The sequence below is a fragment of the Bos taurus genome, chromosome 7, assembly GCF_002263795.3.
Source record: "Bos taurus isolate L1 Dominette 01449 registration number 42190680 breed Hereford chromosome 7, ARS-UCD2.0, whole genome shotgun sequence".
In the NCBI taxonomy this organism is placed as follows: Eukaryota; Metazoa; Chordata; class Mammalia; order Artiodactyla; family Bovidae; genus Bos; species Bos taurus.
The window spans coordinates 30,348,391-30,492,569 of NC_037334.1; the positions used below are offsets into that span (position 1 = coordinate 30,348,391).

General features: G+C 38.1%; 2 protein-coding genes across 7 annotated transcripts; one reads left to right on the plus strand and one right to left on the minus strand.

The window, feature by feature from the left end:
• The first annotated feature begins 9,434 nt into the window (after positions 1-9,434).
• CEP120 (centrosomal protein 120) lies at positions 9,435-93,143 on the plus strand. 6 transcript variants are annotated; one of them, XM_059888285.1, is made up of 21 exons: positions 9,435-9,453; positions 9,895-9,976; positions 17,207-17,363; positions 18,914-19,028; positions 23,939-24,080; positions 45,086-45,234; positions 51,407-51,604; positions 53,378-53,605; positions 54,588-54,804; positions 56,231-56,408; positions 59,721-59,870; positions 60,616-60,798; positions 62,534-62,630; positions 62,735-62,887; positions 63,650-63,739; positions 67,849-67,941; positions 69,064-69,225; positions 72,783-72,905; positions 79,325-79,423; positions 88,406-88,551; positions 91,387-93,141. In XM_059888285.1, exons 2-21 carry the CDS (start codon positions 9,928-9,930, stop codon positions 91,619-91,621), a joined length of 2,964 nt encoding a protein of 987 aa, XP_059744268.1. In that variant the 5' UTR covers positions 9,435-9,453; positions 9,895-9,927; the 3' UTR covers positions 91,622-93,141. The 6 variants fall into 6 exon arrangements, with proteins under 6 accessions (XP_059744268.1, XP_059744267.1, XP_005209165.1 ...); XM_059888284.1 differs by lacking the exon at positions 9,435-9,453 and adding an exon at positions 9,557-9,653; XM_005209108.5 differs by lacking the exon at positions 9,435-9,453 and adding an exon at positions 9,557-9,653 and having other exon boundaries at positions 9,898-9,976.
• On the minus strand, positions 75,472-79,096 carry LOC112447392 (ER membrane protein complex subunit 5-like). Its single transcript, XM_059888697.1, has one exon. The coding sequence runs from the start codon at positions 76,788-76,790 to the stop codon at positions 76,395-76,397; it is 396 nt and encodes a 131-aa protein (XP_059744680.1). The 5' UTR covers positions 76,791-79,096; the 3' UTR covers positions 75,472-76,394.
• Positions 93,144-144,179: the final 51,036 nt, after the last annotated feature.

The window sequence follows — 144,179 nt, forward strand, 5'->3', positions numbered from 1 at the left end:
TAAATATTCCAAGAAAATGTTTAATAGTTTGATGAATTTACTTTATAATGGAGGATATTAGTCAAATATGTCATATCATGTTAAGCTTAGAGTCCATCTGCTGGCTAAAATCCATTCTAGTTTTGTCAGTTCATTCAACAGATATTTATTAAATGCCTATTATGTGCCAAACACTATTCTAGACCCTGGAGATAGAAAGTAAAACAAATAAGATCCTGTCCCATGGAACTTAATTTATAGATTGTCTTTTATTGGCACTTGTTCAACTAATATAATGACTTGTTAACTTGAAGATTTGGAATGAACTGTACCAAAGCTGTTACCATTTCCAATAAGAAAACAGTAACAAGTTATAAAATGTCCTTTTAACTTCACTCTGCTGATGTCTATTACATCATTTTGGTGTGTTCATATTGGTTAATAGACTTGATGGAAACCAGTTTGTTAATAAATACTGCTGGATGGTGGACAAAACTATAAAGAAGAAATATGCAGAAGTCTATTAAAATATTTCTTTTTCCTTATTTTAACTGTCCTTCTAACTCCCTGATGGAGTATTCCTTTTTCCTTCTCAGACCTCTTATGGCAGTGTCAGTGAGGACACTAATGAAACACATTAGTTTAATATCTCCTTTTCCTTTTCTTCAATTTTTCTTTTTTTCTCCTTCTAACACATGTAGAATAATTATCCTTTTCAAGGGTAATTCACTCACTCTCATCTCTGACATCCTCGCAAAATCATTTCATTATTGTCATCTTAACCATTGAGACTTTCCCAAAGTACTACAGTAAATGCTTCCCAGGTGGCCCTGTGGTAAAGGATTCGCCCACCAATGCAGGAGACAGAAGAGATGTGGTTTCGATCCTTGGGTTGGGAAGATCCCCTGGAAGGAGGAAATGGCAACCCACTCCAGTGTTCTTGCCTGGAGAATCCCCACGGACAGAGGAGCCTGGTGGGCTATAGTCCATGGGGTTGAAGAGTCTGATATGACTGAGTGGGCGTGTGTGCGCGCGTGTGCGTGTGCACACACACACACACACACAGTTCAGTTCAATAAATTATTTCTTTTCATATTGTTAAAAGTTCCTGAGACCAAGTGGATTACAAAGTGTTTTTAATGTATTGGAGAATGGCTGTTGCAATCTGATCAGGAAAATTTCAAGACTACATTTCTTGAGCTGTACCAAATTATGTATTCACTTTAGTGCTCTACACTTGGATGAAGTACATCTCCATTACTCTCTATCACTGGTGTAGATATAATTCTATGATTGCTGTAAATTTGGCTTTATTTATTTAACAAGAATCTATTGTGCCTCTATTACAAATTGACTTGACACTCTTCCAAGCACTAGCAATAGGATAATGAACAAAATAGACATGCTTTCTAACCTACTGGGATTTACATTCACTGATATTTGGAAGATTATATATTTCTGGTTAATGTTAGGATAAGTCAATCAATGTTGACATTGCAGGTTTTAGCCACAAACTAAAAAAAAAAAAAAAAAAACCCACTGATTTTTACCTTGTATTCAACTTTTATCTGGAACATTAGTCATTTGTATGATAAAAAACCAATTCACAATTGTAAAAATTTGCAGAGTACACTAACATTCTGTTATTACATTCAACAGTCCTAAGAGTACCTCTCAGCTAAATGTCCAACCATTTAAATCTAGCATGACTAGAATATCAAAGTCAACCATCCTCAGAACTTATTTACTACATTGAAATAATAATGATTTCAATATATAATTAGTCTTTAATCTTCTCTAACTTCCACTGGAGAAGGGATAGGCTATCCACTCCAGTATTCTTTCCTGGAGAATTCCATGGACAGAGGAGCTGGGTGGGTTATAGTCCATGGGATCACAAAGAGTTGGACACGACTGAGTGACTATCACTTTCACTTTTCAGGGCATTTGAATATCACTGGCTTAACAGAAGCACTAAGACACCCTGACATCTGATTGTTATCAAATTGTTCAAGTAATCCAACGTCAGATTTTCTCAGCTGTTAAAAAGTAGTAAAAACCCCTGGTTTACTCTCCAACCCCTGCTTTACTCTGTTGCTGGAAAGATCAGAAGAGTCAGTAGAATATTATTATTATTAAATAACTGATTTCTTCAACAATCAGTGCTTAGGTCAGTGTAGAAATATGAAATGGTTCCATTTTTCTCCAATTATTGCTTTGAACTATGCAACATTGAGTTTCCTTCTCCCATCCCTTCAAGACAGCTTAGTCAGACCCCACAGCTTTCTGATCATTCAGCTATTAAAATATCAGTTTAGTTCAACTTATTCCAGTTTAAAATTTCACCTTACACATATGTTTGAAATCTCATTGGCTTCCAACCTCCCCATTCCAGTGAAGCTTGCATTTAAGTAATTTAGACTGGGAAAGGAATGGGATCAGCTGTCTTACACCCTCACCTCTCTTTCTTTTGGGACCCCTTCTCCTCCAAAGAATTGGGATCAAAGATGGAGAAAGACTGCAAGTGTCAGATGTCAGTTTTCCCTTGCCTGTCGTTCTTTTTCAGTTCAAGATTCATCTATCTCTGAGGCCTTCTGAGTAGCTCCCAGCTAAATGCTGAGTCTCTCCTGGGATATGTATGTGAGTTTTCCAGGGGCGATGTTGGTGGGAGTGATGTGGGGGGCTTTCCAGTGCACTATATTCTCTTCTGGGAGATCAGCCTGACTTGGTCACTTTTGACTCCTGCTCAAACGCTTCTGAGATTCTAGACCCCACAGCCTCTGGCGGTTGCAGTCTCTTCACCTTATGGCCTCTCTTCGTGGACACCAGATAGCCCCATCAAAGTGACCTACCACCATATTCAACTCAACCATGGGAATCTCCCTCTACATTGTTGCCGCAACAAAATCTGAATCTGTCTTCCCTTTTTCTCTCTCTCTCTCTCATAAACACACACAGTCTCTCTTTCTCCTTCCAACTCAAGTATCCACAATGAGCTTTGACCAGCAAGTCTGTCCAGGTCTCTGAGAAGTTCCTGTGGATTCACCACCTTTTACTTGTCTTGGGATGAGGCGGGCAGGGCTGTGTGTGTGTGTGGGTATTTCCACTGTCTACAATGGGAAGGATGTCAGGCTTATCACTCATTCCTCCTCAGCCCACCATCTTGAATATAGTGTCAGCTGGGAGCTGGACTGATGGTAGTGGGTAGCAAAGCTATTGTAGTCTTACAAAACCTGAGAGAGGGGTGTGGACCTGAGTTGTCCAAGGTGCTCTTCAGAAAGACGGACACATGACACCTCTTTGCCATCCTTTGGTTCATGGGTGTCAACTCCATGGCAACAAGTGAAATCCCCACGCGACATCCTGTTACCTTGTTATGCTCATTACTGCTTGAGAAAAATACTCATTTATGCACATACAAAGTATTACATCGGCAGCAGGAACACACGCAAAAATTCAGGAGGGACAGTACTGTGATTTATGCGGAATCACATGGGATAACAGTCTTGTTGTACCATTTGTGGTATGACAAAGTTTGCTAGGTGCTGGCTGGGGAAGCTGCTTGTGTTATGGGTTAGGGATGCATGTGAGAAGGAGGCTTCTGTTTTCTCTGAATCCAGGCCATGTGTTTAGAAACTTTCTCTTAATTCAAGGATGGGGGGCTGTAATTGGTATGTAATTTGTTGTTGGCTCACTATAATACAGTGAGGTCGAGAACAGTTTTATCCCCTTTAGGTATACTTGTAATAGCACCAAAAAATAGAACTCTTGTGCTGGGAATTTCTTGTAGCACAGAAGACTCTGTGTTACTATTTAGTGGAGTCAGACTTCTACGGGCCAATCACCCAGAAGCCTGGGGAATTTTGCCACCAGACAGCTGAGTAGGCTGGCACAAGCTCCTCCTCCAGTATTGGCTTCAGTGTTTCAAAAGGGAGCTTTTTAGAAGGAAAAAAATATCAGCACACATCAGACATTACATAATAGGTGAAGCAAAGTCCCAAAATGTCACGTACTGTTTCTCGATGTCACAGTGTTCCCGTGGCAGGTCTTTCTTCCCAGTGTCTACTATCTGTTCTGTGCTCCAGTGTTACAGGGACCCCTTAAAGTCAGCTGCCCCTAGTACGTGGGCACTCTACAGATAGCGCAGTCTTTCCAAAGCAAGACAGCAGCATTTTTGTTGGCCTGCAGCCCTTCCCCAGAGTTCCAGAAGTGTCTCCAACTCTTCTGGTCTCTCTGGAGTAGGGGGAAGGTTCCCACCCTTTACACTTTGCTCCACAGAGAGCCGCTGTGACAACATACCGTGACTCAATGGCTCAAAGCTCACCCTAGCCTAAAGTAACCCCATGAAACTTACTCCACATAGGAGGGAGTTTCAGAAATATTCCCAGCTGAGGCTAGTGGTTAAGAACCCACCTGCCAATGCAGGAGATGCTAGAGATGAGGGTTCCACCCTGGGGTTGGAAAGATCCCCTGGAGGAGGGCATGGTAACCCACTCTAGTATTCTTGCCCGGAGAATCCCCTGGACAAAGGAACCTGGCGGGCTATGGTCCATGGGGTCACAAAATTGGACATGACTGGAGCAACTTAGCAAGCACGTACACACGCCAGAAATATTGCTTTTCTTTAGACTCTTAACTTCAGTTCGAAGTTCCTTCCAACAGGCAGAAATTCAGTCTCAGTTATCATTGTAGCTCCCCTCACAGAGTGTTGTGCAGAGGTTCTAGGGTGCTAACACCGAGCAAAGACTGGCCTTGGAAGTTTTTGCCCTTGCTGGTCTCTGTTCAGCTGTCTATCAGCCCAGCCTCCATGGTTCCTTGAATTCTAGTGAGTTTGCTGATTCTGTGTCAAATTAGGGGCATGAGAACCGGTGGCAAGTGTGATAAATTGGGGACTAAGTTCTCAGTCCCCTCCTGAAGGTTCTGTCATGAAATGGAATTTGGGTTCCTACCACACTCCCCTTCATCTTCTCCTTCCCAGTTGAAGGCAATCTCTTCTCCTTCCCTTACTACCTTCTTTCCTCTGCCCTTCAGGGGCAGCTATGATAACCACTTTAATGAATTTAGAACAGGGGGAGGGAGTAAGTGTGGGAGTGGGAGGGTGGGTGTTGTGTGTGCTCAGTCGCTCAGTCGTGTCCAACTCTTTTAAGACTCCATGAACTGTATCCCACCCCAGGCTCTTCTGTCCATGGAATTTCCCAGGCAAGAATACTGGAGTAGATTGCCATTTCCTCCTCCAGTGAATCTTCCCAACCCAGGGATCGAACTTACATCTCTTGCATTGGCAGGCAGATTCTTTACCATTGTGCTTAGCATTTAAAAATGGAATGAGTTCACATAAATGTTAGCTGCTTATGGAAATTTGGAAACTCTGGCTTTTATTGCATGAAATAACCAGCAGGGGAAGAGAAGGGTTCTCTTTTCTTCTGCTCAGGCCAAGCCCAGCCCATTGCACTAGTTACCAGCACCTGCCGGACCTGAGGACTATCTGACTGTGGAAGCTTCTGCTGTGATCTTTCACAAAAGCCAAGCAGAAGGGCTAGAACATAAATATAGGCATAAGTGAGGGGGTATAGAAGATCTGGTTATCTTTAAAAAAACCAGAAGAGGAACAAACTACAAAATAATAGCAGAATAAATTATCCCTCCACATTCATAATAAAAATGGCAATCATATTCAGAGATTGCATCACATCCTAGGCCCTTAAAAGAGGCAATACCATTTAATCCTCACAAAACTCATGTGAGCTGAGGACTACTTAACCCGGGTTTACTGGTGGGAAAACCGAGTTTCAGGGCAAAGTGATTTGGCTAAGCCACAAAGCTGCTAGGTTGAGAAACTTGGAATGAAGCCACGTGTGTCTCTCTACTGTGGGGCTATATTGTCTCCCCTCCTATAGACATTAGTGGTCCTTCTTTAAGGGATTAAAGGCACGGACATTAGTTGCCAAGTTTAGTGAGGTGAGACCCTAGATTGGAAGTCATCTTGACACTGAGTACTAGTTACTAAGTCTACTCCCGTTTCCTCTTCTAGAAGGAGGCTATTTCTAAGCACCACTTGAAGATCAGAGTGCCACCAGGCTCTTACTAATAGCAGTTACCAATAGATATGTTAATTTTATTAGTCCTTGACGCTTGCTTTAAATTTTACTAAGTGGGCATGTGTATGTGGGGAGGGGATCAGAAGTGGTAAGGGGCTGATGAAGGGGAACACAGTTTATGATGCCTCCTGTGGTGGCCACAAAAGTGTTGAAAAGATAAAAAAATATATATATATAGAGATATACTACCAGGAAAGTGGTTTGCCAAAATGTTAAGTAGCTACAGAAATTGAAAGGCTTGAAATGAGTCAAAATGCATTGTTTCCGGGAAATCCCTAGAAATAGAAAGCTGCCTAACATAAACTTTTAGGTTGACAAACATGATTTTAGAATCAAGCATTTAATCACACTGGTTAGTTTGAATTTGCATGTTTAGAGTGTAATGAATCTCACAGTATGTAATGGACACAAATTTTACATTTTATTAGCATTTACTGATGTATTTTGAAACAGTAATTGATACTTTATAAACTTATAACAAGTTTTTTTCTCATGAATTTAAGTTGAAATATGATTTATGCAAGAACTGAAGTTGTTACTGCTAAATATCACATATGAGAGGAAATTAGATTGTAGAATAACAGATAAGGAGGAGGCTCTAGATGCTGATAGAATTATAATTCCATTTCTAGGTGGGATAAATGGGAAATTTTATGTCATTAGTTTTGTAGTTATAAAAAACAAACAAACAAAAACCAAATCATGCCAACTAAGTTGATGACTTTTCAGTAGCTATGATGAGGTGATTTTAGAAGTAATAGTGTCATTTGGGGTAAAAATTTAGAGAAAAAAAAATTTTTTTTTCACAAAAAACTTTGTGAAAATTTTACTTTGTGAAAAAGTTTCTTAGTTAATTTCAATGATTTGTCAGATTTTTTTTCTGACCTGAGATTATTCTTTGGCATTCAGTGATGGTTTACAGTCCAGGTTTTCGGCCCCGGTAGATATACTAAAGCAAAACAATGAGGTATATTGATGGCAGTTCCTGGTTCTTTTGCAGCTATTAGGTAAGGTCTGAGATCGTTCATATAAAAAGGTAATACCTGAATGGCATTTACTACATTTAAGTTTGAACTAAGGAACCATTTGTGCTATCCTTGTACAGCGGAAACAGAGGCTAAAAGAAGTAAAATGACTTGTTTAAGGTCACCGGCATGCAAATGGCAGAGGCAGGTACCCAAACTCTTATCTCCTGGGTATTCTTTCCATTGGAGACCCTTAGTTTCAGTGCTTTGACTTCCCTTTTCCTAGAGTTTAATGCTAAGTAGTGTTTTACACTCTGATCACCTTGTATTTTGCTTGTTGTTGATCTGTTTTGCTAATATTCTTTGAGTACTGTCAGTATGGACATATTTGTTAGACTGCTCAACAGAGGATATGTTAAATAACAACACTGGCATCATATCAAAAAATTTAGATTGTGGTAAAATCTGTAAAATTATGTGACCAGTTTCTTCAACAAAGAGTTTCAAGGGGAAAAAAAAAAAATAAGTGGACATGAGTACCTATAGATTAAAAAAGGCAAGAGACAGATGAACCAAATACATTGTGTTTTGGGTCCTAATTTGAACAGACCAGCTGAAAAAAGTTATTAGACAACCAGGGAATTTGAACAGTGTATATTTAATTGTATTAGTGAATTATTGTTAAATTTAAGGTGTAACAGTACAATTGTGGTTAAGTATCTAATATTTTGTTGTTGTTGAGCTGCTCAGTCGTGTCTGACTCTTTGCGACCCCATGGACTGCAGTATACCAGGTTTCTCTGTCTTTCACCATCTCCCAGAGCTTGCTCAAACTCATGTCCATTAAGTCATTGATAGCATCCAACCATCTTGTCATCTTTAGTCCCCTTCTCCTCCTGCTCTCAATCTTTCCCATCATCAGGGTCTTTTCCAATGAGTTTTCTCTTCGCATCAGGTGGCCAAAGTATTGGAGCTTCAGCATCAGTCCTTCGAATGAAATCTAATATTTAAGATATTTAAAAAACTTTATCTTTTAGAGGTACTTAGTGAAAGAGAGGAATGATATGACATTAGGAAAGTGAAGTGAAAGTGAAACTCCCCTCTGACTCTGTGCGACCAGGTGGACTATACAGTCCATGGAATTCTCCAGGCCAGAATACTGGAGTGGGTAGCCTTTCTCTTCTCCAGGGCATCTTCCCAACCCAGAGATCCAACCCCAGTCTCTCACATTGCAGGTAGATTCTTTACCAGCTGAGCCACAGGGTAAGCCCAAGAACACTAAAGTGGGTAGCCTATTCCTTCTCCAGGGGATCTTCCCGACCCAGGAATTGAACTGGAGTCTCCTGCATTACAGGTGGATTCTTTACCAACTGAGTTATCAGGCATTTCCTTCAAATACCTGTTCCTCTGCAACGGATGAAGATGACTGGTCTTCAGTTATCAGTCAGATATTATTAGTCAGATAATTTCTCAAGCTGTTATCAGTCAGAAATTATCAGTCAGATAATTTCCCAAGCTGCGTTCTGGGTACCTGGGGGTTCTTATATGATTCGATCCACTTTTGAGTCTGACATTTTCTGCAGAAGAATGTATTGAACCCAAAGTAGATCATTATTTTGGTTTTATTTTGCATAATGCCTTATTTCAGGGAGGCCTCTAAAGGGGCCTGAAAATGTTTTAGAAGTAGTCTAGTCCGGTCTTCACATCCTCCTTTTCTTTGGGGCACAAAGCGGAGATGGGGTGGTGGGGCGGAGTGAAGGAGTAGAAATTGTTCTCTCTTCCTCCTCCTCCCACCGATCCCGCCCAAGAACTAGGTGCTTTCCAAAAGACTTCTAATCTTTCCTAAAATAAAGCCTGAAGTGTGTGGGGGAGAAGGCATGGAAAGGGGGAAATGTCATCTAAAATGAAGCTTTTAGATGCTTTTTAATTTATGGTTTTGATTTCGCTGGGTAGAAGAACCTATACCTTTAATTTTCCTGCCCACGTGACAATGTTTTTGTTTTAGGGTAGTTTTTACTGTACAGGAAATTCTCAGCGAGCTTACGTCACTGCCAGCAGTTACAGCAGTTACCGTAATGACGCTACTTTAGTTTACAAAGCGTGAAACCTGAGCTGCCGCCAGGACAATTTTAGTTGATTTTAGAGTTCAGACTTAAATCATTATTTTTCCAGGATTTAACTTTTAAGCAGTATTGACACTGGTGGCCTGAACAGAGCTAGGTTTTTTGGTTTTCTAAATCTATATTGATGTATTTCCCAGGTTTTGTCTAGGACGAAAAGCAGAGAATACAATACATTCGCATTCCATACTGGGGAAGTTCGGGAAGGGGTTACTGCAGTAGTGCGCCTGCGCAGTTGGTCTCCACCAAGTCGCCCGCTTTCTCCGGTCCGGCTAGCAGGGGGCGCTGTGAGGTAACGGCTAGTCTTTTCTTCAGGGCTCTGGAACGTAGCGTAAAAGGGTAGGAGGTGAGGCGGGCTGAGGGGCGTTCTATCCTCGACAGCCCTGATCTCTATCACCCTTTGTCCTCCAGCCTTCCCGGGGCTCTAGGCCTGCGGGCCTGGTTGCTAGGCGGAAGCGGGGAACTGCGGCGGCCGCGGCGGCAGCAGTCCGGGTGTGTGAAAGGTTTTACCCAGGCGGCAAAAGGTCCTCTGGCGGCGGGCTCCTGTCTGCCTACAGACAGGCCGGGCCGGGTGGACTGGCGGCCCCGGGCCGGGGAGCCTGGCGCGCTGCAGGCCGACCGCCGAGCGGGATCCTGGTGTCCGGGGCTGTGGGAGGGCGGCGGGAGCTTCGCCGGGAGTTCGGGCAGGGGTCGCCGGCTGCCCACCACTCACCCGGGCCCCTCTTCCTCCCAGCAGACCCCCGCCTACCGGCCGCCGACTGCGACCATGGTGTCCAAGTCCGACCAACTGCTCATCGTCGTGTCCATCCTAGAAGGTGAGCTACCGGGGACTTGGCGTTTGCAGCTGCTGCTGGTTAAATGTTAACGGAGTAGTGTGGGACTGAGGCTTTGTTAACCTGAAGAACCCTGTCATCGTCGCTGGTGCGGTCCCCAGAGACTTGTTTGAAGTTGTATGCCGTAAGGTCTGTTGGGCAGGTGATTTAAAAGTCCCCCAAGGGAGTGGGAGTATGAGAGCTATTAAAGTGAAAGTGAGGTCGCTCAGTCGTGTCCGACTCATAGCGACCCCATGGACTACAGCCCACCAGACCCTCCGTCCATGGGATTTTCCAGGCAAGAATACTGGAGTGGGTGCCATTGCTATTAAGGGAGGTGATATTTATCGTGATTAGCCGTAGACCCAGTGAATGTTGGAGAAAGTTTCCATCAGAAGCAGCATATCGATGCTGCTTATAATAGGAACTGAAAAGCACCTGGAAAGCACGTTCTGTTCAGCGACCTCCTGGTATCAATGTTGAGAACTTTGCTTTGACTCAAATACATATTTCTTGCATTTTTCAGAAGTGTTTATGTGTTCTTGCATTTTCAGATGTCTTTGTGGGGGGCCCTTTCATATATAGCACTCTACTGGGTGCTTAGAGGACTGCAGTTGTCAAGAGGGTCTGTTGCACATGCCCAGAAGTTGGGTTTGTTTGGAGACTCGCTGAGTGTCAGGCACTGTGCTGGGAATAAAAACACAACAGACCTGGTTCCAAAAGCTACTGGTGTAGCCTGAACAATAAATACATATCAAGGTGTGGAAGAAGGAATGACCACCTCTGTCTGGGAAGCTGGGAACGTTTTTCCCAAAGGAGATGACTTTTTTTTTTTTTTTTTTTGGTCATAAAGAATGATGAAAAATTTGTCAGGGGGAGAAAAAAGAAAGGAAGGGCATTCCAGGCAAAGGGAAGAGCCAGTGGTGTTTAAGGGATAGTAAAGCTAGACATGTTCTTTGATTGCTTGGATTCAGTGTGGTTGGAGAACAGGAAAGTGGAGGATATAGAAGTTGATGGCTAAATTGAGGTTAGGTTTTGAATAATATGACAAAAAGGAGTCATCTTGAATGGTGAGAGGAATGGCTGGGGACCCCTGCCCTTCAGGGGAGATACTTCACGGAGGCCTGGCACTCTTTGGGAGGTGAGAGGAAAGAAAACATTTGAAGGAGAAGATGGGCCGGAATCCATAGTGTTGGGGAAGATTTAACTGTTAGGTTACTGACTGTTTAAAGACATAGGACTAAAATCCCCTTGTAATTTGGTGATCAAAAAGCTTTTGGACTGTGGCCCATGCTATGAGGTAATAGAAATGTAAGGCACTCTCTTTCCCTTCAAGGTTGTAGGTTCTGTCTCCTTAGGGAGGTCAAATTAATGTGCAGGACATACTATGTTGGGATGTAATGTAAATAAATTAAAAATAAATGATACAGTCTGTAAACACAGGTTTGGGAGGTGGATTAGGTTGATGGCCGAAGTGCCTTGGCTGGTAGGTAATCAAGGATAGAAGAGTCCTTCTAGGCGATTAGACAACTCAGACCACTGTGGGATTGAGTGTGGTGGTTTCCAGAGAGCCTGGAGTTGGGAAGGTCAGTTAGGTGTTGCTATAAACATATGCAGACCTCCAAGCTGTTCCTCCTTTTGTGTTTGTGTTTCTATTCATTGTAACCACACTGTTGCTTCAAGCCAACACGCTGGGAGTCAACGTCTTCCTGGGTTCCCTCTCCGTCCCCAACATCCAGATGGTCACCAAGTGTTGATTTTATTTTAAAAATAATAGTAGGTACTTTATATAACTTTTTAAAAAATGTAAACTTTTAAATGAACGAGTTTCCATTGTGGGTGCCTTGCTGTGGGGCTGTCATGATCCCCCTAATCTACTGTAGTAATCTCAGTGGTCTGTTTCATAAATGTTTTCAGAAAACACTGTCCGCCTTACTGTCAGGGGTAACTTCTGAAATGCCAATCTAATTTTCTTAAAGTCCTTTGATGTGCTGAGGGATAAGGTCCTGCTTAGAGTGGCATATATGGCCCTTTAGGGTAGACTGGTGACCTCCCTTTTCAGCCTTCTCTCTCCTGCTGTGTGTATTCATATGTTCCCGGTCCTTCAACTATTTGAACTGCTTGCAATTTCTTGGCTATGCTTCTAGAAGTGCTCTTTATTCAAAAGAACATCACTGGGCCTCTACCATGAGCAGACTTTGGGCTAAGTACTAGATTCCACGGATGAGAATGATAAGGGTTTCTGTTTTCAAGATCTTCTTTGTCTTTGGGACGAGGCAGGCACCTGTTGGTCCCATACTTATCCTCTGTTTTCAAGCTAATTGGAAGTTGTAGTTAGGATAGTCTGAAAATATAGGGGTGTTTTTGGACACATATGAAATTCATTTGTGAAGCTTAGTGATCGATTAGAGCAGCCAACAATGATGTCCTGTGAGAGGCCCCTGAGTTCTAATTGGGAGAGCCATGCCCAGTGTGGCAAGACTCTTCATAGGGAGTTTCAGATGAGAACTTTTGGTTGACACTACAGGTTTGCAATCAAGGTCTTTATGACCAGCCTAATTCCTTTTAAGCAGCTTGAACCAGGGTAAGTGGCAGGAGGGATGTACTCATTTAACTGTGGTTAAACGCCCCTCACGGAAACCCCCTCACCAGACCTGCAGACATGCTGGCTGTAAGATGCTTAGTGCTTATTTCTTTTTTAGTGTTTTTTTTTTTTTTGCACTGTGTTAAGTCTGTTTCCACTAGACCCTCAACTCTTCAAGAACACATACTCTGTTTTCTTCCTTTTGCATCCCATTTTCTGGCATAAACCTAACCCTGAATATGTCTTCAGCAAACTGAAGGAATGAAGTCAGGCAGTACAGATGAACAGTAATGCGTATATTTTAATATTTCCTGATAGTGTATAGCATTGCCATTGAAAATAACATGAATGAATGAATGTGTTTATTTTCCTTTGGCTAATTTGTAAAGTATCCTTTACTCTGTTAGTTCAGTTCAGTCGCTCAGTTGTGTCCAACTCTTTGCGACCCCATGGACTGCAGCATGCCAGCCCTCCCTGTCCATTGCCAACTCCCAGAGTTGACTCAAACTCATGTCCATTGAGTCATGGACGGATGCCATCCAACCATCTCATCCTCTCTTGTCCCTTCTCCTTCCGCCTTCAATCTTTCCTAGCATCAGGGTCTTTCAAATGAGTCAGTTCTTCGTATCACATGGACCAAGTACTGGAGTTTCAGCTTCAGCATCAGTCCTTCCAATGAACATTCAGGACTGATCTCCTTTGGGATGGACTGATGGGTCTCCTTGCAGTCCAACACCTTGTGGCTCTCCAGCACCACGGCTCAAAAGCATCAGTTCTTCGGTGCTCAGCTTTCCGTGTAGTCCCACTCACACATCCATACATGACCACTGGAAGAACCACAGCCTTGACTAGACGGACCTTTGTTGGCAAAGTAAGGTCTCTGCTTTTGAATATACTGTCTAGGTTGGTCATAACTTTTCTTCCAAGGAGTAAGCATCTTTTAATTTCATGGCTGCAGTCAGTCACCATCTGCAGTGATTTTGGAGCCCCCCAAAATAAAGTCTGACACTGTTTCCACTGTTTCCCCATCTATTTCCCATGAAGTGATGGGACCAGATGCCATGATCTTAGTTTTCTGAATGTTGAATTTTAAGCCAACTTTTTCACTTTCCTTTCACTTTCATCAAGAGGCTCTTTAGTTCTTCGCTTTCTGCCATAAGGGTGGTGTCATCTGCATATCTGAGATAATTAATATTTCTCCCAGCAATCTTGATTCCAGCTTGTGCTTCTTCCAGCCCAGTGTTTCTCATGATGTACTGTGCATAAAAGTTAAATAAGCAGGGTGACAATATGCAGCCTTGACGTACTCCCTTTCCTATTTGGAACCAGTCTGTTGTTCCATGTCCAGTTCTAACTGTTGCTTCTTGACCTGCTTACAGATTTCTCAGGAGGCAGGTCAGGTGGTCTAGTATTCCCATCTCTTTCAGAATTTTCTACTTTTTTTGTGATCCACACAATCAAAGGCTTCAGCATAGTCAATAAAGCTGAAGTAGATGTTTTTCTGGAACACTCTTGCTTTTCTGATGATCCGATGGATGTTGGCAATTTGATCTCTGGTTCTTCTGCCTTTTCTAAATCCAGCTTGAACATCTGGAAGTTCATGGCTCACGTACTGTTGAAGCCTGGCTTGGAGAATTTTCAGCATTACTTTACTAGTGTGTGAGTCGAGTGTAATTGTGCTGTAGTTTGAGCATTCATTGGCATTGCCTTTCTTTGGGATTGGAATGAAAGGTGACCTTTTCCAGTCCTGTAGCCACTGCTGAGTTTTTCAAATTTGCTGGCATATTGAGTGCAGTACTTTCCCAAATTCATCTTTTAGAATTTGAAATAGCTCAACTGGAATTCCATCATCTCCACTAGCTTTGTTCATAGTGATGCTTCCTAAGGCCCACTTGACTTCACATTCCAGGATGTCTGGCTCTAGGTGAGTGATCACACCATTGTGATTATCTGGGTCGTGAAGATCTTTTTTGTATAGTTCTGTGTATTCTTGCCACTTCTTCTTAATATCTTCTGCTTCTGTTAGGTCCTACCATCTCCAGTTTTCTTGAAGAGATCTCTAGACTTTCCCATTCTATTGTTTTCCTCTATTTCTTTGCACTGATAGCTGAGGAAGGCTTTCTTATCTGTTCTTGCTATTCTTTGGAACTCTGCATTCATATGGGTATATCTTTCCTTTTCTCCTTTGCCTTTCGCTTCTCTTCTATTCACAGCTATTTGTTAGGCCTCGTCAGACAACCATTTTGCCTTTTTGCATTTCTTTTCCTTGGGGATGGTCTTGATCCCTGCCTTCTGTATAATGTCATGAACCTCCATCCATAGTTCTTCAGGCACTCTATCAGACCTAAAACCTTGAATCTATTTGTCACTTCCACTGTATAATTGTAAGGGATTTGGTCATAATTAGGTCATACCTGAATGGTCTAGTGGTTTTCCCTACTTTCTTCAATTTAAGTCTGAATTTGGCAATAAGGAGTTCATGGTCTGTGCCACAGTCTTGTTTTTGCTGACTGTATGGAACTTCTCCATCTTTGGCTGTAGAGAATTTAATCAATCTGATTTTGGTATTGAACATCTGGTAATGTCCACGTGTAGAGCCTTCCCTTGTGTTGTTGGAAGAGGGTGTTTGCTATGACCAGTGTGTTCTCTTGGCAAAACTCTGTTAGTCTTTGCCCTGCTTCATTCTGTACTCCAAGGCCAAATTTGCCTGTTACTCCAGATATTTCTTGACTTCCTACTTTTGCATTCCAGTCCCCTATAATGAAAAAGACATCTTTTTTGGGTGTTAGTTGTAGAAGGTCTTGTAGGTCTTCATAGAACTGTTCAGCTTCTTTAGCATTACTGGTCAGGGCATAGACTTGGATTACTGTGATATTGAATGGTTTGCTTTGGAAATGAACAGAGATCATTCTGTCATTTTTGAGATTGTATCCAAGTACTGCATTTCGGACTCTTTTTGACAATGATGGTTACTCCATTTCTTCTAAGGGATTCTTGCCCACAGTAATAGATGTAATTGTCTTCTGAGTTAAATTGTCGTCTGAGTTAAATTCACCCATTCCAGTCCATTTTAATTCTCTTGATTCCTAAAATGTGGATGTTCAGTCTTGCCATCTCCTGTTTGACCACCTCCAGTTTGCCTTGATTCATGGACCTAACATTCCAGGTTCCTATGCATTGTTGCTCTTTACAGCATCGGACTTTACTTCCATCACCAATCACATCCACAACTGGGTGTTGTTTGTGCTTTGGCTCTGTCTCTTCATTCTTTCTGGAGTTATTTCTCCACTGATCTCCAGTAGCATATTGGGCACCTACTGACCTGGGTGGTTCATCTTTCGGCGTCCTATCTTTTTGCCTTTTCATACTCTTCATGGGGTTCTCAAGGCAAGAATACTGAAGTGGTTTACCATTCCGTTCTCCAGTGGACCATGCTTTGTCAGAACTCTCCACCGTGACCTGTTTGTCTTGGGTGGCCCTACACAGCATGGCGCTCATGGTTTCACTGAGTTAGACAAGGCTGTGGTCCATGTGGTCACATTGATCCTGTTACTGTGTTAACAGGAAAATTAAGATTCAGGTAAATTTGTTTTTGCTAATTTGATTATTTCTTAACTCTCCAGATAACCTGTTCTATATTAAATACTGGTATTAGTTGTTGTTCAGTTGCTCTGTCCTGTCTGACTCTTTGCGACCCCATGGAGTCAGCATGACAAGCTTCCGTGTCCTTCACTATCTCTCAGAATTTGCTCAAACTCATTACCATTGAGTCAGTGATGCCATCGAACCATCTTGTCCTCTGTTGCCCCCTATGCCTCCTGTCCTCAATCTTTGCCAGCATCAGGGAGTCACCTCTTCGTTTCAGGTGGCAAAGGTATTGGAGCTTCAGCTTCAGCATCAATCCTTCTAATGAATATTTAGGGTTGATTTCCTCTAGGATTGACTGCTTTGATCTCATTGCTATCCAAGGGACTCTCAAGAGTCTTCTCCAGCACCACAGTTTGAAAGCATCAGTTCTTCAGTGCTCAGACTTCTTTATGGTCCAGCTCTCACATCCATACTTGACTACTGGAAAAACCATAGCTTTGACTAGATGGACCTTTGTTGGCAAAGTGATGTTTCTGCTTTTTAATATGCTGTCTAGGTTGGTCATCGGTTTTCTTCCAAGGAATAAGCATCTTTTAATTTTGTGGCTGCAGTCACTGTCTGCAGTGATTTTAGTAATATCTAAAATTGGTATAATCACATTTTTAACACTTTAATTCTGAATGTTATTGAGATCATTGCTGCTCAAAGTGTGAACCAAGAACAACACCGTTGACATCTCCTGGGATCTTGTTAGAAATGCAGAATCCTGGGCCCATCCCAGACCAGTTGAACCAGAATCTACATTTTACAGGACCTTGGCTGACTCATTGCACATTAGTGTTAGAGAAGCACTAATTTATTAATTACAGCTTCCAATTTGACTAATGTTTTTATGAATCATGAATTTGAGTATATATGTGAGTATGTGCTAGTGAGTTAGTTTATGGAATACATGATAAGTTAACCACTGTTAACATGTCAGTTTTTAAAACTTACATGCCAAGGGACCGTATTTGATTTTTGTACACTTCCAGTTAACCTGTACAGTCTTTTTTTTCTAGGTCGCCATTTCCCCAAACGTCCAAAACATATGCTTATAGTAGAAGCAAAGTTTGATGGAGAGCAGTTGGCTACTGATCCTGTGGACCATACAGACCAGCCGGAATTTGCTACTGAGTTAGCCTGGGAAATTGACAGGAAAGCACTTCATCAGCACAGGTGACTGTTATTTTCAATCTGTTCAGCTGTTGTTTCAATTTGTGATGTGTGTGTGTGCACGCACATGTGTGCATGCTTGAAGGTACTGTGCTGTGCTTAGTTGCTCAGTCATGTCCAACTCTTTGTGGTCTATGGACCACCAGGCTCCTCTGCCATGGGGATTCTCCAGGCAAGAATACTGGAGTGGGTTGCCATGCCCTCTAGGGGATCTTCCCAACCCAGGGATTGAACTGGGGTTTCCTGCATTGCAGGTGGATTCTTTACCATCTGAGCCACCAGGGAAGCCCAAGAATACTGGAGTGGGTAGCCTATCCCTTCTCCAAGGGAACTTCCTGACCCAGGAATGGAACTGGGGTCTCGTGCATTGCAGGTGGGTTCTTTACCAGCGGAGCTACTGTATATGTGTGTGTGTGTGTGTGTATATATATCTAGGTAGGCTTCCCTGGTAGCTCAGGTGGTAAAGAATCCGCCTGCAGTGCAGGAAACCTGGGTTTGATTGGGAAGATCCCCTGGATTAGTCCATGAGTTTCTTTGAAATGGTATTAAATTCCTAGAGGAGACTAAAATTTTGCATTTAATCTTAGTGACTTCTGGAATATCTGCTCAGACAATGTCTTCATATTGAGATACTAGTGCCTGCATTGGTGTTTGTGTATATGATTGTGTTGTTATAAAGTGGCACCACTCTGTATTTAGTAGACTGAGAAAATAACACAGATAAATACATAAATGATGACTTTTGTGCCCAGTCATTCCATTAGATAATGGCAGTGATGGCAAAATCCAGTCAGCTTACTATGTATGTAGGGGTTCCAGACTCAAAAGAAGCCATGTTGCATAAGTCAAGCTCATGCTTACATGACCTTATCATGTATTACACTGAATTGTTTTTAACTTAATTTTAATGATCTACAATGTTATGACATTTAATTCTTAAGTTTCTTTCATTTTTTTTTTTTTAGCAACAAAGAGAGTTATAAGCATATAAATAGGGACTTCCCTTCCAGTGCAGGGGTGCAGGTTCCATCCCTAGTCTGGGAGCTAAGATCCATGCCTCAGGGCCATAAAACTAAAACGTTAAACAGAAGCAATATTGTAACAGATTCAATAAAGATTTCTTTCATCTACATAAAAAAAACCTAAAAAAAAGGCATATATATGTGTTTTTGAAGCTTTATGTGTGTAAGTCTAAGAAAAACAATTTAAAATCAGTCTTGAGGATTAATGGTAATTTTTGACTTTGAAAACATTCTGTGTGTCACAGAAGCTTGAGAAACATTGACCTAGATGTTAGCTTCTTGGATGAGAGAGACTTAAATGTTTTTTTTTTTTTTACATGTTTTGTGTATAGTTGGTATATAGATAAGTAGACATAATTAATAGTTCATGGAAGTTGAAGAGTTTTTTAGAAAGCACAGAACAGGTATAGGTTATCCAACAAAATAATAGTTGTCTTGAATAGTAGTAGTAAGTAGGTTTTTCAAAGCAAATAGAAAGTTCAGTATTAAGCAAAAGTGATTTTATTTATCACATGAATTGTTATGTTACAGGCTACAGCGTACTCCTATCAAACTGCAGTGTTTTGCCTTGGATCCTTCAACTTCAGCCAGAGAAACTATTGGTTACATTGTTCTAGACTTAAGAACTGCTCAAGAAACAAAGCAGGTACTGAGCTTTTGATGTTTTGTTATGGACTCTGCCAAACAGTTGGTTATTTTCAGTAGATAAGACATGGATGGAAAGGACATGGACTGTTAGACCTAATAGATCATGGGCTCGTACCATGGTATATGGTATGGTAGTTCTTAGTTCTTAAGCTGAATTTGGTTTAGAAAATCCTGACCTTTTGATCCTTCCTTTGACCTAGACCTATCTCTCAAAGAAACTTCTGAGTTCACATCTGTGTTCAAGTTGCTATTACCTTTACGTTTAACGTGTTCAGCTCCTGCACTTCACCTTCAAAGTGCTCCTCTTTTAGAGTTCCTTGCTTCAATGATGGTCACTGCTCTCCTTCTAGACGTCTTCCTTGACACTTCCTTTCCTGGCCTCCAGAGCCAACCCTTTCCAGTTGGTTTTCCCTCCTGATCCATCTAATATCCTGCATTTCATGCTGCCATCTCAAACTTAAGGCACTTACCGAGGCTGTCATGTTGTTCAGTCACTAAGTCATGTCCAACTCTTTGTGACCCCCATGGACTACATCACACCAGGCTTCCCTGTCCTTCATTATCTCCCAATTTTGCTCAGATTCACGTCCATTGAGTCGGTGATGCTATCTAACCATTTCGTCGGTGGTGCTATCTAACCATTTCATCCTCTGCTGCTCTCTTCTCTTTTTGCCTTCAACTGTTCCCAGCATCAGGGTCTTTTCCAGTGAGTCGTCTCTTCACATCACATGGCCACAGTATTGGAGCTTCAGTTTCAGCACAGTCCTTCTAGTGAATATTCAGGGTTGATTTCCTTTAGGATTGACTGGTTTGATCTCCTTGCAGTCCAACAACGGAATCTCAAGAGTCTTCTCCAGCACCATAATTCAAAGGCATCAATTTTTTGGCACTCAGCCTTCTTTATGGTCCAACTCCCTCTTCCATACATGACAACTGGAAAAATCATCGCTTTGGCTATATGGACCTTTATTGTCAAAGTGATGTCTCTGCTTTTTAACACACTGTCAAGGTTTGTCATTCCTTTCCTTCCAAGGAGCAAGCATCTTTTAATTTCATGGCTGCAGTCCCCTTCTTCAGTGATTTTGTAGCCCAAGAAAATAAAGTCTGGCACTGCTTCCATTTTTTCCCCCTTCTATTTGCCATGAAGTGGTGGGACCAGATACTATGATTTTTGCTTTTTGAATGTTGAGAGTTAAGCCAGCTTTTTCACTCTTCCCTTTCACCCTCATCAAGAGGCTCTTTAGTTCTTCTCTTTCTGCCATTAGAGTGGTATCGTCTGCATGTCTGAGGTTGTTGATATTTCTCATGGCAGTCTTGATTCCAGCTTGTGATCCATCCAGTCTGGCATTTCACATAATGTACTCTGCATATAAGTTAAATAAACAGGGTGACAATTTACAGCCTTATTGTACTCCTTTCCCAGTTTTGAATCAGTCAATTGTTCCCTGTAAGGTTCTGACTGTTGCGTCTGAACACGCATACAGGTTTCTCAGGAGACAGGTAAGGTAGTCTAGTATTTCCATCTCTTTAAGAATTTTCCACAGTTTGTTATGATCCATGCAGTCAAAGACTTTAGCCTGGTTAATGAAGCAGAGGTAGATTTTTTCTTGAATTCCCTTGCTTTGTCTACGTTCCAACAAATGTTGGCAATTTAATCTCTGGTTCCTTTGCCTTTTCTAAACCCAGCTTGTATGTCTGGAAGTTCTTGGTTCACATACTGCAGAAGCCTTGCTTGAAGGATTTTGAGCATAACCTTACTAGCATGCTAAATGAATGCAATTATACCCTAATTTGTACATTCTTTGGCACTGCCTTTCTTTGGGATTGTAATGAAAACTGACCTTTCCCAGTCCTGTGGCCATTGCTGAGTTTTCCAAATTTGCTGACATATTGAGTGCAGCACTTTAACAACATCATCTTTTAGGATTTGAAATACTCAGCTGGAATTCCATCACCTCCACTAGCCTTGTTTGTAGTGTTGCTTCCTAAGGCCCACTTAACTTCAGACTCCAGCATGTCAGGCTCTAGGTGAGTGACCACACCATTGTGGTTATCTGGGTCATTAAGAATTTTTTGTATTGTTCTTCTGTGTATTCTTGTCACTTCTTTTAAATCTCTTCTGCCTCTGTTAGGTCCTTACTGTTTTGTCTTTTATCGTGCCCATCCTTGCATGAAATATTCCCTTGGTATCTCTGATTTTCTTGAAGAGATCCCTAGTCTTTCCCATTCTGTTGTTTTCCTCTACTTCTTTGCATGGTTCATTTAAGAAGCCCTTCTTATCTCTCCTTGCTATTCTCTGGGAACTCTGCATTCAGTTGGGTGTATCTTTCCCATTCTTGCTTTTTGCTTCTCTTCTTTCCTCAGCTATGTGTAAAGCCTCCTCAGACAACCACTTTGCCTTCTTGCATTTCTTTTTCTTTGAGATAATTTTGGTCACTAACTCCTGTACAATGTTACGAACCTCTGTCCATAGTTCTCCAGGCACTCTGTCAGATCTAATCCCTTGAGTCTCTTCATCGCCTCCACTGAAGAATCATAAGGGATTTGAATTAGGTCATACCTGAATGGCCTAGTGGTTTTCCCTACTTCTTTCCGTTTAAACCTGAATTTTGCCGGCTTTCCTAGCATCCATCTAATTGGCGTTCCGGCTTCCTGCTGCTTGCATGCCTTTTGTATTAAGAGTAAGGGAACTTCGTGAAACACATTTGTTATGTAAATAGTATTCCCTTGGCAAGATGGTAAAACGACTCAGGGTCTTGATTATGCTTTTGTTATTGAAAGTCTTTTAAAGTATCTTACAACTTTTTTTGTATGTTATTGACTTTAGAAGTTCTTAGTTTCAGTTTTTCTTAATGACATTTTTTGGTCCTACTTTCTCCAGAAAATAAAGTAAAAAAATATTCTCTCTTATTTTAAAGTCCTTGATGGATTTGGATCTTAAAATGAGGATTCTGTGAAGAAAAATTTATCTGTTACTGACATTTCTGCTCCTGGTAGAAAAATAAAGGCATACTTCATTTTTATTGCACTTCAGTTTATTGTGCTTCACAGATATGCTTTTTTTTTTAAACCAGTTGTGACAACTGGTTGTCAAGGAGATCTGTTGGAGCCGTTTTCCAGCAGCATTTGCTCACATTTTGGTAACTGGAATATTTCAAACATTTTCATCATTAAAATGATCTGTGATCAGTGATCTCTGATGTTACTATTGTAAGAAGATTATGACTCACTGAAGGCTTAGCTGATAGTTAGCATTTTTTAGCAATAAAGTATTTTTTAAATAAGGTATGTACATTTTTTTTAGGCATAATGCTGCTGCACACTTAAACTACAATATAGTGTAAACAGAACTTCTGTATGCACTGGGAGACCCCAAAACTTCTACGACTCCCTTTATTACAATAGTCAGTTTATTGTGGTCATCTGGGACCCACCTTGCAGTATCTCCAAAAGTATGTGTGTAATTGCAAATAAGGCCGTCAGTCTGGCCCAAATTTGGAACTATTCAAAAGAAACTGAAATGCTTTATAAAAAGGACTTGTTTCTCCTCCATCCTTGGGTCACCTCTCTTCCCACCAAGTCCTAAGAACGGTTTTCCTTCTAGGCTTAGACCCAGAATACTTGTGTAGTTTCTTTGGTTAAAGAGAAGGTAACTCCTCTGAGGAGAAGGATGTCCGAGCCAAACTCTTGCCTCTAAATGCTCTTGGCGTGGCTTTTACCTGGTTAGTCCTTTAGGGCAGTTAGTCTTCATATTGGTGAACAGAGTTAAAAAGGAATGTTTCAAAGTTAGTTTTGGGAAAACTAAATATTGTCTTGCTTAATGTTTTTTGTTTGCCAGCAGAAATATTTGAAGTTGGATAGTAGAATATTTTAATTGTGAGGTAAATTGATTCTCTGTAAATAAACACAAACAGAAGAAACCAGATTTGTTTTCCTGAGTTAATACTAGAAAAATGAAATATATCATAAATTCTGTGAGCAAATAAAAGTCTTTTTTTTTAGGCTAATGCTTAAAGTTAGAAAATATCTGTTACAAATACAACAACAAACTATGAGTTTTTGCCTTAAAAAAAACTTGGTTATGGATTAAAAAAAATACGTATGGTTTATTTCATCCTATTTTACCTATAAACATAGTTTGAATATGAAGCTGCGGTTTTTGGTTTTGATCCCCAGTTCCTTTGCCTTTCTATTACAGTGTTCAGAGTAAGAATGCTGTTTATAGGCACTGGAATGGTGCCCCTGCGCTACTGGTACATGTGAGCATGGGCCATGAGATTTTGCAGGCTGATTGGGGTGTTAGGATTCTTGAGGTTACTCTTGGGTTTGAGGGGACGGGGTGGCTATTCAGGTATTTTAGGATTCCTCATTCTGTGAGAAAGCTTTTATATTTTGGTATCAGTCAAATACATGGCTCATAACCCAGAGCTCTACCACCGGACCTTACTTTAGTATTTTGTTTGTGCTTTTATTAACACTAAGCTTTTCTTTTCCTGATTTGATATAAACAGAACAAAGCAGAAATGTGGCAGGCAGAAAAGGTATAACAGAAAAAGTGAAAAACGAGCGGTTAGAAACTGGAAAACTGATAGTCTTTGTTGTTGTTATAAGGGATGAAGTAAGACCGATGATATGAGTGAGGATAGAAATACACATACCTGTTGAAGCATAGGAATAAAAACAAGCAAGGCAATCTAAACTTTAGCTTGTTTTTTTTTCCAACAGGAAACTCAGTTTCCTAAGCAAGATTCATTTCTTTTGAGGAAAATGTGGGGGAAAAATACTTTAAAAGAGGAGGAAGTTCTGAGAAGCTACAGGAAATATATTTACAACCTTATAGAACATTTCCCACTACTGTTTATTTCCTATTAACTATTAAGGAGTTTTGCTTTCTTTGTTACTCTCTAGGCACCAAAATGGTACCAGTTGCTGAGTAATAAATACACCAAGTTCAAGTCTGAGATACAGATAAGCATTGCTTTGGAAACAGACACGAAGGCACCAGTGGACAGTTTTAAAGCAAAGGGAGCCCCTCCTCGTGATGGAAAAGGTTTGTGCATCATCTCTAAGGTTATTCTCTGAGATGTACACCTGTGGACTAGAATTTCAGGAAGGGAGGGGTGGCGGTATTATAGGGAGACAAATGCGAGGGTGTGAACTGATTTTACTCCAGAGCACCAGACAAATGCTGTGACATTGTTACACATGAACACTTGTTTCTCTTTGCTGTTGTCTTCACAAATTAGCAATAAGGAAAGATTGTGTTTTCAGTGTTTGATATACAGCAGAATAAAGCAGAATTTTGTATTGTTTATAAAAATTGCTTCTTAGGAAAATTTTCTTCCTTGGATGAGTGCAGGGAAACCAAAAATGTCTTTATTGGTCTCTATTAACTCAGCTGTAGTTTAAGAAAACCTTCATTTTTTCCCTTTATTTTGTATTTAATAAACTTTTGTTGTTTTAGAGCTTTTTTAGGTTCACAGCAAAATCAAGTGGGAAGTACTGAGTGTTCCCAAATACCTCCCCCCTCCCCCCAGCCCTCCTCACCACTATCAGCATCTCCCACCAGAGTGGTACATTTATACAGTTGATGACCCACACTGACACATCATCACTCAGTGTCCGTAATTTATATTAGGGTCTGTCCTTGGTATTGGACATCCTATAGGTTTTGACAAGTGTGTAATGACACATATCGATGGTTGGAGGATCCTACAGAACCGTTTCACCGCCCTGAAGATCTGTTTTCTGTTTGTTCTTCTCTCCTTCCCCTCTCACCCTTGGCCACTACTGATCTTTTTACTGTCTCCATAGTTTTGCTTTTTCTCGAATGTTGTATTGTTGGGATCGTGTAGCATGTGGCTTTTTCAAATTGGCTTCTTTCACTTGGTAGTATGCATTTAGGCTTCTTCCGTGTCATTTTGTGGCTTGATAGGTCATTTCTTTTTAGAGCTGAATAATATGCAATTGTTTGGATGTACCAGTATTTATTTATCCACTCAAGCTATTGAAGAATATCTGAGTTGCTTCCAAGTTGGGGCTCTTAGATATAGAACTATTACAAACATCCTTGTGCAGGCTTTTGAGTGGGCCTGAGTTTTGAGTTCATTTGGGCAAATACCAGACAGCATGATTATTGGATCGTATGGTAACAGCATGCCAAGGTTTATTAACATAAGAAACTGCCATGTAAGAGTGTATGGTAAGAATGTTTAATTTTGTAAGAAACCAACAAACTTTCCTTCTAAAGTGGGTGTACATTTTCCGTTTCCACCAGCAGTGAGTGAGAGTTTCTGTTGCTTCACGTCCCTGACAGCATTTAGTGTTGTCTGTGTTTTGGATTTTGTTCATTTTAGTAGGTACGTAGTGGTGTCTCATTGTTTTATTTGCACTTCTCTAGTGATAAATGATGTTAACATCTTTTCATGTGCTTATTTGCCATCTGTATATCTTCTTAAGTGAGGTGGCTGTTTAGGTTGTTTGCCCATTTTTAATTTTTTTTTTTTTTTTGCATTTTAAGTGTTCTTTGTATATTTTGGATAATAGGCCTTTATCAAATGTCTTTTGCAAATATTTTTTCCATTCTGTGGCTTGTCTTCTTATTTGTTTGACATTGTCTTTAGCAGAGCAGAAGTTTTAAAATTTTAATGAAATCCTGCTCATCAATTCTTTCACAGATTGTACCTACAGTGTTGTATCTAAAAAATCATTCCATAACTATGGGCATCCAGGTTTTTCCTAGGATGTAATAGGGTTTGGTCTTTTAGGATTTAATAAAGGTTTGTATTTTACACTTAGATCTATGAACCATTTTGAGTTAACTTTTGTGAAGGTTTTGAGGTCATACAGACCTTAAAATAAGTTTGTGTTCATTTTTTTACACGTGGCTGTCCCGTTGTTCTAGGCACCACTTGTTGAAAGACTGTCTGCTCCATTGTGTTGTCTTTGCTACTTTGTCAAACACCTGTTGACAGTGTTTATGTCAGTCTATTTCTGGGCTCTCTGCTTCACTGATCTTTGTGTGTTTCACTAGTACCACACTGTCTTAATTACTGTAGCTTTGTAGTAAGTGTGTAGGTTGAGTGGTATCAGTCGAGTGACTTTGTTCTTCAATATTGAGGTGCCTATTCTGGGTCCTTTGCTTCTCTGTTGAAACTTTAGAATCATTTTGTCCTTATGTCCACAAAATAACTCGTTGGAATTTTGATTGGGATTGTACTGATTGTGTAGATCAAGCTGGAAGGACTGACCTCTTGACAGTATTGAATTGTTCTACTCATAAGCATAGAATTTAGCTTAATTTATTTAGTTCTTTGTTGTTATTTATCACAGCTTTATAGTTTATCTTGTATAGATCTTCTGCATGTTTTGTTAGACTTATTTCTAAGTATATAATTGTTTTGGGTGCTGATGTAAATGATATCTTATTTTGATGGTACATTGAAAAATTTTATTTGATGTTGGAGTATATAGTTGATTTAAAGTTTTGTGTAACTTTCAGGTGTTAGAGCAAAATGGTTCAGTTATATGTATGCATATATCTGTTTTGCAAATTATTTTCCCATTTAGGTTATTACAGAATATTGAGTAGAGTTCCCTGTGCTATACAGTAGTTCCTTGTTGATCATCTGTTTTAATTATAGTGTGTTTATTTAAAATTTGGGATTTTAAATAAATCCACCTTATCCCCAATTCCCAGTTTCTCTCCCTCCCACCTTTCCCCTGGTAAGCATGAGTCAATTTTTCTATGTTTGTGAGTGTTAAGTTCAATTGTATAATTTTTTTCAGTTTCTGCAATAAGGGGAATTGTATAATATTAGTCTTTGTCTGACTTCACTTAGGATGGTAATCTCTATAAATAGCATTATTTCATTCTTTTAAATGGCTGATCAATATTCCATTGCATGTACATACTCTGTCTTTATCCATTCCTCTGTCAGTGGACCTTGGGTTGCTTCCATGTCTGGGCTCTTGTAAATAGTGCTGCAGTGAACATGGGGTGCATGTATCTTCTCAAATTATGGTTTTCTCTGAATATATATATGCCCAGGAGTGGCTTCCCCCATGGTGCTAGTGGTAAAGAACCCGCCCGCCTGTTTAAGAGACGTAGAGACAGGGGTTTGATCTCGGGGTTGGAAAGGTTCCCTGGAGGAGGGCATGGCAACCCACTTCAGTATTCTTGCCTGGAGGATCTCATGGACAGCGGAGGCTGGCAGGCTGCCGTCCATGGGGTTGCAAAGAGATGGACACGACTGAGCGGCTTCACATGCACATAGGCACACACGTGCCCAGGAGTGGGACTGCTGGGTCATGTGGTAGCTCTATCTTAGTTTTTTAAGGGATCTCCATACTGTTCTCCATAGTGGCTGTATTACTTAATATTCCTAGGAAAACACTGTAGAAGGGTTCCCTTTTCTCTAAACCCTCTCCAGCATTTATTGTTTATAGACTTTTTTTAATTAATTTTTTTATTGAAGGATAATTTCTTTACAGAATTTTGTTGTTTTCTGTCAAACCTCAACATGAATCAGCAATAGGTATACATATATCGCCTCCCTTTTGAACCTCTCTCCCATCTCCCTCCCTATCCCAGCCCTCTAAGTTGATGCAGAGCCCCTGTTTGAGTTTCCATTGGCTGTCTATTTTATGTATGGTAATGTAAGTTTCCCTGTTACTCTTTCCATACATCTCACCCTCTCCTTCCCTCTCCCCATGTCCATAAATCTATTCTCTATGTCTGCTTCTCCATTGCTGCCCTGAAAATAAGTCCTTCAGTATCATTCTTCTAGATTCTGTATATGTGTTCAGTTCACTTCACTCACTCAGTCGTTTCTGACTCTTTGTGACCCCGTGGACTGCAGCACGCCAGGCTTCCCTGTCTATCACCAATTCCCAGAGCTTACTCAAACTCATGTCAGTCGAGTTGGTGATGCCATCCAACCATCTCATCCTTTGTCATCCCCTTCTCCTCCTGCCTTCAGTCTTTCCCAGCATCAAGGCCTTTTCAAATGAGTCAATTCTTCACATCAGGTGGCAAAAATATTGGAGTTTCAGCTTCAGCGTCAGTCCTTCCAATGAATATTCAGGGCTGATTTCCTTTAGGATTGACTGGTTGGATCTCCTTGCAGTCCAAGGGACTCTCAAGAGTCTTCTGCAGCACTACAGTTTAAAAGCTTCAGTTCTTCAGCACACAGCTTTGTTTATAGTCCAACTCTCACATCCATACATGACTATTGGAAAAACCATAGCTGTGACTAGATGGACCTTTGTGGCAAAGTAATGTCTCTGCTTTTTAATATGCCGTCTAGGTTGGTTATAACTTTCCTTCCAAGGAGTGTCTTTTAATTTCATGGCTGCAGTCACCATATGTGGTCATTTTAGCTCCCAAAAATAAAGTCTCTCACTGTTTCCACTGTTTCCCCATCTATTTGCCATGAAGTGATGGGATCAGATGCTGTGATCTTAGTTTTCTGAATGTTGAGTTTTAAGCCAACTTTTTAAAAGAGGCTCTTTAGTTCTTCATTTTCTGCCTTAAGGGTGGTGTCATCTGCACATCTGAGGTTATTGATATTTCTCCTGGCAATCTTGAGTCCAGCTTGTGCTTCATCCAGCCCAGCGTTTCTCTTGATGTACTCTGCATAGAAGTTAAATAAGCAGGGTGACAATATACAGCCTTGCTGCTAAGTCACTTCAGTCGTGTCCGACTCCGTGTGACCCCATAGACGGCAGCCCACTAGGCTCCCCCATTCCTGGGATTCTCCAGGCAAGAACACTGGAGTGGGTTGCCATTTCCTTCTCCAATGCATGAAAGTGAAAAGTGAAAGTGAAGTCACTCAGTCGTGTCTGACTTATATCGACCCCATGGACTACAGCCTACCAGGCTCCTCCATCCATGGGATTTTCCAGGCAAGAGTACTGGAGTGGGGTGCCATTGCCTTCTCTGTATACAGCCTTGAGGTACTCCCTTTTCCTATTTGGAACTAGTCTGTTGTTCCATGTCCAGTTCTAACTGTTATATATGCACTAGAATATGATATTTATCTTTCTGTTTTTGACTCATTTCACTCTGTATAATAGATTCTAGGATCATCCATCTCATCAGAACTGACTCAAATGCATTCCTTTTTATGGCTGCATAATATTCCATTGTGTATATGTACCACAACTTCTTTATCCATCCATCTGTTGATGGACATCTACATTGCTTCAGTGTTCTAGCTATTGTAAATAGTGCTGCAATGGAACAATGGGATACATGTGTTTTTTCAGTTTTGGTCTCCTCAGGGTATATGCCTAGGAGTGGAATTGGTAGGTCATATGGTGGTTTTATTCCTAGTGTTTTAAGGAATTGCCATACCGTCTTCCATAGTGGCTGTATCAATTTACGTACCCACCAACAGTGCAAGAGTGTTCCCTTTTCTCCACACCCTCTCCAGCATTTATTGTTTGTAGACTTGTTGATGATGGCCATTCTGACCAGTGTGAGGTGATATCTCATTGTGGTTTTGATTTGCTTTTCTCTAATAATGAGCGATGTTGAGCATCTTTTCATGTGTTTTTTAGCCATCTGTATGTCTTCTTTGGAGAAATGTCTGTTTAGGTCTTTTCCCCACTTTTTGATTGGGTGGGTTGTTTTCCTGGCTTTGAGTTGTGTGAGCTGCTTGTATATTTTGGAAATTAATTTTTTCAGTTGTTTCATTTGCTATTTTTATCTCCCATTCTGAGGGTTGTCTTTTCGTCTTGCTTATAGTTTCCTTTGCTGTGCAAAAGCTTTTAAGTTTAATCAGGTCCCACTTGTTTACTTTTGTTTTTATTTCTGTTACTCTAGGAGGTGGATCACAGAGGATCTTGCTTTATATGTCCTCGAGTGATCTGCCTATGTTTTCCTCTAAGAGTTTTATAGTTTCTGGTCTTATATTTAGGTCTTTAATACATTTTGAGTTTATCTTTGTGTGGTGTTAGGAAGTGTTCTAATTTCATTCTTTTACATGTAGCTATCCAGTTTTCCCAGCACCATTTATTGAAGAGGCTATCTTTGCCCCATTGTATATCTTGTTTGTCAAAAATAAGGTCCCCATAGGTGCATGGGTTTATTTCATGGCTTTCTATCTTGTTTCATTGGCCTATATTTCTGTTTTTGTGCCAGTACCATACAGTCTTGATGACTGTAGCTTTGAAGTGTAATACTGTAGCTTTGAAGTCAGGAAGGTTGATTCCTTCAGCTCCATTCTTCCTTCTCAAGACTGCTTTGGCCATTTGGAGTCTTTGTGTTTCCATATGAATTGTGAAATTTTTTGTTCTACTTCTGTGAAAAATGCCATTGGTAATTTGTTGGGAACGCATTGAATCTGTAGATTGCATTTGGTAGTATAGTCATTTCCACAATATTGATTCTTCCTACCCAGGAATATGGAATTTGTTTATGTTGTCTTTGATTTCTTTTATTAATGTCTTATAATTTTCTGTGTACAGTTTTTTTGTCTCCCTAGGTAAGTTTATTCCTAGATATTTAACTCTTTTTGTTGCAGTGGTGAATAGGATTGATTCCTTAATTCCTTTCTGATTTTTTATTGTTAGTATATAGAAATGCTAGTGAATTCTGTGTATTGATTTTGTATCCTGCAACTTTGGTAAATTCACTGATTAGCTCTAGTAATTTTCTGTTACTATCTTTAGGGTTTTCTATGTATAATATCATGTCATGTGCAAACAGTGAGAGCTTTACTTCTTTTCTGATCTGGATTCCTTTTATTTCTTTTTCTTCTCTGATTGCTGTAGCTAGGACATCCAGAACCATGTTGAATAATAGTGGTGAAAGTGGACACTCTTGTCTTGTTCCTGATGTTAGGGGGAATGCTTTCAGTTTTTCACCATTGAGAATAATGTTTGCTGTAGGCTTATCATATATTTTCCCTTTACTATGTTGAGGTAGGTTCCTTCTGTGCCCATTTTTTGAAAAGTTTTCATCATAAATGGGTGCTGAATTTTGTCAAAGGCTTTTTCTGCATCTATTGAGATGATCATATGGTTTTTATCTTTCAATTTGTTAATATGGTGTATCGCATGGATTGATTTGTGTATATTGAAGAATCCTTGCATGCCTGGAATAAACCCAGCTTGATCATGGTGTATGAGCATTTTGATGTGTTGCTGAATTCTGTTTGCTAAAATTTTCCTGAGGATTTTTACATCTATGTTCATCAGTGATACTGGCCTGCAGTTTTCTTTTGTTGTGTTGTCTTTGCCTGGTTTTGGTATCAGGGTGATGGTGGCCTCGTAGAATGAGTGTGGAGGTGTTCCTTCCTCTGCAATGTTTTGAAAGAGTTTTAGAAGGATAGGCATTAGCTCTTCTCTAAATGATAGAATTCTCTTGTGAAAATATCTGGTCCTGGGCTTTTGTTTTGGGGGAGTTTTTGATCACAGCTTCAGTGTCAGTGCTTGTAATTGAGTTGCTCATAATTTCTATTTCTTGTTTGTTCAGTGTTGGAAGATTGATCTTTTCTAAGAATCTGTCCATTTCTTCCAGGTTATCCATTTTATTGCCATATAGTTGTTCATAATACTCTCTTAAAGTCCTTTGTATTTCTTCATTGCTGTTGTAACCTGTCCTTTTTCATTTCTGATTTTGTTGATTTGATTCTTCTCTCTCTTGCTCTTGATGAGTCTGGTTAAAGGTATCTCAATTTTGTTTATCTTCTCAAACAACCAGCTTTTAGTTTTATTAATCTTTACTATTGTTTCTTTTATTTCTTTTTCATTTATTTCTGCTCGGATCTTTATGATTTCTTTCCTTCTACTAATTTTGGGGTTTTTTTGTTCTTCTTTTTCCAGTTGTTTTAGGTGTAAAGTTAGGTTGTCCATTTGATGTTATTCTTGTTTCTTGAGGTAGGATTGTATTGCTATAAACTTCCCTCTTAGAACTGCTTTTGCTGCACCCCATAGGTTTTGAGTTGTCATGTTTTCATTGTCATTTGTTTCTAGAAATTTTTTTATTTCCTTTTTGATTTCTTCAGTAACCTGTGGGTTATTTAGAAATGTGTTGTTTAATCGCCATGTGTTTGCATTTCTTACAGTTTTTTTTTTTCCTGTAATTGATATCCAGTCTCATAGTGTCGTGGTTGGAAAATGCTTGATACGATTTCAATTTTCTTAAATTTACTGAGGTTTGATTTGTGACCCAAGATATGGTCTTTCTTGGAGAATGTTCCATGTGCACTTGAGAAGAAGGTGTATTCTTCTGCATTTTGTTGCAGTGTCCTGAAGATACAATCTATGAGATCCATTTCATCTAATGTATCATTTAAGACTTGTGCTTCCTTATTAATTTTCTGTTTTGATGATGTGTCCATTGGTGTGAGTGGGGTGTTAAAGTCTCCTAGTATTATGGTGTTACTGTCAATTTCTCCTTTTATGTCTGTTAGTGTTTGTCTTATGTATTGAGGTGCTCCTATGCTGGGTGCATACATGTTTACAGTTGTTAAGTCTTCTTAGGTTGATCCCTCGATTATTATGTAGTGTCCTTCCTTATCTCTTGTAATATTCTTTAAGATCTATTTTGTCTGATATGAGGATTGCTATGCCAGCTTTCTTTTGCTTCCCATTTGCGTGGAATATATTTTTCCATCCTCTCACTTTCAGTCTATACGTGTCTTTAGGTCTGAAGTGGGTTTCTGGTAGACAGCATATATATGTGTCTTGTTTTTGTATCCATTCAGCCAGTCTGTGTCTTTTGGTTGGAGCATTTAATCCGTTTACATTTAAAGTAATTATTGATATATTTGTTCCTGTTGCCATTTTCTTAATGATTTGGGTTTGACTTTGTAGATCTTTTTTCTTTTCTTGTATTTCTTGACTATATAAGTCCCTTTAACGTTTGTGGTAAAGCTGATTGGTGGTACTGAATTGTCTTTAACTTTTGCTTGTCTGAAAAGCTTTTTATTTTTCCATCAATTTTGAATGAGATTCTTGATGGGTACAGTAATCTTGGTTGTACTTTTTCCCTTTCAGTACTTTAAATGTATCCTACCATTCCCTTCTGGCCTGCAGAGTTTCTGCTGAAAGATCAGCTGTTAAACGTAAGGGGTTTCCCTTGTATGTTACTTGTTGCTTCTCCCTTGCTGCTTTTAATATTCTTTCTTTGTGTTTAGTCTTTGTTAGTTTGATTAATATGTGTCTTGGTGTGTTTCTCCTTGGGTTTATCCTGTATAGGAGTCTTTGTGCCTCTTGGACTTGATTGACTATTTCTTTTTCCATGTTTGGGAAATTTTCAAGTAAAATCTCTTCAAAAATTTTCTCATACCCTTTCTTTTTCTCTTCTTCTTCTGGCACCCCTATAATTTGAATATTGGTGTGTTTGATATTGTTCCAGAGGTCTCTGAGAATATCCTCAGCTCTTTTCATTCTTTTTACTTTATCTGCTCTTCAAAAGTTATTTCCACCATTTTATCTTCCAGCTCACTGATTCGTTCTTCTGCTTCAGATATTCTGCTATTGATTCCTTCTAGAGTATTTTTAATTTCAGTAGTTGTGTTGTTTGTCTCTGTATGTTTATTCTTTAATTCTTCTAGGTCTTGGTTAATTGATTCTTACATTTTCTCCATATTATTTTCAAGGTGTTTGATCATACTTACTATCATTATTCTGAATTCTTTTTCAGGTAGTTTGCCTGTTTCCTCTTCATTTATTTGGACTTCTCTGTTTCTAGTGTGTTCCTTTATTTGTGTAGTATTTCTCTGCTTTTTCTTTTTTTTTTAACTTATAGTGTTTGAGGTCTCCTTTTCCCAGGCTTCAGGGTTGAATTCTTTCTTCCTTTTAGTTTCTACCCTCTTTAGGTTGGTCTAGTGGTTTTTGTAAGCTTTGGGTAGGGTATAATTTTTGTTTGTTTTTCCTCTGATGGGGAAGGCTGAGTGAGGTGGTAATCCTGTCTGCTGATGATTGGGTTTATATTTTTGTTTGTTGTTTAGATGAGGCATCCTGCACAGGATGCTACTGGGAGTTGGGTGATGCTGGGTTGGGTCTTGTATTCTAGTGATTTCCTTTGTGTTCTCACTGTTTGATCCTCTCTAAGGTTAGTTCTCTGGTAGTCTAGGGTCTTGGAGTCAGTGCTCCCACTTCAAAGGCTCAGGGCTTGATCTCTGGTCAGGAATGAAGATTCCACAAGTGGTTTGTTATGGCATTAAGTGAGATTAAAACAAATAATCCAAAAATGAGAAACCAAAGATAAACCCCAGACAAATGGCAGTGACAAAATCAGGCAAATAATAATTAAAATATTGGAATATACACATATACATATACACCCATGAGAAAAGTCAAAACAGTCCCACAAAAATAAAGTATAGTAGATTGACCAGATGAACAAAGGAAATCAGAAACTATATTTACCAGTTAAGAACAAAATGAACTAAAGCACAAACTGGAAAACAAAACTAAAGCTAGGTGCCAAGTGGGTAATAAAGCAATGAAAATAGAGCTAACAAATATGTTGAGAGGAAGGGAAAGAAAGGAAAGATATAGAAAGTTAAATAGAGGTCGATGAAGAAGATTTATATACATTAAAGTTTAACTGCAAGGGGAAAAGAGCAGTAGGGAAGGCAAACAAAGGAATAAATGTAGAAAAAAATATAGGTTTAAAAAAATTAAAAACTAAAATTATAAAAAAGAATAGAAGGAAAAAAAGAAATGGAAGCAGAAAGAAAAAAGGAAAAAAAAAAAAAAAGGAAACTCCATAGACCTGCAAAAGCCCAATTTAGAGGGAGAGGTTTATATCAGCAATAAAAAGTGTGACTGAATATACACATATACATATTCACCCAATAGCAAAATCAAAACAGTCCAACAAAAATAAAGTTCAATAGATTGACCCAGCAAACAAGGAAACCAAAAATTATATCTACCAGAGCAAAACTAACTAAAGCACAAACTGGAAATCAAAACTAAAGCAAGGTGCCAATTGGGGAATAAAGCAATGAAAATAAAACTAACCAATATTTTAAGATGAAAGAAAGAAAAGAAAAAATAGATACACAAAGTTAAATAGAGATAGATAAAAAGATTTATATACATTAAAGATTAACTGCAAGGGGAAAAGAACAATAGGAAAAGCAAACAAAGGAATAAATGTAGAAAAAATAACAATAGGTTTAAAAAATTAGAAATTAAAATTAAAAAAGAAAAATAAAAGGAAAACTCCACAGAATTGCACAAGCCCAGTGTAGAGGCAGAGGTTTATAACAACCATAAAAAATGTGAATGAGAGGGGGAAAAAAAAAGCTCAAAAGCTTAATTAGATTTCATAGTGTCAATAAAATCAACAACTACAACGGGGGGGGGGGGTGTAGAAAAAAATCCAAAAGTATCTACAGAACAAGTCAAAACATAAGAATAATTAATGTTTTTCTTAAGTCACTGCTGTCGGAGTCTTTTCTCTTGCTGGGAGTCACAGTCTACCTCACCTCCCTAGGATGCCCTCCAACACTGTGCTGACTGATCTCTGAACCTGCTGTGGGCACAACTCAGATTGTAATCTGGTCCTACTCCTGTGTGTTCTTGCCTCCAATGTCCCCAGCTATCAGAACTAGTGTGTTTTCTTTTGTGGGAGCTCTCAGTGACCTTTTATATATTCCATAGACACATAGTCTTCCTAGTTGATCGTGTGGATTTAATTTGCAGCTTGTATAGCTAGCTGGTGGGAAGGTTTTGGGTCTTCTTCTTTAGCCTCACTGCCCCTGGGTTTCAATTGTGATTTTATTTCCAGCTCTGCATGTGGGTTGTCCACTGGGGCTGTTGTCCACTGTTGCTCCTGAGGCTGCCCTGGAGGACTTGGGTTTGCCCCTGTGAGGGCCAGGTGTAGAGGTGGTGCAGCTGCTTGGGTCGCAGGGGTTCTGGCAGCACCAGGTACTCAGGGGAGTTGGTGGCTAGGGCAGCAGGAAATATAGTGCTCTAGAAGGGTATGGCAACCAGTATTGGCCCACATGCTCTAGTATTCTTGCCTGGAGAACCTGCCTCCCTGACAGAGAAACCTGGCAGGCCACGGTCTACAAGGTCTCAAAGAGTCAGACACTACTAAAGTGACCCTGCGCGCATAGATGCAAGATTTTTTTAGCCTGTGGCAGCTCTGCCCCAGTTAAGAGTTGAGTGTGAAGGTGGTGCAGCTGCTTGGCTTATGGGGATCCTGGTGGCACCAAGTGTGCAGGGACAGGGACTGCCTCTGCCTTAGGAGTTATGGCCCTACCAGAGTCTTTTTTCCCAGCCTCTTGTAGCTGGCGATCAGAAGGCCTCTTTGACCTGTTTTTCTCTGTAGCTCCGCCTATTCAGGCAGTTAGAGGGCTCCCTTGCCTGGGATCCTTCTCTGTTGTTCAGTGCCACAGGCACTTAGAAGGGGCCCCCCTGGCTGGGGTCATACTCTGTAGATCAGTGCATCAGGCACTTAAAGGGGCACCCTGGGTGGGGTCCTACTCTGTAGTTCAGTGCATCAGGCATTTGATGGGCCAGCCTTTCTGTTGTTCAGCTGCCAATGCTGGTGTGTGGGGAAAGAGAGGCTCTGGTGATGGTCCACCCCTTACTCTTGACTCAGCAGTATCGCCTTGCTTCTGTGGCTTTTATGCTTTTACGGCAGCTTTCCTCTACAGGCATTTCCCACCACAGTCTCCTCCCTCATATCCCCTTGATCTGTCTCTCCACAGTCAACAGCAATCCTCGCCCTGGGATTGCTCCACAATCCCTAAACTCCACCTCCCAGCTGCTACACTTTCCAGGGGACTTGTGTCCCTGTCCAGGGTATGTCTTGCTGCAGCGAGGACTGTCTGATTCTCATTCCATTTAGCCTGCCACAATCAGCTGTTTCAGTCAGCCTTAAATGTTCCTCCTCTGACTCAGACAGTTGCCCCAGTGTGGGGATTGGACTCCTGCTTCAGTTCCCCCACCTGCCGAGGGCAGGTCCAGTCCTACTGATACTCCTGTTTTCCCCCTAGCTCCTTCCTCCTCCTGAGTTTTGTATGGTTCTATATATTCTTTTCCACAGGTCAGGTACTCCTGTCCACTCTCAGCTGGTGTTCTGCGTGCACATCTGTGTCTGAAGGTGTATTCCTGATGTATCTGTGGAGAGAAATGGATTCCATGTCCACTTACTCCTTCACCATCTTGTTCTTTCCTTTATAGACTTTTTGATGATGGCCATTCTGACTGCTGTGAGGTGATACTACATTGTAGTTTTGATTTGAATTTCTTTAACAATTCATGATGCTGAGCATCTTTTCATGTGCCTCTTGGCCATCTGTATGTCTTCTTTGGAGAAATGTCTATATAGGTCCTCTATATAATGCCTATGTAGGCCCATTTTTTAAAAAAGATTCATTTATTCATTTAGTTTTGGCTACACTGGTCTTCTTTGCTGTGTGTGTGCTTTCTCTAGTTGTGGCAAGCAGGGACTACTCTTCGTTGCAGTGCATGAGCTTCTCATTGCAATTGCTTCTCTTATTAGGAGCACAGGCTCTAGACTTGTGGACTTCAGTATTTGTGGTGTGTGGACTCAGAAGTTGTGTTACATGAGTTTATTTGTTCCATGGCATGTGGGCTCTTCCTAGACGAGGGATCGAACCTGTGTCCCCTGTGTTGGCAGGTGGATTCTTAACCACTAGACCACCAGGAAAGCCCCTGCTGACCATTTTTTTATGGGGTTGTTTGTTTTCTTGATATTGAGCTGCATAAGCTGTTTGTAAATTTTTGGAGACTAATCCCTTTTTGGTCACATCGTTTGCAAATATTTTCTGTCATTTTGTGGGTTGTCTTTATGTTTTGTTCATGGTTTCTTTTGCTGTGTAAAAGCTTCTGTGTTGAATTAGGTCCCTTTTTAATTTTTTTAAGTTACTTTTTATTGGAGTATGGTAGATATAATGTGTTAATTTCTGCTGTATGGCAAAATGAATCAGTTATACACATATGTAGATCCTCTTTTTTTAAGGTGCTGTTCCCATATAGGTCATTACACAATATGGAGTAGAGTGCTCAGTGCTACGTAGTAGGACCTTATGTTATATATAGTAGTATGTATATATCAATCACAATCTCCTAATTTATCCTTCCCTGCTTCCCCCTTGGTAACTATAAATTTGTTTTCTACATCTGTGATACCATTTTTGTTCTGTGAATGGATGCGTTTGTACCATGTTTTAAAATTCCACATATAAGCAGTATCATATTTGTCTTTCTCTGACTTACTTCACTTAGTGTTACAATCTTTGGGTCCATCCATGTTGTTACAAATGGCATTATTTTGATCTTTTTATGACTGAGCAATATTCCATTGTATATATGCACCACATTTTTTTAAAACCATTCCTCTGTCAATGGACATTTAGGTTGCTTCCATGTGCTGGCTATTGTAAATAGTGCTGCAGTGAACATTGGGATGCATGTGTCTTTTCAAATTATGGTTTTTCTCTGGACATTTGACCAGGAATAGGATTGCCGGATCATATGGTAGCTCTTTTTAGTCCATTGGTTTATTTGTGTTTTTATTTCCGTTACTCTAAGAGACAGATTGAAAAAGATATTTCTGAAATTTCTGTTAAAGAGTGTTTTTCCTATGATTTCCTCTGAACGGTTTTATAGTATCTGGTCTTATATTTAGGTCCTTAACCCATTTTGAGTTTATTTTTGTGTCAATGTTAGAGAATGTTCTTATTTCATTCTCTTACAGATAGCTATCCAGTTTTCCCAACACCACTTACTGAAGGGACTTCTCTCCATTGTATATTCTTGTCTCTTTTGTTATAGATTAATCGACTTTAGGTGTGTGGGTTTATTTCTGGGTGTTCTCTCCTGTTCCATTGATCAGTATTTCTGTTTCTGTGCCAGTGCCATACTGTTTTGATTGCTATAGCTTTGTAGTATGGTCTGAAGTTGGAGCGCTTGATTCCTCCAGCTCCGTTTTTATTTCTCACAATTGTTTTGGCTCTTTGGGGTCTTTTGTGTCTCCATACAAATTAAAAAAATTTTTGTTCTACATCTGCAATAAATGCCTTTGGTAATTTGATGGGGATTGCATTGAATCTGTAGTTTGCCTTGAGTGGTATAGTCATTTTGAGAATATTGATTCTTCCAATCCAAGAATTTGATATCTGTTTTATGTTATCTTTAATTTCTTTCATAAGTATTTTATGGTTTTCTGAGTACAAGTCTTCTGCCTCCTTAGGTGGATTATTCTAGGTATTTTATTACTTTTGATATCATGGTAAGTAGAATTATTTCATTAATTTCTCTCTGATCTTTCATTGTTAATATATTGAAATGCAAGAGGTTCCTGTGCATTAATTTTGTATCTTGCAACTTTACTGAATCCATTTTTGTAGTTTTCTGGTTGCATCTTTAGGATTTTCTATATATAGTGTCATGTCATCTTCTAACAGTGATAGTTTTACTTCTTTTCCTATCTGGATTCCTTTTGTTCCTTTATCTTCTCTGACTGCCATGGCTAGGACTTCAAAAACTATGTTGAATAAAAGTGGTGATAGTGGATGTTCTTATCTTGTTCCTGATCTTGAGGGAATGCTTTCAGCTTTTCACTTTTATGAATGATGTTAGCTGTGGGTTTGTCATATATAGCCTTTATTATGTTGAGGTAAGTTCCCTCTTTGCCCACTTTCCAGAGAGTTTTTAATCATTAATGGGTGTTGAATTTTGTGAAAAGGGTTTTTTGTATCCCCTAATAGCATATGATTTTATAATAGTTATTTATTCTTATTTTGGGCTTTGCTGTGTCTTCATTGCTTCATGAGCTTTCTCTAGTGGTGAGCAGTACTGAAGAATCCTTGCATCTCTGCAATAAACTCCACTTGATCGAGCTGTGTGATCCTTTTAATATATTGTTGGATATAGTTCACTAGTATTTTGTTATTTGTATCTGTGTTCATCAGTGATATTTGCCTGTATTCCTCCTTGGGTTTATCCTGCCTGGGACTCTCTGAGCTTCCTGGTCTTGAGTGAGTGTTTTCTTTCTCATGTTAGGGAAGTTTTCAGGTATAATCTCTTCAGATATTTTCTTGGACCCTTTCTCTCTCTTCTCCTCTGAGACCCTATAATGTGAATGAAAGTCGCTCAGTCATGTTCATCTCTTTGCGACCCCATGGACTCTACAGTCTATGGGATTCTCCAGGCCAGAATACTGCTGTGGGTAGCCTTTCCGTTCTCCAGGGGATCTTCCCAACCCAGGGATCAAACCCTGGTCTTCTGCATTGCAGGCAGATTCTTTACCAGCTGAGCCAAACGGGAAGCCCAAGAATCCTGCAGCGGGTAGCCTATCCCTTCTCCACCAGATCTTCCTGACCCAGGAATTGAACCAGAGTCTCCTCCATTGCAGGTGGATTCTTTACCAACTGAGCTACCAGGGAAATAAATGTGAACATTGCTTTTAATGTACCATGAGTCTCTTTGACTGTCCTTATTTGTTTTCCTTTTTTTCCCTTTATTCTGCTCTGCAGCAGTATATCCACCATATGTCTTCCAGCTCAGTTATCTGTTCTTCTGCCTCATTTATCTTGCCATTGATTCCTGTAGTATATTTTTCTTTTCAGTTCTTGTAATGTTGATCTCTGTTTGTTCTTTAGGTCTTCTAGCTCTTTATTAAACATTTCTTGTATCTTCTCATTCTCTGCCTTCATTCTGTTTTTGAGGTCTTGGATCATCTTAACTGTCATTACTCTAAATTCTTTTTTGTGTAGATTGTGTATCTCCACTTTGTTGTTGTTCTTCTGGGGTTTTATATTTTTACTTGATCTGGGAGTTACTCTTCTGATGTCTCATTTTGTCTACTTTCTGTGATTGTGGTTTTTGTTCCACAGACTGCAGGGTTGTGAAAGTGAAGTAGTCATCATCGAATAGTCTTCTTGCTTCTGCTTTCTGACCCCTGGTGGATGAGGCCTAAGAGGCTTGTACAGGCTTCCTTGTGAGAGAGACTGGTTCCTGCTCACTTATGGGTGGGTTCCTGCTCACTTATGGGTGGACCTGGTTCTTGACCATCTGGTGGGCAGAGCCGTGTCAAGGGGTGTGTTTAGTGGGCAGCTGTGGGCTCAGAAAGACTTTAGGCAGCCTATTTGCTGATTGGTGGGGCTGTGTTCCTGCTATTGGTTTGACTTCAGGTATCCCAGCACTGGAGTCTACAGGCTATTGGTTGGGACCAGATCTTGGGGAGAAAATAGCACCTTCCAAAAGAGCTCACACCAATGAGTATTCCCCAGAATTACTGCCACCAGTGTTTTTGTCCCTGCAGTGAGCCATACCCAAGCCCTGCTTCTGCCAGAGACACTCTGATTCCAGCAGGTAGGTCTGGCCCAGGCTTTTATGAGATCACTGTTTTACCCTGGTTGTGATGTACAGGAGACTTTGTGTGCATTCTCCGAGAGTGGAGTTTTGTTCCCTTCAGTACTGTGAATTTCCTGTAATCAAACCCTGCTTGCTGAGTTCAAAGTCAGTTTGCTCTGAGGGCTCTTCCTGATACTGGACCTTCAGGCTGGGAAGCCTGACGTGGGGCTCAGAACTACCTCAGCAATATAATTATTTTCCAGTTTGTGAGTTGCCCATCTAGTGGGACTGGCATTTTGATTTTATTGCATTTGTGCCTCTCCTACCCTCTTGTGGCTTCTTTGTCTTTGGATGTAGGATATCTTTTTTGGTAGGTTCCAGTGTTGTTGTTTTTTGTTTGTTTGTTTTGCTTGTTTTTTGGTTAATGATTGTTCATCATTTAGTTGCAATTTTGATTTTTTTTGAGAAGTGAGCTTATGTACAATATTACTGTACCATCTTGTCTCCATGATGGTTAATTCTCTGTAAATGGTGTTTTAAATTTAAAATTCGACTTGTTTATTCTTGATCTGTAGGAAAGCAATTGGCTTTTGCATGTTTACCTTGTCTCCTGCACTATAGTTATTTATTATTAGTTCCAAGATTAGGGTTTTTTGGTTCAGGTTTTGGTTTTCCATAGATGGACATTCTACACTTACCTGCAAACAAAGGCAGTTTAGTGTCTTTCTTCCCAACCTGCATGACTTTGTTTCCTTTTCTTGTTTTACAGCAACAGCTAGGATTTCCAGAGTACTATTGAAAAGCAGAGTGAAAGGGGACATCCTTGCCTTCCTCTTGATTTTAGTGGGAAAGCCTCTCACCAATAAGTATGATGTTAGCTGTAGATTTTTATAGATGCTCTTTATCAAGGTAAGGAGGTTACTCCCTATTTCTAGCTTACAGATAGTGTTTTATCATGAGTAAGTGTTGGATTTTGTCAGATGGTTTTTTTGCATGTATTGATAAGATCACGTGAGTTTTCATCTTTAGTCTGTTGACATAGTGGGTTATATTCATGGCTTTTTGAATGTTGAACCAGCTTTGTTTACCTTGAATAAATCTCATTTCGTTGTGGTATGTAGTTCTTTTTATGTGTTCAGTTTGATTGTCTAATACTTGGTTGATAATTTTTACATCTTTGATCATGAAAGATGTAGGTCTGTTGTTTTCTTGTAATGTCTTTGCCTAGATTTCATATTAGGACAATGCTAGCCCCATATAATGAGTTAGAAAGTATTCTCTCTGCTTCTGACTTGTGAAAAAAAATTGTAGAGGATTGGTATAATTTCTTCCAGAAATTATGGTGAATGTTAGGTAGAATTCACTAGTGAACCCATCTGGATCTAGTACTTTCTGTTTTCTGAAGTTATTGATTCAGTTTCATTATATAGGCCTATTCAGGTTGTTTCTTCCTATGTGTGTTTTGGCAGATTGTTTTTAAAAAGAATTTTCTGTTTCATCTAGGTTATCAAATTTGTGGACATAGAGTTGTTTATAGTATTCTTTCATTAAACTGCTAATGTACATGAAATCTATAGTGATATCCCCTCTTTCATTTTTGATGATATTAAATTGGGTCCCCCACCCCCACCCCCCCACCCCCAGGCTGGCTACATTCTTACTGATCTGTTTCAAAGAGCCAGCTTGCTTTTGATTTTGTTAATTTTTTCCCCATTGATTCCTTGGTTTCAATTTCATTGATTTTGGTTCTAGTTTTTATTTCTCTTCTGCTCACTTTTAATTTTATTTGCTCCTATTTTCTTAAGATGAAAGCTTAGGTTATGGATTTTTTTTTTTTTTTTTGGTCTTTTAGTATGCCTTATAATTTTTTATTGAAAGATGGACCTGATATACTTCTAATGCAGTGAGTGGTAAGGGGGAGGAGAGCATTCTATTCAGAAGATCAGTTTCAGTCTTTTGGTGAAGATGTGTCCCCTGTACATTTTGGGCTTGTCTGACACTGGATTTTGGTTAGGCATCTTTGGCAGGAGTATCAAGATGCTCTCTTCTCATTGCATCTTATTGGTTGGTGCACTATTTGATTTAGTCTCATTACTGATGATGTTCACTTGATTATTTGATTAAGGTGGTGTGTGTCTGTGTTTTCCTTTGTAATTAATAAACATTTTGTGCGGAAGAGTTAGAAATTTAGAAAAATATTTATTCTTCCTGATACCTTCAATTTATTCACTTATTTATATTATCTAAATATGGACTTATAGTTTTCTCTTAGTTTAGTGGGTTATAATCTTTAACCATCATTATTTGTCAGAGACTTGAGCCTTAAGAACTCTTTTCATCATCTGTTTTTTAGTACATCAGTAATTCTTTGAGCTTTTTTTTTTTTTCTTTTTGCTGTAAGAAGATAGTCTAAGTTCATCCTATACTTTCCCTATCTCAGTCCTGGATTCAGCTATTTCTATAAGGAGCTCTGCTTTTTTTTAGAAAAGAATGATGTTTAGAAGTCTGGATTCGGCTGCTAGGTGTGCTAGTTGCTGTTGGGCTGTTGCCGTTCCCATGTATGTATACACGTGGATATATGTACTCAAACACATGTACATATACATATATACTTCTGTATATTTATTTGTCCATATATATATCTAACAACATATACTCACATTGACGTGTTCAGTCTTTTTACTCCTTCACAAGATTTATCCTAGTGTTTTCCATTTCTGATAATGAGACCCATCATAGTTAGTATTTTGACTTTAAGTACTTTATTAAAGTACTTGTCAGGTACTATGCTAAGTGCTGTATTTTATCTAATGTGATCTTCTCAACAGCAGTGTAAAAGATTTTCAGAAGAAAAGCTGGAGACTAAAGGACTGGTATAATTTCCCCATACAACCCACTGAATAGCAGAACTTGGGTTGGAACTTTGGTCTGTGTGACTGTGGTGGTTGTGCTCTTAACCATTCAGCTACTTTTAGCCAGTGCTGTCATAAGCATATTTCTTCAGGATTAATTCCTGAAGGTGTCAGGGTTTGCTGGTAAATAGGGTATGCATGTATAAAGTTTTGGTAAGCTCTGACTTGTTACCCTTTAAAAGGTTGAACTGGTCTGTGCCTACCAACATGGAGAGTGCTGACTTGCTGGCAGTCTCCCTAACACTGAATATTGTCTGTTACTTTAGTTTTATGTAGTTTCATTTTTCAACTTAATCAGTTGCAAAAACCCCTATCCCTCTGCCATCTCTTCATAGCGAAGCCTGTTGGCTTATATCTGTTCTTCTCAAAATTGTTTACTGTTTTCTGTTATTCTTAGAACACTGTCCAAATGTTTCAGCATGGTCTTCAAGAAGACTCTTTATGATGTGGCCTCTCTCCTCTTTCTGTACCTAAGTCCTTGTATTATGGTCCAGCATGCCACACCTGTTTCAGTTCTCTAACCACATCCTTTCTCTTGCCTCTTGAGTTTTTGTATATATTGTTCCTTCTCCCTAGAATACCTTTTCCTCTATGTAGTCACTTTGCTCTTTTCAGCCAGGTTTTGCTTATTTTTCAGTTCACAGTTTAGATTCATTTCCTTCAGGCAACCTGTGATGCCTTTCTTATGAGGTTTATTAAACTGAAGTCAAAGGAAACCTTACTGAGATATTAACTGTGTCTGTGAAAATGGCCAAGTAAATGAAAAAGTATAACCAGCTTACAAAATCTTATACTAGTTTATGGCAAACTACAATGTAGTTAATTGTGTTTTTTTCCCATAAAGTACCTGCCAGCCTGTCTGGACTTGACCCAAAGGACATCGTGGCAGTGCTGAATGAGGAGGGAGGCTACCATCAGATCGGACCAGCAGGGTACTGTACTGACTTCTTCATCATGTCAGTGACCATAGCATTCGCCACCCAGTTGGAGCAGGTGAGATTAGTGATTCACGAAGAATCTGAAAACATTTTATTTTTAAAATCTGTTTTTTAGGTATTGAAAAGACTTGTAAGTAGACTTAAAAAATAATTTAGAATAATGTTTTCTTTCACGTCAGAAAACATTTTTGTTTCAGGAAAAGAATGATGATCTTGGGATTATCAAGGGATGATCTTGGTAGTAAGAGAATAAATTAAATCTCTTAGAATTTAGAAGAAAGACCATGAGTAAACATTGTTTTACATTGTATTGTGTGACTGGTATGAAATGATTCCCCTCCCTCACCACCAAAAATTAAATTATTTACTTTTTGGAGAAATGTATAATGTTGGGAATATTGTCTCAATCATACCTTAATAGCTATCAGGTCTGGGATTAGATTTTACCCAATTTACAGACTAAGAAATTATTCCAAATGCTGCCAGAAGATAGTAGATTCTTAGATCAGAGATAAAGGAGTGTATTACTCTCAGCCCAGCAAATATGACTATCAGTGTATTTCTTTACAGTTTCTTCTACCCCAAGTGGTGGTTTCTTCACACTCATTGGGTATGTCACAGTTTAGGAACAGAGTTTAGGGAATGTACCACTTTTAGCATAAGCAGTCCTGGTCTTTGTCTGGGAAGATATGTTACAAGGTTATGAGTTGCACAGTAGTCAGGGCCTCAGAGTCTTGGTACACAGTAAGAATGTACCAACCAGGATGAATTCTGGCAGCGTTCAGGCTAATTTGTTAGTTTGTAAACAAAGTAATATCTAATCCCAGATATGTGGGGATGCTTAAGGCCCATGGCTGATTATCTCTTCCCATCAATGGCTCAGCCCAACAGTAGCTGTTATTTCCTGCCCTTTTCAGGATCAAGTGCAGTTTTTTTGACATTATGTTGATCTATAGTGTGTGAAATAAATTAATATTTAAAAAAAATAGAGACTATAACTTATGACTTTACATTTTTATCATACTATTCATTTTCTTAGAGGTATACATTTTCCAGATAATCCACATTCATAAGTGAAATATGAGTTAGTGACCACACTAAATCTTTGTAAGGTTTATCAGGTAAAGATTTTTCTTAGGAAATAATATTTAGCTTTGTCACACTGAATGCATGCCCACTGCACAAAGTACTTTTATATATGCATATTCTTTGAGCATTACTCTTTCTCTCCCAATTTGGTCCTGTCATTTTCTCATTAATACTTTGTATGTGCTTTTGTCTTTCTCCATCAATTTCCTTATTTTTTTTCTTCTCTTCATAAAACTCTGCTTGTTGATTGCCCTGTTTAATATACCTCACTGGTTGAGGAGAAAGCTAGCTACCTATTGTCTGTTCTTTAATCACATCAGAACACACATTAGATAATGAGCCTACTGTATTTTTATTATGTTATTAAACACTTGCAAAGTATTTAAAATTGCTACTTTGTTTTTAAAAATATTTTTTCAGCTTCCCTGGGAAGGCATAATTGTTAATATTTATCATTCACTTACTTTTGTTATGTTTTGTGAAATACTTTGCTAATGTTGGGTTTAATCATACCACAACTTTAGGAGGTTATTAGTTTTACTTTTGAGATAAGGAAACTAACTCTTGAGAAAGTTCTATAACTAGTAAATATACTTAGGAATTTCCAGCCATAGGGTCACTTTTCCACATTCTATTGTTGCCATATTTTCCCCCTCTGAAGGAGTTTTGGAGTAAGATCAATTTGAGCTGGAGTCTCATTTTCATACTTACTAGCTTCTTTAATTTAGGGAACTTACTTAACCTTTCTCAGGCTTGAATTTTCTTGGTTGTATGGTATTGATACTACCAGCTTTGTGGGTGTATGTGAGGAGTGAAATAAAACTAATATGCTTAACATGTAGTTTGTATGTGTGAAGCTATACATACATACATGTGCCATATGGTGAGAGCTAATCGACCTATTTGAATCTACCACTAAAACTAATTCAGTTCTTGGTAATACAAAGGAACTGATTAGGACAAATCACTCAGCTTAGTTAAAAATATAAAACAACCTTGTCTGGCAAGCTATTTGATATCTCTGATAAAAATGAAGCCAAATATGTACCTCCAAAGATTAAACAGAAAATTACCATAGAACTCTATAATTGCACTACTGGGTATATACCAAAAGAATTGAAAACAAGGTATTCAAATAAAAAATATTTGAATATTCATAGCAGCATTATTCACAATCCCAGAATATCACAGAAATAACACAGTGTCCATCATGGATGAATGGATTAATTATACGCACACATACACAATGGAATATTAATGGAATATTATTTAACTGTAAAGCAAATGAGGTACTGATACATGCTAAAACAAGGGTGAATGTTGGAGGCATGCTGAGCAACATAAGCCACATATAAAAGGCCACATACTGTATGATTCCATTTATAAAAAAGTGTCCAGAATAGGCAAACTCATGGAGACAAAAAGCAGATTTGTGATTTCCAGGGCGTGGAATGGGAGTGGCCGCTTAATGGTTCTGGTGTTTCTGTTTGGGGTGATGGAAAAGTTCTGGAACAAGGTAGTGGTGGTGGTTGCACAATATTGTGAATGTACCTAATGTTACTGAAAGGCACAGTATTTAATGGTTAAAATGTTAAATTTTCCGTTACATGTATTTTACAATAATTTTTTAAAACACAAAAAATTAAGTACAGTAATTTATTCATACCCTGATATTGCTTAGTATTACTTGTTTGCTTTTTTTTTTTTGGACTAGCCCAAGGATTTTTAAAAATAGCATTTTAGCTTTTTTCTTCTCAAGCTAGTCAAAGGCCATGTGATAAAACATCTAGCAATAAAGAAAGAAACATTTTTCAGATGCAGATAAGGGACTTAGAATACTGATACTGTAAAGTAGTAGAATGGAGGAGTGAGATTAGAGTAAGAATACTGGATGATAATAATCTTACCTCCTTTTTAAATAGTAAAATTAAGGGTGAAAAAAACAAAACAAAACTGTTTGTAAATCCAAGGGTGATAAAGGATTTTTAAAAGCATCTCTTCCCTTAATGGGAATTACTTAGAAGTAAGTGTACTATGAAATATAAAGGGGCTCTCTTTATTTCTTAAAAATTTTTGTTGCTTCCTGATTACAGAAGAAAGTAAAAGAAAATGAAAGTTTCTTTTAAGTAAACTCAGAAATAATCACCCATAAGGGCAGAATATTTTTTCCTCAGATATTTTCCCATTCATGTAACAGTTGACTGTGTGCTAGGTAGAATTGTAGAAATGAACATGTATTATTTCTTTTAATCCTTCAAATAACCATAAGAGAAGTGGAGCTGCAGAGTGATTAAGTACTTGTCTAGTCTCAAGGCAAGCCATTGGTGGAACCAAGGTTGAGGAGAGAACTCCAGAATTTGTTCTTTATAACTACAATATTAGTAGTTTTTGATTATGATTTTAGATTTGATTAATGATTAAAATCTAATCAATTAAACAAATACATTTAAAAGTAAGGGATTAAAGTAATAACATATATAATAATACAAAGGTTTGTGACATTGTACAAGAGGCAGTGATCCAAACCATCCCCAAGAAAAAGAAATGGAAAAAGGCCAAATGGTTGTCTGAGGAGGACTTACAAATAGCTATGAAAAGAAGAGAAGCGAAAGGCAAAGACGAAAAGGAAAGATACCCCCATTTAAATGCAGAGTTCCAAAGAATTGCAAGGAGAGCTAAGAAAGCCTTCCTCAGTGATCGCAGTGCAAAGAAATACAGGAAAACAGTAGAATGGGAAAGGTTAGAGATCTCATCAAGAAAATTAGAGATACCAAGGGAACTTTTTGTGCAAAGATGGGCAGAAAAAAGGACAGAAATGGTATGGGCCTAACAGAAGCAGAAGATATTAAGAGGTGGCAAGAATACACAGAACTATACAAAAAAGATCTTCACGACCCAGAAGTAGCGGAAGTAGATGTTCTTCTGGAATTCCCTTGCTTTCTCTATGATCCAACAGATACTGGGCAATTTGATCTCTGGTTCCTTTACCTTTTCTAAGTCCAGCTTGTACATCTGGTAGTTCTTGGGTCATGTACTGTTGAAGCCTAGCTTGAAGAATTTTGAGTACTACCTTGCTTCATGTGAAATGAATGCAGTTGTACGGTAGTTTGAACATTCCTTGGCATTGCTCTTCTTTGGGATTGGAATGAAAACTGACCTTTTCCAGTCCTGTGGCCACTGCTGAGTTTTCCAAATTGGTTGGCATGTAGAGTGCAGTACTTTCACAGTATTATCTTTTAGGATTTGAAATAGCTCAACTGGATTTCAATCACCTCCACTTGCTTGGTTTGTAGTAATGCTTCCTAAGGTCTACTTGACTTCACACCCCAGGATGTCTGGCTCTAGGTGAGTGAGCACGCCATCATGGTTATATGGGCCATTAGGACCATTTTTATCTTCTGTTAATTCTTGCCACCTCTTCTTAATCTCTTTTACTTCTGTTAGGTCCTTGCTGTTTCTGTCCTTTATTGTGCCCATCTTTGAATGAAATGTCCCCTTAGTTATCTTCCAGATTTTCAATCTATACCTCCATTCTTTTCCCAAGATCTTGGATCATCTTTAGTATCATTACTCTAAATTCTTTTTCACATAGATTGGCCATCTTCACTTCACTTAGTTACTGTTCTGGGGTCTTCTCTTGTTCCTTTGTCTGGGACAAGTTCTTCTGGTATATCATTTTTTCTTTCTGTGATTTCAGTTTCTCTTCCACAGGCTGTAGGATTGTAGTTCTTTTTTGCTTCTGCTTTCTGCCTGTGGTGGATGAAGCCAGCCCAAGGGGCTTGTGCAGGCCTCCTGGTAGGAAGGACTGGTCCCTGCCTATTGGCTGGTGGACCTGGGAGTCATCCTTTGGTGGGCAGGGCCATATTAAAGGCTGTGTTTAGTGGGCAGCTGTGGGCTCAGAAAGCCTTTATGCAGCCTATCTGCTAATTGGTGGGGCTGTGTCTTGCCCTGTTCATTGCTTGACTTGTTGCGTCCCAGCACTAGAGCCTACAGGCTGTTGGGTGGGGCCAGGTCTTGGTTAAAAAATGTGGCCATCAGGAGGGCTCATGCCAGTGGGTACTCCCCAGAAACACCACCACGAGTGTCTGTCCCTGCAGTGAGCCACGTCCTCCCCACCTGTCACACCTTCACAGGGCACTGCAACATCAGCAGCTAGGTCTGGCCCCGGATCTTGTGAGGTCCCTGCTTTTTCCTGTGTTCCTGGTGTGCATCCTCCAAGAGGGGAGTTCCTGTTTTCCCTCGTCTGTGGCTTTCCTGTGAGCAGACTTTGCTGGCCTTCAAAGCCAGCTTCTCGCAAGACCAGCCCTCCACACTGCGGAGCCTGATGTGGGGCTCAGAACTTTCACTCCTGTGGGAGAACTTTTGTGATATAATTGTTTTGTGGTTTGTGGGTTGCCCACCCAGGGGTATGGACTTTGATTTTATCGTGATTGTCCCTGTCCTACCCCCGTGTCGTGGCTTCTTTGTCTTTGGATGTAGGATATCTTTTTTTGGTATATTCCAGTGGTTTTTCTTCCTTTCTTTCCCCCCAGTGGTTGTTTAGCAGTTGTGATTTTGGTGGTTATTTTTTGAGAAGCGGTGAGCTCACATCCTTCTACTCCACCATCTCGTTCCACCCTCAGTAAACATTTCATTGGTGAAGGGCTCCATTTTCCCCCTGCAGTAGCTCTTTATAATGGGTGGAAGATAGCCTTTTGTAGCTATTAATTTATTATAAGTTTCCAAGTTTTGTAGGAATAACTAAAAAACCATTTTTTTTTCTTTCATCAAAAGCCCTGGACTGAGAATTCATAAGGAAAAGTTCAGTGTCAAATATTTTACTACTTCTTCTAAAATAATATTTATGGACTTTTCATGGACTAATTAAATGTGAACTCTAAAACAACATAAGTGTTATGTTATACAATATAAATGTATAAAAATATTTTAGTTTCATTTTGCTTGTCTAAGTAAACCTTTAAAAATTAAAACTAGTAACTTAGTAGCAGTTTGGCAGAGATTTAGAAATTTTGAGTTACTAATTTAAGGCCTGAAATAAAAATCATTTTAGCAAATGTTTTTGGAGTTTATCAGACATTTATAAGCATGGTTAGTGGTTTATAAAGTAATAATCTTTTTTTTCCCCCTTAAATGTTTAGTTAATTCCATGTACCATGAAACTTCCAGAAAGACAGCCTGAGTTTTTCTTTTATTATTCTTTACTGGGAAATGATGTTACAAATGAACCCTTCAGTGATTTGATCAACCCAAACTTTGAGCCAGAGAGAGCTTCTGTTCGTATACGGAGCAGTATAGAAATTCTTCGTGTTTACCTGACTCTTCATTCTAAACTACAGGTAAGTATAGCAGAAAATTGTTTCCAATTAAAGTCTTTTTTTTTAAGCATTAAAGAGGTGCCTAAACTCTCTTGTTGCTGAAGTACATACCATCTTTCTACCATATCTCTTATTTTTTTAGGAATTATCCTGACTTGTAAGTCATAAGATGACAGTTATTTCAGAATGTTAGGAGATGTAACACTTTAGTTATTTTGAAAAGAGGTAGGTCAGTTATCAATCATTTATCATATTCAATAACAAACAGTACCTGGAACTCAGACCTGTGAACATCAGACACGTTTCATTATTGTTACTGGAGATTAGCTGTTACCATACAGATCACACTCTAGAGTTCAGAATTTATAAACCTTTTTGCTATTAAAGCAGAGAGATAATAAAACAACTTTTTAAACCTGCCCTTGAATTAAGTAATTTTGTAAACCAATTTTAAATAGGACTTTATTTCTTAGAAAAGTTTGTCTAATCTGAAATTACTTCTCTGTTCATTATGATTAACTTTAATTAGACTGAAATGGGTGGTGAAGTAGGGTGGAGTAGTCCTTTTTATATGCTAAAGTGTTTCAGTAGACTTTGCTTGTACTTTGGGTGGATAGTACAAAAAGCATAAAGAAATTTTAGTGGAACTAAATTTTAGAGGTGGTTGCTAAATCCAAGGTATTTAGAATGTTGAAGATTATATAAAATGATGAAATGAAGGACAAAAGTAGTTTGATCTTATATCTAACATATTATTTATTCCTCACCAAACTATTGACTTACATATCAGTTTGATTCTTATGGACTTCTAAGTCATAGAAATCCTTTCTTTCCAGCCCATTAAAAATATCACACTAAATAACATTAAGAATGTTATTGGTCATTATTGACACGAGAATTAAAAATATTTTTATGTAATGATTGCATATTGTTCATGTGAATAGTAGGTTTGCTGAGGCTTCAATGTCGTAAGGGAAAAAAATAGTTATGTAACACATACCTGGATCAGCTGTTTTTTTTTTGTTTTGTTTTTTTTGGTAGTTTCCAAAGGTGGTAATGTCCAAGTTTTTTTTATTAGCTAGCAGTGATTCACAGTACATTCCATCTCAGTGGTATTCTCTTTTATCTTTTACTGTTAAGCACTGTTTTATATATAGAGTTTGAAAAGCAAGAAAAAAGATTCATAGTGTTTTATGATATTGTTTTCAAATAAAACAATTATTTGAAGTTCTTTAGTTCAAACAGGGCTGGATCCACTCACTTATTTTTTAAGAACTGTGCTTAAATTAATGTTATAATGAAAAGAGAAAAGAATAGTGGATGTATTTTTCTGTTTAAATTCGTGTACTCATTATACAATTTGCATAGTACAATAAGATAGTATAGTAAAATATTGAAGTAACCATAGCTCACCAAAGAGACAGAAAAGAGAACAAGAAGTAACACATAATGCCTATGGATGATTCATGTTGAAGTTTGACTGAAAACAACAAAATTCTGTAAAGCAATTATCCTTCAATTAAAAAATAAATTTTTTAAAAAGTAACACATAGAGTGTACAATACTGAAAGGAAAAGTGAAAAGAATTAATAACTATTATTGAGTTCTGGGTAACTGTGCTTTATCAACAGTTTTAGCAATCAGGTGTGAGAATCTTAGTCACTGGCAGTCAGTAAGATAACCTGCATTCTATTTTCCTTCTCTGGATCATTTTATAACTTTGTTGTTAAGTTTGTGTGTTTAGGATAAAGGAGAAAGTGTAAATCCTGGTTTTGACTTTCCCTTTCATATTAGATCCATCTCTGCTGTGGAGATCAGTCACTTGGAAGTACAGAAATACCCTTAACAGGACTACTGAAAAAGGGTAGTACGGAAATCAACCATCGCCCAGTCACAGTTGAGGGTGCTTTTACCCTTGACCCTCCAAACCGAGCCAAACAAAAGCTTGCACCTATTCCTGTGGAGCTGGCCCCCACTGTGGGAGTGTCTGTGGCTCTGCAGAGAGAAGGCATGGACGTCCAGGCAAGTAGCAACGCGCCTTCCCCTCCTCCAGCTTCTCTGATATGTCAGTTATGATTAGTTACAAAAGTCTAATTTCAGGTGCATTATCTCACATAAGAGAGTATTTATCACTCTTAATTAGTGGTCTTCATTATATTGATAACTCCTTCTTTAAAAAGACCCTTCTGAAAAGTGCTGTGGCTTCTGCCATGGTTCATAAGTGACTCTGCCCAGAGTCTTTCAGTCCAGTTTTCTCACGTAGTGGAAACCATTTCCCACACCCCAACTCACAGTCAGTGACTATGGGACTCTGGTACAAGAGACTGATTGTAGACCTGGTTTTTGGGGATCTGCATTAATAAATCTTTTTTAGTTGACTCAACCTTAGCTAAGGTTCTCGGTTCATTAGTGCTTCACAGTCCTCATGCTGTTTCCAGGCAATAGAAACATTTATTTGAATGTAGATGTTTTTTGATTACATATAGCCCTCGGGTCAACTTTAGTGTCCTGTTCTTTTAAAGAACTGATTTTTATGCAGACTGTGAACTAAAGTAAGAGTTTAAAAAGACACATATGGAAAAAAAAAAAAGGACACATATGCATGTATTTTTGGAGGATAGTGGAGCAAAGGAAGAAAATCATACTAGACTTCTGGGTTTTGGTTTTTGTTTTCTAGTAATGTGGCCCTCCTTTGCATTGCTTTGGTAGGAATAACCATTCTCGGGGACACCTATGCCTGACTTCTTTTATTGAATATCCCTTCTTAGGCATTAGGATGCATTTTGATACTGAGCTCTGGATATCATATTTCCTTCCTGTTCATCTCCCTTTTTCTGGTCCTAGATGCTATAAGAAAATATGCAAATTATGAAGAAAAATAGACTAGGAATATCCAAACTGGGAAAGGAAGCTAATTTTTTTTAAAAAAACAACATCACATTTTTTGCTTAATTATGAAGGAAAGTTCTTTGCAAATTATACTTTATTTAAAAATTGTTTTTAGTCTTTAATTGAATTAAAGACCCAGAATGAACATGAGCCACACCATTCAAAGAAGAGAGTTTTAACCCCCATAAAGGAGAACACACATACTGGGCCACAGTCGCCAAGCGAGTCCCCTGTTCCACCCCACAACCAGTCACCTCCAACAAAAGATGATGCCACAGAAAGTGAAGTGGAAAGCTTACTGTATGATAAGGACACAAAACTCAATCCAAAGGGTAAGATGTTCTTTTCACAGATCTTTTAGGTATAGATTTTCTGGTCTGATACATGACTGTGAGAGTTTTCATGGGTGCTAAAAACTGTAAGTTTTTTTAAAGAGCCGGTAATGTGTGGTGATGTTTAAATAAAAAATCAGTTTGAAGTAATTGCAACTTACTTAACTTCATAATAGAATTTGTTAACAGAGAATTTTTCATTGACTTTCATACTAGAAATAGTATCTTATTCAAAGGAAATTAAAGAATATAGTTCTTTGAAGTAGATTTTTAGCAATCTCAAATTCATTGTCTCAAATTCATTAGAATTTTAGAGAAAAGAGATACTAACTGCCTCTTACAGTAAACTTAAAGTAATCATTTTTGATCCTAAAGTTGAGACAGTTTGAGAATACATATTTATCTGTCTTACACAATTTTTTTATCTGTTACATAAGAATCTGTAGTTAAATTTAGTAGTATAAATTGTAAGAGCAGTGGTGAATTAGGAATTAGAAGTTTGGGTGCAAGTTATAGGTGTTTCCGTAAGTAGCTATAGGACTTGAGCCATTCACTAAGCACCTGTGATATATAATAGGATTGGAATAGATAGCTCTGTCTTTTCAATTAAAAATATTTTTATTGGAGTATAGTTGATTTACAATGTTGTTTTAGTGTCAGGTGTACAGCACAGTGAATCAACTATACATATATCTGCTCTTTCTGAGATTCTTTTCCCAAGGCCATTACAGAGTATTGAGTTCCCTGTGCTATACAGTAGGTCCTTATTAGTCACCTGTTTTGTGTAGAGTAGTGTGTGTATGTCAGCCCGTATCCCAATTTATCCCTCCCCCTGCTTTAACCCCTGGTGACCGTAAGTTTGTTTTTTACGTCCGTGACTGTATTTTCTGTTAGATAAGACCATTTGTACCACTCTCTGTGGATTCCACATACAAGTGTTATCATTGATACTTGTCTTTGTCAAGTTTTATTTTGTTAGACTATGTCATATGTGTCTAAGATAACCAAGCTACTTTTTAAAAAAACCAGATGTAATTATTTACATAATTACTGTAAAATACTGATGTATACATGCAGTAAGTTTCAAATACAATCTTTGCAATACTAAGTTATATGCATCTGCTTCTTAAAAATAAGTTAGCACCAGGCTACTGTCAGACACTGCTGCATCAGTACTATATGCTTTTTAAGTTTTGTACTACATCTTGAGAATGAGAGTAAGGTTCCCCCCCCCGCTACAGTTCTATGATGGGAATTAAAGCCTACATAATTTTGGACAAATCACTTGGAAGTTTATGCTTCAGTTCATATGTTTATTTAATCAAATAGTTGAGTCTTTGAGATTATATCTTTAAGTTATCTGAGTAACTTAAGAGAAATTGTTTACAAATGGATTTTTTTTTTTTAATTTTTACGTTCACCTTAGCTATCAGTTCTTCTGTACCTGCATTACTGGCCAAGCCAGTGACAACATCTATTGCTTCAGAAGCAGCCTCAGGACAGAAGATTGCTGTTCCTGCAACATCACATCATTTTTGCTTTTCAATAGACTTGAGGAGTATCCATGATTTGGAGGTTGGCTTTCCAATCAACTGTATACTAAGGTATGATTTGGTTTCAGAGTGTTGTTTTCTGAGAAGAAATGCCTTTTCTGTATTTGGGGTGTTGCAGACAATGTCACCAAAGAAATTATAACATTTGTTAAATCAGTGGACTAGAAGGATTAAAGCTGTTGTATCCTAATGACTTTGAAGATAATGGAGGGTGGCATTGATGGTATGAAGGGTAGTAATCTTGCCTATTCTGATATAGTAATTATAGGCATTTTACAATATTTGTTAATGCTCTGTTTCAGAATATATTGACTCTTGAACTTAAAATGTCTTATTTCTGGAAAAGTTGCCACAGTTCAAAATACTTGGATGTATAGTAACTGATTTTTCTATAAAATTGCATTATAATGGAAGGTTATATTACTGATATCTACCTTTTATGCGTATGAATCTAAAAACCATATCTAATGAACTGGAAGTGGAATGTGTCCACACTGTTTAGAGAATTGAAATTCAGTCTGTTAAATGGCTTTATGCAGTGGCTTATTTTTAATATTACATTTTCATAGACTTTTCAGCTGATAAATATATTAAATGTAATATTGTGTGTTTTAGTTTGGAGTCTTTAGGTTCTTATAAATTACTTTGGAGCAAGCATTAGGATTTATAATAAAATTTTTGGTCTTTATGTGACTAACATGCAAAAAATTAGAAAATTTTTCTTTTGTCTTGGATTACCATTCCCAAGAACTTCATCAGCTTTTTGTTGCTTCCTGCTGTTGTTTGAGGCACATCTGCCTTTCAGATGCCTAAGTCAACTCCGTGTGTGTGTATGCTCAGTTGTGTCCAACTCTTTGTGATCCTGTGGACTGTAGCCCTCCAGGCTACTCTGTCCGTGGACTTCTCCAGGCAAGAACACTCGAGTGGGTTGCCATTTCCTTCTTCAGGAGATCTTTCCTATCCAGGGATCAAACCCAGGTCTCCATCATTGGCAGGTGGATTCTTTACCACTGAGTCACCCAGGAAGCCTTAAGTCCACTCCTATTGTATCTAATTTTACAGTTTTTTTGATTGTTTATCAAATTGTTTCCAAAGTCCTCTGAGCTTTGGTGTGAATAAAGGACAGAATCAAAGGGACCCAGCACTGAATGTGACAGTGAAGTCGTAGAATGGAAGTCTAGACTCACAGCTTAAGCTCTGCCTTTTACTTCATGTTAAAGTCTGAGAATCATGGCTGAAAGACTGTTTTTATTTAAAAATTGAAAGCCCAGAAAGGGTTTTCTCTTATAGACATAGCTTTTCTAACAGGGTTTATATAATATAAAACTGTTCCTTTTTCTCTTTTGCTGCTACTGGAGAAACTGGTCTTAGAGCTGATGTTGGCCAGAAGTACAGGGATGATCTAAAATTGGATGAAGGATTTCCCTGGTGATGCAGTGGTTAAGACTGTGCACTTCCACTGCAGGGGCATGGGTTCAGTCCCTGGTCAGGGTGCTAAGATCCCACATGCTTATGGTACAGCCAGAAAATAAAATGAACAGATGTTTTGAGGGAAAGTCTTGAACAAGCTCACTTAGAAAGCACATATTAGTTTTTGTGTTTCCTGATTGCCACAGGGCCATTTGTTTAATCATCAAGTGACTACAGTAAGCCAGCAGTTTGCCCAGTATTAGGGCAGGGGGCATACAGACAAAGAGCTCAGCCTAGTGAAGAAGACAGATTCAGAGATATGTTAATATATGAGGGAGGCCAGACACTTGACAAAGAAAAGTAGAAAGAGTATTCTGCCCCAAGGACATAGTTAGAATCCACTTAATACTCTGTAGAAAGTACTTGATCACAAGGACTACTACTTCTCTTTGATTCATTTTAAGGCTTTAAAAAAAAATGTTGGGCATTTTACATTTGATAGATTTTATGTTATCATGCTCTGCATTGATATGAAATTGTGTCCAATTACCTAATGGAATTTGTGAGGTAACACTTATATTAGAAAAAAGTTTAATGTGTTTCCCTTTTTTTTTTTTTAATCACTACATCTGTAGTAGGGGGTTAAATTTCTAGAGGATGAACTCTGTGAGATGACCGAAATTCAGTTTATGTAATTGTTTAGGAGTTGAATGTATGCACAGGATTCTTCTTGTATTAATAGAAAAAGTAGTTTTCACTAGTAGAGTTTAAATCCTAGTTTTGTCAATAAACAACAAATTATAAGATGAAATTTAAGTGAGCATTACAAAATCTTTATATTTGACTTTAAATACAAAATAAGTTGTATAGGCCAGGCATTCAGCAGCAATAGGCCGGGCATTCTTCTGTTTAATCTGGTGTGACTTATGTTGAAAGAAATAATGTTATGCCACTCTTTGATTCTTTTATAGTATATTCTCAGTTCAGAGACAAAATACTATGAATGCATCCTTTAGGAGTTGACTAAGGGTTTTTTTCGGGGGAGCCTGGTGGGCTGCCATCCATGGGGTCGCACAGAGTCAGACACGACTGAAGTGACTTAGCATAGCATAGCAAGGGTTTTTTTAGCTCATAAAAAAATCAGGACATTATTATATAAAGGAAAATAAGTTTAGAAATTAAACTTAGCAAGTGTTTCTTGATAGTATACTATGTCATAAAAGCTGTTCCTTGGAGTGCAAAGATGAAAATGATAAAAACAGTGCGGAATTTTTTCCCCCACATTTTAGTTTTATTATTTCTTCATAAGAATATTTTTGACATACAACATTGTGTGAATTTAATGTGGTCAGTTCAGTTCAGTTCAGTCGTGTCCGACTCTTTGCGACCCATGAATCACAGCATGCCAGGCCTCCCTGTCCATCACCAACTCCCGCAGTTCACTCAGACTCACGTCCATCGAGTCAGTGATGCCATCCAGCCATCTCATCCTCTGTCTGTAATGTGTACAGCAGGCTAATTTGCTACATTTATACACCTCAAAGGTACCAGCACTGTCTTTGTTTAAGGGAGTCATTTTCACTTCTAAATCTTTGTCTTATTGAGAATTTATCAAAGTGACTCTTTCTTCCTTAGTCAGTATATTGCCTTCAAATTACAGTATTCTTCTTCTTCCCCAGAGCATCATTTGAAGATGACTTGTAAAGCACCTTTGGAAGCCAGTGCTGGACAAATAATGCATTTTTCCCCTGTAATTTCTGTGATTTTTTTTTATGTTAATACTGAAAATATTTATATAATTTTAAAGTTGGTGATAGTAAAACCATAATGTATTTGTATCATTTATCTATTAAAATTTATATGCTCATAATATTCATATTATACTCTCTTTTTCATAGGTTATAAGTCTCATCTGTACACTGCTTTAGGATTTTTGTTTTTCTTAAATTCTAGGTACTCATATCCTTTCTTTGGAAGTGCAGCTCCTATTATGACTAATCCTCCTGTAGAAGTTCGGAAAAACATGGAGGTTTTTCTTCCCCAGTCTTACTGTGCATTCGATTTTGCAACTTTGCCTCATCAGCTCCAGGATACCTTCCTAAGGTAATGTGTACGTGGTATGTATGATAGTATTTTTTCAAATCAGCTCTCGAAAATTTGTATCTTATTGACAAGAGGAATTCCTTTACATAGCTAAATCCACAGCAGCTTATGCATTTGAGAATCTAGGAGCAAACTTAACAGCTGTGACACTTGTGCTTCCACTGTAAGGTTTTATCAGTATGTGTTTATGAAGGCTCTTTTCAGATTTTCATATCTTGTTTGCCTGAGTTGGGATATTAGAACTTTATTAAAACAATAATGAAGGCTCTTTGAAAAGTAATCTTGCTTTTTCCTAATACAATGTGAAGATAAATACAGACTGTTTAATTCTTATTGATTCATTTAATGACTGTAATGCATTATTTTTCTGTTTTTTTTTTCATCTGTATAAAATAGAGATGTTGATCCAGCTATCTGAAATGGATTTGTGGAGAAAAATGAAATCTTTGAAATATCTTTTTACTTTCTCAGAGTATCACAATTCAAAAAGAATTTTAAAAGAGAAAAAATAAACATTATGTGACCATTTGCGGGAATAGTGTTTGAAGGGTTTTCTTTATTGCATAGCAAGAGGTGTAAAAAAACAAAAATGTAATAATATTTTCTATTTATTTGTGGAATCGAGCCTTTACATTCCAGGTAACAAAAACATGCTTGACTACATTAAAGGACTTCAAAAGTTTTAGTCCAGAAAAGCCTTAGTTCACAGTTGATAAGTATGAACACATGTTTCTCTTTTCCTTAGGATTCCATTGCTGGTTGAATTATGGCACAAGGATAAAATGAGTAAAGATTTACTTCTGGGAATCGCCAGAATCCAACTTTCTAACATCTTGTCTTCAGAAAAAACTCGCTTTTTAGGTTCTAATGGTGAACAGTGTTGGCGACAAACTTTCAGTGAAAGCGTGCCTATTGTTGCAACACAAGGGTAATGCACTTCCTGTATTTAGTCTTTGCTTTTTATTCTCTTTAGCTAGTTATAATCTTATTCTTTAATGTCATTTTTTCATATCTTTTTTCTTTGACCCATGGGGGCTATATCCTAGTTTGCTCGTTAGCTTTCTGATACCTAGTATACCCTCACAGAGTGAATCTGGTACCATAATACCTAAGAGTGTTGAGTGTGTATTTCTCTCCCCTCTCTGTAGACTCATAATTTTAAGTTCAGGATCAGGCTTTTTTTTAAATTTAGTAATTCAAGTCAAATTTATAATGTATTTTTACATTATTTTGAATTTTTCTACTTGAAAAATATGTAAACTTTTGCCTTAAATATAGTTGGCGAATTTTACAGATGTTTGACTTAAAAAACTGATTTTTGTTTTTTTGCTCTGAAATTCACTACCACAGTGAAAAACTGGAGTTCGTATATTTTAAATGAAATCATTCAACAGTTATCTCTTTATATATCACCTGCCTTTATTTTTAAAGTGCAGTAAGAATGTGGAAGAAAAGCAGGCCCGGTGAAAAGCTGAGATGTCTTAAGTATTATTGGAATTTCTTCCCTCACTCTTCCTTCTCCATGCCACTTCCAGAGACTGAAGGGTTTAGTAAAGTTTCTTATTTACTTGGAGATCTGGAACAATTTTTTTTTAGAAAATCAGTTGTTCTGGTTAATTGAAAATTCTTTTAAAACTTAGCATTCTTTTCTGTTAGGTCAAGTAGAATATAATGAAAACAATCATTACTTGTTGGAAGTTATTTTAATGATGATTGCTTTGAATATTTATTGACCTGCTGTGTAGACAAGTTTCAGGAGGTTTACTTAAGTGAAAACTTCAGAGATGATACTGCTTCATTTTACTTTACTCATTTCTTCTAAAATCTGAGATGAGAAGAAAGAAATGTAAAAGTTGATTAATTAAGAGTTCTAATTGTGTGAATCTAATCCTTAAAGTTTTGATTTAAACAAAGCCACATATTTTTGTTGCCAAAATTTTATTTTCCTTTAACATTTTGTCTTTTATTTAATGCCCCATGCAGTTCTGTGATACAGAGAGGTATTCATTATGATAAACATATTATTATCCTACTTCCAGGATTTAATCCTGAAGCAGTGCTCATATCCAGCAAAAGATTTATGAACGAGTATGTACAGTCTAAGAAAAGCAGAAAAAAGAGTTCAGAATAATCTGTATATAACTGAGGAGGGGAATTGTTATGTGTTTAAAATTTTACTACATAAATTCATTAGTATGTTTTACAGGCTTTAAAAGTTACATTTTTGAATTAGTGTTTGTCATTACACTGGAGAAAATATTCCTGTATAAATGGAAAAATGGACAAAACTGTATGAATTTTAATATGCATGAGTACTTGCATATCTACATAATCTAAAAAAGAGACAAGAAAATGAAATTTTAGCACTGTTTGTGGGGAGTGAGATTTTAAATTTCTCTTTTATACTTTTGAAGTTTTTCAAATAACCTATTACTGTTATAGGTAATTTTGTAGTGAACATAGGTATGTACTTAATACTGTGTTTGTGACCAAATAAAATGACATATATAGAAGGTCTTGAAGTCTATAGAAGCTGCTGCACTTTGAGCAACAAGTGTCAGGAGCAAGGCATGTTGCCCACTCAGTGCTCTAGTGTTGGGGAAGTAAAAGGAAACATAAAAGTGTTTCCATGAGGTTTTAAATATTTCTGATTTCATTTGTAGGTCAAATAACAGGATAGTAGATCTTTCTTACACAGTGACTTTAGAGGATTACGGACTAGTGAAAATGCGTGAGATTTTTGTCTCTGATTCATCTCAGGTATGTGTCATTGAATGTTATGAAATTATTCTTTAAAATGGACCTAATGTGTGTATGTATGTGTGTTTGTTTCAATATGCTGTTTTTTAAAATTCATATCGTAGGGTTTATCTGCTGTACAACAAAAGCCATCTTCTGTTCCTCCAGCACCCTGTCCTTCAGAAATCCAGACAGAGCCTCGTGAAACCTTAGAATACAAAGCAGCTCTTGAGCTAGAAATGTGGAAAGAGATGCAAGAAGACATTTTTGAAAATCAGGTTACCTTTTAAATGTTATTTTAAGAGTATTTTTGTCCAGTTTAGTGTATCTTTCCTTCTGCAAGGTAGGCTTTTCTCTCTTCTCCATGGGTACCTTATTTAGTCCCTTTGAATTCAAGAATTGCCTTACTCTTTAAAAAAAAAAAAAAAACCTAACAATTAAAAAATATTCAAGGGACTTCCTTGTTGGTCAGGTGGCTAAGACTTCCCGCTCCCAATGCAGAGGGCCCAGGTTCAATCCCTGGTCAGGGAGCTAGATTACCACATGTCACATTTTAAGAGTTCACATGCCTCAATTAAAAAGATCCCACGTGCTGCAACTAGGACCTGGCAGAGCCAAATAAGTAAGTATAAATATTTTAAAAGATGAACTATCAAAAAATACTCAAAATGTGACCACTTTGCAAAAGCCATTCAGAAGGAGTCTTCTAAACTTTCTCCAAGTCAGAATTTAAGGACTTGAAGGTTTCCTGTAATTGCAGGATCTGATTTAGCATACCCTCCTGGAAGCTGGACTCATCTGTTGTTAAATAAGAGAGGTACAAAACAACTTCCTGTTAGCTTGATACTGTCCTGAATTACCCTCACATGTGTATAACTCACATCAGGCATCCTCTGTTGTGTTTTAAATAGAACAGAATGTCTGAAAGAAATATCAGTGGTCAGTATTATTTAACTGAGAACAACTGTTATTTGAAATATTTATTTATTTGAAATGTTTTTCTTAACTTTCTTTTTCTTTCTTTTTTCTTCCTTTGGCAGCTAAAGCAGAAAGAACTGGCTCATATGCAAGCTCTTGCTGAGGAATGGAAGAAAAGGGACCGAGAGAGAGAGTCACTAGTAAAGAAAAAGGTAATGACTGTATAAAAACTGGAGGAGGAAAGAAAGAGTATTAATGATAGTATGTTTTATAGACATACAAATCTCTGGAATGAATAACGAAGTATAGTGGTTATATATTGGCCTGGATAAAGTGAATGAATGGGTCAGGGGTAGAAAGAAGAGTTTTCACTATAAAGTGTTTTGTACTTCTTAGATTTTGAACCCTGTAAATATGTTGCCTGTTCAAAAAGTGAATAAATATAAAAAACCTACTGTACAGAGAACTCTATACAGTGCTCTGTGGTGACCTAAATGGGAAGGAAATCCAAAGAAGAGGGTATATATGTATACGTATAGCTGATTCACTTTGCTCTACAGCACAGACATTGTGAAGCAACTATATATCAATAAAAATTAATAAAATAAAGCTAATATATTCAAAACCAAAAAAAGTGAACACTCTAGAGAAAGAGCCTATCTCTGTGTTTAAAAAGAAAATGAAACGTTTAAGTGTATATAAATATTACATTATAATCTATTAGTTAATGAAAAGTATGCCAAACTTTTAAGCTGTTTTAAAAGACTGAATCATGAAATAAATCACACCTTTAAAAATGATAACATAAGACCATCTGATCTTATTCCAGAAAGCCAAAATTTAATATTTATCTATTCATACTCAAGTTACTGAGTAAAACAACCTTGAAAATTAGGCCTGTCTCAGATATTCCAAATTTAAGTCTCTAAAAATACTCTTATATTAGTGGTTTGTGAATGTCTATAAACGGGAGAAGACAAACTGTGGCAGGGGAGTTTGCTACACTAGGACCAAGACACTGCCCAGTATGTGGATTAGAAAATTCTTTAAAGTTGTTTCAGGTCTCTTCTCTGACTTTCAGCCATTTACATTTAATTTAGTTATTGATATGCTTGGGTTTAATTCTACTATCTTGCTCTCAGTTTTCAATTTGTTGCACACATTTCTTGTTCCTTTTTTGCTCTTCTCCTGTTTTCTTTTGCAATTCGTTGGATTTTTTTTTTAATGATTCCATTTTTACAGTTGCTTTATTAGTAACATCTCTTTTGTTGTATTTTTTTAGTGATTGTTCTAGAGCTTATAGTACGTATCCTTGTTGTTTAGTTGCTCCGTCATGTCCGATGCTTTTGCGACCCCGTGGGCTGTAGCCTGCCAGGCTCCTCTGTCCATGGGATTACCCAGGCAAGGATGCTGGAGGGGGTTGCCATTTCCTTCTCCAGGAGATGTTCCCAGCCCAGGGATCGAACCCATGTGTCCTGTCTTGGCAGGTGTATTCTTTGAGCCACCAGGAAAGCCAATACATTTTTATTTATCACAGTTTATCTTCAGATGATATAACACATTTAGTTTTAAACACAATTTAATCTTTGAGCCATTTTTCTAATGTGATTGATGAGTTTTTCATTGTTGATCTTTGTAACGTATGTAGAAGCAAAATAGTTGATGCTAACACAAAGTGTGGAAGTGCGGATATGGACATACACTGTTGTAAAGTTCTCATTCTACTTTGCGAGTTTAAGCAACCATCATCTCTTTTCCAGATTACTGCGTTTACTTCTTAACTTGGTACCTTGTCCTCTTTTCCTGGCCCCTGTAGTTTTTTAATACTCATATCAGCCAAGAGTAGAGGAAGTCAGATTATGTACTCCTCTGCTTAAAATCCATCCAATTCATCACATTTAGAATAAAACTCAGGAGTTCTTACCAGACCTACAAGGCCTTATGTGACCCATCCCCTCACTTCCTCTGTGACCTCATCTTCTGCCAGCCTTCAGTTCACAGAGTCTGTTCTAACCATGTTGACCTCTTTGTAGTTCGTCAGACATGCTGAGCCACCTCTCGCCTCAGGATCTACAGGCTGCTTTTCTTTAGAGATACTTTCTGGTTTCTGCTCAGAGTAATCTGATCACTATATCCAAAATAGTGTCCTGTTCACCTGCCACCAGGCACTAGCCATCCCCTCATTCTGGTTTGTTTCCTTCATAGCATTTCCCTACTATTACATTAAAGATTTCACTTCTTTGATTATAGTTTGTTTTCCCTCATAGTATAGGTTCCACATGACTTTGTTTTGCCTGTTGTCTGTGAGGTGTACAATGAACGTTTGTTTAAATTAAAAGGATAATGATTTCGGGTTTTGCATAGTTTTGCGTTTGAGATTTATGGGGAATGTTGGCATGTTCAGCAGGTATTTGGATTTACAGGTCTATATCTGTGGAGCGAGGTTTGACTTTGCGATACAAACTTAGGATTTGTTTGTATATGTGATGGTATGTAGATAAGGTCACCCCAGGAAGTCACATAGTTTGAGAGGAGAAGACATCCTGAGGCAGAATTCTGGGAACACAGATATTTGGGTTGTCAGAGGAAGCACACGTGGTTTGAATACTCTTACCTGTCTTCCTATAAGGCATTTTTACATGTGGCACTCAGAATTTTTTTATATAGTTTTAAATTAGTTTTTATTGGAGTACCATTGCTTTACAATATTGTTAGTTTCTACTATACAGCACAATGAATCAGCCATACTTTACATATATTGCCTCCCTTTTGGACTTCTTTCCCATTCCGATCACCACAGTGCATTATAGAGTTCTCTGTGCTCTACAGTATGTTCTCATTAGTTATCTGTTTTATATATACTATCAATAGTATATATGTGTCAATCCCAATCTCCCACCTCCTCCTAACCCCCTTCCCCCTTGGTATCCATATATTTGTTCTCTAGGTCTGTGTCTCTATTTTTGCTTTTGCAAAGTGGCACACAGAATTTGACACATTTATGTTAGTGATTTGCCTAAGATTTAAAGCTAAACCAAAAGTCCGTGGTAGAGTTAACAGAATTAATAAATAAATGATCTTGGTTGATTAGTATGTTGGGCTAAATAAAATACAGTTTAACAAGGACAGATGTCAAATTCTGTCATCAGAGTAAAACATTAACTTGGACAGTGGATATAGTTATTCCAGGTTTATAAATAAAAACCCTGGGGATTTTCTTTGACATAACAAATGGTGTGATTAGGATCCTCAGATAGCAAGTGCAGTTTTAGATGAAATTCATAGACATGTGTTGACTTGGTCTCTGAGTGCACATTCTTTAGTTTCTGAAAGAGTGAGATCACATGTGGGTGCCATATTTGTGAAAGGACTTAGTTTAGAATATAGACTCCAGATTAAGTCCAACATACTAGAGGATGTGGAAATAATAATATGTGGATAATAGTTGAAACTTGTGTTTATCTTGGAGAAGAAAAAAAGACTAGGAGGATATATGATGGCTATCGCTAGAGTCAAATATGTGAAGGTACTTTTTTTCTTCTTCCCAAGGGAGAGAAACATGATTAAAGGGTGGGCTTCTAAGGAGCATCAGACCAGAGCTTTATTGGCAGTAGTAAAGAGAAAACCAGGTTGGAGCCTGGGACCTGGTAAGGAGGACAGAAAATTTAGTTCAGAAAGTCCTAGTAAACATGATCAGTCTGAACTGAACCATGAGAGAGGATCCTGTGGAGACCAAGCACCCATCATGGACTCACATCTTTAAAGACAGAGCGGAGCAGGACTTTAGGCATTGGGGTAGAATTTGGCATACTAAGTACGGGCCCATGCAGCAACTCTAACTTTAGAAACAACTAAGAACTCAGTTATTTGAACTGTAATAAAAGACCAGGTCTGAACAATAGGAGGACTGACTTGAAACTGATTAGTTGGTCTATCAACAATATTAGTTCCAGGGAGAGAGCTATATAAATAAATGAATAAGAAGGCTTCAAAAGAAAATTGGACTGTTGAACAATGTAGATTTTTAAGGGGCTAGTTTTTTTTTTTTTTTTTTTAACTAAACACAAGATTTTACTGGCAGTCTACCTTAGCACCCCATGGGCGAAGGGCTTCCTCCGGAGACTGAAAATTACTGCAGATACCCAAGCAGAAGCTAGGTCAGCTTCTTTCCTTAAAGCATAGTAGAATGAATTTCTGCTTTGAATTGGTGCATATAATTCATGATTTTCCTATTCTCAGATCCTTTGTGTTCAGTACACACAAAAGTGTGTACACTTTTGAATTTGGGGAAAAGATAAAAGTAATTTTTATTATATTTTAGGTGGCTGAATATAATATTCTTGAAGGAAAACTTCAAAAAACCCTTATTGACTTGGAGAAGCGAGAGCAGCAGCTTGCCATTGCAGAATCGGAGGTACTGTATTCATCTATCATGAGTCTTTATTTCACAGAATCCATTTATTAAATAGATATTCATGAATTCATACTATTCGTTTGTTTTTCCTTTGTATAAAATATATTTCATGGACATTGTCTTTTAGGCATTATGGGGGAAACTGCTATTCAACTGGGTAAAGCATATTTTTATATATTAGAAGGTGAGGAATAGGTAGAAAACTGTTGTTTAAAATGGTTAATTATTATTCAGTCAGCTTTGGCTGACTTCTGCAATAGTAGAGACTTTTGGTTATCTTTGCAATGATGTGGCAGGAATGGATAGTTGCACTACCTACAGAAAAGCATCAGGGGCCTAGAATTATACTTTTGATTTCAGTAAGAAGGGAATATCCCTTTTTCTTGCCCATTAAAGATTATATCCCAAGAAAGGATAAACATGTTAGTATTGATTGGCCAAAAAGCTTGTTTGGGTTTTCCTGTAATGTCTTGTAAAAAATTTGAATGAACTTTTTAACCAACCCAATACTGTGCCGTTAGTATTTTTGTTAGGTTTTGTTGAATTTTACCTGATATACTTTTTTGCATTACTATAAAGGTCACTTCAAATTATTAGAATTTCTTCCACATAAAATTTATGTGCCCATTCCTTACCCAAATATTTCTTAACATTTTCTCAGTAATTAACTCTAACCTTATCTTTACACATTTTCTGGGATTTCTAAATTGATTTACATAGTTAAACCTAAATATAATATAATATGTATTTGTTTCTAATACTAAGGCTCTGTTATCTTCTATATGATTAGGTAAAAAAATAAGTTTCTAAAGAAGAAAAGAAACTTGGGCATATTTGCTTGTATAATAAAATAGGTTATTTAGATCAGGATCTTAAACAGTTAAGCCCTTTTCAGTTGAATTTATGCATCATATATGGATTTGGGGATATACCTTGTATTTTAGTAGTAAATGATTGAAAATTTTAATTTTAATATACCTAAACATCAACTCTCTAATACCTGAAAATATGAAAATCAGTTTGTAAAGTATTCTGAACACTTGACCGTATATATAAGGATAATATTGAGCAATATAATGCAACTAGTAGTGAATCACTCTCTAAAAGATGTACCTTTTTAAGCTTCAACGAGAAAGAAGAGAACTGAAATCAGAGCGTGAACGGAACCTGCAAGAACTCCAGGATTCTATCCGGAGGGCCAAGGAAGATTGTGTGCACCAAGTAGAACTGGAAAGGTTGAAGATGAAGCAACTAGAAGAGGATAAACACCGACTTCAGCAGCAAGTAGGGTTAAAATATGTGTTACCTCTTTAAACTGAGAATTTATTTGCATTCTAGAAATAATAGAAATGGTTCACTAAAGAGTTATAAAAACTCTCAGTAATTTGGACTATTAATCATATTTATTGCACTGAGATTCAAATGTAAATTGAATCTTCTTTTCCTGAGTCAAAGCTAAGGACTATATTGGAATAATTTCTTATAATTATTTGCATGAGTCTGTGTTATATTTATGTTAAATCTCAAATTAGAATTTTTTTCAGATAAATCTCTTAGCAAACATCCTCTTCGTATATGACTGAACCAAATTTCATGAGAGAATTGTCTGTGCTCCTTCCCATTTTTCACCTCTCACCACTTCTCCTCAGCTTTCCATCCCCATTGCCGCAGGCAGTTGTCAGAAACCACCAGTGGCTCAGCAGTTAAGTTCCCTGGGCGTTTTTCATTTCTCATCTAAATCACACTTATCACCAGCATCAACACTGTTGTCCTTGTTTTTGTATATTCTCTTCTCTGAGCGCCACTCTCCTTGTTTTTCTCTACTTTCTGGCCATGCCTCAGGCTCTCTGCAGGCTTATTTTCCTTCATCTAGCCATTAAATGTTGGACTACCTCCCAGCTCTAGACTTATATGGTGCTAAGCAACCTTATTCATGCCTGTAGTTTGAGACAGTCTATATCTCTGGGACTTGCACATTTGTATCCCAGACCTTTCCTTTGCACCCTGGACCCACTTATCTCATCGCCTTTTAGACAGCTCTACTTGGGTGTTTTAGGCACTTAAAACTCAACACGGGCCTCCTATCCATACTTGACCTTGCTGTAAGTGTTCTTTACTTCAGTGAGCGACCTCTGTAACCTGTTCTTCTGTTGCAGCCTAAGTGATATTTTTGAAGTTTGGGAATCATGACACTCTCTTCTAAAACCATTTGAGGTTGTCTTAATGCTCATAGAATAAAGATCAGAATTACTACCTTGCCCTACCAACCTTTGCATAGTTTGCACCCAGCCTCCCTGTCTCACCTCGTCTCTTGCTTTTGCTGTAGGGTCCTCTTCAGGTCCTCAGGCACACCACGCATGCTTCACCCTTTAGAATCTTGTGTATGCTGCCTTTTCTTGGCCCAGTGAACTATACTAATCTCTGTTTCCAGCTGAGGCATCACTTTCCCAGAGAAATCTTCCCTGACCCCTGCTGTCCAAGTCTAGGTCAAGTTTTTGTTATATGTTTTCCTGGTGTATTCTTCTCTTACTCAGTTTCTTTATGATATGTTATAACAGTTTGTTTTTATTTTCATTAGTATGATATTTGATCAGTGTCAGATTGTTAGTTCAATAAAACTATTTTGGTTTCTATCCGTATGCCTGGAGCGCGGCCAGTCTTCAGCACATAATATGGGCTTAAAAAATATTTGCTGGGGGGAAAAAAAAAAAGGCTCAAGCTGTTAAAAATGAAGCTTATCTATCTTGAAAAATTTCAGTGTAGATTAGATATGTATGATGAATGCCTCTGAAGTCTTTAGTAAATTCTGGCATGAAGAATAGTTTCCATAGCAGTTCAGGGTCAAGTAAGACCATATTATTTAGGTGGTTATAAAGATAAATTCGATTGTTATTATGGCAGTCTCATGTAGATTTATGAAAGATAAAGTTGTAAAAGTGGGCAATTGTGATGGGATTCTCCAGGATTGCTTACAATTTATCAGGAAGATTGAGCCATCTAGAAAAAAAAAATGCTTCTAAGATGTGTTAGAATCCCTAGGGGAGCTCTTGAAAAAAACCAAAACAAAACATGGGCATTGCTACCCTGTCCCTACCCTACCTGAGGTATAATTAGCTTACATCTTTGTGGGAAGAATTAGTATTTTGGAAAAATTCTCCAGAGCACTCCTAAAATATAAGCTAAAACCCGCGGGAAGAACTGTGGTAGAAAGCAGAAGTTTTGGGGATGCCCAAATACTAAGTCCACGACTGTAAACATTTCCCCTCTTATATATTAGAAAACTTGTAGGCTCTTACTCTGAACCAGGTTACATGTGCTGTACACACAGTTCTAACAAGACAGGTAGAAGGGACAGATACACTATCAGTGCACAGTGATGAAGTATATACATTCAAATATGTAAAAGCATTTATTAGAACTGAAAAAAGCCAATGTAAATTATGATCCACTTAGCAAAGGAAAAAGACCCCTGTATGCCTCATAGTAGATTGATAATGTGCCTGTCAAAAAATGCCAAACACTAAGTTTATTAGCTTTTGTTTTAAACAAAAATGTGACAGATTCTTTAGAGAAGTTTCTGTTCAAATTTAAAAGTTTGCATGTTCAAAGAGGTAACTTCAGTTATATGGAAAACTTCCACGTATGGAATACTTATTACCTTAAGATGCTAGATAAATCCTGATTAGAATTATTGATAATTACTTGCATAAAATAAGAATTTATTATTGGTAATTTAAGTCCCATTTTTGCTACCAATTTTCTCAGTATTTCACATTTAGTTAAGTCTTAGTTTTAGAGAAATAAATAATTGGTTTATCCAATGATGACTAGTCATATTGGTATGTTTTTGGAAAGCTTCTTTATAGTACTTGAAAGTGAAGGGAAAGTGTTTAGTCACTCAGTCGTGTCCGACTCTCTGTGACCCCAGCGACTGTAGCCCGCCAGGTTCCTCTGTCCGTCGGATTTCCCAGACAAGAGTATTGGAGTGGGTTGCCATTTCCTTCTCCAGGGGATCTTCCTGACCCAGAGATCAAACCCGGGTCTCCTGCATTGCAGATGGATTCTGTACCATCTGAGCCACCAGGGAATCCCTGTGCTTGCTTCCATTTGATTTAAAAAAAAAAAAAAATCCCAGATTTTGAAAGAACACTTTTATCTTTTTTTCTTGATAGTTTTGAAACTGTTTTAAGGGAAATTACAGTATTTAGTCAAGACAGTCTTTTTTTTTTTTTTTTAAGGAATTATTGCCTGCTTTCATTAGAGGATCATTCTAGGAGATGAAAATATCTGAGTTCTGTTTGTATGTCTGCCACTTACTAGATCTATGGCACTGCCTCAGTAATCCAGTTCTCTGACCCTCAGTTTTGTTACCTATAAATATGAAGGGACTGAGCCAAGTCTTTAAGTTGTAATCATATTGGAATTATGAAATTCATAGATGTCAAATTATAAGAACAATAAACACTGCATTAAAATTAAACTTAGTTTCATCAATAATCAGGTATACCTATAATGTTCAATCATTCATGACACATTTTAAAAAATTATTTCTAGTATTTTTATAATATTACTTTTCTATTTGTCACCTAAAATTTAACAACAATGTTCTCAAGATACTGGTTTTATAAGAAATTTCATACTCCTAAAAAGTTTTTGTATATTGTTAATCAGTTGACTTACTGAATTAAGATTACTAGAGCAATTAATTTTCCTCTTTATGTATTTTCTAAATTTTCTAAATATGAACATGCCTTAAAGAAAAAATGACACTGTCGAATTCTGTAATACTATACTTTGCATACCTCTGTTTTAAAACAGCTATAATCTTTTTTTAAATACAGCTCAATGATGCTGAAAATAAGTATAAGACTTTAGAAAAAGAGTTCCATCAGTTCAAAGATCAGCAAAGCAGCAAACCAGAAATTCGACTACAGTCTGAAATAAATCTTCTCACTTTGGAAAAGGTACCTGTGTTAGTTTATGGAATCTTAACTAACCCTAATGATCATTATAAATAATTATAAGATCAGTAAATGATATTTGCATATTCAGTATAACAACATTTAACTGTAGTATTCTGATATCAAATAATATATCACATCAAAGAATTTGATGCACATGACACTGTCACTTGAATTTCATCGCTTTTTTTTCAGTTGTAGCCTATACTGGAGTCATTGGTTGAAAACAGCAGAACTGAGTAACTCTTGGACTAAAAGAATTCACAAACCTGTCAGGAAAGCTATAACAGCAAGGAGAAACTGAAGCTTTAAAAAAGGAGAGGATGGTTGGACCATAGAAATAAAATTTAGTCCTTGATAGAACTATTCAAGAGGCAAAAAGGGTGTATATAGAAAATTTGAAGAGAAGAATAAGAATGTGGTTTAAAAAACTGAGTTGAAAAAGGGTCTTAACTGATTTCTTCTAGCATTTCTGAATTCACTAAATGTTTCTGGAGCTTGTCAAATGCCATGCTATTTTTGGTTCCTCTTCTTACCTCATATGTATTTAATTGCAAAGTTCTGCTTCTTACATATCTAGATAATCTCCTCACTCTCAGCCTTCTCCTCATTTCTTTACCAGTGACCTTGAATTTGAATCAAGCTGGACATTTCCCACCCTTTTTGATTAATCCAAGTATTTAAAGTACTTCTGTTTTTGTATTATGAATTCTGTGGCCTAACAGAGTTCTTTGAAGCATTCAGACAATATCTCATAAATTCTCCCAAGCTCTATTAAGTAGGTGTCAAAAGTATTTCCATTTTTACCTTGGGGAAATTCAGGACCAAATATCTCAAAATTGGAACAGAAATATCATCTTATTCATCTTTTCTGAATATAAATTAGATAATATCCACCACAGAAATAAATGGTAAAAAGTGATTTTTAAAATTCCTTCTTCCAACTGCATTTCTACCAATAGAATAAAAATCACCAAACATATTACAAGTATAAATAGTACCATGAACTTGTTGAGGGAAAAAAAAAGTGTAATTGAAGTGCCTTTATATCAGACCTAATGAGTTCATCCACTGTTTTTAAATACCTAGTAAATAAGACTTCTCAGCTCTTTTGAAAATTCTTTGTAAGTGTTTTTGGAGCCAGAAGAGGGCAGAATCTTATTTCTTAAGTAGTAAAGACATAAAAGCACAAAAAAGGAAGACTTAAGTGAAGAAGTCCCTGATTTAGTCTACAACTTCTAGTTATGTCTGATTGAGAGCTTTTTCTTTTCTGTTTACTCATCTCTTCAGTGTAACACAAATATTCCCATTTTTCACTGAAATGGTCTACAAATAAGTTAACATTAAGATTTTAAGTTAACATTAACAGTTTTACTAAATTCACTTCTTGATTCCCTTTATAAGAGGTCACAAATAGTTTGATTTGCTTTAAGCTAGGAAATGATTTTATATGGCTTAAAAATTGGACTTTTAAAAAATATGATAGGGAAAGCATTATAATTTAGTAGGGCACAAAGAAGACAGAAGTTCTACAGAAACTAAAATTGGTGTATTTAAGAACATTTGGTGAGTTCTTATTGTGTGCCCACCCCTGACTTAAGACAGAGGGAAAAATGAGAGAAAAGAAAAGAGGAAAAGTATGTTATCCTTTTGAAAGGGACCTCACTTTTAAAGAGTTTGTAACCTAATTGGGGAGATAACCCAGAGAGGCTTAAATGATTGTATATAATTAAATACCAGGGAATGTGATAGAAACTCTTTGCAACTCAGAAAAAAGAAATCATTTGATGTTCAGAATATAGTAGTTTTAAGGCATCTCCATGTAGAGGTAGAATTTGAGCTGGACCTTAAGTTTTAAGTAAGCAATGAAGCAAAAAAAAATGATAGGTTCAGGAAGTAACTTGGACTAGGAGATGGAGGGGGACAAAACTGGTGGTTGGTATTTCATATTGAACACCAAGAATGTTGAACAAGTAGGATGGAAATTGTGTTTTGGTGTTTAACACCTAGGCAGAGGAGTTTAGGTTCAATACTTGCCAGTAGACAAGTATTTAGTAGTTATTGTAGATTCTTTAGTAGAGAGTAAATTGATGTAATAGTGGCTTGCAGGATTTGTAGATAGAATACATTAAAGGCTGAGGAGACAAGAGAAGATGAGATGAGCCTGAACTTAGGAAATGGTAGTAAGAATACAAAAGAATAAAACTGGAAAATATTTCAAGGGAGAAATCTGTAGTTTCTTATGACAGATGGGAACTGGAGAATAGAAGATTAGAACCAAAGACAATGCCATGCCAACAATAGAGAATTAGGAGTTGGGGATATATCAAGGATAGAAATAGGGACATTAAAATCAGTGAAAGTCTGCTTGGTCTTCACTAGGCCCTGAATTGATGCTAGGTTCCGAGCCGAATTTTATTTTCAGTCTGTAACTTGGCTTATAATTTAAGTGCAAAAAAAGGTTTCCTCAAGTCTCATAGTGAAAAGTGAGTGAAGTCGCTCCGTCATGTCTGACTCTTAGCGACCCCATGGACTACAGCCTACTAGGCTCCTCCGTCCATGGGATTTTCCAGGCAAGAGTACTGGAATGGGGTGCTATTGCCTTCTCCAACTAATTCACTAGTTTAGTATGCAATAAAATAACAGAGGCTTTGAATAAGTTAAACTGGCTAGTAACAACTAATCAGTTTTCTTCAGTGATTGCTGTTCTTCTACATAGGCAGGATAATTAACTCATAGATGGTCTTTCTGGTCTATCTTCAACTATTCTTACACTACATAATCAATCAGGGACATCTTTTTACAGAGAAGAGAACACAGGTAGCTTTATATAAGTTTTGAGTTTGTTAAATCTATTTGTTATGACAGGGGATTTCTGACACAAAAATTGCTCACTGCACACTGAACCCCATAGAAGTGATGAAATAAGACAGCTGATGTTAGGAGGTATATGGGAGTGGGGTAGGGTGAGAAGTCATGGATAAATTAAAAACTGGCAAGTATCTGCTGAAGCAGAGCCACTTTTTAGGGGGCATAAGAAAAACTGATAAGTCACCATTCTGGTCTCTTTAGAGAAATCCATTTGTTGTTATAGAACTTAAGACCATTTGGTACCATTCATGCTGCAAAATGCATTAGTCACACTATTTCCAAAAGGATCCTAAAAACTGTAGTGCAAAAGAAATCTAAGAAAATAAATAATTACAAAACCATCAACATTTTTCAAAGAAGTGTGCTCAAAACAGTGACTTTTACAAAATTGTGAATTTGTTTTAAATGAAAAAAGAATTCTATGAAAGATCAAAGACTCATTTCACAGATAACTTATATTGCATTAATGACTTGATTAACAGTGTACAAATAAGGGTCATAGACCCTTTTTTATTTAGGTCTGAGTGATCAATATAAATACTGATGGGGGAGTGTTTTGTATCCCAGACTCCCAATATTCCAGCTTTGTGTCCTGTCCTGTTATTATAATTTGTAAAAATCTTAACGATGCAGTGATTCAAGTTTTCGTAACTTCAGTGATGTGTTAGAGGACAATACATCTTGGTTTGAAGAATTTGTTGTATCCGAAGGCCGGAACAGTACTCGACCACGATGATTAAATACATAAAATGATGGGTGATTCCTTAGTGTGTCAAATGTCTTATTTTTTAGTTCTGAAGTGGCATCCATGTCTTTAAACTCCCCTGCAATATGAACTATACCATAACAGGTAACTGCAAAGGCCAGAAGTGTCTGAAGAACTGTATCTATTGGCAGTGATTCATCTTCCTTTTCTGTTAATCGCATATAAGAACGATGCTGCGCAGCGGAAAAGGCTGCGTGGGTTAGGGCAAAGAGGCCGATGCCCACCAACCCCTTCCATAGCGACGGCGCCATTACTCCGAAAGAGCAGCCCAACAAAAGAAGCGAAGGGCGGCAGAGCCGTTCCTTCCTCCACCGGCAGGTGTCCACGCAGCGCAGGAAGATGACGTCAGGTCTCTTCAGATCAGATCAGTCGCTTAGTCGTGTCCGACTCTTTGCGACCTCATGAATCGCAGCACACCAGGCCTCCCTGTCCATCACCAACTCCCGGAGTTCACTCAGACTCACGTCCATCAAGTCAGTGATGCCATCCCGCCATCTCATCCTCTATCGTCCCCTTCTCCTCCTGCCCTCAATCCCTCCCAGCATCAGAGTCTTTTCCAATGAGTCAACTCTTCGCATGAGGTGGCCAAAGTACTGGAGTTTCAGCTTTAGCATCATTCCTTCCAAAGAAATCCCAGGGCTGATCTCCTTCAGAATGGACTGGTTGGATCTCCTTGCAGTCCAAGGGACTCTCAAGAGTCTTCTCCAACACCACGGTTCAAAAGCATCAATTCTTCGGCACTCAGCCTCCTTCACAGTCCAACTCTCACATCCATACATGACCACAGGAAAAACCATAGCCTTGACTAGACGAACCTTTGTTGGCAAAGTAATGTCTCTGCTTTTGAATATGCTATCTAGGTTGGTCATAACTTTCCTTCCAAGGAGTAAGCGTCTTTTAATTTCATGGCTGCAGTCACCATCTGTAGTGATTTTGGAGCCCAGAAAAATAAAGTCTGACACTGTTTCCACTGTTTCCCCATCTATTTCCCATGAAGTGGTGGGACCGGATGCCATGATCTTCGTTTACCCACAAAAAGGGCTCAAGGTCTTTGAATGTCCTGAAATTGTGTCAAAACTTTGGTTGTGTACATTTTTCTGGGAATTGGGTGTGTGTATTACATTAGAATCACAGAGGCATTTGTATCATTAAAAAAAGCTAGAAATCACTGATTAGTTTGGGATGAATTAGGAAAATGATGTTTATGTCTAAGTGTTAGCTATATGTTTTGATTATGTGTTTTAAGTTAGTGTGAATAACAATGCAAATGTGAATTATTTTGATAATCATGGCAAAACGGATGTAACCTACCCAGCTTTTTCTGATAGAGTCAGTTTAGTGGGTTCAAACGATCTTTGTAGTTGTCCTAACCCTCATCCTGGGGCTTGTCCAGGACACTATACCTTCTCCAAGACCTAGGGACATGATCACTTTTATAATTGAATACTATTCTTGTATCTCACAGTTATAAACAGATTTTTGCTTTTCCTCTGACATATGTCCAGTTGTTAAATTACCAATTGTTACATAATTATACTGGACAGTTGTTTTATGTCCAGTTAAGTAATAGGAATAAATCTTTGGGGCATAAGTGGAAGAGATCATATTTGATAATCTCAGAATATTATTCAGCTTAAGACATATGAGTCTAGTTGTGAAATGTCAACACATTTAAATCCAAGCTCTAGGGATTTGTAAAGCAGCAAAAACCTTGACTCCGTGTAGTTATATATTACTGCAGAGAACGTTCTGGTCTTTTGTGAAGGGGTTTTGGCAATCTGCTTTTCCTTTCATTTTATTTCCCCCTGAGTTTTCTGAAGTTTGAATATTTGGATAGTGTCTTCGATTTTATTTTTCTGCAAAATATTAGGAGTTGTGTGTATGGGAAAACACTAGAATTGATATTCAAAAACTGCACCAGTTTAGATGAACAGTATGTTACTGTAATTCAGCCATATTATCACCTTATCACTTCAATAGTAAAACTGTCTGTTGGCTGCATGAATTTGTTTGGTACTTGGTTTGAAACTTTGAGAGAGTACATTCCAAGACCTAGCCAAGTTGGCTTCAGTTCATGCACAACAGATTGCCTGCTGCAAGTATAAATAACTGTATTTTAAAAATTGAATCTCTTTCGTGTTTCTCTTCATGTGTTTGAGGAAAAATAGAAAATAAAAGTTAGATGAGTGTTTTTAGGAGCATTGTTTTTCTTACTTGGGTTTAACATTCTTAAAATATTTTTGACTTTGTACTCTTACTAAACTGCTTTCTGATAAAACAGTTCACTGTTCTCAGAATTCTGTGATTTTTGCCAAAATGAGTTATAAAAGTATCTCTACAAGCTCTCTTCACTGTAAGACAAAATTCCACATAATGATAGGTCTCCAAAAGGAGTAATCTGGTTTCAAGGTCGAGAGTGTCAGCTAAATTGGAATGCTAACAACTGCTTTTTGTAAAAAACAACCAAAAAAAAAAAAATGTGTTTTTTTACTCTATGATCTTTGTTATATGTTTTAAATACATTTATAGTAACTGTCTGGAGGTTAAGACTGATTCGGTTCCTTTTAGTATAGGCTGTTAGGCAGTAAAAATACGACTATATTTTAAACAAGAAAATGTTCACGTGCCATAATATTTATAGTAAATTATATAACAGTTTTAGATGATGTCGTATGTTACGCTATATAAACTCTTTTCTTAGGCCAGACTTCTTGTATATATTATCTTTCAGTGATTGTACACAGTGGTATAGTGTTTCACTTGATATGATTTTAATCACTGTTAGGTTGAACTTGAAAGAAAGTTGGAATCTGCAACCAAGTCTAAACTGCATTACAAGCAGCAGTGGGGACGAGCTTTGAAAGAACTTGCCAGACTTAAACAGGTATGTAGTTTATAGCTGATGATGAATTATTCTTTTTATGTCACTTTCCCTTGATTCTTTACAAGTTTGCATATGTGGCAATATCTGTTAGGTTCATATTTGAGTCTCCAGTTCTATATTTGAGATTAGGGCCTTTTTTTTTTTTTAATGTATTATATATAAGATCTTCCTTTCCTTAATTAAAAACTGAAACTTCTAGGTTTTTTTTTTTTTTTCTCCTTAATTGCCACTATCCTCTAGCCCACAGAAAACTGGGAATAATTTCTTCTACTTATGAAACTACCATCCTTTTTTCCCTAGTATTAATTTCTTTCTATTGGGAGTGCCTTTTGGAGGGAGAACTTTAAGAACATATTTTTAAATGTTACCTCCTAGGAAGACATAGTAATTTCTTCATCAAGAAAAGGAATCACAGGGTAGTTCTGCCTAATTTTGTAAGAATTTAAAAGTGATAGTACTTTCCTGAATTCTTTGTTACTTTTTTTCCCCTTCCTGGTACTGGGTGACAAATGCTGTTAGTTTTATGAAAAATTAATTTTAACTTTGGGTTTAATTTCTTCAAATTATTGAGATCAAATAAAATATGAACAAGATTTTCATTTTTATATTAGTAGTTAGTTTATTCTAAGCTTTGCTTCTGTTAAATGTGTCCATTTAAATTCGGAATGAAATTTGGTACATAGGGTCTCTTAGATTTGTTTTTTTGTTTTCTTTAACGTGTCTCTCAAACCATCAAATGTTATTAAAGATCTTTATGGTATTGTTCTAAATGCATACCAGTGTCATAGAAGAGTATTTACTAGACTGCCTGAGAACAGCACAGTTTGCCTTAACATAGCTTGTAGATGAATTGAGATTGTAAGCATAAAATAATATTACACACAGTGAATATGTTTTATAAATGCTCACAGGACTAAGGATAATCATATATAGTATCAGGGCCTCCTGTGTTCAAGGCACTGCCCTAGATTTATAGATACAAGTTAAACATAGGTCTTTGTCTCTCAGGGAGCTTGCCATTTAGTAATAGGGAAGAAAACCATGACATTTACTGCCTAATAGTAAGAGCTCTGGAAAGAACCGCACAGAGTGCTCAAGAGGGGAAGTGCGTTTATTTAATAGAACTTAGAAAAGGCGTCATAGAAGATAAGGTATTTGAGATAGACCTCTGGAGAATTGCTTGTGGTTTAGAGAAGTTGTTGGGCGGGGGGAGAAGTGTTGTAAATACAATGAATAGAATGATTATAGTAAAGAGGCAAAAAGTCAGAAAGCATAGACTTCATGGAGAACAGAGGAGGTCCCATTTTAAAGGTCATTTCAGGAAATAAGGACTAGAACTTAAGTGGTAGCAGTGAGAACGTGACAAAGAGGTTATTTTAAAAGATGTGATTTTGGTAGATTCTGTACAGGACACTATACCTAATCGGATGCAGAGTGGAAAGTCAAAGATGATGTCAGGTGTTCAAGCCTTAGTGTCCAGAAAGTTTTTCAATAGTGGAATTATGGTTATTAAGACAAGAAGCTGATTGAGGCATGGGAAGAAGATAGGACATGCAAATTTGAACATTTTAATTTTTACGGAAAGAAATTCAGTAATCAGAAATATGGACTGATACCTGGAGGATGTTTGAGATTAAGGACAGATGAAGGAATCCTTTGCCGAGATGATAACTGAAGATGTGGTAGATAGAACTTAGAATGCTTATGTTTAAGGAGGAGGAAGGAAAGCTGGTAAGTCTCAGGTACTGTGCTAAGCCCTTCATATCTTTTCATTTCATCCGAAACAAGATCCTATATGGCCTTCCTTAGTGGCTCAGTGGTAAAGAATCCTGCCTGCCAATGCAGGAGATGTGGGTTCAGTCCCTGGGTCAGGAAGATCACCGGGAGAAGGAAATGGCAACCCACTCCAGTGGGAAATCCCTCGAGTAAGAGGAGCCTGGCAGTCTGCAGTCCATGGGGGCACAAGAGTCCGACACAACTTAGTGACTAAACAAGAAGACCTCCCCTGTATAGCAGGTACTATTTCCATTTTATAGATGAAAGAAAGAGAAGATAAGTTGCATCTGAGAAGTTAAGTGATCACACAGATACTAAGTGGTAAGAGTGAGGGTAGAATCATATAACTGAGCATACACTCACGCTCTTTCCCCTTTCCAGTGAGTGTTATGGCTTAATTCCATAGAATCCACATAATGAAAGTATTTCAGAGTGAGCTGTGGAAGACATTAGGGATCTCTGCCTGAGTACTGAAGCAGAAGAAGTAATGATTTGGCCTATGATAAGCAAGGAAAATGCCATCGTTGACTGTTAGATAGACCAGCTCTGGAAATAAGAAATTAAAGTGACTTTGAAAGAGAAGAAGCTAATATAAAGGCATGGTGCCAAGACATTGAAGTTCCCTTTAGTTCCACAGGGAAGAATCCCCATGGAACTGGGAGTAAGGAAATAATGTGATGAGAGAGGCTATTAAAAATAACAGAACACAACTTCTATCAGAGGCAGCGTACATAGTAGTTTAGAACATGGCCTTGGTGTCAAGAGAGCCAAATTGAATCTTGGCTGTTAATAACTCTGCAAATTGGGGAATTTGATTTCTCTGATTAGTCTCCTCATTTGTACACCGAAAAATCTTTCCTCAGGGTTGTCTGAGAATTACTGAGTGGTCTGTAAAGCATTATTAGCGTTTGATACTTTGTATATGCTCAATAAATTGTAACTTGTTAAAAGAACATGAGCCATAATGCTGCTGTGTCACTACACAGTAATGTAGTGTTCTTGGTTTCAGTGGGTGGGGACCTAGTGAGATGGTAGCTTCGTATATTGATGAACAGAACAAATATTCAAAGATTAGAAAGATTTGTGACTGACTAGCTGAAAGATAATGGCAGCAACAAAAATTTGAAAATTTTTAAGTCTAGAAAATAAGATGTTGCTATATATAATAGCTGTAGGGAAGTGGGGTTCAATATAGTTTGAGTAAGAATAGTACTTTGGATGGTAGTTGTAAGGTAGATATTCTGTAGAAACTGACAGAAGGGAGAAAAACCTACATAAGGGCTAATTGTGCAGATATGCAGTAGTGTCAGGCAGCAGGTGCAAAGAGGTGAGAGTGTGTGAAGTCTGGAGAAACATCTCGAGTTGCTTTATGTGTTCATTCTTTCATGAGCACGTACTTATCAGGAGCCTACTGTGTGCCTTGAACAGTGGAGGATGCTCAGTTCTGGAAGGGATAGCAGTTCTCTTCCACAGGAAAGTTCAGCTGGGAGGGCTGGTACTTAACAAGAATATGGCAGGGTTGTAAGAAATGCAAATGAAGTTAGCGAAACTAACAGAAAATAAGTATTAGACAAGAGGACCGTGGGGTTCTCATTTTGTCATTCAAAGCTAAAGGAGAAATGGTTCAATACCAATGTTTCTAATATCAGTATTAGAAAAAGAAATCCAAATTGGAAAAGAAGTGAGACTGTCACTGTGCAGTTGACATGATATGACACACAGAAAATCCTAAGGGTGCTACCAGAAAACTACTAGAGCTCATCATTTTAAAAATAGTTAGAAATTGGTAAGAATAAAAAATAGCAGATAAAGAGCAGGTAGGAAAGAAGTGGAAGACAATGCCTACCCCTGAAGTTTATGCAACTATGAAGGATAAGAGACTAATGCAGTGGTAAATACTTACAAGGCATTACCAAAATCAGTAATGAAGAGACGGAAACCTGTTAGCTGTTGATTAGGCTGTTTCTTCTGGAGAAATTAGGAATTAATTATCAGAGCATAATTATAATTGTCACGTTTCTTACTAAGAAATACCCGTGCAAGAACAATAAGTAAATTGATTTTTAAGTTATATTCATATGTGTATATTGATGGATGATATTGTTTTCACATTGTTTGAGGTAGTTTTTTAAATGTAAAAAATAATGTTTTGAATATAAACATGAACTGAAACTGACTCTTAAAAAAAGGTTCAATTAAGAATGCTCCCACCCAAGCACCCCCTTCTTCTAACATATACATTCTCATATACTTTTGCTATCTTCTGGGTTTGTCCTTTAATTTCTTGTTTTCTGTTTACCCTTTTTTCCTATGCTTTTTCTACCCTCTTGCTTAAAAACCCTTAGCATCGTAGTTTTAGCTATTTGTACCTCATAACAGAAGACATCACAAAAGTTCAGATGCGTTTTTTAAGTTTCTATAAGTGAATTAAGGAGAAAACTGTGTTAAATTACTGATTCAACTCCAGACGTCTGCTTCATGAAGCTTCATGGCAGACCACTTCTATTCCTTATCCCACAGACTTTGTGCTTTAGAAACAACACTGTAAACTAATTTCAGGGTCACTGGGAACTGCTGATGTTCTACAGGCCACATTGTAGAGATGCAGCACTTTACAAATGTAATAGACCTCGGGATTGCCATAGTGAATTGTGCTCTGCCACTAACCATTTTTGGAAGATTAAAATTGATTACTTCATCAAATAGGCACAATTTATATGTGTGAAAATTACTTTAGTTTTTTTCCTAAAACTTTTTATTAAAAACACATTGTGTTTGAATATAAAATTGGAATCCTCTATCTGCTTTTGTTCAGAGGATTGTTTGTGCAACTTCTTGTTTAAATTGGATTAGTACCATGTTAATTTTACATTGCCTCTGGTGAATAGCCACGGGGCTATAATCTCTGCCAGTAATTTGTCACAGCAAAATCCTCTGGAGGGCAGTACAAAACATTTGTGTAGTGCGGATTAGACGGCGAAAGCTGTATCTTAGATTGTTAATAAATGTTAATGACAAAACCCAGCTGGTAAAGCTTGGAAATAAGACCTAATGCTCAGTGCCTATTGCCAAAAGAATGTTTAAACAGAGATTTCCATTACTCAAAGGTGACCTCGTATAGTCAATTGGTGAATTTAAAAAATCATAATCTTCCAGTTATTTAGGAAAAAAATCTTTTCTTCTGATTCATAAGTATAAAAGCCTGTGTTTTTTCATGTTGTAAACTTTTTTGTTCTTGGGTAACTGGGTAGGCAACAGCTGTAAAATATAAATAAGTGTAACATGAAATGGGTCCTAACTTAGAAGACAAGGAAATGATACCCGCACATTCTGGATTTGCTATCTGTGGTATGATGTATAACACTGATTTTGAAGAGTTCTAGTTGTCAGACACTTAAGGGGTAATTTAGGTTTTTTTTTCCCCCCCAATTCTAAGTTAAGATTATTACTTTACTGTGTCCTAAGTACCATATTTACTTAAAAACATTTCTTGACACATTAGAATATAGTTATGGAGGAAGAATAATAGCCACTACTTTTTAAAAAGAAATGAATCATCGTTAAGAGATATGAATTTGTTGTTCTGGGCAATTTAACATTTTCATCATGTCTGATACATTTAAACTAGGTATGTTTGTTCGCAGGACAGGAAACAGAACTAAGATTTGGGTAGGACGTGGGCCCCTTACCATATTTGTGCACAGTAGATCTGTTTAAAACTGAGCTGATATATTTAGTTAAAACAACACAGACTTCATTGGCTGACATCAGCACTATCTTGTCCAGCCTCCTGCTTATCCACTCAGAGTAATTAATTTGATTAATTTATAAGTAATTTAGCCAAGGATGGGATGTAAATCTTTGTTTAAGAAAACAGTTGGAGGTCCAAGTCTTGGTTAAAAACTGTGTCTTGAAGCCATCCAGGCCCTCCTACTGACTTGTCAGCTCTGGGTTATTTTCAGAAAACTTGACTTGAGTTCCTTAGTTTAGTTGTAAGTTTTTCCCACAGACTTACATGGTATGTGTGAGTGGGAGAGTAAGTAGTGGCCGCGTTTTAGCCGCTGTTTAGTCTAGTGTATGTGTGTTTACATCTCCTCTCTGGATTTATAGGCAGCCAAGGCAAAATAAAGCTTATACTCACTTGATTGAGGAGCCTTTAACCCAGAGCACCTGGCGGCAGAGGAGCTGTCCTCGGACCCCTAGCTTTTGTGCATGTGGGGTTATTGCTGATGCTGCACACTGGATTAAAAATTCAGGGCCTGTAAAGGCTTTCCTTATGGTTTAGAATTAAAGTGTGTCAAGCTTCATAATGTTACAGTTTTACAAAGTAACCTAAAATTAAATCATTGACCTTTCCCCCACTCTTTGCAATTATATCTGCTCACTGTAAAAGAAAAAAAGTCCAAATTTTTTGCAGCATAACATACAAGATGAAAGTCACTAGTAACCTTATCACTTCTTCAGCCAGATACAACAATCCAGTGTGTTTTTTGTCTGGATTTCTTTTCCTTTATTTTCTTAATAATTACTTTTGAAATGAAACATGTTATATGTTCCACAAAGGGAATCAAAGAAGATTCTTACGCTCCTCAACCCCCACCTTCTAGTTTAAGAAGCAGCATTATCAGTGCTGTGTGCCTTTTCTCACCTGCATCCCCTTCACAGGTAACTGCTTTGCTGACTTTGGTATTTATTATTCCTTTGCTATTTTTTTTTTAATAAGATTATAAAGACACTAAAATATTGGTAAATAATACTATTTACTTTTGCATGTCTTTAAACTTTATATACATGGAAATACTCTGAATCATTCTGTGACTGCCTAGCGTGATTCAAAATCGTTTTTGCGATTTAACTCTTTTGATGTGGTAGCCTAATTTTGTTTTTATGGTTCACACAACTTAAACATATAGTAAGACAACACTGAAAAATTTTTTACATGTGAGCATTTCTGTTTCTGTCTAAAAGTAGAACTTCTGGGTAGTAGAGTTTGCTCATTTCTGCTTCACTAAATGTTGCCAAATTACTTTCTGAAGAGGTTGTGCAAACCTGCAGTTCCCAAGAGGGGTGTGTAATTGTTATTCTTCACACCATGTCGAACACTTGGCTGTTATCAGATGTATACATTTTTTCCAGTTTGGTGGGCATGAAGTGGTCTCACTCTGTGGTTTACTTATTTATTTCCCTGATTATTGACTTTGAGCATCTTTTGTTTACTCCACTTGCATGTAGAATGTCTTTTGTTTTTTGCTCAGTAGAAATCTACAGATTTTGGAATCACCAGACAGAAAGTTAGAAATAACTACTAGAAAATAAGCGATATGATAGAGAAATGTATTAGAGAAGTGGAACCTTTTCAATCATGTAGACATCCTGGAACTGAAAAGTTTTACAACGGAATTGTAAGTTCAGTAGATGAATTAATAGCAGAACCAAGGATATGTGAGCTGAAGATAAACCAATAAAAATATCCAAACTGGAAGAGAAAAAAGGATAGAAAATGCAGCATAGAACATGTGACACACAGGATCGGTATATGGAACTGGTTACCTTTTGTGTAACCGCTAGTCTGTGTGGGCTGCTGTAACAAAACAGCACAGACTGGATGGCTTATAAACGACAGAAGTTTGTTTCTCACATTTCTGGAGGCTGAAGTCTGAGATCAAAGTGTACACACAGTCGGTTTCTCTGTCTGGAAAGGATCCACTTCCTCGTTTATAAATAGCCATCTTTCCACTGAGGTTCTTTTTTAAATTAAAATAGTCAAAGTCAAACAACTAGAACTCATCAGTGAATTTGGTAAAGTTGCAGGCTACAAAATTAATACACACAAATCTGTTGCATTCCTATACACTAACAATGAAAGATAAGAAAAAGAAATCAAGGAAACAGTCCCGTGTAGCACTGCATTAGAAAGAATAAAATGCCTAGAAATAACCCTACTTCTGAGTGACTTCACTTTCACGCATTGGAGAAGGAAATGGCAACCCACTCCAGTGTTCTTGCCTGGAGAATCCCAGGGACGGGGGGAGCCTGGTGGGCTGTCGTCTCTGGGGTCGCACAGAGTCGGACACGACTGAAGTGACTTAGCAGCAGCAGCAGCAAGGAGGCAAAAGACCTATACTCTGAAAATTATGAGTACTTTTCATCAGTGTAAAAGAATGAAAGAAATCAAAGATGACACAAACAGATGGAAAGATGTACCATGTTCTTGGATTGGAAGAAACATACTGTGAAAATGACTATACTACCCAAAGCAAGCTACAGATTCAGTGCTGTTCCTATTACATTGCACAAACTGTTTCAGAAACTAGGAAGAGAGAATAATTCTCACTTAAAAACAATGAGACCACCATTATCTTCATTCTAAAATCTGACAAGGATGTTATAATAATATTAATTGGTCAGTCAATCTCGTGAACATACACGTAAAGCTTGTAAGTAGCACAACTAAATTTATTAAACAAAGGGGACGTTGACTGTCACCTTAAAAAATGAAGAAATCAAATGTTCTTTTCAAAAATGCAGAAAGGCAGTACCCGTTCATAGTAACAGTCTAGAAAGGTTCATGAGATCACTGTGTTAGACGGCAGGATGTCTTACTGTAGCATTCCAAAATGTCTGTTACTAAATCATGGAATATCCATTCTGTGGAATGTTACACATTTATATAAAAGAAATTTTATGTGCATAGATTTTTTGTGAGTCTGAAGAGTGGAAAGGCATATTATTTCTTGAGATAGAAGTGGAATTAATTACTAGTTCAGGGGCAGTTATTGAATTTTTCTTGGTAACTCTGTATAATTTGTATTTTATATAATTTGTATACTTTATCATTCCTTTATAATTGTAATTTCTTATATAATTTTGATAATTAACCATTTCTTAGATGCTACTCTTACCATTGCTCTTGTGTCAACTTACTGTATTGATAGCAGACTCTCTCTTGCCCTTAACTTCTGTTATCTTATATTTAGCTAACCTCAATCACTGATTGGAACATGAGTGGTTATGGCTTATAACAGGAAGGGTTTGTCATGGAAAAGTTTGTAAAGAGAACATGGACATTTCTAGATAATATGTGTCTGCAGAATCTGCAGTGTATGGCTATATCATGAGTACAGTCAAGGAGGGTTATAATCACAAATCAAAGTCATAAAAGTATATGTATTCCTAACATGAGAGATCTGGCTTGTTTCTTTCAAGCGAGAGCAAGAAAGTCAAATGGCTCGTCTTAAAAAACAGCAGGAAGAATTGGAACAGATGAGACTACGTTACCTGGCCGCTGAGGAAAAAGATACAGTAAAAACCGAGAGACAAGAATTGTTGGATATAAGAAATGAACTGAACAGGTATAATGACTAAAAAATTACTTTCTTTTCCATACAAAAACTCAAGTTCAAATAGTACAACTTTTTATTTATTCATTGGTCCAGGGAGAGTACAACATCACGTCTAATAAGGGACATCATTTCTAAAATGTAGCTAAGTTATATAATAGAAAATCTTTGCCAAAGACCATTACTCGCACATTTTTTTTGGCCACGAATGTAGCTCTGTTTAGCTTTTTTGTTTCCATAGCATTAGTACTTTAAATTTTATTCCTGTGTGACTATTTCAGATTTATTGCAACTATTTCAAGATAATTAATGATGATGAATTTAATTATATAAAGTATAACAAATTTCAAACATTGTTATATTATTTATATAAATAATAGATTAGCTCTTAATTATTGCCCTTACTGTGTATCAGCAGCTATTTTAAATATCTCATATGCCTATCTCCACTGTTTGTTTTTTTTTTTTTAACTCTGCAAAGCAACTTTTTGAGGAAAATAATTAATCCCATTTGGAGATGAGGAAACTGAGTTTTAAAGAGGTGTAAGAACCCCTTCCAAGGTCACACAGCTAGTAGGTCAGGGGGCTGGAGTTTAGATCTGATGCCGCAGGCTGTGTTTGTAACTGCTCTGCAACACTGGGCTTCTCTGTAGTGTCATGGTGCTCTTAGTTACTATTTTAAGCATTTCGTGTTAGAGAAGTAATCGTTAGGAAGCAATATTAAAACAAACTAGTGTCTTTTTGGAGGAGAATGTAGGGGAAGACTTTTAATGTTTATCAGGAGACTGGTATTTTGTTGCAGCGAAGCATACTGTCTTAGCTTGGCTGGCATAACAAAATTTCATAGGTTGGCTTAAACAACAGAAATTTAGGAGGCTAAAAATTCCAGATTAAAGCACCAACACAGTTTCTGGTGAGGACTCTCTTCCTGGCTTTTAGACAGCTGCCTGACCACTTGTCCTCACAAGCTCTCCCATGTCTCCTGTAGGAAGTGCACAAATTGCATCATGACAGCCCCTGGCCCACGCGCTCATCTAAGCCTAATTCTCTTTCAAAGGCTCCATCACCAGACACCATCGCACTGGGGGTTGCATCATATTCATTCAACATATGAATGTGGGGAAGACACAGTTCAGGATATAGGACATGCATTTGACAGACTACCCCGTGATATATCCCTACACAAACTGGGGAAACTCAGTCACTGTATCCGGTGGATTTGGAGCTGAATTACACCAATGCATTTAGAATATTAATGTATAAATATCAGTCAGAAAAAGGTCAAGGTCTTTAGTACATGCTACAGGGCTCAGTTCACTCTGTTAGTCTCTTAATTCAGCAAATACTTACTTGGTGTCAACTGTGTCACAGATCTGGAAGATGTTACGAATTAATTTTAAAATGCCGCTTGCTTCCAAAGTTTTGCTGTTGTATATAGTAGTTTAGCAAATGCATATTAAGCCGCTACTCTTTGCCCAGCACTGTTTTGGTGGTTCAGATGAAGATAGCCATGTGCCTGTCATATGTGTAGGTCATACGAAATTAAGTCTTATTATTAATCATCCCCATGTATTGCTCCATTTTACCAGTGTCCCATTAATCACTTGATTTCCTCCTGAGTCCCAAAGCACAGGGCCCTATTTTTTATTTTCTTTCTTAGAACAGATGGAGGTATGTGGTGTCCTGTTTGGACTGTACACCTCAGTTTCTCATTCTTTTGTGAGGGATCTTAGGAGTCAGTTCAGGTTTCAGAGTCATATGAACAAACAAAACTGCGCTGCCCCTGACCCTGCACCCTTTCTGGGGTCCGGCAGCACTCTCCCTGGCTCTTCCTCTCCCCCACACCATCGTAATTTCAGAGCTGGTTCTCACTGGCTTGCTTACTGTGAAGGCTATCTAGAAGCAGGGACTTAGATCCAACTGTTTTTTATCTTTTTTATAAAGACAAAAGTCAGGAGTAGTTGCAAATTAAAAATATCTTTGTAGCTAGTTAGAGAAGTATAAAGTTGTATCTTAGCAACCTACTCCATGTCCAAACTAACTTAGCATACTAAGTAATGCCAGGTATACTCCCCATTTTCAAGGTAATGTGATTGATAATATTCCATTGGAAATACCCAGATCCCAGGCTGGCACCTGCTCCCCTTTCTTCATCTTTTAGATAAGATCATCATAAACATAACTTGAAGCTATCCATACAAACTCTTAAAAGGTGCACACCCTAGATTCAAGCATTCACATCTATAGAATATCACTTTCTACAAATAATATTCATATAAGCTCCATAATAACAGAAACTTTTCTTCTTGATTTGACACAGTATCCCCCAAACCTAGCACCTTTTGGTATGAGTAAATGCTTGTGGGATAAAGTTAGAAGAAAATTATGTTCAAGAAACAATAACAAGGGCTTAATAACAACCTAAATATCAATAATATAGGAAAATATTCTTTATATTAATAATAGTGAAAATATATTGATAATTGTACAGAATTACATATATTCAATTGCTTTTTAGAAAACTGTTTAAAATGCATGCATTTTTTAATTGAGAAGAGATATAGAAAATTACTTAGATTGCTTATCTCTGATTAAGATGATTTTTTTCCTGCATATTCCCAAAATTTCTACAATTTTCATGTCTTTTATGCAAGTATTGGTTTTTTAAACTGTCTTTTATAAGTGTGCTAACTCTGGCTAGCCAAGTAGGTTTTTGTTTGCTTCCTGAAAATATTACTTAAAACTGTATTTACCATTGAGTCACGCTGTTGTTAAGTGGCGGTATTAACTGAAAACCAGAACGGCGTGTGTTGCCTGCTCGAGTGGCCTGTGTTCTTGACTTCTCAGGTTAAGGCAGCAAGAACAAAAACAGTACCCAGATTCCAGAGAGATTGCGAGTGGAAAAATGGATGGGCCCCATGGCAGTGCATTGGAAGAAGGTTTGGATGATTATTTGACTCGCCTAATAGAAGAAAGGGATACTTTGATGAGGACGGGTGTGTATAATCACGAGGACCGAATAATAAGTGAACTCGACCGACAGATCAGAGAGGTTTTGGCAAAAAACAATGCCAGTAACTAGTAACAGTTTGAAAAACTTTGCCTGAGACGCCGGGTCTAAATTTTAATTGTAAAGCCTTCAAAAGAAGGGAAATGGCTGTTTTAAAATGCAATTTTCAATTTTTTATAAGCAGAATTTTGTACGTTATTGTATAGTATTTATTTGGTTTTATTTGCTGTGTGCTACCTCTCCCACCCTGGTTTATGTGTAATTGTATTTTATATACTCATTTTTTTAAAGACGTCAGTGTTTATCATTTCATGGCTAACTTTCAAAACAGCTTTTCTCTAAATTTGTTCTCAGAGAAATGACTATACTAATTTCCAGTTACATAATTTTTTATGTTGAGCCAAAAGAGTGTATGTTGCACTTTAAAAATGCTGTTCATTTGAAGAGATATCTTAAAAGTTGATACCGCTTAAAATCCAACTAGTTTTATTTAATTCATTTTAGATTACCTTTTTTTTAACTTGAAACATTTGCAGAGAAGTCATATGTCATCTCTTGAGTGACAGATTAGTCATTTATTTAAAATAAAGTTAGTACAGATTAAACTTGTTTCAACAGCTATTAAAGTTTCAAACTTTTAAGAATATGAAGTAATAGCTTAATAAGTCTGCTCTGTCAGTCTCCTGCTCAAGATTGCATTGTTTTCTTTTGTTGAAAAGAGATTTCATTGTCCAGTAATAGTAATACTAGTTGTTAACATAAACCCTCTGTAATAAAACAAGAAAGCAGACACACAAACGCTTCAGCTAAGAAAGTAGAGTGGAAACCTATTTTTGATTTTCCCTAGTTTTAATCAATCTTTTACAAAAGTACATGAGACTAAGTCATTGTATCGATGTAGTGCCATGTCAATATAAATTTTTAAGGACTCCTTTATGTAAAATTGTTCAGAGCAAACATTTGCCCTCAGAGCAACACTTTCCACTTCCTTTTACCAGGTACTGAAAAGGTTTAATTAGCAAATTCACAGATTAGGTCAGCTTTACAATAGATGTAGTTTAAAATTTCTTATTCCCAAATATAATAAATTTAAGTATATACTTTAGGAAGTATATACTATTTACTGATAACGTCCACAAAAGCAGAATAGGCTATTTTCTGTTGTTTTCAAGGAGGTGTATTTCTTGTTTGGGAAATTAAAGTCCCTCCATGCTTTATATTTTCTTTTTTTCCCTTATTACCAAGTGTTAATCCAGAAACAACCCAGCAGTAAATACAGAAATTACTGAATGAGAGAATAATGAATATGAGAATTATAGAAAGAATGTGAAATATTAATTATGGCTAAACATTTTCTCTCATTGATTTTTGTGCCACATGAAAAGAAGTATTCTTTTTGTTTGGGAAGGTCTCGGGTAAAACATTGCGACTGTGCCTTCAGCTGCCTGTGTGCTTGCATGTGATGTTTTCAAACACTAGAGGGGGCCTTAGATTTAAAGAAACAAAAGGGACAGTTCTAAATGGGTGTGTGGTTTGCCTTCTGTAATCTTTTGGCTATGTATTTTATCAAATAAAAATCATAATTGTATACATCTTTGAGTTTCCGAGCAGTCTTTTTTGTTAAATACATTGGGCTAGTGCTTGTCTACTTCCTGTGTCAAGTAACTAACTATGTACTTTTGGTTTTTAAATGTTTACATTGCAGATACCTTTATATGTTCTAAAATTGATTGGGAGAGTGAAATTTTAACACCTTTTTGTGGTCCTTCAGCAACAGACATTTCATTTGTCGGTGACATTTAATGTGTTTATACTGATTGCTCTGCTAGATTGTCATCAGTGCCTGGGATTTGAGTATGACCACAGTAGACAGATAAATGAATGGGAAAAGGAGTAGGTGAGTGAATAAGAAGTTTCCTCAGTACTATATGTAATAGCAGACCTTTCATCAGATACTTTCATATGAAACAAAATTTACCTTTAAAATGTTTGTGATTCCTTTTCATGAAGAAAGCCTAGTTTCCGTGCCTAAGGCCAGCACATACTGCAGGGGAGGTGAATCGCATCTTCCGGGTACGTGTGGTGGTGCCATGTCTGTGTAAGTTGGAAGAGTTCCTTTACAGGTATAACCAACCCAGTGATTTCTAGATAGACCTGGGATCCTGTTGCTTTCAGCAGTGGTGGGAGTTTGGGCGGGATTTAAGGATGTATAAAGGCACTGCATGAACAGCTTAAGAGTACAGCAAGTGAGTCTGACCAGATGACTTCCTCATCCACATACCTGTCCAGTTACTTCCCAGCCTAAATCCTCAGATCACCTCAGTACATACTGCTTGTCCTCAGCCACCTCAGAATGGACCTCCTGACCTGGTTCTTACAGCCTATAAAAGAGAGTACTCTCCTCTGGTATCTATGTATAGACTTTTAAAATTTGGCCTCTCACTACCCTTGTGTCTGGCTTGACTGAACAGCTAACCTGACGTTTTTATTGATAGAATTCACATACCATAGGATTCACAATTTTGATGCACGTCAGTGGTTTTTAGTACATTCACCTGGTCACACAGTCATCACTACTAGCTAACATCTTCCCCCAAAGCAGCAGCATACGCATTAGTAATCATCACCCCTTTATATCTCCCCCCAGCGCTTGGCAGCCACCAATCTACTTCTGTCTCTCCGGATTTGCCTATTCTGGCTATTTCATTTAAATGAAATTCTAAATTTGATACTAAAATTGGAAGCCTGAAATATTTTTCGTGTGCCCAGTTTCTATGGTAGATCATTTTTGTTGTTGTTCAGTTACTAAGGCATGTCCAACTCTTTGCGACCCCATGAATTACAGCATGCCAGGCTTCCCTGTCCTTTACTATCTCCCAGAGTTTGCTCAAACTCATGTCCATTGAGTCAGTGATGTTATATATACATACATACATATATATATAATAACGTTATTTGGGCCTTCTGCATCTCCTTATCATTTAAGATCTGATAAAATGCTATATATATATATACATATATATATATATATATAGCAGCGAAGGGACTCTGTGTATATATAGAGTTGCTCTGCTCAATGTATTTTATATATATATATATATGTGTGTGTGTGTGTGTGTGTGTGTATATGTTTAATAGAGATGCAGAAGGCCCAAATAAGGGTATAACATTTATCAATCAGTTAATATAGCTGAGCTGTGCTGTTATCCATTCCTTAGTAAAGCAGTCACCAGAAATAGTGAAAGGGAGATAATGTTCTGCTGTGACACCTCTGAGCAGTTCCGTGGTGCTGGAAATGCATTATGATACAAGGCATATGAGATGCCACTGATATCCTATCCAAATTGCACACTTTCCAAATTAGCACAGCCGCTATGGAGAGCAGCATGGAGGTTCCTTAAAAACTGAAGGTAGAGCTACCATATGACCCTTCAATCCCACTCCTGGGCATATATCCAGAAAAAAACATGATCCAAAAGGATACATGCACCCATATGTTCATTGCAGCACTGTTTACAATAGCCAAGACATGGAAGCAACGTTAGGGCCATCGACAGTGGAATGGATGAAGAAGATGTAGTACACGGGTATACATATATAATAGAGTATTTCTCCGCCATTAAAAAGAATGAAATGCCATTTGGAGAAACATGGATGGACCTAGAAAGTATCTATTGAGTGAAGTCAGTCAGACAGAGAAGGAGAAATACCATATGACACCCCACATACATGGAATCTAAAAAGAAATGACACAAATGAAGACAAAACAGAAACTCAGAAAGTGAACTTACGGTTGCTGGGGGAAAGGGGTAGTTAGGGAGTTTGGGATGGTCATGTGTACACTGCTGTATTTAAAATGGACCTCCTGTATAGTACATGGAACTCTGCTTGGTGTTACATGTCAGCCTGGATGGGAGGGGTGTTTGGGGGAGAATGGATACATGAGTATGTATGGCTGAGTCCCTTTGCTGTTCATCTGAAACTATCACAATATTGTTAATTGGGTATATCCTAATAAAAAATAAAAAAAATTCAAAAGAAAAATTGCACACTTTCCTACATGATTTCTAGAGTGTGAATAAGGAGAAGTATGCATAACTAGAATACAGGGTCCATGAAGACAGAGGTTAGGTCTGTCTGCCATTTGCCTGCCCCATGCAGGCACTTAGGAGTTGCAGCATTCATGAAGAAATACATGAAGAAACAAATTGTTTATGGTCTGCCAGTCAAAATAGACATAAAAATGAACGATGACTGAGGCACATGGAGAATAGGCTTTCCTGGCCTCATTGCCCAGCCCCTGCTGAAACTGAGGGGTTTGTTTGTTGGATTGTTGGGCTTTTGAAAAGGATGCTTCAACCACAGACAAAATGTAGAACAGAGGTTACCTGAGGGCTGGGGTGCAGGGATGGGGGAGCTATATGTTGAGTAGGTACAGAGTTTCTGCTTAGGATAATGACTGTAGAAATCACTGCATGGCATTGTAAACATATTGCTATGTAATACCAGTGAATTCCACACTTAAAACTTAAATTTTTGTTTCATGTATTAATATATTTACAATTGAAAAATGTTTGCTTCCAAATCTGCCTGCTGCTGCTGCTGCTAAGTTGCTTCAGTCGTGTCCAACTCTGTGCGACCCCATAGACAGCAGCCCACCAGGCCCCACCGTCCCTGGGATTCTCTAGGCAAGAACACTGGAGTGGGTTGCCATTTCCTCCTCCCAATGCATGAAAGTGAAAAGTGAAAGTGAAGTCGCTCAGTCGTGTCCAACTCTTAGCGACCCCATGGACTGCAGCCTACCAGGCTCCTCCATCCATGGGATTTTCCAGGCAAGACTACTGGAGTGGATTGCCATTGCCTTCTCCCCCAAATCTGCCTACCCAGTGTTTAAATGCTAAAAGGTTTTTGCACAAGAGTCTCCCACAAGCCATTGTTAAAGACACTTATCTTCTCATTCCTAGGAATGCATCAGATACTTCATTATATATTTATAGTACCTCTGTTAGCAAAATCTGAAATTTGTGAAAATTAATGGCTACTTTTTCATCCCAACTTCTAAAAGTAAAATTGGAGCATCCTTGAAACTTGGAATTATAATGCCTTCACGTATTATAAAATTAAAGTTTTATCCTTTTAAGAAAGAAAAATGACAAAATCAAAACAATACTGGTTATGTAATTTAGCAGATAGTCCAGACCATGGACATAAATTTGAGTGGTAATTTTTCACAATGAATTACTAGTTTCTTAAATTGGGCTTAATATCTTTTTGTTTGAGGTAGTCTGATTGTTGGTTGGTTGTCTTATTAACTGACAAAATGGTTTGCATGGGAGTAAGTGCCGAATAAAGTCTGGGTGGGTAATTTTTAACAAAATTGAAATGTTAATTCAATTTGAAATGAATGAAACTTGAAAAATCCATCTTTGATATTTGGGTTTTGGCAACTGGGACAGAGGCCTGGGGACCCAGGCTTTTCAGCCTGCAGTGCTTTTGTCCCCTGCCCTAGAGCATCGTCATTCTGCTGCTTCATATCCACTGGGCTCTCTGCTTCTGGGACTTGGCAGACAAGGATGCAACTCCTCCATTCTGGTGTAAATGTGGAAATACCGACAGAATTGTTTAAGCACCTGCATTTTTCACTGAAACCAAAAGAATTAGAGTGGTCACTGATTTTGTTATATAACCTCTATTTGGCATCAAATTAGAATCCACTATTGTTAGGAATGTAACTGTAGAAAGGCTGCTATATACTTAAATCTCATTTTATTTGCTTCTCTGGGGGTTGTCTTCATGTTTTCATTAGGAATGTTTTTACAGATGTAGGCTCTTCAGATATAAAGTTGCTGAAATAGAGACTCAGAAGTTTAGCTTTCAAATTGAAGGGGGGTGGAAATCTGTTTAGAAAGATTAATTTATAGATAAATAATTTACTGACTCTGATACGTTAATGTACAATAATCCCGAGAGGCTTTTAAAGATGTAGTCATTATATTCTTAGGGTTTCTAGGAATGTTAAACCTGTCATTCATAATAGGAGAGAACTAAAATAGGGCCCATTTATAATTTCTTCTTGGAAACATTTCATCCACAAATTCATAGACAAATATTTTTTCTTTTCCAAATAGCTTATCTAATACTTGGACAGCATAACCCTTTTCTCGATTAACATGTTAACTAGTCAAAAGCCTGCAGACACATTGGATGAGTGCTGAATTTTCCTTAATATTGCAGATTAAAACTTGGCCAGAACAAATAAAATATTACCACAAGAATCCTACTTTGACATTATTGTAAATTTTTGTGAATGCCAGCCCGATAGTGAGAGGGTCTGTGCCTAGTAGGTTTGCCCAGTTTTTTAGCAGATTCTCATATTAATGAATAGATGGAGCAAGACTAAAAGCCTTAAAGAACTGGCTTCATGTCTATGACTTCTTTCTGTAGTCTGAAAAACTGAGAAAGATTTGGTCACTAAAATTTCCATCTGTATTCTGGAGAGAAATACTGAATTTCAAGCAAGGCTATTATTGAGTTACTTGAGTTCAGTTCAGATTGTGTGCAAAGATGCCCTGAAGATGGGATGTCAGATCAGGAACTCGAGGCATTAATATTCAGCATGTATCTTGAGTCATTCTATTTAGATTGGATGAGATAGGAAAAAAGAAAAAGATAGCGCTAAGTCGTGTCCAACTCTTGTGATCCCATGAACTGTAGCCTGCCAGGCTCCTCTGTCCATGGGATTCTCCAGGCAAGAATACTGGAGTGGGTTGCCATTTCCTTCTCCAGGGGAACTTCCTGACCCAGGAATTAAACCCAGGTCTCCCGCATTGCAAGCAGATGCTTTACCAACTGAACTACGCAGGAAAGCAGACTGGTTTAGTGGCCTGGTTGTTGCCTCAAGGAAAGAACTTTGAATTTCTGACTTAGCTTCATTGTTGGTAGATGAGAGTAATGGTCTTCTCTTGGTTTCTGGCAGAAGTTTATTTAGGTAACCAACCAAAATTTATAAAATCTGCACAAAGAAACAAAGGTACCAAATAGGGAAGTTTTATAGTCTTCAGAAGTGATTTAGGCCAACAGATTTTTTTCACCAATAAAAGGTGAAATAGCCAGCCCATATTTGATCACTTCTTTCCCTGTTATCAGTCCACACTTATTTCTTATCTCCCTATAAATGTGTGTTTATCAGGAGCAAATGACACCCAAAATTTGCCTCTAAAATATTCCTTATAAACTCCTCAGAAAAGAAAAGGAAGAAAGGAAAAAAGGAAAGAGTGAATAGAAGAGCTCACACCTCAATTTTCCTTTGGTCTACCTTTTCTTTTTCTAGCCAAGGTCTATAATATAGGTGGTTTCAGGGGTTCGATTATTCTTTACTCCTTTTCACTTGAACCTCAGTGTTACTTCCAGATCTGAATCCAGCAGTATACATATGTTTGAGAAACAACTGTCAACCTAGTATATTCTGGCATGAATCCAAACTTAAAATTTGGAACATATATGAGATAGTCTTTAATGCTCCCTTCCACGTGTGTACTTATTTGGCAATTGCCAGTGGTATGCCAGTCTACCAAAGGAGAGAATAATCTGCCCGTCCCACTGAAAAAAAAAAATTACACAATTTACTATATACTTATATATAGGATTATATATATAATTTTATATAAAATTTGATATGATTATATATATAATTTAATATATACAAGTGCTTTATGTAGTATACAATTCTACAGTTGACCCTTGAACAATGCATGTGTTAAGAGTGCCAACACTGGCAGTGAAAATTCCACCTGTAACTTTACAGTTGTCTCTCCTATCTGTGGTTCTACATGTGCAGATTTAACCACAGATCACATAGCTCTACAGTACATATTTATATATGTAGACCCATATAGTTCCCACTCCAGTACTCTTGCCTGGAAAATCCCATGGATGGAGGAGCCTGGTAGGCTGCAGTCCATGGGGTCGCTAAGAGTCAGACACGACTGAGCGACTTTACTTTGACTTTTCACTTTCACGCATTGGAGAAGGATATGGCAACCCACTCCAGTGTTCTTGCCTGGAGAATCCCAGGAATGGGGGAGCCTGGTGGGCTGCCATCTATGGGGTCACACAGAGTTGGACACAACTGAAGTGACTTAGCAGCAGCAGCAGTAGCAGCATATAGTTCAAGTCCGTGTTGTTCAATGGTCAACCTATGGTTATATATGAAGTATACCTATTCATATGAAGTAAACCTATTCATAGCTCAATGAAGCTATGAGCCATGCCATGCAGGCCACCCAAGATGAATGGGTCATAGTGAAGAGGTCTGACAAAACATGGTCCACTGGGGACAGAAATGGCAACCCACTCCAGTATTCTTGCCTAAAGAACCCCATGGACAGTAATGAAAATGCAAAAAGATGTGACATGACACCAGAAGATAAGTGTCCCCAGATCAGAAAGTGTGCAAGATGCTACTGGGGAAGAACGGAGGGCAATTATTAACATCTCCAGTAAGAATGAAGTGGCTGGGCCAAAGCAGGGACAACACTTAGCTGTGAATCTGTCTGGTGCTGAAAGTAAAAGTCTGATGCAATAAAGAACAATATTGCATAGGAATCTGGAATGTCAGGTCCATGAATCAAGGTAAATTAGACATGATCAAGCAGGAGATGGCAAGAGTGAACCGACATTTTAGGAATCAGTGAACTAAAATGGATGGAAATTGGTGAATTTAACTCAGATGACCATTATATCTACTACTATGGGCAAGAATCCCTTAGAAGAAATGGAGTAGCCATCATAGTCAACAGAGTCTGAAGTGCAGAACCCGGGCACAATCTGAAACATGAGCCATTCAGCATCACAGCAATCCAAGTGTATGCCAACCACTGACGCCAAAGAAGCTGGAGTTGACCAGTTCTGTGAAGAACTACAAGGCTTCCTAGAACTAACAACAATGAAATGTCCTTTTTATCACAGGGGACTAGAATGCAAAAGTAGGAAGTCAAGAGATACTTGGAGTAATAGGCAAGTTTGGCCTTGGAGTACAAAATGAAGCAGGGTGAAGGCTAACAGAGCTTTATCAAGAGAACACACTGGTCATAGCAAACGCCATATCCAATGCAAGAGATGTTGGATGGACATCACCACGTGGTCAATACCAAAATCAGATTATGTTCTTTGTAGTCAAAGATGGAGAAGCTCTATACAGTCAGTGAAAACAATACCTGGAACTGACTGTGGCTCAGATTCTGAGCTCCTTATTGCAAAATTTAGGCTTAAATACAGTAGGGAAAACCACTAGGCCATTCAGGTATGACCTAAATCAAATCCCTTACAATTATTTAGTGGAAGTGACAAATAAATTCAAGAGATTAAATCTGGTAGACAGAGTACCCGAAGAACTATGGACAGTGATTCATAACATTGTACAGGAAATAGTGACCAAAACCATCTCCAAGAGAAAGAAATGCAAGAAGGCAAATTGGTTGTCTGAGGAGGCCTTACAAATAGCTGAGGAAAGAAGCAAAAGGCAACAGAGAAAGCGAAAGTGAATGCAGAGTTCCAGAGAATAGTAAGGCGTGATAAGAAGGCCTTCTTAAATGAGCAGTGCTAAGCAACAGGACAATAGAATGAGTAAGACTAGAGATCTCTTTAAAAAATTGGGGGAAAGGGAACATTTCCTGCAAGGATGGGCAAGACATCCTGGAGTGTGAGGTCAAGTGGGCCTTAGAAAGCATTTCTGTAAATAAAGCTAGTGGAGGTGATTGAATTCCAGCTGAGCTATTTAAAATCCTAAAAGATGATGCTGTTAAAATGCTGCATTCAATGCTCACACAACTCAATACCAGAAAAACAACCCAGTCAAAAAGTGGGCAAAAACCTAAACAGACATCTCTCCAAAGACGACATGTAGATGGCTAACAAACACACGAAGAGATACAACATCATTGATTATTAGAGAACTGCAAATCAAAACTACAGTGAGATATCACCTCACACCAGACAGAATGGTCATAATCAAAATATCCACAAACAACAAATGCTGGAGAGGGTGTGCAGAAAGGGGAACCCTTCTACACTGCTGGTGGGAATGTAAATTGATGCAGCCACTATGGAAGACAGTATGGAGATACTTTAAAAAACTACGAATAAAACCACCATCAGTTCTGTTCAGTTCAGTTGCTCAGTCATGTCCAACTCTTTGCGACCCCATGAACTGTAGCACACCAGGCTTCCCGGTCCATCACCTACTCCTGGAGTTTACTCAAACTCATGTCCATTGAGTCAGTGATGCCATTCAACCATCTCATCCTCTGTCTTCCCCTTCTCCTCTCACCTTCAATCTTTCCCAGCATCAGGGTATTTTCAAATGAGTCAGTTCTTCACATCAGGTGGCCAAAGTATTGGAGTTTCAGCTTCAGCATCAGTCCTTCCAATGAAGATTCAGGACTGATCTCCTTTAGGATGGACTGGTTGGATCTCCTTGCAGTCCAAGGGACTCTCAAGAGTCTTCTCCAACACCACAGTTCAAAAGCATCAATTCTTCAGTGCTCAGCTTTCTTTATAGTCCAACTCTCACATCCATACATGACTACTGGAAAAACCATAGCCTTGACTAGACAGACCTTTGTTGGCAAAGTAATGTCTCTGCTTTTTAATATGCTGTCTAGGTTGATGACCCAGCAATACCACTTCTAGGCGTATACCCTGAGGAAACCAAAATTGAAAAAGACACATGTACCCCAATGTTCAGTGCAGCACTATTTACAACAGCTAGGACATGGAAGGAACCTAGAGGTCCAACAACAGATGAATGGATAAAGAAGCTGTGGTATATATACAGTGGAAACTACTCAGCCATAAAAAGGAACACTGAGTCCGTTTTAATGAGGTGGATAAACCTAGAGCCTATTATACAGAGTGAAGTAAGTCAGAAAGAGAAAAACAAATATCGTATATTAACACATATATATGGAATCTAGAAGGATGGTACCGATGAACCTGTTTGCAGATCAGCAGTAGAGATGCAGACATAGAGAACAGACCTATGGACAAGGGTCGGGGAGAAGAGGGAGAGGGTGAGATGAATGGAGAGAGTAGCATGGATGCATATACACCAACATATGTAAATAGATAGCCTATGGGAATTTGCTGTATGACTCAGGGAACTCAAACTGGGGCTCTGTAATAACGGAGGATTGGGAATGGGCAGGTGCTGGGAGGGAGTTTCAAGAGGGAAGGTGCACATGTATACCCACGGTTATTTCAATTGATGTATGACAGAAATCAAACCAATATTGTAAATCAATCAATTAAAAATAAGTATTAAAAATTTTTTTGTAAAGTACTGCACTCAAAATGTCAGCAAATTTGGAAAACTCAGCAGTGGCCATGGGACTTTAGAAAAGATCAGTTTTCATTCCAATTCCAAAGAAAGGCAATGCCAAAGAATGTGCAAACTACCATACAATTATGTTCATTTTACATGTAGTAAGGTTATGCTCAAAATCCTTCAAGCTAGGCTCCAGCAGTATGCGAACCAAGAACTTCAAGATGTACATGCTGGGTTTAGAAAAGTCAGAGGAACCCAAGATCAAATTGCCAACATTCTTTCGATCATGGAAGAAGCAAGGGAGTTCCAGACAAACATCTACTTCTGCTTCATTGACTATGATAAAGCCTTTGTGTGGAGCACAACAAACTGTGGAAAACTCTTAAAGAGATGGGAGTACCAGTCCACATTACCTGTCTCCTGAGAAACCTGTATGCGGGTCAAGAAGCAATAGTTTAACCTTACATGGAACAACTGACTGGCTTAAAATTGGGAAAGGAGTATGACAAGGCTGTATATTACCCTCTGCTTATTTAACTTGTATGCAGAGTACATCATGTGAAATGCCAGGCTGGATGAATCACAAGCTGGAATCAAGATTGCCAGAAGAAATATCAACATCCTCAGATATGCAGACGATACCATTCTAATGGCAGAAAGTGAAGAGGAACTAGAGAGCCTCTTGATGCGGGTGAAAGAGGGGAGTGAAAAAACTGGCTTAAAACTCAACATTTAAAAAACAAAGACCATGGCATCTGGTCCCATCACCTCATAGCAAATAGATGGGGAAAAAGTGGAAGCAGTGACACATTTTCTTGGGCTCCAAAATCACTGCAGATGGTGACTGCAGCCCTGAAATTAAAAGACACCTGCTCCTTGGAAGGAAAGCTATGACGAAACTAGACAGCGTGTTAAAAAGCAGAGACATTACTTTGCCGACAAAGGTCTGCATAGTCAAAGCTGGTTTTTCCAATAGTCATGTACAGATGAGAGAAAGTGAAAGTGAAGTAGCTCAGTCGTGTCCGACTCTTTGCGACCCCTGTAGACTGTAGCCTACCAGGTTCCTCCGTCCATGGGATTCTCCAGGCAAGGATACTGGAGTGGGTTGCCATTTCCTTCTCCAGCGATCTTCCCAACCCAGGGATCGAACCCGGGTCTCCTGCATTGCGGGCAGACTCTTTACCGTCTGAGCCACCAGGGAAGTTAGATGACAGAGTTGGACCATAAAAACGACTGTGCCCTGAAGAACTGATGCTTTTGAATTGTGGTGCTAGAGAAGACTCCTGAGAGTCTCTTGGACAGCAAGGAGATCAACCCTGAATATTCATTGGAAAGACCGATGCTGAAGCTCCAATACTTTGGCCACCTAATGTGAAGAGCCAACTCATTGGAAAAAATCCTGATGCTGGGAAAGATTGAAGGCAAAGGAGAAGGGGGTGGCAAAAGATGAGATGGCTAGATAGCATCACTGATTCAATGGACATGACTTAACAACAACACTGTTCTTCCTATTGTGTTATAATACATATACTATACTGTTCATGGTGATCAGTAGAAACTGTCGGTGACAGTGGACCTCTAATCCCCTGATGGAATCACCAGCAAAGAATGACCAAAATAGCATTTCTGCATTTTCCTTCTCCTCATCATTTATCTGCACTTCTCTGGTGGCTCAGCAGTAAAGAATCTGCCTGCCAATGCAGAAGACGCAAGTCAATCCCTGGGTTGGGAAGATCTCTGGTGAAGGAAATGGCAACCCACTCCAGTATTCTTCCCTGGGAAATCCCAGGGACAAAGGAGCCTGGTGGGCTATAGTCCATGTGGTCCCAAGGAGCAGACACAACTTAGCTACTAAACAACAACATCCTTTATCCATACTCATTGTTCTATAATTTCTATGACAGAATCTGTTACTATAAAGTAGAGTGAACAAAAGTTTCCAAGCGCAGCTTTATTTAAAAAAAGCTCTCCGCAAGCATGTTAATTATTTTATCTCACAAGACTTTTCCTCAAAGTTCACATGAGTATTTGGATATTAAATTTGATATTAAAGGAGCATCAAATTTGTTTGAACCAGAGGAACAATTTACATCAAAGTAGCTACTAGTCACACTAAAATTTCAGAGGTAGGTATAGGGGGAGAATGAAAAAATTAAAACAATATGTTTATAAGCCTATGCTCCCCAAAATTAGCTTTCAAAGGGGGTGAATATGTAGGCAACCACAGCTGGAATCTAAGGTGGCCTTAAAATCCTTCAGTTCAGTCGCTCAGTCATGTCTGACTCTTTGCGACCCCATGAATCGCAGCACACCAGGCCTCCCTGTCCATCACCAACTTCCGGAGTTTACTCAAACTCATGTCCATAGAGTTGGTGATGCCATCCAGCCATCTCATCCTCTGTCGTCCCCTTCTCCTCCTGCCTCCAATCCCTCCCAGCATCAGAGTCTTTTCCAATGAGTCAACTCTTCGCATGAGGTGGCCAAAGTACTGGAGTTTCAGCTTTAGCATTGTTACTTCCAAAGAACAAATCCTTAGGGTTCAAAGTATTTCCATAAAATGTGGCAATAGACATTTTGGGGTACAGGTGATAGTAGTGGTCAAGTGAGAAAAAGCATTTGTCAAAATCCAGCGTCCATTCCTAATAAACACTACTAGAAAACCAAGAATATAAGGGAACTTCTTCAACCTGATAAAGGGCATCTACAAAGCCTTAGAGCTAGCATGCATGCATGCATGCATGCTTAGTTGCTTCAGTCATGTCCAACTCTTTGGATCCTATGGACTGTAGCCTGCCAAGGTCCTCTGTCCATAGGATTCTCAAGGCAAGAATACTGGAGTGGGTTACCGCACCCTCCTCCAGGGGATCTTCCTGACCCAGGGGTTGAACCTGCGTCTACTGTGGCTCCTGCATTGCAGGTGGATTCTTTACTGCTAAGCCACCTGGGAAGCCCAGGGCTAACATACTTAAATTATAAAAGAGTGAGTACTTTCCAAAAAGATCAAGAACTAAAAAAGCATCTCCTCTCACTATCTCTGTTCAATACTGTATGGTAGGTTCAAATACCCCTATATGGTATACCCAGTGAAGTAAGGCAAAAAAGAACAAGATAATAGAGTTGCAGATAAACAGCCTCAAGAACATATAACAAGTATGCAGCTATTCGTGAACGAGAACAGCCCTGTAGGATTCAAGAGTCCAATAAAAGCCTATAGCAAGACAGTGCAACCAAACTGGAGAATAAGAACAAAAATGACTCCTTGTGAGATTAGCATAGTTCCTGTCTCAACAGATGCACCTACTTTCCAGATCCCAGCTACCATGGTTGCTGGACTTGTATGCACATCTCAGACAGCAGAGCAACCACCACTGTGGAAGCCAGGGCCCCAAACCCTGGAGCCACTGTTGCTCTGTGATCATTCACACTCCAGAGCCCAATTTCACTGCTGTTCCATGGTACCTATATATGAGACACCAGTGTCAACTTAAACACGAGGGCACTCATGAACTGGACATGGATCCATAAGGATCCATATCTCCCATGATATACCCAGAGCAGAATAGAAAAGATCAGAGTTCCCCAGATGCCTTTACCACCAAAGACCCCATCAGACCCCACCACTGCTTCAGATAGCCACAATCTTGGGCCAATGAAGATGGCCCAGCAATCTTTGGGAACAGTGACCTCAGCTGGTGGACCTCCATGGAGCAGCACTATGAGGACCTAACTGGAGCCAAGGACTACCACATCCCACTCAGCCACTGCCCTTAGACCACCTGCTGATAATCTTCTCCCACTAAAATCTGTCCATAAAGTCTGAAAGAGGTGACTGATCCATCAAATGCAGAGACATCAACAAAACACTACAAGAAAAGGTGAAAAATCAAGGTAAAATGACATGGCCAAAGAAACAATTTTCCAGTAATCAACTCCAAAGAAATAAAAACTATGAGTTGACGGAAAATTCAAAATATTTGGCTTAAGCAAGACCAATGAGCTATAAGAGACTACATATAGACAATAAAACTATGAAAATACATAAGCTAAGCAAGAAGATCAACAGAGAGAGAAATCGTAAAATAGAACCAAACATTCTGGAGCTAAAGATTATAATAAATGGAATTTAAAACATGCAAGTACATCTACAGACTTAATCATGCAGAAGAAAGAATTTGTGAACTTGAGAACAGGTCATTTGATATTATCCAGTCAGAGGAGAAGAAAGAATGAAAAGCAAAGAAAGCCCACGTGAATTATGGGATCGCATTATGCAAAATAATATTTGTACTATGAGAGGACCAAAAGCAAAGAGAGAAAGGGGCAGAAAGCTTAAAGAAGTAATGACTGGAGAGAGAGAGATGATGGAGTAGGAGGATGCTAAGCTTGTCTCCCTCAGTGAACACATCAAAAATACATCTACATGTGGAGCAATTCTCACCAAAAACAAACTGGAGACTGGCAGAAAAATTATAAAGGCTATAAATAAAGATCCACAAAGAGTGTCAGGTAGGAATAAAAGAGAAGTGATCATGTCAGGACCTGCACCCCTGGGAGGGGACGCAGAAGGGGGATATTACACCTGGAGGTATTTCCTAGGGAGCAAGTGGTTCAAAGCACATATTGGATATACCAGACTTTGCATCCCATACCAGGAGGATGAGTCCTGTTGTAGGCTTGAAGTCCTGTTATTGGCTTGAAGACCAATAGGACTGGGTGGGGCTGGGGGGCACTATGAGAAACTTGAACTCCACTTGTGAAGTTCATATACATGTTCCCTTGATCCCCAATCAAGGCTGAGTAAGCAGATTGAGACTTCCCAGGACTCTGGCCAGTTTTCCATGACCACCCAACCATGTACCTTGGCCCATAATGAGGGCCCACTTTGGCCCCTCTTGCTCTGTAGGGGAGCACCCCTCTAGGATGAAGGCTGCTGCTGCCAGCAGAAATGTGCTGTTATGGGGGATAGAGCTGGCTTATACGTGGTACTACCTCTGAATGGGGCAAGGGCAGCCCTTGCTGGCACTCTTAGAGGCAGCAGATCAGAGTGGTCCAAAACTCTGACTGGGTATATGGGACCACCACAGTACATGCCCTGGCCTGCACTCGGTGCCTGATCTGGCCTCTCCTGCTCCAACTCTGCTTCCACCTAGAGTGAAGCTTTCAATGCTGGGGACAATACAGAGCACACACTTAGAATAGAACCAGCTTGGATCTGAGCCTCAAGCCATCTCCTCTAGCACCTTGGGAACTGAACCCACCCCCAATGGGATGGTGTCAAGCACTGAACATATGGCTGAACATGTGAACATAAGCTCACATGTGGCTCTGGCTCCAGCTCTGCCATCCCTGCTCCCCACTTCAGTGACAGCTGCCAGCATACCCTGGGAGGAGACATGACTCATGTTCTCCACCAAAAGCCACTAGATACACACAGAGACTGTGGGTGGACACAGCCACACAAAGACACCCTTCAAGACCAGGATGGGTAACTGCTTTACCCAACTTCAGGGAGACAGAGAAACTTATGGAAAATGAGAAGACAAAGGAGTTTGTTTAGAATGCAAGAACAAGGGGAAAGCCTCGAATGCAGAACAAGGGGAAAGCCTCTGCATACATCACGAGGTGACACATCTGTTTCTCACCAGGAATTGTGCTTGAATCAGCAGGTAAGAGGCCTCTCAACTCTGTCCAAGAACCCTGGGAACAAGTAAAACTAGACAGAGCAGAGAAAAACAAGAGCTTTATAAGGTCCGAGGACAATAAGGCAGAGTAGAAGGACCTGAGTTTACCTCCTCTCAAGGAAACATCAAAATCACAACTACTTGTTTCACAACCATCAAAAAAAAAAAAAAAGACTGGAACCTACAAAAAGAGATATTCTACTTCCAAAGACAAAGAAGCCACAACAAGCTGGGGGCAGACACCCAAAACAGGAGGAACTAAAATCCTGCAGCCTGTGGGACCACAAACACAGCATTTTACACAAAATGAGACAGCAGAGGAAGATGTTCCAGATAAAGGAATGAGATAAAACATCAGAATAACAAGTGAAATGGAGACAGGCAATCTATCTAAAAAGGAATTCAGAGACCTTTTTAGGTATTCATAAAACGATAGTGAAGATGATCCAAGATCTCAGAAAAAGAATGGAGGCACAGACTGAGAAGATACAAGAAATTCTTAACAAAGAGCTAGATGATATAAAAAAACAATCAGTTGAACAATGGAATAATGAAAATGAAAAATGCACCCGAAGGAATAGGAGAATAAATGAAGCAGTAGAATAGATGAGTGGGAAAAAAGAATGGTGGAAATCACTGCCACAGAACAAAGAAAAAAGAATGAAAAGAAATGAGGAGTCTCAGAGACCTCTGGGACAATACAAACACATCAACATTTGTATTATAGGGTTACCAGAGGAGCAGAGAGACAGAGAAAGGACATGAGAAAATATTTGAAGAGATAATAGCTGAAAACTTCCCTAATATGGGAAAGGAAATAGTCACCCAAGTCCAGGAAATGCAGTGAATCCCAGGCAGGATAAATCCAGGGAGAAATGCACCAAGACACACAGTAATTAAAGTGACAAAAATTAAAGACAAAGAGAAAATATTATAAGCAACAAGATTAAAGCAACAAACAGTATACAAAGGAATTCCCATAAGGTTATCAGCAGATTTTTCATCAGAAACCCTTCAGGCCAAAAGTGGCATGATATATTTAAAGTGATGAAAGGGAAAAACCTACAAACAAGAATTTTCTAGTCAGCAAGGCTCTCATACAGATTTGACAGAGAAATCAAAGGCTTTACAGACAAGAAAAAGCTAAGAGAATTCAGCACTACCAAACCAGTTTTGTAAGAAATCCTAAAAGAACTTCTCTAGACAGAAAAGAAAAGGCCACAACTAGAAACAAGAAAATTCTGAATGCGAAAGCTCACCGGTAACAGCAAACATAAATATAATATCAAAACAAGCAAGAGTACATATGCAAGATATTGGAAATGAAGACCAGCAACTTAAGACGATCTTGTACATATACAGACTACTATATCAAAATTTACCTCATGATAACCACAAACCAATAGATATAAATCCACAAATCCATAAGAGATATACACACAAAAAGGAAAAAGCAACCCAACACAACACTAAAAATAGTCATCAAAAATATTAGAGCACAAGAGAAAAAGAAGAAAAAATCTACAAAACAAATCCAAAACAATTAATAAAATGGCGGTAAGAGAAATTTCCTTAAACATAAACAGATTAAATGCTCCAACCAAAAACACAAACTGACTTAATGGATACAAAAACAGTATCCATGTATATGCTGTCAAAAAGAGACCCATTTAGAGCTAGGGACATACAGTCTGAAAGTGAGGGGATGGAAAAAGTATTCCACGCAAATGGAAATTAAAAGACAACTGGAGTAGCAATACTCATATTAGACAAAATAGACTTGAACATAGACTGCTGCAAAAGACAAAGAAGGACAATTATAAATATATACGCACCCAGCACAGAAGTACCTCAACATGCAAGGCAAATGTTATTAGCCATAAAAGGGGAAACTGATAGTAACACAATGAAACTGGGGGATTTTAATACCCCATTTATGCCAACAAGATTATCCAGGCAGAAAATCAATAAGGAAACACAAGCCTTAAATGACACATTGGACAAGACAAGCTTAATTGGTCTTTATAGAGCATTATATTCAAAAGCAGCAGAATACACATTATTAAGTTCTCCAGGGCAGAACACATGCTGTGCCATAAGGCAAATCTCAGTACATTGAAAACACTGAAATCATATCAAACATCTTTTCTGACCACAATGCTATGAGATTAGAAATCAGCTATAACTAAAAGATTAACTACAAGGAAAAAAAACAACAACAACAACTATAAAAACCACAAACACTGGAGGCTAAACAATATGTTACTAAACAACCAAAGACTCACAGAATAAATCAAACAGGAGATAAAAAAAAATACTTAGAGAAAAATGAAAACACAATGATCCAAAAACTATGAGATGCATCAAAAGCAGTTCTAAGAGGGAAGTTTATGGCAATACAATCTTACCTCAAGAAACAAGAAAAATACCAAATAAACAACCTAACCTTATACCTAAAGCAACTAGAGAAAGAAAGCAAACAAAACCCAAAATTAGTAGAAGAAAAGAAATCATAAGATTCAGAGCAGCAATAAATGAAATAGAAATTAAGAAAACAATAGAAAAGACCAATGAAACTAAAGGCTGGTTGTTTGAAAAGATAAACAAAATTGTTAGACTTTTAGATAAACTCATCAATAAAAAACAAAGGGAGAGGGTTCAAATCAACACAATTAGAAATGAAAAGGGAGAAGTTATAATAGACACCACAGAAACACAGAGAATCATAAGAGACTACTACAAGCAACTATATGCCAATAAAAAACCCAGAAGAAACAAATTCTTTGAAAAGTACAATCTCCCAAATCTGAATCAGGACAAAGTAGAAAGTATGAATAGACCAATCACAAGCTCTGATATTAAAACTGATTAAAACACTCCTTGCAGACAAGAATCCAGGACCAGAAGGCTTCAAGGTGAATTCTATGAAATATTTAGTGAGGCGTTAAAACATCCTTCTGAAATTATTTTTAAAAATTGCTGAAGAAGGAACACTCTTTAACTCATTCTTCATGGCCACTATAACCCTGATACCAAAAACGAGACAAAAATACCAAAAAAAAAAAGACTTACGTAAATCATGATAAATTGCAAAATCTAACAAATATAGCAATGGATCCTGTATCAGAATTAGAACTCTTGAATGCAGGACATAGGTTCAATCCTGATTCAGACTGGATCTCACATGTGGGGCAACTCCATGTGCCACAATGAAGACCCAACAGTATATTAAAAAAAAAAAAAAAAAAGACTAACAAATTGAACAAATTGAGTAAAAACCATATATCACTTTGTAGCAAAGATACATGCAAATTCATCAAGTGTTTCACATTTTTTTAAAACAGATATAAAGGGGGAAATTGATAGCAATACAGTAATAGAAGACTTTAACATCCCGTTCACATCAATGGACAGATCTTCCAGACAGAGAAATCAATAAGCCAACAGAGACACTTAATGATACAAGAGAACAGTTAGATTTAATTGAGATTTTCAAGATATTATATCAAAAAAAAAAAAAAAAACAAACCCCAAAACAACCCAGAATACATATTCACCTTGGTCTCTAGGCTCCCAACAACATAAGAGGGCACAATACAATGTAAATAAATTTAAAACATAGAAATCACCTCAAGCATTTTTTCTGACCACAGTGACATGAAACTAGAAATTAACCACAGAAAAAGAAATGAGGAAAAATAATTACATGGAGACTAAAAAACATGCTACAAAGAAATCAATGGGTCTATGATAAAATCAAACAGGAAAGCAAAATATAGATGACAATGAAAATATACCTGTACAAAATCTATGGGATACAGCAAAAGCAATTCTTAGAGAAAATTCATAGCAATTCAGGTATTCCTCAAAAAACAAGAAAAATCTCAAAGAAGTCAGAAGGAAAAAGGAAATAATAAAGATCAGACAGGAAATAGAGATTTAAAAAATAGAAAAAAATCAATAAAACCAAGAGCTGGCTCTTTCAAAGTATAAGCAAGATTGACAAGCCTCTGGCCAAGCTCCCAGAGAAGAAAAGAGAGAGAATCCTAATAAACAAAAATAAGAAATGAAAAAGGAAACATAACAATTGGTACTGCAGAAAAACAAAAAAACCATAAGGGAATACTATAAGCAATTTTATACCCCCAAATTTGACTACTGAGAAGAAATGGACAATATTCTAGAAATAGACAGCCCACCAAAACTGAATCAAGAAGAAATTAGATAATTTGAAATGACTAATCACTAGAAGTGATATAGAATCTGTAATTTAAGAACTCCCTACATACAAAAGTACAGGATCAGATGGCTTCATAGGTGAATTCTACCAAACTTGCAAAGAATTTATACTAACTCTTCTCATACTCGTTCAAAAAACTGAAGAGGAGGGAGCACTCCCAAAGACATTCTATGAAGCCACCCTCACTCTGATACTAAAACCAGACAAAGACACCACCAAAAATAGAAAATTACAGGCCAATATATTTGAATATAGGTGCAAAAATTCTCAACAAAATATCACCAAACCAATCCAACAACACAAAAAGATCATATACCACAACCAAGTGAGATTCATCCTAGTTCAAAAGGATGGTTCAACATATGTAAACCAATGTGGATCACCACATCTAAAAAAGAAAAGACAAAAAACACATAATCATCTCAATAGATACACAAAAGCATTTGACAAAATTCAAAATCCATTTATGATAAAAACTCTTACCAAAGTGGGTACTGAAGGAACATATCACAAAATAGTAAAAGCTATTTACGACAAATACACAGTCAATATAATACTCAATGGTTAAAACTGAAAGCTTTCCCAAGAAATTCAGAACAGGACAAGAATGCCCACTCTTACCACTTCTATTCAACATAGTATTGGAAGTCCTAGCCACAGCAATCACATGAGAAAAGGAAATAAAATGTATCCAAATTGGAAGGAAAGAGGTAAAATTGTCATAAGCAGATGAGATGATACTGTATATAGGAAACTCTAAATATTCCACACAAAAACTACTATAACTGATAAACTCAGCAAGGTAGCAGGATACAAGATTAACATACAGAAATCAGTTACATTTCTTTACATCAACAAAGAAATATCAGAAATGGAATGTGAAAATATCACTTTTAAAATCACAGCCCCCAAAATAAAATAGTTAGGAATGAACCTCACCAAGGAGGTGAAAGACTTATCCACTGAGAACTATAAAACATTAATAAAGGAAAATGAAGACAATTCAAAAAAAAGGAAAGATATCCCTTGCTTTTGGATTGGAAGAATTAATACTATTAAAATGACCATGTCACCCAAAGCAATTTACAGATTTAACATGATCCCTATCAAATTACCCATGATATTTTTCATGGAACTAAAACAAACTATCCTAAAATTCATATAGAACCATAAAAGACCCAGAATTGCCAAAGAAATCCTGAAGAAAAAGAACAAAGCTGGAGGTAAAACCCTTCTAGACTTCAGACAATACTAAAAATCTGTAAATACAAAACAGCAAGATATTGGTACACAGATATGTGGATCAAGGGAACAGAATAGAGAGCTCAGAAATAAACACATCTATGATCTATTAATCTTTGACAAAGAAGGCAAGAATATACAAGGGAAAAAAGACAGTCCCTTCAGCAAGTAGTGTTGGGAAAGTTGAAAAGCCACACGTAAATCGATGAAGTTAAATCCTCTCACCATACACAGAAATAAACTCAAAATGCTTGAAGATTTAAATGCAAGAGATGAGACCATATAATTCCTAGAAAAGAACACAGGCAAACATTCTCTGATATAAATTGTGCCAATTTATGCCAATTTATTTCTTAGGTCAGTCTCACAAGGCAATAGAAATTTTAAAAAAAGGGGGTGGGGGAGCTAATCAAACTTAAAGGCTTTTGCATATCAAAGGAAACAACAAACAAAAAGAAAAGACAGCCTATAAAATGGGAGAAAGTATTTGCAGAAGATGTGACAAACAAGTGCTTAATTTCCAAAATTTACAAACAGCTCATATAACTCAAAAACCAAGAAGCAAACAACCAAATCGAAAAATGGATAGAAGACCAAATAGACATTTCTCCAAAGAAGACATGCAGATGGCCAACAGGCACATGAAAAGATGCTCAACATCACTCATTATTAGAGAAATGCAAACCAAAACTACAATGAGTTACCATCTCACAACAGTCAGAATGGCCATTGTTACAAACAACAAATGCTGGAGAGGGTATGAAAAAAAAGAGAACTCTTCTACACTGTTGTTACAATAAATTGGTACAGCCACCATACAAAAGAGTATAGATGTTCTTCAGAAAAGTAAAAAGAGAGCTACCAAATGATCCAGTAATCCCACTCCTGGGCATATATCTGAAGAAACCCACACTTTGAAAATATGTGCATATCAACATTCATAGAAGCACTGTTTACAGTAGTCAAGACATGGATGCAATCTAAATGTTCATCAACAGCTGAATGGATAAAGTAGATGTGGTACATATATACAATGGAATACTACTTTGCCATAAATAAGAATGAAATAATGCCATTTGCAGCAACATGGATGCAACTAGAGATTATCATACTAACTGAAGTAAGTCAGAAAGGAAAGGCAAACACTATGAGATATCACTTATATGTGGAGTCTAAAATATGACAATGAACCTATCAAACAGAAACAGGATATAGAGAATAGACTGGATGCACCGGGACTTTGGGATTACAAGGTTCTCCTGTCTAGCATAATGATATTAATCCCCTGTGATAAACCATAATGGAAAAGAATATGAAAAAGAATGTGCTTATTTGTATAACTGAGTCACTTTGCTGTAGAGCAGAAACTAATGCACCAATGTAAATCAACTACACTTTAATTTTTTTTTAATAAAATACCTATATGATCATGTCAATAGATGCAGAAAAAGGAAATTTAACACTTGTTTATGATAAAAGCTCTCCAGAAAGTGGGCATAGAAGGAACATGTCTCAGTACAATAAAGGCCATATATGGTATAAAGGCCATACACCCACTGCTAACATCACACTCAATGTGAAAAGATGAAAGTATTTCCTCTAAGATCTGGAACAAGACAGGTATGTCCATTCTCACTCCTTTTATTCAACATAGTTCTGGAAGTCCTAGCCATGGCAATCAGAGAAGAAAAGGAAATAAAAGGAATCCAAATTCAAAAGGAAGAAGTAAAACTGTCACCGTTTGCAGATGAAATGATCCTATACATAGAAAATCTTAAAGATTCTACCAGAAAACTATTAGAACTCATTAATGAGTTTGGTAAACTTGCAGGACACAAAATTAATACAGAAATCTGTTTCATTTCTATACATTAATAACAAAAAATCAGAAGGAGAAATTAAAGACACAATCTCATTTAGAATCACATCAAAAAGAATAAAACACCTAGAAATAAACCTACCTAGGAAGGCAAAAAACTTGAATTTCAAAAACTGTAAGATGCTGATGAAAGAAACTGGAAATTACACAGATGGAAAGATGTAAAATGTTCTTGGAACGGAAAAACCAATATTGTCAAAATGATCATATTACCCAAGGCAATCTATAGATTCAGTTCAATCCCTATCAAATTACCAATGCCTTTTTAATTTTTTTGCAGATCTAGAATTAAAAAACTTAAAATTTGTATGGAAACACAAAAGACCTGAATAGTCAAAGTACTCTTTTGTAAGAAAAATGGAACTGAAGGAATCAGACTCCCTGATCTCAGACTATATTAAAAAGCTTCAGTAATCAAAACAGTATGATATTGGCACAATGACAGACTTACAGACCAATGAAACAGGACAGAAAGTCCAGAAATAAAGCTATGCACCTAAGGTCAACTAATCTATGACAAAAGAAGCAAGAATATACAATGGAGAAGAGATAGTCTCTTCAATAAGTGGTGCTGGGCAAACTGGAGAACTACATGTAAAAAAAAGAAATTAGAACAGTCTCTAATATGATACACAAAAATAAACTCAAAATGTATTAAAGACATAAATATAAGGCCAGATACTATAAAACTGTCAGAGGAAATCACAGGAAAAACACTTATTTTTAAAAAAGGGGCGGGGGGGGCAGTCCTAAGATGGCAGAGGAATAGGACGGGGAAACCACTTTCTCCCCCACAAATTCATCAAAAGAACATTTAAACACTGAGTAAATTCTACAAAACAACTTCTGAATGCTGGCAGAGGACATCAGGCACCCAGAAAAGCAGCCCATTGTCTTCGAAAGGAGGTAGGAAAAAATATAAAAGACAAAAAAAGAGACAAAAGAGGTAGGGACAGAGCTCCAGCCCGGGAAGGGAGTCTTAAAAAAGAGAGGTTTCCAAACACTAGGAAACACTCTCACTGCCGAGTCTGTGGCAAGCCTTGCAAGCACAGAGGGCAACATAACAGGGAGGAAAAATAAATAAATAATCAAAACCCACAGATTAGGAGCCCAATGGTAACTCCCCCAGCGGAGAAGCAGCACAGATGCCTGCCACCTGCCACTAGCAAGCGGGGGCTGGGCAGGAAGGCCCAGGCTGCATTGCTTAGAGTAAGAATTGGGCCTGAATGCCCCGAGGGCAATCTGAGGGAACTAACTTGGGCTAGCAAACCAGACTGCAGGATAGCTTCCATGTGCAAAGCCAGCCCTAACCTAAGACACTGCCAGGCCTGCGCACAGAACAAAGGACTGAACAGAACTAGACGGATGCAGACCATCCCCCTCCTGTGACACGCAGCCAGAGCTGGAAGGGGGCAATCACAGCCCCAGAGAGACATTATCTACCAAACTGCAAGCAGCCTTCTTTGCTAACTAAGACTTCTTGGGGTTCTGGACAGTCAACATCTGCCTGAGAAGGTGTGCCGGTTGTACACCCAGAAAACTGAGCGGCAGGGACAGGGGAGACGATAAGTCGCAGCGACTGCACTCGCCAAACACCTCATCACCTGAGCTGCTCAGACCTGGGAAGGGCACAAAATGCAGGCCCAACCGAGTCTGTGCCTCTGAGGACTACCCGAGTGCCTGAACCTGAGCGGCTTAGACCTGGGAGGTGCATGCAGCTCAGGGCAGGCCTCTGACGGTTCCTGGAGGAGCAACCTAGAGCCTGAGCAGTGTGGGCAGGGAGGGCACAAGCTCAGTGAGTGCGGGCAGGCCCAGTGTGGCTGAGACACTGCGAGCACATGCCAGTGCTATTTGTTTGCAGAGTCCCTCCCTCCCCACGGTGCGACTGAAAAAGTGAACCTAAAAAAAGTGTTCACCACTGCCCCCTTGTGTCAGGGCGGAAATCAAACTGAAGAGACCAGCAAACAGAAGAAGCTAAAACAGAGGGAACCGCCTTGGAAGTGACAGATGCAATAGGTTAAAACCCTGTAGTTAGTACCGACTACATAGGAAGGGCCTATAGATCTTGAGAAATATAAATCGGAACAAGGAACTATCCGAACATGAACTGACCCCACACTGCCCACAATAACACCAGAGAAAGACCTAGATATAGTCTTAATATTTTTACAATCATTCTTTTTTTTTTTTAATTTTAAGTCCTCTATTACTCCTTTTTCATTTTTATAAATTACTATTACTTTGCAAAAAAAAAAAAAGATCCTATTTTTTAAAGCAAATTTCATATACATATTTTTAAAATAATTTTTGTGACTTTTTTTCTTCTTCTTCTTCTTTAATATTGTATTTTGAAAATCCAGCCTCTACTCTAGATTTTTTATCTTCGCTTTTTGGTATTTGTTATCAATTTTGTACCTTTAAGAACCCAATCTTCAGTACCCATTTGTACTTGGAAGTGAGATTACTGGCTTTACTGCTATTTCCCCCTTTGGGCTCTCTTTTTTCTACACCAGGTCACCTCTGTCTCCTCCCTCCCCCTTCTCTTCTCTACCCAACTCTGTGAATCTCTGTGTGTTCCAGACGCTGGAGAACACTTAGGGAACTGATTACTGGCTGGATCTGTCTCTCTTCTTTTGATTCCCCCCTTTTATCCTCCTGGCCACCTCTGTCTCCTTCCTCCCTCTTCTCTTCTCTGTGTAACTCCTTGAACATCTCTGAGTGGTCCAGACTGTGGAGCGCACATAACGAAGTGATAACTGGCTAGCTTGCTCTCTCCTCTTTTGATTCCACCTCATCTCCTTCGGGTCACCTCTAACTCTCTCCTCCCTCTTCTCTTCTCCACATAACTCTGTGAACCTCTCTGGGTGTCCCTCACTGTGGAGAAACTTTTCATCTTTAACCTAGATGTTTTATCAGTGGTGCTGTATAGAAGGAGTAGTCTTGAGACTACTGTAAAAATAAGACTGAAAACCAAAAGCAGGAGGCTTAAATCCAAATCCTGAGAACACCAGAGAACTCCTGACTCCAGGGAATATTAATCGACAGGAGCTCATCAAACGCCTCTATACCTACACTGAAACCAAGCACCAACCAAGGACCAACAAGTTCCAGAGCAAGACATACTACGCAAAGTCTCCAGCAACACAGGAACACAGCCCTGAGCTTCAATATACAGGCTACCCAAAGTTACTCCAAACCCACTGACATCTCATAATTCATTACTGGACACTTCATTGCATTCCAGAGAGAAGAAATCCAGTTCCACCCACCAGAACACAGACACAAGCTACCCTAACCAAGAAACCTTGACAAGCCTCCCATACAACCTCACCCACAGTAAGGAAACTCCACAATAAAGAAAACTCCACAAACTGCCAGAATACAGAAAGGCCACCCCAAACTCAGCAATATAAACAAGATGAAGAGACAGAGGAATGCCCATCAGGTAAAGGAACAGGATAAATGTCCACCAAACCAAACAAAAGAGGGAGAGATAGGGAATCTACCTGATAAAGAATTCTGAATAATGATAGTGAAAATGATCCAAAACCTTGAAATCAAAATGGAATCACAGATAAATGGCCCAGAGACAAGGATTGAGAAGATGCAAGAAAGGTTTAACAAGGACCTAGAAGAAATAGAAAAGAGTCAATATATAATGAATAATGCAATAAATGAGATAAAAAACACTCTGGAGGCAACAAATAGTAGAATAATGGAGGCAGAAGATAGGATTAGTGAAGTAGAAGATAGAATGGTAGAAATGAATGAATCAGAGAGGAAAAAAGAAAAACGAATTAGGAGAAATGCGGATAATCTCAGAGACCTCCAGGACAATATTAAATGCCATACCATCCGAATCATAGGAGTCCCAGAAAAAGAAGACAAAAAGAAAGACCATGAGAAAATACTTGAGGAGGTAATAGTTGAAAACTTCCCTAAAATGGGGAAGGAAATAATCACCCAAGTCCAAGAAACCCAGAGAGTCCCAAACAGGATAAACCCAAGGCAAAACACCCCAAGACACATACTAATCAAATTAACAAAGATCAAACACAAAGAACAAATATTAAAAGCAGCAAGGGAAAAACAACAAATAACACACAAAGGTATTCCCATAAGGATAACAGCTGATCTTTCAATAGAAACTCTTCAGGCCAGGAGGGAATGGCAAGACATACTTAAAGTGATGAAAGAAAATAACCTACAGCCCAGATTACTGTACCCAGCAAAGATCTCATTCAAATGTGAAGGAGAAATCAAAAGCTTTACAGACAAGCAAAAGCTCAGAGAATTCAGTGCCACCAAACCAGCTCTCCAACAAATGCTAAATGATCTTCTCTAGACAGGAAACACAAAAAATGTGTATAAACTCGAACCCAAAACAATAAAGTAAATGGCAATGGGATCATACTTATCAATAATTACCTTAAATGTAAATGGGTTGAATGCCCCAACTAAAAGACAAAGGTTGGCTGAATGGATACAAAAACAAGACCCCTATATATGTTGTCTACAAGAGCCCCACCTCAAAACAGGGGACACATACAGACTGAAAGTGAAGGGCTGGAAAAAGATATTCTACGCAAATAGAGACCAAAAGAAAGCAGGAGTAGCAATACTCACATCAGATAAAATAGACCTTAAAACAAAGGCTGTGAAAAGAGACAAAGAAGGACACTACATAATGATCAAAGGATCAATCCAAGAAGAAGAGATAACAATTATAAATATATATGCACCTAACATAGGAGCACCACAATATGTAAGACAAATGCTAACAAGTATGAAAGGGGAAATTAACAATAACACAATAATAGTGGGAGACTTTAATACCTCACTCACACGTATGGATAGATCAACTAAACAGAAAATTAACAAGGAAACACAAACTTTAAATGATACAATAAACCAGTTAGACCTAAATGATATCTATAGGACATCTCACCCTAAAACAATGAATTTCACCTTTTTTCTCAAGTGCACACGGAATCTTCTCCAGGATAGATCACATCCTGGGCCATAAATCTAGCCTTGGTAAATTCAAAAAATTGAAATCATTCCAAGCATCTTTTCTGACCACAATGCAGTAAGATTAGATCTCAATTACAGGATAAAAACTATTAAAAATTCCAACATATGGAGGCTGAACAACATGCAGCTGAATAACCAAGAAATCAAAAGAGAAATCAAAATATGCATAGAAATGAATGAAAATGAAAACACAACAACCCCAAACCTGTGGAATACTGTAAAAGCAGTGCTAGGGGAAAGTTCATAGCAATACAGGCATACCTCGAGAAACAAGAAAAAAGTCAAATAAATAACCTAACTCTACACCTAAAGCAACTAGAAAAGGAAGAAATGAAGAACCCCAGTGTTAGCAGAAGGAAAGAAATCTTAAAAATTAGGGCAGAAATAAATGCAAAAGAAACAAAAGAGACCATAGCAAAAATCAACAAAGCCAAAAGCTGGTTCTTTGAAAGGATAAATAAAATGGACAAACCATTAGCCAGACTCATCAAGAAACAAAGGGAGAAAAATCAAATCAATAAAATTAGAAATGAAAATGGAGAGATCACAACAGACAACACAGAAATACAAAGGATCATAAGAGACTACTATCAGCAATTATATGCCAATAAAATGGACAACGTGGAAGAAATGGACAAATTCTTAGAAAAGTACAGCTTTCCAAAACTGGACCAGGAAGAAATAGAAAATCTTAACAGACCCATCACAAGCACGGAAATTGAAACTGTAATCAGAAATCTTCCAGCAAACAAAAGCCCAGGTCCAGACGGCTTCACAGCTGAATTCTACCAAAAATTTAGAGAAGCGCTAACACCTATCCTACTCAAACTCTTCCAGAAAATTGCAGAGGAGGGTAAACTTCCAAACTCATTCTATGAGGCCACCATCACCCTAATACCAAAACCTGACAAAGATGCCACAAAAAAAGAAAACTACAGGCCAATATCACTGATGAACATAGATGCAAAAATCCTTAGCAAAATTCTAGCAGACAGAATCCAACAACACATTAAAAAGATCATACACCATGACCAAGTGGGCTTTATCCCAGGGATGCAAGGATTCTTCAATATCCTCAAATCAATCAATGTAATACACCACATTAATAAATTGAAAAATAAAAGCCATATGATTATCTCAATAGATGCAGAGAAAGCCTTTGACAACATTCAACACCCATTTATGATCAAAACTCTCCAGAAAGCAGGAATAGAAGGAACATACCTCAACATAATAAAAACTATATATGACAAACCCACAGCAAACATTATCCTCAATGGTGAAAAATTGAAAGCGTTTACCCTAAAGTCAGGAACAAGACAAGGGTGCCCACTTTCACCACTACTATTCAACATAGTTTTGGAAGTTTTGGCCACAGCAATCAGAGCAGAAAAAGAAATAAAAGGAATCCAAATTGGAAAAGAAGTAAAACTCTCACTGTTTGCAGATGACATGATCCTCTACATAGAAAACCCTAAAGACTCCACCAGAAAAGTACTAGAGCCAACAAATGAATATAGTAAAGTTGCAGGATATAAAATCAACACACAGAAGTCCCTTGCATTCCTATACACTAGTAATGAGAAAATAGAAAGAGAAATTAATTCCTTTGTTTCCTTTAGAAAGGAAACAATTCCATTCACCATTGCAATGAAAAGAATAAAATACTTAGGAATATGTCTACCTAAAGAAACTAAAGACCTATATATAGAAAACTATAAAACACTGGTGAAAGAAATCAAAGAGGACACTAATAGATGGAGAAATATACCATGTTCATGGATTGGTAGAATCAATATAGTGAAAATGAGTATACTACACAAAGCAATCTAGATTCAATGCAATCCCTATCAAGCTACCAATGGTATTTTTCACAGAGCTAGAACAAATAATTTCACAATTTGTATGGAAATACAAAAAACCTCAAATAGCCAAAGCAACCTTGAGAAAAAAGAATGGAACTGGAAGAATCAACCTGCCTGACTTCAAGCTCTACTACAAAGCCACAGTCATCAAGACAGTATGGTACTGGCACAAAGACAGAAATATAGATCAGTGGAACAAAATAGAAAGCCCAGAGATAAATCTACACACCTATGGACACCTTATCTTTGACAAAGGAGGCAAGAATATACTATGGATTAAAGACAACCTCTTTAACAAGTGGTGCTGGGAAAACTGGTCAACCACTTGTAAAAGAATGAAACTAGAACACTTGTAACACCATACACAAAAATAAACTCAAAATGGATTAAAGATCTAAACGTAAGACCAGAAACTATAAAACTGCTAGAGGAGAACATAGGCAAAACACTCTCTGACGTACATCACAGCAGGATCCTCTATGACCCACCTCCCAGAATATTGGAAATAAAAGCAAAAATTAACAAATGGGACCTAACTAAACTTAAAAGCTTCTGCACAACAAAGGAAACTATAAGCAAGATGAAAAGACAGCCTTCAGAATGGGAGAAAATAATAGCAAATGAAGCAACTGACAAACAACTAATCTCAAAAACATACAAGCAACTCCTGCAGCTGAATTACAGAAAAATAAACGACCCAATCAAAAAATGGGCCAAAGAACTAAATAGACATTTCTCCAGAGAAGACATACAGATGGCTAACAAACACATGAAAAGATGCTCAACATCACTCATTATCAGAGAAACGCAAATCAAAACCACAATAAGGTACCATTTCACACCAGTCAGAATGGCTGTGATCCAAATGTCTACAAGCAATAAATGCTGGAGAGGGTGTGGAGAAAAGGGAACCCTCTTACACTGTTGGTGGGAATGCAAACCAGTACAGCCACTATGGAGAACAGTGCAGAGATTCCTTAAAAAACTGGAAATAGAAATGCCTTATGACCCAGCAATCCTACTGCTGGGCATACACACTGAGGAAACCAGAACTGAAAGAGATACATGTACCCCAATGTTCATCGCAGCACTGTTTATAATAGCCAGGACATGGAAGCAACCTAGATGTCCATCAGCAGATGAATGGATAAGAAAGCTGTGGTACATATACACAATGGAGTATTACTCAGCCATTAAAAAGAATACATTGGAATCAGTTCTAATGAGGTGGATGAAACTGGAGCCTATTATACAAAGTGAAGTAAGCCAGAAAGAAAAACACCAATACAGTATCAGTTCAGATGCTCAGTCGTGTCCAACTCTTTGCGACCCCATGAATCGCAGCACGCCAGGCCTCCCTGTCCATCACCAACTCCCGGAGTTCACTCAGACTCACGTCCATCGAGTCGGTGATGCCATACAGCCATCTCATCCTCTGTCGTCCCCTTCTCCTCCTGCCCCCAATCCCTCCCAGCATCAGAGTCTTTTCCAAAGAGTCAACTCTTCGTGTGAGGTGGCCAAAGTACTGGAGTTTCAGCTTTAGCATCATTCCTTCCAAAGAAATCCCAGGGCTGATCTCCTTCAGAATGGACTGGTTGGATCTCCTTGCAGTCCAAGGGACTCTCAAGAGTCTTCTCCAACACCACAGTTCAAAAGCATCAATTCTTCGGTGCTCAGCTTTCTTCACAGTCCAACTCTCACATCCATATATGACCACAGGAAAAACCATAGCCTTGACTAGACAGACCTTTGTTGGAAAAGTAATGTCTCTGCTTTTGAGTATGCTATCATAACTTTTCTTCCAAGGAGTAAGCGTCTTTTAATTTCATGGCTGCAGTCACCATCTGCAGTGATTTTGGAGCCCCCAAAAATAAAGTCTGACACTGTTTCCACTGTTTCCCCATCCATTTCCCATGAAGTGATGGGACCAGGTACCACGATCTTCATTTTCTGAATTTTGAGCTTTAAGCCAACTTTTTCACTCTCCACTTTCACTTTCATCAAGAGGCTTTTTAGTTCCTCTTCACTTTCTGCCATAAGTGTGGTATCATCTGCATATCTGAGGTTACTGATATTTCTCCCAGCAATCTTGATTCCAGCTTGTACTTCTTCCAGCCCAGCGTTTCTTATGATGTACTCTGCATAGAAGTTAATTAAGCAGGGTGACAATATACAGCCTTGACGTACTCCTTTTCTTATTTGGAACCAATAGAGTACACTAACACATATATATGGAATTTAGAAAGATGGTAACAATAACCCTGTATGCGAGACAGCAAAAGAGACACAGATGTATAGAACAGTCTTTTGGACTGTGGGACAGGGAGAGGGTGGGATGATTTGGGAGAATGGCATTGAAACATGTATAATATCATATAAGAAATGAATCGCCAGACAGGTTCGATGAAGGATATGGGATGCTTGGGCTGGTGCACTGGGATGACCCAGAGGGATGGTACGGGGAGGGACGTGGGAGGGAGGGTTCAGGATGGGAAGCATGTGTATACCTGTGGCAGATTCATGTTGATTTATGGCAAAACCAATACAATATTGTAAAGTAATTAACCTCCAATTAAAATAAATAAATTTAATTTTTAAAAAAAGTAAAAAAAAAAATTACATCTCAGCAGTATCTTTTTGGATCTACCTCCTAGAGAAATGAAAATAAAAACAAACAAATGAGACTTAACAAAACTTTAAAGCTTTTGCACAGCAAACAAAACTATAAACAAAGAGACAATTTACAGAATGAGAAAAAATATTGGCAAATTATGTGACCTAAAACGGATTAATGTCTAAAATATACAAATAGTTCATGCAGTTCTATATAAAAGAACAAAAAAAAAACAATAAAAAAAGGGGGTCAGAAAATCTATATGGGTACTTCTCCAAAGAAAACACACAGATAGCCAAAAAGCACATAATAATTAGCTCAATATTGCTAATTATTAGAGAAATGCAAACCAGAACTACAGTGAGGTATCACCTCATACCAGTCAGTACAGCCAACATCTACAAACAATAAATTATGGAGATGGTATGGAGAAAAGGGAACCCACCTACAGTGTTGATGGGAATGTAAATTGGTGCAGCCACTATGGAGAACAGTATGGAGATTTCTTTAAAAACTAAAAATAGAGCTATAGCAATCCCAGTCTTGGCCATATATCCAGAAAAAAATGTACTTCAAAAAGATACATGCACCCCAATGTTCACTGCAGCACGATTTACAATAGCAATGACACTAAAGCAACCTAAAGTCCATCAACACAAGAATGAATAAAGATGTGGTATATACATACAATGGAACACCACTCAGCCATAAAAAAGAACAAAATAATGCCATTTGCAGCAACGAACCTAGAGATTCTGAAACTAAGCGAAGTAATTCAGAGAACGACAAACATATTATATCACTTATAAGAAGTTTCTAAAAAATTATACAAATGAACCTATTTAGCAAACAAAAACAAACTCACAAACTTAGACATAAACTTCTGTTAAAGCAAAGGAGAAAAGGAAAGATATAAACATCTGAATGCAGAGTTCCAAAGAATAGCAAGAAGAGATAAGAAAGCCTTCTTCAGCGATCAATGCAAAGAAATAGAGGAGAACAACAGAATGGGAAGGACTAGAGATCTCCTCAAGAAAATCAGAGATACCAAAGGAACATTTCATGCAAAACTGTGCTCGAAAAAGGACAGAAATAGTATGGACCTAACAGAAGCAGAAGATATTAAGAAGAGATGGCAAGAATACACAGAAGAACTGTACAAAAAAGATCTTCACGACCCAGATAATCACGATGGTGTGATCACTGACCTAGAACCAGACATCCTGGAATGTGAAGTTAAGTGGGCCTTAGAAAGCATCACTATGAACAAAGCTAGTGGAGGTGATAGAATTCCAGTTGAGCTATTGCAAATCCTGAAAGATGATGCTGTGAAAGTGCTGCACTCAATATGCCAGCAAATTTCGAAAACTCAGCAGTGGCCACAGGACTGGAAAAGGTCAGTTTTCATTCCAATCCCAAAGAAAGGCAATGCCAGAGAATGCTCAAACTACCGCACAATTGCACTCATCTCACACGCTAGTAAAGTAATGCTGAAAATTCTCCAAGCCAGGCTTCAGCAATACGTGAACTGTGAACTTCCAGATGTTCAGGCTGGTTTTAGAAAAGGCAGAGGAACCAGAGATCAAATTGCCAACATCCGCTGGATCATGGAAAAAGCAAGAGAGTTCCAGAAAAACATCTATTTCTGCTTTATTGACTATGCTAAAGCCTCTGACTGTGTGGATCACAATAAACTGTGGAAAATTCTGAAAGAGATGGAAATACCAGACCACCTGTATGCCTCTTCAGAAACGTATATGCAGGTCAGGAAGCAACAGTTAGAACTGGACATGGAACAACAGACTGGTTCCAAATAGGAAAAGGAGTACGTCAAGGCTGTACATTGTCACCCTGCTTATTTAACTTATATGCAGAGTACATCATGAGAAATGCTGGGCTGGAAGAAGCACAAGCTGGAATCAAGATTGCTGGGAGAAATCTCAATAACCTCAGATATGCAGATGACACCACCCTTCTTGCAGAAAATGAAGAGGAACTAAAAACTTGATGAAAGTGAAAGAAGAGACTGAAAAAGTTGGCTTAAAGCTCAACATTCAGAAAACGAAGATCATGGCATCTGGTCCCATCACTTCATGGGAAATAGATGGGGAAACCATGCAAACAGTGTCAGACTTTATTTTTCTGGGCTCCAAAATCACTGCAGATGGTGACTGCAGCCATGAAATTAAAAGATGCTTACTCCTTGGAAGGAAAGTTATGACCAACCTAGATAGCATATTCAAAAGCAGAGACATTACTTTGCCAACAAAGATTCATCTAGTCAAGGCCATGGTTTTTCCTGTGGTCACGTATGGATGTGAGAGTTGGACTGTGAAGAAAGCTGAGAGCTGAAGAATTGATGCTTTTGAACTGTGGTGTTGTAGAAGACTCTTGAGAGTCCCTTGGACTGCAAAGAGATCCAACCAGTCCATTCTAAAGATCAGTCCTGGGTGTTCATTGGAAGGACTGATGCTAAAGCTGAAACTCCAACACTTTGGCCACCTCATGCGAAGAGTTGACTCACTGGAAAGGACTCTGATGCTGGGAGGGATTGGGGGCAGGAGGAGAAGGGGACGACAGAGGATGAGATGGCTGGATGGCATCACTGACTCGATGGACATGGGTTTGGGTCAACTCCGGGAGTTGGTGATGGACAGGGAGGCCTGGCGTGTTGCAATTCACGCCAGGGGTCACAAAGAGTCAGACACAACTGAGTGACTGAACTGAACTGAACCAAAATTAACAGTTGATTTGTATTAGGGTGTGGGTAAGGAAAGGAACGGAGAAGGCAATGGCACCCTACTCCAGTACTTTTGCCTAGAAAATCCCATGGACGGAGGAGCCTGGTAGGCTGCAGTCCATGGGGTTGCGAAGAGTCGGACACGACTGAGCAACTTCAGTTTCACTTTTCACCTTCATGCATTGGAGAAGGAAATGGCAACCCACTCCAGTGTTCTTGCCTGGAGAATCCCAGGGACGCAGAAGCCTGGTGGGCTCCGTCTATGGGGTTGCAGAGAGTCGGACACGACTGAAGCGACTTAGCAGCAGCAGCAAGGAAAGGAACAGTGTGTAGGAATTATAAAGTGATACAAAGAAACTTCTATGATGGATGGATATATTGTTTTGATGAAGGTGATGATTTCACAAGTTTATATATATGTAAAAACACTTAAAATTGTATACTTTCAACATTTACTATTTGTCAATTCTGCCTTAATAAAGTTGGTAATTCTTTAAAACAGCAATGTTAAAATAGCTGCCAAGGCATTATTTTTTCAATTGTACTCAGTTTTTAATATACTAATTACTATAGTGATAATGCTGCAATGACTGGCGCACTAAGTGCGGCCGAGAGGAGCTAACCCATGTCTGAGGTCAGGGGCAGAAGCTGGGAGGACCCCATGCCCGAAGGGCGGCGGCCAAGAGGAGTTACCCCACGTTTGAGGTCAGGGGCAGCAGCCGAGAGCGCCAGGCTGCGACAGTGCAGGAATGGACGAGAGGAGCTACCCCGCGTCCGAGGTCAGGGGTGGTGACGAGAGGAGTTACCCCGCGGCCGAGGTCAGGGGCAGCGGCCGAGAGTGTCAGGCTGCGACAGTGCAGGAACGGACGAGAGGAGCTACCCCGCGTCCGAGGTCAGGGGTGGTGACAAGAGGAGCTACCCTGCGTCCGAGATCAGGGGCGGTGGCAGGGAGGAGCAACCCCACCCCAGGCCAGGAACGGTGGCTGGGAGGAGCTACCCCATGCCCCCACGCCCGAGGCCAGGGGCAGCGGCCAGGAGGAGCAACCCCAAGTCCAAGGAGCCGTGCCTGTGCGGACACAGGAGGGCCTAGAGGAGCTATCCCACGTTGAAGGTCAGGAAGGGAGGTGGTGAGGAGGTACCCCTCATCCAAGGTAAGGAGCAGCAGCTGTGCTTTGCTGGAGTAGCCGTGAAGAGAGATACCCCACGCCCAAGGTAAGAAAAACCGAAGTAAGACGGTAGGTGTTGCAAGAGGGCATCAGAGGGCAGACACACTGAAACCATACTCACAGAAAACTAGTCAATCTAATCACACTAGGACCACAGCCTTGTCTAACTCAATGAAACTAACCCATGCCCGTGGGGCAACCCAAGATGGGTGGGTCATGGAGGAGAGATCTGACAGAATGTGGTCCACTGGAGAAGGGAATGGCAAACCACTTCAGTATTCTTGCCTTGAGAACCCCATGAACAGTATGAAAAGGCAAAATGATAGGATACTGAAAGAGGAACTCCCCAGGCCAACAGGTGCCCAGTATGCTACTGGAGATCAGTGGAGAAATAACTCCAGAAAGAATGAAGGGATGGAGCCAAAGCAAAAAGAATACCCAGCTGTGGATGTGACTGGTGATAGAAGCAAGGTCCGATGCTGTAAAGAGCAATATTGCATAGGAACCTGGAATGTCAGGTCCATGAATCAAGGCAAACTGGTAGTGGTCAAACAAGAGACGGTAAGAGTGAATGTCGACATTCTAGGAATCAGCGAACTAAAATGGACTGGAATGGGTGAGTTTAACTCAGATGACCATTATATCTACTACTGCGGGCAGGAATCCCTCAGAAGAAATGGAGTAGCCATCATGGTCAACAAAAGAGTCCAAAATGCAGTACTTGGATGCAATCTCAAAAACGACAGAATGATCTCTGTTCATTTCCAAGGCAACCATTCAATATCACAGTAATCCAAGTCTATGCCCCAACCAGTAACACTGAAGAAGCTGACGTTGAACGGTTCTATGAAGACCTACAAGACCTTTTAGAACCAATACCCCAAAAGGATGTCCTTTTCATTATAGGGGACTGGATTGCAAAAGTAGAAAGTCAAGAAACACTTGGAGAAACAGACAAATTTGGCCTTGGAATATGGAATGAAGCAGGGCAAAGACTAATAGAGTTTTGCCAAGAAAGTGTACTGGTCATAACAAACACCCTCTTCCAACAACACAAGAGAAGACTCTACACATGGACATCACGAGATGGTCAACACCGAAATCAGATTGATGATATTCTTTGCAGCCAAAGATGGAGAAGCTCTACACAGTCAGCAAAAACAAGACCAGAAGCTGACTGTGGCTTAGACCATGAACTCCTTATTGCCAAATTCAGACTTAAATTGAAGAAAGTAGGGAAAACCACTAGACCATTCAGGTATGACCTAAATCAAATCCCTTATGATTATTCAGTGGAAGTGAGAAATAGATTTAAGGACCTAGATCTGATAGAGTGCCTGATAAACTATGGAATGAGGTTCATGACATTGTACAGGAGACAGGGATCAAGACCATCCCCGTGGAAAAGAAATGCAAAAAAGGAAAATGGCTGTCTGGGGAGGCCTTACAAATAGCTGTGAAAAGAAGAGAAGTGAAAAGCAAAGGAGCAAAGGAAAGATACAAGCATCTGAATGCAGAGTTCCAAAGAATAGCAAGAAGAGATAAGAAAGCCTTCTTCAGCGATCAATGCAAAGAAATAGAGGAAAACAACAGAATGGGAAAGACTAGAGATCTCTTCAAGAAAATTAGAGATACCAAGGGAACATTTCATGCAAAGATGGGCTCGATAAAGGACAGAAATGGTATGGACCTAACAGAAGCAGAAGATATTAAGAAGAGGTGCCAAGAATACACAGAAGAACTGTACAAAAAAGACCTTCACAACACAGATAATCACGATGGTGTGATCACTGACCTAGAGCCAGACATCCTGGAATGTGAAGTCAAGTGGGCCTTAGAAAGCATCACCTCAAACAAAGCTAGTGGAGGCATTGGAATTCCAGTTGAGCTCCTTCAAATTCTGAAGGATGATGCAGTGAAAGTGCTGCACTCAATATGCCAGCAAATTTGGAAAACTCAGCAGTGGCCAGAGGACTGGAAAAGGTCAGTTTTCATTCCAATCCCAAAGAAAGGCAATGCCAGAGAATGCTCAAACTACCGCACAATTGCACTCATCTCACACGCTAGTAAAGTAATGCTGAAAATTCTCCAAGCCAGGCTTCAGCAACATGTGAACCGTGAACTTCCTGATGTTCAAGCTGGTTTTAGAAAAGGCAGAGGAACCAGAGATCAAATTGCCAACATCCGCTGGATCATGGAAAAAGCAAGAGAGTTCCAGAAAAACATCTATTTCTGCTTTATTGACTATGCCAAAGCCTTTGACTGTGTGCATCACAATAAACTGTGGAAAATTCTGAAAGAGAAGGGAAAACCAGACCACCTGATCTGCCTCTTGAGAAATCTATATGCAGGTCAGGAAGCAACAGTTAGAACTGGACATGGAACAACAGACTGGTTCCAAATAGGAAAAGGAGTATGTCAAGGCTGTATATTGTCACCCCCCTTATTTAACTTATATGCAGAGTACATCATGAGAAATGCTGGGCTGGAAGAAGCACAAGCTGGAATCAAGATTGCCGGGAGAAATATCAATAACCTCAGATATGCAGATGACACCACCCTTCTGGCAGAAAGTGAAGAGGAACTCAAAAGCCTCTTGATGAAAGTGAAAGTGGAGAGTGAAAAAGTTGGCTTAAAGCTCAACATTCAGAAAATGAGGATCATGACATCTGGTCCCATCACTTCATGGGAAATAGATGGGGAAACAGTGGAAACAGTATCAGACTTTATTTTTCTGGACTCCAAAATCACTGCAGATGGTGACTGCAGCCATGAAATTAAAAGACCCTTACTCCTTGGAAGGAGTTATGACCAACCTAGATAGCATATTCAAAAGCAGAGACATTACTTTGCAACAAAGGTTCATCTAGTCAAGGCCATAGTTTTTCCTGTGGTCATATATGGATGTGAGAGTTGGACTGTGAAGAAGGCTGAGCGCTGAAGAATTGATGCTTTTGAACTGTGGTGTTGGAGAAGACTCTTGAGAATCCCTTGGACTGCAAGGAGATCCAACCAGTCCATTCTGAAGGAGATCAGCCCTGGGATTTCTTTGGAGGGAATGATGCTAAAGCTGAAACTCCAGGACTTTGGCCACCTCATGGGAAGAGTTGACTCATTGGAAAAGACTCTGATGCTGGGAGGCATTGGGGGCAAGAGGAGAAGGGGACGACAGAGGATGAGATGGCTGGATGGCATCACTGACTCGATGGACATGAGTCTGAGTGAACTCCGGGAGTTTGTGATGGACAGGGAGGCCTGGCGTGCTGCGATTCATGGGGTCGCAAAGAGTCGGACACGACTGAGTAACTGAACTGAACTGATAGTGATAATGCATCTGTTTTCCATATTAGGGCATAGACAGCTGACTTTTAATAACATGGATTTAAACTATATGGATCCACTTATATTTGGATTTTTTTCAATAAATACGTACTATAGTACCTCACAGTCATCAGCTGGCTGATCCCATAGATACAGAATACTGTATACAGAGTGTTGACTGTGAAGTTCCATTGTGAGGATGGCCGTGCCTCTAATTCCTGTAATGTTCAAGAATCAACTGTACTTTTTTGTGTAAGTGGATTTTCCAGATAATTGAAGCCTAGCATTCACCTCTTTGAAAAGTGCTTATTTTAACCATTTTCAAGGTAAACCTTTATTTAATGTATCAGAGTCATCCTTACTTTTTGAAACAAAATACAGTAGCCAAGTAATCTCTAGGCCACAGAACACCACCATGAGAGGTGCAGGGGTGGAAAAGTACTCTATTTAAATGTATTTGACATTATGTATAGGTTTACATTTGCTGCCCTTAACAAGGAATTTCAGATGGTTTTCAAAATTAAATATAATTCAAAAGGAAATAACAAACAGTTGAAGGAACTGATATGAAAGAAAAACACAGATCGACAACTACTAATGCCAGAGAAAATATTAGTGACAAAGGATGCTGTCATAATTCTATTTCTGTAAGTGACAGAAAAATCCACCTTGAAATTACCTGGACACTAAAGAGGATATAATCACCAAAACAATGTGATAGTAGTGAAATGGGAACAGCCTTGAGATTAATATCATTAGGATTCTCTCTGTGTTGTTAACTTTGCTTCTCTGTGCTTGAAGCTTCCTTCCTTTACTACATTAAGGGGTGAAAAAAATAAGGATGTAGAAAACCTAAACATTATTAATAAGGTAGATATAATTTTATGTATGCATTTTATACCCAGCAAACAGTAAATAAGCCAAAACAACTGAGTGTATATTAGGCCATAGAATATTTTACATCCTAAAAATGCAGAAAGCACTGTCTTGCTAAAACTAAAAATTAGTAAGAAAACTAGCTTATAAAAATTACTTAAGCACTCTCTTAACATTTGCATCAAAGAGAAAAATCAAAATCAATACAAATTATAAGATCTCTAGAAAATAACAGTACCTATATTCATTTTGTTATAGTGACACAAGCAAGATGGTGGCCCAGGAAGCTCCAGGCCCTCATTCCTCCATGGAAACATCAAGTCAACAACAGACTGACAGGAATACCTTTTGGGGAGCTCTGGAAACCAAAGTTATGCAGCAGCTAAACGAAAAATGAAGTTTTAAAAAGTCGCCCGCAGAATGATGGGAAATTGTTGGTACAAATGTGGGTACAAATTGCTCACTTGTACCCCCACCCCCCATCCCTCATGTGGAGTAGTGCAGAGTAAGGCAGTCAGGAGAAAGCAGCCAAATCCCTGGGTCTTCGCTCAGGACAGAAGGAAAAGAGTGGAAGTTGCCTGCAACATTTTGACTCCTCTGAAAACCCCGGAGGGACCAGTGTCTGTTTCTCTTGAATCTCAGACAGGAATAGTGGCATATTTGGTTATCAGGTTGGAGGCTACTGAAAGCAACGGCAGGCAAAATGACACATTAAAAACCACAAGGGTCTGCAGACCTATGGGTAAGACACAATGGGCTGGAGGATACAACAAAGCCTCTAAGACCTGAGAAAAAGCACAGGTAACACTCAGGGAAATTAACAGATTTAAAAACAAGCCTGCACCCTGGGGAGTTACGGGAAAGCACGTGCACAGGCTCAAGGAAGACATAAGTCCAGAAAAGGTCAAAAAAGAATTAAACCTTCAGGCTGGGTGAATTGGTGAAATTCTTTCTCCACTCAGAGCCAGTCTGCAAAGACTTGGAGAGGTTCCTCATTCTTTCTGTGTTTAATATTCAACAAAAAGATCTCAAGTCACACAAAGAAGGAAGGAAACATGGTCCATTCAAAGTAACAAAACAAATATCCAGTAGCCATCCTTACAAAAACATAGGTTTCAGATTTGCCAGACAAAATTTTAAAACAATTATATTTAGGTGATCAACTATATTGAGCATCTAAATATATAAAGCAAAAACTAACAGAGCTAAAAGGAAAAATAAACAGCAATACAGTATCTGGAAACTTCAATACCCCATTCTCAACAATGGATATATCATCCAGATAGAATCAATGAAGACACAGGGGATTTGAACAACACTCAAGACCAAATGAGCTTCCCTGGTGAGCTTCGTAGTAAAGAATCCACCTGCCAATGCAGGAGACATGAGTTTGATCCCTGGGTTGGGAAGATCCCCTGGAGAAGGAAGTGGCAGCCCATTCCAGCATTCTTGCCTGGAAATCTCATGGACAGAGGAGGCTGGCAGGGTTCCTGACAGTCCATGTGGTTGCAAAAGAATCAGACACGACTTAGCGACTAAGCAACCATAGCAGACCAAATGAACCTAATATATATAGACCATTGGATCTGACAACCAGCAAAATACACATTCTTAAGCACAACAGAACACTCTCTAGGACTGATGAAATGTTGGACCACAACACAAATCTTAGAAAACTCAAGAGGATATCAAACATGCGTCTTCTTTGACCATAATGATATGAAACTAGAAATCAGTAACATGAAAAAAACTGAGAACAACCAAAAATGATCAAAGAAGATATTAAAGAAACTGAAGTTTCTTGAGACAAACCAAAATGGAAGTACAGCAGACTTATGGGATACAGCAAAAGCAGTTCTAAGAGGAAAGTTCATAATAACACAAGTGTACATTAAGAAACAGAAATATCATATTACTTATCTGTGTAATCTTAAGAAATGGTACACACGAACTTATTTACAAAATAGAAATACTTACAGACATAGAAAAGAAACTTATAGCTACCAAATACCAAAGGGGAGAGGCGGGGTGGGGCAGGGGCGGATAAATTAGGAGTTTGAGAGCAACATATACACACTATTATATACGAAACAAGGACCTACTGTATGGCACATGCAACTACACTCAAAATCTTATAATAACCTATAATGGAGAGGAATCTGAATAAATATATATTTGTGTGTGTGCATAACTGAACCCTTTTGCTGTACACTCAAAACTAACATGGCATTGTAAATTAACTACAGCACTATTTTTAAAAATGCAGGGCAAATATATGATATCAATTATATGCAGAATGTAAAAAAAGGATACAAATGAACTTACTTACAAAAAAGAAACAGACTCACAGACATAGGAAAAACTATGGTTACCAAAGAGGAAAGGAGGGAAGGGATAAATTAGGAATTTGAGATTAACATATGCATATCACTATATATAAAATAGATTAACAAGAACCTACTGTATAGTACAGGAAACTATTTTCAGCATTCTGTAATAACTTTTAATGGGAAAGAATCTGAAAGTGAATATATATAATAGGCTATAAAATATATAAAATATTAATTCACATTAATTATATATATATTCTTTCAGATTATATATAAGTTACTCTGTTATATATATGTGTGTGTATATATATATGTATATAAAATCACTTTGCTGTACACCAAAAATGAACACAGCAATGTAAATCAACTATAATTTTAAAAAAGGGGAAAAAATTCCTACAACTTTACACTTCAAGGAATGAGAATAAGAACAAACCGAGATCAAAATTAGTTGAAGGAAATAATAAAGATTAGAGCAGAATAAATTAGAAAACAATACAAAAGATTAATAACCAAATTAAGAACTGGTTTTCTGAAAATATAAGCAAAATTAGACATGACTTAGTGACTAACCCACCATTACATTAGCTAGAACCAATGGGGAAAAGAAAGAACTCAAATCAACAAAATTACAAATGAAAAAGAGTTTACCGGCTGACATAACAGAAATACAAAGTATCCTAAGAGGTTATTATGAATAAATACATGCCAACAAACTGGGCAACTGAAAAGAAAGGGAAAACCCCTTAGAAACATACAAACTACCAAGACTGATAGAACAGACTAATTACTAGAAGGAAACGGAATCTGTAATCAAAAATCTCCCAACAAAGTAATACCCAGGACTAGTGGCTTTACTGGTGAATTTCACCAAATATTTAGAGAAGACTGCCAATCCTTCAAAAATCTTCCAAAAAATTGAAGAGGAACCCTCATAAATAACAGCATTACCCTAATAACAAAACCAGAAAAGGACATTACAAGAAAGGAAAACTACAGGCCAAAATTTCTGATAAATATAGATCCAAAAATTCTCAATATAATACTAGTAAACTGAATTCAGCTGCACATTGAAAGGATTATTCATTATGATCAAGTGGGATTTTTTCCCAGGACATAGGATGGTTAAATATATGCAAATTAATAAATGTGATGTATCACATAAATAGGAAAAAAATCATACAATCATATCTATAGACACAGAAAAAGCATTTGAAAAACCCAATACCCATTCCTGACAAAAAAAACCCTAACAAATTAGGTATAGAAGGAAAGTATCTCAACATAATAAAGGCCATGTATGACAAGTTTACAGCTAGTATCATATTCAGTGATGAAAGGTTGAAAGCTTTTCCTCTAAGATCAAGATAAGACAAAGGCTCAACTCTCACCACTCCTATTTAACACAGTATGAAAGTTCTAGCCTGAGGAATTAGGCAATGAAAAAAACACAAAAGGTATCAGAATTAGAATGCAGGAATTAAATCTTGCTCTATTTCCAGATGAAGTCATTTTACACACAAAATCCTCAAGCTTTGATCAAAAACTGTAAGAGCTAACCAAAAAATTCTGTAAAGTTTCAGGACACAATATTAACATAAAAAATCAGTAGTGTTTCTATACACTAGAAACTAATTATCTGAGTAGAAATAAAGAAATTGATCCCATTAATGAAACAGAAACAGATTCACAGGCATAGAGAACAGACTTGTGGTTGCCAAGCAGGAGGTGGACGGGGAGGGATAGACTGGGAATTTGGAAATAGAAGATGCAAACTATTTTATGTATAACTAGATCATTTTGCTGTACATCAGAAATTAGCATTGTAAATCAACTACACTTCAGTAAAATAAATTTTTACAAAGGAAGTTGATCCCATTTACAATTGCATCAAAGACAATAATATACTTAGGAATAAATTTAACCAAGGAGGACAAAGATATCTATGTGGAAAACTATAAGATATTGATGAAAAAATTGAAGAAGACACAAATAAATGGCAAGTTATTCCACACTCGTAGATTGGAAGAATCAATATTGTTAAAATGTCAGTATTACCAAAAGCCAATGCAATCTCTATCAAGATCCCATGGCAATTTTTACGGAAGTAGAAAAAACACTCCTAAAATTTATATGGAATCACAGTCAGTCAGTCAATTCAGTCGCTCAGTCATGTCCAACTCTTTGCAACCCCATGAATCGCAGCACGCCAGGCCTCCCTGTCCATCACCAACTCCCGGAGTCTACCCAAACCTATGTCCATTGAGTCGGTGATGCCATCCAACCATCTCATCCTCTGTCGTCCCCTTCTCCTCCTGCCCCCAATCCCTCCCAGCATCAGAGTCCTTTCCAGTGAGTCAACTCTTTGCATGAGGTGGCCAAAATATTGGAGTTTCAGCTTTAGCATCAGTCCTTCCAATGAACACCCAGGACTGATCTTTAGAATGGACTGGTTGGATCTCTTTGCAGTCCAAGGGACTCTCAAGAGTCTTCTCCAACACCACAGTTCAAAAGCATCAATTCTTCAGCTCTCAGCTTTCTTCACAGTCCAACTCTCACATCCGTACATGACCACAGGAAAAATCATGGCCTTGACTAGATGAATCTTTGTTGGCAAAGTAATGTCTCTGCTTTTGAATAGGCTATCTAGGTTGGTCATAACTTTCCTTCCAAGGAGTAAGCATCTTTTAATTTCATGGCTGCAGTCACCATCTGCAGTGATTTTGGAGCCCAGAAAAATAAAGTCTGACACTGTTTCCACTGTTTCCCCATCTATTTCCCATGAAGTGATGGGACCAGATGCCATGATCGTCGTTTTCTGAATATTGAGCTTTAAGCCAACTTATTCACTCTCCACTTTCACTTTCATCAAGAGGCTCTTTAGTTCCTCTTCACTTTCTGCCATAAGGGTGGTGTCATCTGCATGTCTGAGGTTATTGATATTTCTCCTGGCAATCTTGATTCCAGCTTGTGCTTCCCCCAGCCCAGCATTTCTCATGATGTACTCTGCATGGAATCACAAAAGACCCCCAAATAGCCAAAGCAAGCCTTAAAAAGAAAAATGTGGTAGGCATCTTATGTCCTGATTTCAAGCTATATTATAATGCTTTATTAACCAAACAATATGGTATGGACATAAAAAAAAAAGGACACACAGACCAATGGAATAGAATCAAGTGTCCAGAACTAAACCCATGCATATACAGTCAAATAAGGTTTGACAACAAGAGTACTCTATGGAGAAAAGACAATCTCTTCAGTAAATGGTGCTGGGGAAATTAGGATATTCACACTTAAAAGGATGAACCTGGATGCCTATCTTACACCACTTTACCAAATTATTAATAACTTGAAATGGATTAAAGACTTAAATACAAGATGTGAAGTGAAAGCTGTTCAGTCATTTCCGACTCTTTGCGACCTCATACAGTCCACGGAATTCTCCAGGCCAGAATACTGGAGTGGGTAGCCTTTCCCTTCTCCAGGAGAACTTCTCCATCCAGGGATCAAACCCAGGTCTCCCACATTGCAGGCAGATTCTTTATCAGCTGAGCCACAAGGGAAGCCCAAGAATACTGGAGTGGGTAGCCTATCCTTTTTCCAGTGGATCTTCCTGACCCAGGAATCAAACTGGGGTCTCCTGCGTGGCAAGCAGATTCTTTACCAACTGAGCTATCAGGGAAGCCCTTAAATAATATCTGAATTATAGAATGAACTTATACAACTCAACAGCAAACAAACAAATATCCCCCTCCCAAAACAATCACTTCACAAATAATTCAATTTAAAAATGGGAAAAAGACCTAAATAGACACTTTCCCAAAGAAAATAAATGAAAGGCCAACAGGTACAAAAGAAGGAAAATGCCCATCAAAACCACAAAATCACCTCCTGCCTGTTCGACTGACCATCACCAGCAAGACAAAAGATAACAAACGCTGTCAAGATGTGAAGACAAGGGGGCCCCATGTACTGTTGGTGGGATGGTGCAGCCACCATGGGAAACAGAATGGGGGTTCCTCAAAAAATTTTTTAAATTACCACGTGATTCGGCAATTTCAGCTCTGGGAATATATGTAAAGAAAATAAAAATACTATAGTAAAGAGATATCTGCACTCCATTTTCATAGCAGCATCATTTACAATAGCCAAGACACAGAAACAGTCTAAGTGTCAATTGATAGGTGAATGCATAAAGAAATTAGGCTATATATTCACACTGGATATTATTCAGCAATAAAAAGAAGAAATTACTGTCTTTCTGGCAACATGAATGTACCTTGAAGGCATGGTGCTTAGTGTAATTAGTCAGAAAAGGAAAACAAATATTGTATATCTTACTTTATGAAGCATTTAAAAGACAAATGAAAACCCCACCAAAATCACAGAAAAGAGATCAGGTTTATGGTTACCAGAGGCAGAGTACTGGGGGAGAAGAAATTGGAGGAAGGTAGTCAAAAGGTACAAACATCCAGTTATAAGATAAATCAGTTCCAGGGACATAATTTACTATCATTGCTAACACTGTATAGTATATATGAAATTCATTAAGAGAGTCTATTCTAAGGGTTCTGATTACAAGCAAAAAACCACTTTTTTCTTATTTTCTTTTTGTATCTGTGAGAGGATGGTTAATAACTAAACCTATGTAATATACGTAAGTCAAACCATTATGTATGCTGTATACATTAAACAGCACTTTATGTCAATTTCATATCTATAAAACGGAGGAAAAGGAGAAAACATTGAATAACTGCAAAACCCTTTAATTATATTAAATATGCTTAAAAAGCTAAAGAAGAACATGAACCAGGGACTAGATGAAATCAGAAAATGATAATAAAATAAGAATATTAACAAAGATAGAAAAATAATTAAAGAGAAACAAAACAACTCCAGCCCGAAAAATATAATAAGTGAATTGAAAAATATACCAGAAAGGTATAACTATTTACCCAAACATGCAAAAGAAAGAATCATCAAGTTTTAAGACACATCATTTGAAATGATCAATTCTGAGGAGGAAAAAAAAGTTAGGAAAATAAACAGAGCCTAAGGAGCTTATGGGATACCATCAAACAGATCAATATGCACACTATAGGAGTCTAGTAGAATAAAAGAAAGAATGGGACAAAGATTTAATTTGAAAAAGTAATACCTGAAAATCTTCAAACTTGAGGAAATACATAGAGATACAAATAGAAGATAAAAGACCTCTAAGTAGGAAAAAAAAAAACAACACCCTATTACAATATGTTGAAAATCAACAATAAAGAAAAATATCTTGAACAAGATACAACAAGAGAGAAGTGACTCATCACATATAAGAGGTCTGTAAGAGCCTGAGCAGATTACTTGACAGAAACCTTGCAGGCTAGAAGGCATTAGGATGATAAATTTAAAGTGCAAAAAAAGACAGAAAACAGTCTACTTAGACTCTTATACACAGTAAAAATATCCTCCAAAAGTCCAGGAGAAATTATGACATTCTGAAATAAACCAAAGCTAGGGATTCATTATCACTAGGCCTGTACTACAGGAAGTACTAAAGGGAGTTTTTCACCTTGAAATGAAAGGATACTAGACAATACCTTGAAGACATAATGAAAATATAAAGTTCTCCAGTAAAGTTTACTATATGAACAAAGATAAAACCAATAGTTTAAAACAGAATTCAAAAGATAAAAAATAAAAATTTTATGCCTATGTTGGGTAATAACATGTAAAAGTGTAATTCGTGATCAACAGCATCACGGGTGAGGGTAGCTGTAGAACAGTAGGTTTTTCCCCTCCAGCTTTATTGATATATAATTGACCAACAAAGGAAGAAAGTTTTTGTAAGCAACTGAACGTAAGCTGTTATCAGATTAAAATATATTATTATCACTTTACGATGTTATATGTCATCCTTATTATAATCACACACAAAAAAACTATAGTATGTACACAGAAAGGAAATGAGAAGTGTATCAAGATCCATCACTACAAAAATCAACAAAACACTTTGTCTGATTTGCTTCACGTAGCTTGATATATGTGTAACTGATTCACTTTTCTGTACATCTGAAACTAACACAGCACTGTAAGTGAACTATACTGTGATAAAAATTTAGTAGTATAATATAATGTAATATAAACTGAGTATAAAAATTTATACTCTCAAAACACATGAGAGTATAGAAGGAAATAGGAACAAAAAACCTATAGGACAAACACAAAACAAAGAAATGGTAATAGTAAGCCTTTCAAATAATTCAGTAATTATTTTAAATGTAAGCAGTACATGTGTGCATGCTCAGTTACTCAGTCATGTCCAGCTCTTTGTGACCCTTAGGACTGTGGCCCGCTAGACTCCTCTGCCCATGGGATTCCCAGGCAAGAATACTGGAGTGGGATGCTATTCCTCCTCTGGGAATCTTCCTGACCCAAGAATCAAACCTGCATCTCCTGCATTGCAGGCAGATTCTTTACCATTGAGCCACTGTAGATTAGCAAAATGAATTAAATTAAAAGGAACAACTATGGGTTGTCTACAGGACATGCGATTTAGATCTAAGGACATGCAGATTGAAAATGAAATAACAGAAAAAGATATTCCATGCAAACAGTAATCAAAATACAGTAAGAATGCTTATAATAATATCAGACAAGATAGTTTGTCAAAAACTGTTATGAGAGACAAAGATTTATAGAATCACAAAAAGATTAATTCAAGAAGATATAACAATTAGAAATATTTATACATGGAACTCTAGAGCTCCTAAAAACACAAAGCAAACTGACAGAATCAAAGGGGAAAATGTTAACACAATAACAGTAATACAATAATAGTAGGAGACTTCAGTACACCATCTTAATAATAGAACACTGGAACAAAAGATCAATAGGTAAATAGATGACCCGAACAACACTGCAGGCCAATTTGGCTTAAGAGACATAATACTGAATACTTAATTCACCAAGATAGTTCAGTCACTCAATCGTGTCTGACTCTTTGCCACCCCATGATGGCTACAGCACATCAGGCTTCCCTGTCCATCACCAACTCCCAGAGTTTACTCAAACTTATGTCCATTGAGTCAGTGATGGCATCCAATCATCTCATCCTCTGTCATCCCCTTCTCCTCCCACCTTCAATCTTTCCCAGCATCAGGGGCTTTTCCAATGAGTCAGTTCTTCCCATCAGGTGGCCAAAGTATTGGAGTTTCACCTTCAACATCAGTCCTTCCAATGAATATTCAGGACTGATTTCCTTTAGGATGGACTGGTTGGATCTCCTTGCAGTCCAAGGGATGCTCAAGAGTCTTCTCCAACACCACAGTTCAAAAGCACCAATTCTTTGGCACTCAGCTTTCTTTATAGTCCAACTCTCACATCCATACATGACTACTGGCAAAACCATAGCTTTGACTAGATGGACCTTTGTTGGCAAAGTAATGTCTCTGCTTTTTAATATGCTATCTAGGTCAGTCATAGCTTTTCTTCCAAGGAGCAAGCGACTTAATTTCATGGCTGCAGTCACCATCTACAGTGATTTTGGACCCCCCAAAAAGAAAGTCTGTCACTGTTTCCCCATCTATTTGTCACAAAGTGATGGGACCAGATGCCATTATCTTAGTGTTCTGAATGTTGAGTTTTAAGTCAACTTTTTCACTCTCCTCTTTCACTTTCATCAAGAGGCTCTTTAGTTCTTCACTTTCTGCCATAAGGGTGGTATCATCTGCATATCTGAGATTATTGATATTTCTCCTGGCAATCGTGATTCCAGCTTGTGCTTCATCCATCCCAGCGTTTCTCATGATGTACTCTGCATGTAAGTTAAATAAGCAGGCTGACAATATACAGCCTTGACGTATTCCTTTTCCTATTTGGAACCAGTCTGTTGTTCTATGTCCAGTTCTAACTGTTGCTTCTTGACCTGCATACAGATTTCTCAGGAGGCAGGTCAGGTGGTCTGGTATTTCCATCTCTTTCAGAATTTTCCACAGTTTGTCGTGATCCACAGTCAAAGGCTTTGGCATAATCGATAAAGCAGAAATACACGTTTTTCTGGAACTCTCTTGCTTTTTCGATGATCCAACAAACATTGGCAATTTCATCTCTAGTTCCTCTGCCTTTTTGAAATCCAGCTTGAACATCTGGAATTTCATGGTTCACGTCCTGTTGAAACCTGGCATGGAGAATTTGAGCATGACTTTACTAGCCTGTGAGACTAGTGCAACTGTGTGGTAGTTAGAGCTTTCTTTGGCATTGCCTTTCTTTGGGATTGGAATGAAAACTGACCTTTTCCAGTCCTGCGGCCACTACTGAGTTTTTCAA

What these genes read in the sequence shown, in the direction of transcription:
- CEP120 (XM_059888285.1), top strand. Translation starts at nt 9,928, where the DNA reads ATGGTGTCCAAGTCCGACCAACTGCTCATCGTCGTGTCCATCCTAGAA. An exon ending in AAAGCACTTCATCAGCACAG is followed by an intron (nt 17,364 to 18,913) that starts GTGACTGTTATT and finishes GTTATGTTACAG; the next exon opens with GCTACAGCGTACTCCTATCA. An exon ending in CTCTTCATTCTAAACTACAG is followed by an intron (nt 51,605 to 53,377) that starts GTAAGTATAGCA and finishes CTTTCATATTAG; the next exon opens with ATCCATCTCTGCTGTGGAGA.
- LOC112447392 (XM_059888697.1), bottom strand. Translation starts at nt 76,790, where the DNA reads ATGGCGCCGTCGCTATGGAAGGGGTTGGTGGGCATCGGCCTCTTTGCC.